Below are 144,179 nucleotides of genomic sequence, written 5' to 3' on the forward strand. Positions count from 1 at the left end.
GCGTATACCCGAAAGGGACAAAACAAGAAAACAAATCATACTTACGTATGAAAGCAATGTTTCAACATTTGCGTTCGCTACAACGGTTACAAACTAGCCCAGTTCTACACACCTTCAATACTAAATTTAAAACAGAAAACTAAATAAAACTTGTAATATTTGCAATAAATTACTATCACAGAGGTTTGTTGGGCACAGTTGTCATCTGTGCCCAACAAACCTCTGTGATAGTAATTTTAAAAAGCTAAACTATGACAAAGACAAAAAAGAGTGTGTTTATCACTCTTCAGAGTTTTTCTATACACCTAGCTTGCTCTAACAAGGTATTATTATTTTGATGCAAAGTCCCCTTAATTCTTAGTCGGAGTTCAAATCAGGGACTTAAAATGAAAACTTGTTTGCTTAGGTATGGGTTAGATACTTTAAAAAAATTATCTCTCTACAAGTGAATGGGCTTAATTCGCTGAACAATTTTCAAAATGTACATTGATGAATGAATCGTATTATTTTGTCTATTCATACATAATATATGTATATAATTTATACAGTTTCGAACAAGTACCCGTCGTCGTTGCTTTGCCTTGAGCGCCTGTAGTAGTCCATCTGTAACAAAAACACAAACAAACACTTTTAGAGTCAGAATAACTAAATGCAGAAATGATTACTATTCATATTTCACATGCGAAAGTGTGTTCATTTGTTGGATTGTCCTTCAATCGCGTCGCAGCGGAGCAAAGGAAAACCTGAACAGTGACATACTACTTTGATTTACTACCCTACTTTTTATCCCAGAACATCAAAGAGTTCCCATGGAATTTAAATCCACGCAAATTAAGTCGCGGGCATCAGCTACTTTCTAATAAATAAATATTAGAATAGAATAGAATAAGTATATTTTTATTGAAGTTAACTTTTACAAGTGCTTTTGAATTGTCAAATATGTAGTCTAATTTACCACTATTTCGGAATGCCGTTCCTACGTAGAAAAACCAGTAAGAAACTCCGCGGTTGCTCCCATAATTTACAATACTGTGTAAGCATTTGCAGCTCCGTGCATTGCTGCACTGCGGGAGAGCCGTGATGGCCTAGTGATAGATGCGTGGCGTCAGCATGGTGGACCACGGCCTAAGCCCTTCTCATTGTGAGAGCAGACCCGTGCTGAGTAGTAGTGGCAATGGATAGATCACGATGACGATGATTCACTTACCCAATATCTGAGAATGTTTCGCAGCTTTAGCTTCATAGCATCTCGAGCAGTGGGCCCGTCACGATCGTAAGCTCCTGTGAATGAAGTTATAATGAAATTGAGTGTGTTGTGGCCTCTTTCCAGACTTGGGCGCGTTTGGAACCCTTTGAAGCTTTAGTTTTAAATACGTAATTAATTATCACCACTATATCATCTTACGAATGAACAATTTTGACCATCAGTAAGTGTAACATGCTACCTATTCTGAATAAATAATTTGACTTTGACTTTGAAACAGTATAGCATAGCGTAGTATTAGGATTAGGATTTCATACCATACCAAAAGGAAACTTATTATTAGGCTGTTAGTCCATCCGTCTGGCTACAAGTTTATAGTTTCAGCTATAATAGATAGTTAGTAGGTCTATTTGCAAAATACGTGTTCTATTTCATTCTGTCTCACACTAAATCCTTTAGATGTATATTATGTTTGTCTTTTTACCCGACTGCAGCGAAGCCTAAAGGAGGGTTCTGTGTTTGACCTGTATTTTGGTGTAACTCTTTCATTTCATCGAGTTTCAAATCACAACAGTGGTAAACAAATCATCACTTCAAAAATATAAACCTCATACCAGAAACTAGAAAAAAGGCATTTTATCAACATTATGTTTCAGTTTTATCTCAAAACAGTACTAAGTTGAAGTTAAGGTTAGATTGTAGTATATACTCAATAGTGAAATAAACAAATGAAGATTTTAGAGAATTGCACCCCCTAATCGAATTTTCAAAAATTCTACACGAGTACGTGTACACGTATCTATGTATGTTGAGAGTCGAGCGAAGCCGGGGCGGGTCAGCTAGTCAATTACAAAAGGCTTCACGAAAGTGGGCCATTAGTTCGCAGGTCATAGCACGAGGCGTGCGGGGCCCACGGGGAAAACATGTTAAAGTTAACTATTTTAACTTTCGTGATGAGTAAATAATTAAAAAACAACTACATAAGCGAAACTGACAGACAATACAGTGGTACTACGGTACTACGCCGTAGCACCATTGCTACGAGTTTATAAAAGAGTCATGTTATAAAATCAATCCGTCGCTCGTAAACATTTCCTCTGAAGCCTCCGGTCATTGTGACCATCCCTTATCGTGCCCGGTGGCAGATTATCTTTACATCACTCTATGGAAATATATCATCCTTCCTCGTAAATCTTACAACATTACGTTATGACGCCCCATTTCATTTTATGCGACTTGTTAAAAATGTAACATAAAGTCTTCAATCCACTTCGAAGGGGCGTGCTATAACATTTTGAACCTTACAACTATGTTTAGAGGTTGTTGGTTTGCAAGCCTCTATGTAAGAGCGTAGGAGGTCAATCGCTGATAGCTCATGAGTTCATGACGTAGCAACGGAGAGTAAGCGCGTACGACGAAGTGACATAGTCCAGTTTTATGTTGATGAAAACTTAAACTCACCTCTTTGAACGTTGAACTATATTTTACTAGATGCCCACGACTTCGTCCGCGTTTTTCAGGTACCAACTTCTTAAATATAGTCTACGTTAGCTTAACTTGGTGCGGCAGTAAGTCGCTGGTGGTCAGGCATGACCGTAGCGATAACATCATGAACTGATGGAAATTGCAATACCTAAGTGCCTAAGTATAGTAAAGCAACATCATATTTTATTCTAACATGCCTATTTACATATCTACATAATGTCTGGCTATCTGTCTATATTTTGTCTATCTATCTAACAGTGAATGAAGAATGGTGAGTATACCTCCGTCTCTAACAGGGATGATGTCATCTCCTGCAGCCAGCACGCCGTACGGGTGCGGGTAACCGGGATGTGGCGGCGTCTCCGCCTGGCCCAGCTGCCGCCCGCCCAGCCCCTCGGAGTTGATGACTGCGAAACAAACAATACCTCCGTCTCTAACAGGGATGATGTCATCTCCTGCAGCCAGCACGCCGTACGGGTGCGGGTAACCGGGATGTGGCGGCGTCTCCGCCTGGCCCAGCTGCCGCCCGCCCAGCCCCTCGGAGTTGATGACTGCGAAACAAACAATACCTCCGTCTCTAACAGGGATGATGTCATCTCCTGCAGCCAGCACGCCGTACGGGTGCGGGTAACCGGGATGTGGCGGCGTCTCCGCCTGGCCCAGCTGCCGCCCGCCCAGCCCCTCGGAGTTGATGACTGCGAAACAAACAATACCTCCGTCTCTAACAGGGATGATGTCATCTCCTGCAGCCAGCACGCCGTACGGGTGCGGGTAACCGGGATGTGGCGGCGTCTCCGCCTGGCCCAGCTGCCGCCCGCCCAGCCCCTCGGAGTTGATGACTGCGAAACAAACAATACCTCCGTCTCTAACAGGGATGATGTCATCTCCTGCAGCCAGCACGCCGTACGGGTGCGGGTAACCGGGATGTGGCGGCGTCTCCGCCTGGCCCAGCTGCCGCCCGCCCAGCCCCTCGGAGTTGATGACTGCGAAACAAACAATACCTCCGTCTCTAACAGGGATGATGTCATCTCCTGCAGCCAGCACGCCGTACGGGTGCGGGTAACCGGGATGTGGCGGCGTCTCCGCCTGGCCCAGCTGCCGCCCGCCCAGCCCCTCGGAGTTGATGACTGCGAAACAAACAATACCTCCGTCTCTAACAGGGATGATGTCATCTCCTGCAGCCAGCACGCCGTACGGGTGCGGGTAACCGGGATGTGGCGGCGTCTCCGCCTGGCCCAGCTGCCGCCCGCCCAGCCCCTCGGAGTTGATGACTGCGAAACAAACAATACCTCCGTCTCTAACAGGGATGATGTCATCTCCTGCAGCCAGCACGCCGTACGGGTGCGGGTAACCGGGATGTGGCGGCGTCTCCGCCTGGCCCAGCTGCCGCCCGCCCAGCCCCTCGGAGTTGATGACTGCGAAACAAACAATACCTCCGTCTCTAACAGGGATGATGTCATCTCCTGCAGCCAGCACGCCGTACGGGTGCGGGTAACCGGGATGTGGCGGCGTCTCCGCCTGGCCCAGCTGCCGCCCGCCCAGCCCCTCGGAGTTGATGACTGCGAAACAAACAATACCTCCGTCTCTAACAGGGATGATGTCATCTCCTGCAGCCAGCACGCCGTACGGGTGCGGGTAACCGGGATGTGGCGGCGTCTCCGCCTGGCCCAGCTGCCGCCCGCCCAGCCCCTCGGAGTTGATGACTGCGAAACAAACAATACCTCCGTCTCTAACAGGGATGATGTCATCTCCTGCAGCCAGCACGCCGTACGGGTGCGGGTAACCGGGATGTGGCGGCGTCTCCGCCTGGCCCAGCTGCCGCCCGCCCAGCCCCTCGGAGTTGATGACTGCGAAACAAACAATACCTCCGTCTCTAACAGGGATGATGTCATCTCCTGCAGCCAGCACGCCGTACGGGTGCGGGTAACCGGGATGTGGCGGCGTCTCCGCCTGGCCCAGCTGCCGCCCGCCCAGCCCCTCGGAGTTGATGACTGCGAAACAAACAATACCTCCGTCTCTAACAGGGATGATGTCATCTCCTGCAGCCAGCACGCCGTACGGGTGCGGGTAACCGGGATGTGGCGGCGTCTCCGCCTGGCCCAGCTGCCGCCCGCCCAGCCCCTCGGAGTTGATGACTGCGAAACAAACAATACCTCCGTCTCTAACAGGGATGATGTCATCTCCTGCAGCCAGCACGCCGTACGGGTGCGGGTAACCGGGATGTGGCGGCGTCTCCGCCTGGCCCAGCTGCCGCCCGCCCAGCCCCTCGGAGTTGATGACTGCGAAACAAACAATACCTCCGTCTCTAACAGGGATGATGTCATCTCCTGCAGCCAGCACGCCGTACGGGTGCGGGTAACCGGGATGTGGCGGCGTCTCCGCCTGGCCCAGCTGCCGCCCGCCCAGCCCCTCGGAGTTGATGACTGCGAAACAAACAATACCTCCGTCTCTAACAGGGATGATGTCATCTCCTGCAGCCAGCACGCCGTACGGGTGCGGGTAACCGGGATGTGGCGGCGTCTCCGCCTGGCCCAGCTGCCGCCCGCCCAGCCCCTCGGAGTTGATGACTGCGAAACAAACAATACCTCCGTCTCTAACAGGGATGATGTCATCTCCTGCAGCCAGCACGCCGTACGGGTGCGGGTAACCGGGATGTGGCGGCGTCTCCGCCTGGCCCAGCTGCCGCCCGCCCAGCCCCTCGGAGTTGATGACTGCGAAACAAACAATACCTCCGTCTCTAACAGGGATGATGTCATCTCCTGCAGCCAGCACGCCGTACGGGTGCGGGTAACCGGGATGTGGCGGCGTCTCCGCCTGGCCCAGCTGCCGCCCGCCCAGCCCCTCGGAGTTGATGACTGCGAAACAAACAATACCTCCGTCTCTAACAGGGATGATGTCATCTCCTGCAGCCAGCACGCCGTACGGGTGCGGGTAACCGGGATGTGGCGGCGTCTCCGCCTGGCCCAGCTGCCGCCCGCCCAGCCCCTCGGAGTTGATGACTGCGAAACAAACAATACCTCCGTCTCTAACAGGGATGATGTCATCTCCTGCAGCCAGCACGCCGTACGGGTGCGGGTAACCGGGATGTGGCGGCGTCTCCGCCTGGCCCAGCTGCCGCCCGCCCAGCCCCTCGGAGTTGATGACTGCGAAACAAACAATACCTCCGTCTCTAACAGGGATGATGTCATCTCCTGCAGCCAGCACGCCGTACGGGTGCGGGTAACCGGGATGTGGCGGCGTCTCCGCCTGGCCCAGCTGCCGCCCGCCCAGCCCCTCGGAGTTGATGACTGCGAAACAAACAATACCTCCGTCTCTAACAGGGATGATGTCATCTCCTGCAGCCAGCACGCCGTACGGGTGCGGGTAACCGGGATGTGGCGGCGTCTCCGCCTGGCCCAGCTGCCGCCCGCCCAGCCCCTCGGAGTTGATGACTGCGAAACAAACAATACCTCCGTCTCTAACAGGGATGATGTCATCTCCTGCAGCCAGCACGCCGTACGGGTGCGGGTAACCGGGATGTGGCGGCGTCTCCGCCTGGCCCAGCTGCCGCCCGCCCAGCCCCTCGGAGTTGATGACTGCGAAACAAACAATACCTCCGTCTCTAACAGGGATGATGTCATCTCCTGCAGCCAGCACGCCGTACGGGTGCGGGTAACCGGGATGTGGCGGCGTCTCCGCCTGGCCCAGCTGCCGCCCGCCCAGCCCCTCGGAGTTGATGACTGCGAAACAAACAATACCTCCGTCTCTAACAGGGATGATGTCATCTCCTGCAGCCAGCACGCCGTACGGGTGCGGGTAACCGGGATGTGGCGGCGTCTCCGCCTGGCCCAGCTGCCGCCCGCCCAGCCCCTCGGAGTTGATGACTGCGAAACAAACAATACCTCCGTCTCTAACAGGGATGATGTCATCTCCTGCAGCCAGCACGCCGTACGGGTGCGGGTAACCGGGATGTGGCGGCGTCTCCGCCTGGCCCAGCTGCCGCCCGCCCAGCCCCTCGGAGTTGATGACTGCGAAACAAACAATACCTCCGTCTCTAACAGGGATGATGTCATCTCCTGCAGCCAGCACGCCGTACGGGTGCGGGTAACCGGGATGTGGCGGCGTCTCCGCCTGGCCCAGCTGCCGCCCGCCCAGCCCCTCGGAGTTGATGACTGCGAAACAAACAATACCTCCGTCTCTAACAGGGATGATGTCATCTCCTGCAGCCAGCACGCCGTACGGGTGCGGGTAACCGGGATGTGGCGGCGTCTCCGCCTGGCCCAGCTGCCGCCCGCCCAGCCCCTCGGAGTTGATGACTGCGAAACAAACAATACCTCCGTCTCTAACAGGGATGATGTCATCTCCTGCAGCCAGCACGCCGTACGGGTGCGGGTAACCGGGATGTGGCGGCGTCTCCGCCTGGCCCAGCTGCCGCCCGCCCAGCCCCTCGGAGTTGATGACTGCGAAACAAACAATACCTCCGTCTCTAACAGGGATGATGTCATCTCCTGCAGCCAGCACGCCGTACGGGTGCGGGTAACCGGGATGTGGCGGCGTCTCCGCCTGGCCCAGCTGCCGCCCGCCCAGCCCCTCGGAGTTGATGACTGCGAAACAAACAATACCTCCGTCTCTAACAGGGATGATGTCATCTCCTGCAGCCAGCACGCCGTACGGGTGCGGGTAACCGGGATGTGGCGGCGTCTCCGCCTGGCCCAGCTGCCGCCCGCCCAGCCCCTCGGAGTTGATGACTGCGAAACAAACAATACCTCCGTCTCTAACAGGGATGATGTCATCTCCTGCAGCCAGCACGCCGTACGGGTGCGGGTAACCGGGATGTGGCGGCGTCTCCGCCTGGCCCAGCTGCCGCCCGCCCAGCCCCTCGGAGTTGATGACTGCGAAACAAACAATACCTCCGTCTCTAACAGGGATGATGTCATCTCCTGCAGCCAGCACGCCGTACGGGTGCGGGTAACCGGGATGTGGCGGCGTCTCCGCCTGGCCCAGCTGCCGCCCGCCCAGCCCCTCGGAGTTGATGACTGCGAAACAAACAATACCTCCGTCTCTAACAGGGATGATGTCATCTCCTGCAGCCAGCACGCCGTACGGGTGCGGGTAACCGGGATGTGGCGGCGTCTCCGCCTGGCCCAGCTGCCGCCCGCCCAGCCCCTCGGAGTTGATGACTGCGAAACAAACAATACCTCCGTCTCTAACAGGGATGATGTCATCTCCTGCAGCCAGCACGCCGTACGGGTGCGGGTAACCGGGATGTGGCGGCGTCTCCGCCTGGCCCAGCTGCCGCCCGCCCAGCCCCTCGGAGTTGATGACTGCGAAACAAACAATACCTCCGTCTCTAACAGGGATGATGTCATCTCCTGCAGCCAGCACGCCGTACGGGTGCGGGTAACCGGGATGTGGCGGCGTCTCCGCCTGGCCCAGCTGCCGCCCGCCCAGCCCCTCGGAGTTGATGACTGCGAAACAAACAATACCTCCGTCTCTAACAGGGATGATGTCATCTCCTGCAGCCAGCACGCCGTACGGGTGCGGGTAACCGGGATGTGGCGGCGTCTCCGCCTGGCCCAGCTGCCGCCCGCCCAGCCCCTCGGAGTTGATGACTGCGAAACAAACAATACCTCCGTCTCTAACAGGGATGATGTCATCTCCTGCAGCCAGCACGCCGTACGGGTGCGGGTAACCGGGATGTGGCGGCGTCTCCGCCTGGCCCAGCTGCCGCCCGCCCAGCCCCTCGGAGTTGATGACTGCGAAACAAACAATACCTCCGTCTCTAACAGGGATGATGTCATCTCCTGCAGCCAGCACGCCGTACGGGTGCGGGTAACCGGGATGTGGCGGCGTCTCCGCCTGGCCCAGCTGCCGCCCGCCCAGCCCCTCGGAGTTGATGACTGCGAAACAAACAATACCTCCGTCTCTAACAGGGATGATGTCATCTCCTGCAGCCAGCACGCCGTACGGGTGCGGGTAACCGGGATGTGGCGGCGTCTCCGCCTGGCCCAGCTGCCGCCCGCCCAGCCCCTCGGAGTTGATGACTGCGAAACAAACAATACCTCCGTCTCTAACAGGGATGATGTCATCTCCTGCAGCCAGCACGCCGTACGGGTGCGGGTAACCGGGATGTGGCGGCGTCTCCGCCTGGCCCAGCTGCCGCCCGCCCAGCCCCTCGGAGTTGATGACTGCGAAACAAACAATACCTCCGTCTCTAACAGGGATGATGTCATCTCCTGCAGCCAGCACGCCGTACGGGTGCGGGTAACCGGGATGTGGCGGCGTCTCCGCCTGGCCCAGCTGCCGCCCGCCCAGCCCCTCGGAGTTGATGACTGCGAAACAAACAATACCTCCGTCTCTAACAGGGATGATGTCATCTCCTGCAGCCAGCACGCCGTACGGGTGCGGGTAACCGGGATGTGGCGGCGTCTCCGCCTGGCCCAGCTGCCGCCCGCCCAGCCCCTCGGAGTTGATGACTGCGAAACAAACAATACCTCCGTCTCTAACAGGGATGATGTCATCTCCTGCAGCCAGCACGCCGTACGGGTGCGGGTAACCGGGATGTGGCGGCGTCTCCGCCTGGCCCAGCTGCCGCCCGCCCAGCCCCTCGGAGTTGATGACTGCGAAACAAACAATACCTCCGTCTCTAACAGGGATGATGTCATCTCCTGCAGCCAGCACGCCGTACGGGTGCGGGTAACCGGGATGTGGCGGCGTCTCCGCCTGGCCCAGCTGCCGCCCGCCCAGCCCCTCGGAGTTGATGACTGCGAAACAAACAATACCTCCGTCTCTAACAGGGATGATGTCATCTCCTGCAGCCAGCACGCCGTACGGGTGCGGGTAACCGGGATGTGGCGGCGTCTCCGCCTGGCCCAGCTGCCGCCCGCCCAGCCCCTCGGAGTTGATGACTGCGAAACAAACAATACCTCCGTCTCTAACAGGGATGATGTCATCTCCTGCAGCCAGCACGCCGTACGGGTGCGGGTAACCGGGATGTGGCGGCGTCTCCGCCTGGCCCAGCTGCCGCCCGCCCAGCACCTCGGAGTTAGATGACTGCGAAACAAACAATGCTTTTATCATCACCATCATGATCAACCCATCGCCGACTTGCTGCTGCGAACGAGTCTCCTCTCAGAATGAGAAAGGTTTGACCATTAGTGTCTACCACGCTAGCCAAGTGCGGATCGGTAACCTTCATACTATGTGAACATTACGGAGAACTTTCAGGCGTTTGCGTTTTTTGAAAACTTTGAACTTGTTAAGAGACATCTCCAATATGTCGTCTAGAAGCTTATTGTTCCTCTACAGATCTCATTTCTAATTTGATCACGTAGAAAAACTCTATGCAATTTTTAGTATAAATTGTTAATATACAAAAAGTAATTTTTATGTATGAACTTGCAAAAAATCGGTATATTTTCAAAACGTGTATATAATATGTATTAATTTATTTATTGACTCCTAAGTACTAATCTATATATTATATAAAAGGAAAAGGTGACTGACTGACTGACTGACTGACTGATCTATCAACGCACAGCTCAAACTACTGGACAGATTGGGCTGAAATTCGGCATGCAGATAGCTATTATGACGTAGGCATCCGCTAAGAAAGGATTTTTGAAAATTCAACTCCTAAGGGGGTGAAATAGGGTTATGAAATTTTGTAGTCCACGCGGACGAAGTCGCGAGCATAAGCTAGTATTATATAAGCTTGCTACTTAGTTGTAAGGGAAAAAGAACACTTTTAGTATGTATAGTATTATTTTTAAAAAGTGTGACAAGCTTTTGTTCGAAAAAATTCAATCAAATATTAACGACATGCTCATGAACGTCGAATCTCATTACTAGAGGCGTCATCATCATATTCACACGCGATGGGAAAACAGCGCCTACTTGTGTGAAACAATGATGCTTTCAGTTTTATAGCAAAACTAGATGGTGCCCGCGACTTCGTTCGTGTGGACTTAATTTTTTTTTTAATCCCGAGGGATAAACTTTCCACGATAAAAAGTATGGTATACTAACTATGTAACTTTGTATCACATCAAAATCAATTAAATCTATATATATAAAATCTATATAGATATTATATCAATCTTTCATAAGCTAAGGTAAAGTGCATTTCTTTTTTTAGTCCTTTAGCCCTTAACTGCGACCTCACCTGATGGTATGTGATAGTCTAATATGGGAAAACCTGGAACCATGAGCGGTTTCTACGCGGCATCGTACCGGAACGCTAAATCTCTTGTCGGCACGGCTTTGCCGGTAGGGTGGTATTATGGTAACTGACCTGGTTAGCCTCCCATCCGATCAGACTAGAAACAGTTTTGAAATTATAAATTCCAAATTGCTCTTGCCGGGACGTGAACCCAGGACCTCTCATCTATAAGACGACAGCGCTCACCACTGCGCCAGGGAGGTCGTCCGTCAACAGTTAGTAATGAAGTCACAAGTTAGCCACAGTTGGGTGTCACGCAGCGGGCGCGGGCGGGTCGCAGGCAGCAAACAGATAAACACACAACCAACTTGTGAGCCGCGACTTCTGTGACCTGTACCCGTAGTACAAGATTTTACGTCTCACCAAACCAAACCAAATTCGAGAGTCGAAATACTTCCGCGTTACAGTAAAATGGACCTAAACAGCCTTGAATTTAAGTCAAATATTCAATGCCACTGATTTTAATTTCGCAATGTTTCCGCTTGGAGCGCTGGCTGTAGAAGTGTAGACAAACTTGAGCTTTAAAACAAGGCATTTAAGATCCAGTTTACTGTAACGCGGAAGTATTTCGACTCTCGAATTTGGTTTGGTTTGGTGAGATGTAAAATTTTGACGACCTCCCTGGCGCAGTCGTGAGCGCTGTGGTCTTATTAGTGGGAGGTCCCGGGTTCGATTCCTGGCAGGGGTTTGGAATTTTATAATTTCTAAATTGCTGGTCTGGTCTGGTGGGAGGCTTCGGCCGTGGCTAGTTACCACCCTACCGGCAAAGCCGTGCCGCCAAGCGATTTAGCGTTCCGGTACGATGCCGTGTAGAAACCAAAGGGGTACGGGTTTAATAAAAACTGCCATACCCCTTCCAGGTTAGCCCGCTATCATCTTAGACTGCATCATCACTTACCATCAGGTGAGGTTGCAGTCAAGGGCTAACTTGTATCTGAATAAAAAAAAAAAAAAAAAAACTTGTACTACGGGTACTGTACACGGCGCCATGACACGGGGCGGGGGTTGATTGGGAGACAATGGTGCTAATTAAGTTGTACGCGAATTCCGACTTAGCTGGTCTAAGGCCGCGATTACACTTGTAGATTTTACTCACGTTAGTAGCTTACGTAATGAATTGACTACTTTACTAAGGTAAATGTAGGTACTTATAAGAGTGTTTACATTAGTTTTGTCATAAGTTAAACATGTAAGCCACTACGTGTAAGTTCTCGCGGCATTTACACTATTTCTACTTGCCAATGTTGTCAAGTGTAACTTTGTACCACATCTAAATAATGTATTAAAACAAAAGTCCTGACACCTGACACCATAATAGAGAAGCCTGACACAGATTCACTGATCAACGCTTCAACGCAAATGTCGTCAATCAGTCAGTCACGGTACTTTTTTTAAAATTGTATACGAACGAACGTTTTGATGTATGATGGACTAGTGCGTGCCAGTAACTACCCATTTTATATAATACAATATGCTCTTGTAAAAATATTTTATTAAATAAGAAATATTTATAAGTATTTAAACAAAAAATCTATTTAAGTATACTATATACACATACACTCACACATACACACACACATGCATATGTTGTGAATCACCTACTAGGTGTTTTTTCTAGTTGATTGACTTTTGTATTTTCATGTTATTGTATTATTGTGAAGCTTGTTTAAATTATCAAACGTACTGTTGTGAATTTATATTTAATGTCTATTTAAGTAATCTGTAAAGAATTGTAATCCTATTTGGCCTTATTTTCGGTCTGTTATTATGTGGAATTGTATTGTATGTATCGCTGTTGATTGCAAAAAAAAAAATAAAAAAAAAATAAAAAAAAAATATATATATATATATATAAGCAACACTGTAAATCACCCTACATTAATTTATCAAATAATCAGGTACGGTTGACGGGTTGAAGCACCCGTGGTGACCCCTGGTGATCAACTATCGTTAGTTTACGATTTGTTTTATGCGACCCAAAACAATTCGTCTTCTTTCCAAGTGGCCCACGGAGATTTCAAGGTTAGTAAAAGGTAGCCCACCTGTGTATTGATGGATACTTCTGACCTGCACAGATGAACTTTAAATAAATATTTAATCCTGAAAAAATCCGCAATGAATGCGGTGCAACTTGCTAAACGTTGAACTGATTTTGTGAAGTGATGATAATGAAAGTAATACCCGGCTGAATTTATTGTGGGCTCTTCTCAGACGTGGTTGCGTTTGGAACCCTCGTAGGTTTAGTTTTAAGTTTGCGTAATTAATTATATTATCATCATCTTACAAAGTCAAATCAGCAACTTTTATCAAACTTTTCGGAGTTACAAGTAGGTGCCTATATGTGTTTTTTATGCAAATCTCTATATACCTATAAAAATGAATCACTGAATGTGTTGCTGATCGCAAATTTCGAGAACAGCTGAACCGATTTTTATAATATTCCTTGAAGTACGAGGATGGTTCTTACGGAGAGAAAAATTTAAAAAATTGTATGTATTAAAAAAAATTAAAGAATCGACTGTTAGGCGGTACAAAGTTCGCCGGGGCAACTAGTATAAGAATAAATATCCCTTGCTTTAACAGTGAAAGAAAACGTAATCAGGAAACCTGCATGCCTGAGAGTTCTTCTGAGAGTATTCTGACAGTCCGCATTTGGCTACCTGGTAGACTATGGCCAAACCCTTCTCATTCCAAGAGGAGATCCGTAATTAGTATTGAGCCAGCGATTTATTGATGGTGATGGAGAGAGATCGTCACGTGCTCTCCGAGGCGGCTGTAATTATATGAAGACCGGCTGAATGGCACACAAGAGATCTTACCGAAACTACGTGTTTCATTCAAATTCGCACAACTTCAAACTAAGGACACATGACACGACCTGGCTTGAAGTAATCTAACGATAATGTTTCATTTTGCACTACAACTAGAAATAGAAGTAGTTAGTAGTTTACAAAAGGAAAAGTCTTGACTTACTGACTGACCGAACGCCGAGCCCAAAAGCTTGGACCTAGAAAGCTAAAACTTTGCACATACTTTGTAGTTTTGAATTGACCAGTGCTCCGTTATCCACTGGATAGTCCGCGACAGGTTGAGATGGCAATCGAGATATGAGGCAGGGGGACGCCCCGCACGCCCGCACGTCACCCGCGCTTGCCCGCACCGAGTTACTGGGGGGGGGCTCCGCGACTGCCACTTGACCTGTCGCGGACTACAGGTGGGACAGCGCTAAGGAGAAAAGGAAGAATAGAGAGGTAATGAGGTCGTCTTACGTCCAAGGAGGAGTCGCTCCGCTTGCCGTGGCCGCCGAAGCAGGAGTGGCCGAACGCCGAGCAGCCGCCTGCCGACAGAACATCGTTACACCATCTGCACACTGCACTCCTGCCAACAGTGCCTGTTACTGCACTCCTGCCAACAGTGCCTGTTACTGCACTCCTGCCAACAGTGCCTGTTACTGCACTCCTGCCAACAGTGCCTGTTACTGCACTCCTGCCAACAGTGCCTGTTACTGCACTCCTGCCAACAGTGCCTGTTACTGCACTCCTGCCAACAGTGCCTGTTACTGCACTCCTGCCAACAGTGCCTGTTACTGCACTCCTGCCAACAGTGCCTGTTACTGCACTCCTGCCAACAGTGCCTGTTACTGCACTCCTGCCAACATTGCCTGTTACTGCACTCCTGCCAACATTGCCTGTTACTGCACTCCTGCCAACAGTGCCTGTTACTGCACTCCTGCCAACAGTGCCTGTTACTGCACTCCTGCCAACAGTGCCTGTTACTGCACTCCTGCCAACAGTGCCTGTTACTGCACTCCTGCCAACAGTGCCTGTTACTGCACTCCTGCCAACATTGCCTGTTACTGCACTCCTGCCAACATTGCCTGTTACTGCACTCCTGCCAACAGTGCCTGTTACTGCACTCCTGCCAACAGTGCCTGTTACTGCACTCCTGCCAACATTGCCTGTTACTGCACTCCTGCCAACATTGCCTGTTACTGCACTCCTGCCAACAGTGCCTGTTACTGCACTCCTGCCAACAGTGCCTGTTACTGCACTCCTGCCAACAGTGCCTGTTACTGCACTCCTGCCAAAAGTGCCTGTTACTGCACTCCTGCCAACAGTGCCTGTTACTGCACTCCTGCCAACAGTGCCTGTTACTGCACTCCTGCCAACATTGCCTGTTACTGCACTCCTGCCAACATTGCCTGTTACTGCACTCCTGCCAACAGTGCCTGTTACTGCACTCCTGCCAACAGTGCCTGTTACTGCACTCCTGCCAACAGTGCCTGTTACTGCACTCCTGCCAACAGTGCCTGTTACTGCACTCCTGCCAACAGTGCCTGTTACTGCACTCCTGCCAACAGTGCCTGTTACTGCACTCCTGCCAACAGTGCCTGTTACTGCACTCCTGCCAACAGTGCCTGTTACTGCACTCCTGCCAACAGTGCCTGTTACTGCACTCCTGCCAACAGTGCCTGTTACTGCACTCCTGCCAACAGTGCCTGTTACTGCACTCCTGCCAACATTGCCTGTTACTGCACTCCTGCCAACATTGCCAGCGGGAGCTATGAAACATTTCAGATTTCTTGTGTCAACAATTTGACACAAACGTAAATCCACTCGAGGAGCAATGTTAGCCTAGTGGTTAGCACGTCTGCCTTCTATTCGGGAGGTCGGGGATTCGATCCCGGGCGCGCACTTCTTATAAGTACTTTGCGGAGTTATGTGTGTTTTAAGCAATTAATATAATTTTCTTTAACTGTGAAGGGAAATCACACATTCAAGTGGAATCAAAGAAGGGGAATCAAGGGACATCGTGAGGAAACCTGCATGCCTGAGAATTCTCCATAATGTTCTTAAAGGAGAGTGAAGTCTGCCAATCCGCACTGGGCCAGCGTGGTAGACTATGGCCCAAGCCCTTCTCATTATGAGAAGTGACCCGTGATCAGTAGTGGATCGGCGATGGGTTCATCATGATGATGATGATGCTAATCCACTTAATCGAAGCTGTAAGTAATTTCCCAAAATGAATGAATGAAACGAAACATGAAACTTCAACGTATCTATGGCGGATGGACGCAGGACGGTGATGGTGGTGGGGCGGAAAGTAATTATTGTACATTAGGATGTGGAGGACCGCGACCCAAGGACCCAAGTGAGGGGACATCTTCGTAATTGTGTTACGCCGCGTATAACATCGTTATCCCTTAGCGTGAAACAATCGAGGTGTTATAATCTTTACACACAAATACCTATCCAAAATAATATATTAAGATGTAAAAAATATTTATAGATCAAAAACAATTAATAAATAAATAAATATACTACTATTAAGAGCCTTGTACACATTAGCCCAACGTCTAAATAATTTTCGTCGTTCATTTAAATAATTCAACGTTCCATCCAACATCAGAAGATCCGGAGTTGTTCAATAGTAGCATTAGGGTTTATTTGAGTAGCCGATTCGCCGGCGGCGGCGCGGGCGGGTGGCGACGGCCAAAGGTCGGCGACGAGCTCGGCTAACTGGCAGTTGGCACAGCAAACTGTCGCCGACACCTGAGCAAATCTGACCTGACTCCACGAACCTTAGTGTTCAAATACGTCGGTCTTTGCTTTCAATTTGCCTTGTAAGACGTTGACGTTGTGCGAGAGCCCGGCGTGCGAGTGCGGCTTTGGCGACGAGCATAGGCACCATGTGCTGTGGGAGTGTCCCCTTTATGAGGACTTGCGAGTGTCGATGTTGGATGGGATCGTACGCGGGGAAGCGGGGCCGGTCTTCTACACGGACCTCGTCTCATCGGCGGGGAACTACAACCGGCTACGGGAATTCGCGCACCATTGGCATAAGAGGCGAAGCAGCTCGGAGCGTGCAGGTGCCAGGCCGGCACCACGGAGGAGCAGCAGCGGAGATCACAGCTGTGTTAGTGACGTCTAGCCCCCAAGGGGGGAGAGTGAACATAAGGGACAAGGAAGAGACAAAAATAATTTGTAGGGAGTCAAGAAGGCGCCCCGGGAAAATGCCAAGAGCAAGTACCGAACGGGCGCCCTCCCGCGATTCGGCCCATGTAACCGAGAGGTTGGTTGGGTCATGGGAGGTGGAGGGTTGGCCCAGTTGCCTTGTAAGACGATTGGCGTAGTGTGGCGTTTGAATACGTGTTTAGCATACCTACTAGCCGTTTACTCGCCCACACAAAATAAAGGTCAAACCATCGATGTCCCTAGCCAGTAGCCTGCACCCCTACAAACTGGATATCAATTTGATCCAAGTTGAAGGAGATAGCATATTTGTAGAGCACTGTCTCTGTCGTTGAGACCGATAAAACGTAATATAGGTATGAGTGACAGAGACAACGCTCTACAAAGCCGAAATGTCATTCTAAAGGCCGATGTACGTTACTTTCGGCCGCGTACTCTACGTGTAGTTACAAGTGTATCTCGGGAGTTGAATTTGATCCAAGTTGATTGATTTGGAATGAGAAGGACTTAGGCCATAGTCTGCCACAGTGGTCAGGTCAAGTGCGGGTTGGCAGACTTCACGGTATTTTAGAACATTATGGATAACTCTCAGACATTGTAGATTTCCTTACTATGTTTCCCTTCACCGTCAAAGCAAATGATAATTTGTTTGCAACTCTGAAAAGTTAAATGTGCGTGCCCGGTATCGAACCTCAGGCCTCCCGATTAGGAGGCGGACGTGTTAACGACTAGGCTATCACGGCTCGATTCTTATTATTGATATCACAATAATTAGAATCAAGTGACTTGCTAAATATTAGGTTGACTCATGTAACAGTGCGATTGGAAATGAATATAGGCCATGGGGCGCCATGGGCTACGGCGATTGTACTATTTACGGCTTTTACAAATAATAAACCTTTCATTATTTTCTGGAAAGCAGGAAAGTAGGTATAATGTGAACATAATAATTTTCAACCACATGGAGAACTCTCAAGCGTATAGTTTTCGTCACGATGTTTTCCTTCGCCGTTAAAGCAGGTGATATTTAACTGCTTAAATTCACATTAGATTCACTTGATGATTCAAAAGCACTAGTATAGAGTAAAAAATGCTTCTATTTCATTCATTTTCAAGAAGCAACAGTCAGGCCTGAAAAGCATTCTAAAAATTGTCCGTCAAATATGTAAAGCTACTCTGATGCTGCCAATAGGCTACTTGACTCATATCTAATTTCGTCCAATAAATGATTATTTATTATCGTATTTTGCTTAAGACAACGAAATATATCAATAACAATTATTAAAAACGCGGGATGGATATATAAATCCAATTTTAAAAAATACAGTTTTTATTTTTATTTCAAACGCAGAAAACGCTGTCAGCCATGATGTGACGTCATTCAATATGTAAACAAAGAAATGTCATCCCTATGTCACGCGTGGACTAACGTAGTATCCATATATATAAAATTTAAAGTCCTGACTAACTTATATATCAACGCACAGCCTAAACATCTAACCAGCTGGTCCTAGATACATGAAATTTGGTGGGTGTGGGTGTAACATATAGGATCGTGTTGCGTATATTTATTTCACTGGGCACTCTAATCGGCAACTTTCCTGTGGTCTTTATCGATGCGTTTTTACATTCTCGGATGATACAATAACGATAATTACTATATTTTCCATGTAAACTAGTATAGAAGTCATGTTTATTAAACTTTGGGAGGTTATGCTGTTGTTTACAAATGCATGACGTCAGAGCACAGATAATCTATCGGCCAAACATGGCCGACAGTGTTTTCACCTGTCTAAGAAAAATATATTTTTAAATTAAAGTTTTACGGTTTTTAGGGCGCAAAAAAATATTGTGTTAATTTTTTTGATCTAATAGGACAAATATTAACCATTAACCTACTTAAAAAAAGTGTCAACTAGCCTATTAAATCTAATCATTCAATTCTGTATATTTTCATCCTCTGTACCACAAAGAGATTTCGATGCTACTTTGTTCTTCCCCAGAAACTGAACTGAAAGCTAAATATCGCTCTAGAAAGAGAGAAAGAGAGAGAGAGAGTAGAGTGAATTGCAGCGGGAACTAAACTAGTAAACATTGTGGAGTAGGTTGCGGATAGGATTAGCTCTAACGAACCCCACGACATAATCTGCTTTTCCGTACCTCAAGTTATAAGAGAACACCATATTTTCAAACAAACCCAAAAATACTTGCCGTCTTTTGTTGCATATTATTTTCTAATTATTACTCATGTTATAGATGCAAAGTGAGTTTGTTTGCTGGTTTGTCCTTCAATCAAGTCGCATGGGAGCAACAGATCGATATAGGTAAAGCTAAACACTTGGAGAATGACATAAGGCTACTTGTCAGACCGGAAAATAAAAGAGGTCCCACGGGATTTTTAAAAATCTAAATCCATGCAGACGAAGTCGCGGGCATCAGCTATTCCACTAATAAATAACGCACTAATACATATCATATTACATACAATTAAATAAAGGACGTAAAGGCCTGCCTTGTTAGACGCCACTACTTTTTATACTACAATAATTATCAATACAAGATTTCTTCACGGCGTCGTACCGGAACGCTAAATCGCTTGGCGGCACGGCTTTGCTGGTAGGGTGGTAACTAGCCACGGCCGAAGCCTCCCACCAGACCATACCAGAAATTTAGATATTGTAAAATTCCAAACCCCTGCTGGGTTTCGAACTCGAGACCTCCCACTAATAAGACAACAGCGGTTGCCACTGAACTATTTTTCACTAGCTGATGCCTGATGATGGAAACTCTTTGATTTTCCGGGATAAAAGTGGCCTATGTCACTCTCCAGGTCTTTTTCTATACCCACGCAAAAAATAACGTCAATCCGTTGCACCGTTGCGACGTGATTGAAGGACAAACCAACATACCACACTTTCGCATTTATAATAAGGGTATTGATTGCAATAAGCTACATGATGGAGGATCTAAGCCGCTTCCTCTCATGGTTTAAGGTGGTTCAATCTAAACACGTTGTCAGAGATGTCCGCCACGAGACCCGTTGCGTGATGCAGAGCGCCGCTGCTATCTAACTGCGTTTGTTATGCAGGCTGCAGGCTGCAGGCATAAACCCCCGATAACACGAATAACTTACAAGGTCAAGATTGTGCAGCTCCAGGCTATGTGGAACTATGTATGCAGTTAGTTACTTTGAGCTATTTGGCTTTTCATTTATAATTATCTTCCATAACCGAAGTTAGTTATGAAATAGCTAACACAACAACTGTTAGCTTAGTATCAACAAAAAACGATTTTCAAATGAAACAGAAAACATTTTGGTTGTAATAAATTAACAACGGGAATTGAAATCTAAATACAGGGTGTAACCAGAACGCTGGCAAAAATGAAAGCAGGTGATAGTCTGAACTGATGATTATTGATATTATGATACCTACCACAAAAAAATATAAAATCCTATAACTTCGTAAAAGTTTACGATATATTGCAAATAAAACATCTGACTGACGCCACCGATCAACGAACGTTGCGAAAGTAGGCCACAGGAGTTTTGCGCGCTATACATTGCGGGTTTGAAAAATACTAAATCACTAAAACTACGAAATGAGGCAAATGGTTATTGGATTGTGTTTAGGTAGTATAACAATAACGCTAAGTGTTTGCTAGCATTCTGGTTACACCCTGTATGTAAAGACTAGACAAGGCGCTAGAATGACGACCTCGCACCGGAAAGTGCAGCGTTAGAACACAGACGACATCAAACGAGTCGCAGGGAGCCGCTGGATAGCGGCGGCGCGGCGGTGTAGGTGCTACAGCGGACGTCTATTGTTTGATAATGATGATGATGATCATGATAAAGGACAAGGGACTTTAAACAAATAATACTAAGTGAATTGGATTCTAGAATCAGTATCTTACAATTCGGAACTAGTTACTAGGAGTAAGTAATTTTTCAGAAATAAAAGTAAAGCTTTAATAAACCTGTACCTATATGGTATGTGAATAGTTCTTACAACAAAACTACATTACGGTTCAAACTATTTATAACACAATATCAATTATTATATTAGTAGCTACCTAGTTCAAATATTAATTTTATCAGTTCACCATAAAGTGATGTTCAAGAAAGTATGAAGTGTCTCAGAAAGAAAACAGAAAGTACTTGTGGCGTACAGTGGCGAGAGGCTGTGCAACACCGCCGTGTGTGTGCGGCAGATAACACACGTCACCGCCGTGTGTCTGCGGCAGTCGGCAGATAACACACGTTCGTGAGTGATTGTGATTATCATCTCAGGGGCGACATGTTTTGGTACACTTCTTCTTAAAAGGTTTTTGGTTGCCTATCGCTTAGTTCTTGAAGATATTATTCAAACAAAGACGTCCAAGTTTGTGATACGTCATACCTAAACAAAAATCATGTAGATTTGTGTACACTGTACACTGCATCCGTGATAGGAGCCGTGATAGCCGTCCGCCTTCTGTTCGGGAGTTAGAAGATCGATTCTCACTTCTTGGAGTTATGTTCGTTTTAAGCAATTAAATTTCCCTTGCTTTAACGCTGAAGAAAGTCATCGTGAGGAAGTCTGCATACCTGAAAATTCTTTATAAAGTTTTCAAAGTTGTGTGAAGTCTGCCAATCCGCATTTGACTAGCGGGGTAGCCTAAACCATTCTCATTCTGAGAGGAAACCCATGCTCAGTAGTGGTCCGGTGATAGATTGATCATAATGATGTACCTGCTTAATATAAATCTCAAAATATTGTTCGTATAGTCTCCAAAACCAATTATTCATGTTTATATTTTTGTTACTTTGTCTAATGTTACATTTTATACATCGGGCGATAGAAAGCGCTGTTTGTAGTTTTTCTGCGTGATCCTTTAAGAAAAGGAGATCCGTAGGAATAAAATAAAGGAGAATAACTGACATAATATAGTTCAATGTTTTACGAAGCTGAACTGGCAACAGCCAGAGCACATAGTTCAAAAAACGGTATTCGTTGGGGTCTCAATATGCTAGAATGGCGACTTCACACTATAAGCAGCACAGTATTGGAAGACACCTCCACTAGATGGAGAAACGACATCCAACGAGTGGAAGGCGGCGCAAGACCATAGCGTGCGTGTGGAAGTCCCTACAAGATACCTATGTCCAGCAGTGGGCGCCTATCGGTTGACAATGGTGATAAAAGCCTATTTTAACACCCGTGGAAAGCAACGAAACTCTTTCATAATGTTCATTCATTTGCGATACCAGCAACGGTTTTGATAATGGGATGATGATTACTCCCACAGGTACAGCAGACAAAAATATACTTAGTCAATAAGGCCACGCATGTTACATTTGGCTTGATTAGACCTTTTTCACTCGAATGAAAATTACTTATCTAAACTCGGAGAGTGCCGAGTGAAAGACCACCCGTTGTGGGTTTGCGCCCAAACGTTTTTTACCTCAACGTGAAATATAATGGGAAACGCAAATCATAGAATATGTGAGATCTTGATTGTTACAAACGATATAATATCGACGGTTCCATGAAAAGGTTGATTTGGGTTTGGGTTCTAACTGAGGAACGGCAAAATTAGCTCCAAAATAGCATTTTTAATGTATCGAAACGTAAATCTATAAACATTTCTACATTGTCGATAAAAATCCTTTTACTGCTTACCAATTTGAGTAAAGCTTTTTTCAATAAAAATATTAAGTAGGTACCTATATACTTCGATCATAAAAATGCGTTTAATTTGTTACCTACTGATTCTCTCTTGTAGACACAGTTGTACTGTAGGTATATCACAGAACAATGATAATATAGGTACCAAATATATTAAGTATATTGTTTTGTTCATATTGCATGGCGTATAAAATGCGTGCTGGCTGATGAGTAAGATAGAAGATACAAAACGCACCAAAACAGACAAGAAAATGCTCTAACACCATGTGACCCAAACGCATATGTAACGTATAGCTACTTCTTTTTTATTACCCGACTGTGGCGAAGGCCAAAGGAGGGTTATGTATTTTTTACACTAGATAATGCCCATAAAAATCTTAATAATGACGATGCCCGTGAATTCATCTGCGTAGATTAAGAGTTGCGATGCGTTTTAAAATCCGTAATCAAAATCCGGTGCGGAATTAATTCCGCAGTGCACGCGCTTCTGTGTAGTTCTATAGTTCACAGATTTTGCGGGAAAAAACGTACGGAAATTTACCATGGTGCGCGCTAGCTGTTAGTTTCCTTTAATCCCGTGGGAACTCTTTGATTTTCTGGGTCAAAAAGGTCCTTTCCTGGGATGCAAACTATATCTGTACCAACTTTCGTCAAAAACGGTTAAACAGACGAACCGTGAAAAGCTCGCAAACAGACTGACACATATTTAGATATTGTATCAAAGATGAAAGAGAAATAATTATTGTAAATTCTGAAAAGAACTTCATATTCCTTATTTTAGATCTTAGCAGTTTTCTTTATTGTTAAATCAATATTTTTTTTATCGTTTTAAAGAAAATTACCTATGATAAATATGGCAATAACTTTCTAAGAAATACAATTCACACAAAGTAGAGTAGTGACCGGAATGAAACAAAGTGAAACAGAACAAGTCTATGTGTTGGTATAAGTACCGCTCCTCGAAAGTTGGCAGCTGATGCCACAGAGTACACTAGTCCGAGCAGTTCGACCACAGATTAGGTTATGTTATGTTTAACTTCACATTCATAGCTACAAGGTATACACATTACAACACAGAAACAACCTTAAGTTGTACACCTTTTACAAACAAACTGACATAAATCTTTACGATAAATTTTGAAATAACTTGTCTAGTTGTTTATTTTTGCTGTGCAGTTGATAAAGTTGGAGTTTATCTACGTGATTAAATCAGAAATGAGGAGATCCGTAGCAGAACCAGAGTACCCAATATAGCTCAACGGGTTGTAAAGCTGAGGTGGCAATGGGCAGGGCACATAATTCGAAAAACTGTAACATGTTGGGATCCCAAGGTGCCAGAATGGCGACCTCGCACCGGATGAGCTCAGCGTTGGAAGTACTCCCACTAGGTGGAGGGACGAGATTAGACGAATCGCAGGGAACTACTTGATTCAGGCGGTGCGGGAAATCCCTACAAGAGACCAGAGATGTCCAGCAGTTGATGTCTATCAGTTGCTGATGATGATGATGATGATGATGAATTACTTACGTTTAGCACTGACTCCCACGGAGATGATCAGGACTGCGAACACTGACGCGATCAGGATGCTGTGCGCCATTTTATCTGAAGCAAACAATCTTATGAAAAATAAGTTTAAGAAAAAATGTTTACAATTTATAATAATGATGCAGGTGATGTACTAAAAGCTAAAATAATTAAGTAGGGGCTCCTTATCAATCTAGAATATCAATCAGACTAAAATAAGATCGTGGGGCGTAGCGTACGTAGGTAACCTGAGTAAAATATAGAAATTACTGACTTCTATTACTTATTTTGTTTGACTGTTAAATCCTCATTGTTCAAGACCTGATGGTCGGCTACTGTTTACATAATTTCCAGCGAATTTCATCGCAAAGAACATAAAAAATGTAAAGATTAGGTAATAGTACCTATTCCTCAAACTGCAAACTCTTGGAAACTATTCACGCGCTTTCCTCACCGACCTATCACGGTTTTTAACAATAAATAATGAGTAGGTATATATTTATTTTGCAGCTCCAAATAACGTTTTGTTTAATGCCTTTGATTGGCGGGCTTCACCAAAATGTCGAATAGAAAGAAACCATACACACAACTTTAATTGTAATTATTTGTTTAGCCGTACGAATTAAAATACTTGCCGTCAAACCTAAACAACAAAGAAATCCTATTATTAAATTAAGACGCATTCACTTTTTGAAGTGAAACCGTCCGTAACGTAAATTAGTCTGCAAATACAGCCACCAGAATCCTAGGCCGCCATCTTTAATCAGTCGCCAGAACAGCTAACCTAGGCCGCCATCTTTAATCAGTCGCCAGAACAGCTATCCTAGGCCGCCATCTTTAATCAGTCGCCAGAACAGCTATACTAGGCCGCCATCTTTAATCAGTCGCCAGAACAGCTATCCTACGCCGCCATCTTTAATCAGTCGCCAGAACAGCTATCCTAGGCCGCCATCTTTAATCAGTCGCCAGAACAGCTATACTAGGCCGCCATCTTTAATCAGTCGCCAGAACAGCTATCCTAGGCCGCCATCTTTAATCAGTCGCCAGAACAGCTATCCTACGCCGCCATCTTTAATCAGTCGCCAGAACAGCTATCCTAGGCCGCCATCTTTAATCGAGGTGTTTTAAACTATTAAGTACCTACAACGTTAGTGCCATATTATAGCAATTTTTAGCGCTATTTTTAGGGTTCCTGATCTCAAAAGGCAAAAAGGAATATATAGGATCACTTCGTTGTCTGTCTCTCTGTCTGTCTGTCAGTCTATCTATCTGTCCGTCTGTCATGTCTGTCAAGAAAACATATATTATGGTACTTCTTGTTGACCTAGAATCATGAAATTTGGCAGGTCATACAACCCATTTTATCCTCGATTGAAATATCTGCCCTCGCCTTCGTCTCAGGTAGACGCCAACGTCTCGTATAAAATGGCTTGCTTTATGCCCTTGTTGTACAATCTATACTATTATCTCTTTTGGACATCGTAATTAGGGGCATTACATTACAATTAAAACATATTTTTGATAATAATAATTTAGCTGTCTGAATAAACCTAAAATAGTCGTAAACAAACAGACAAACCTACAACCTACGGACAGACTACTACAACGTGCACTGAGGTGGTCACCTGAGAATAAAAACAAAATAATAGATACGATTTATATTTGTTTGCAAACATTTACTTACTAGTTTTTTTTGAGATTTTTTATTGAAAATGATACCTACCAAATCTCATAATTACTGATTCTTATTCACTATATGCTTTACCCGCGTGGAATGGTACCAAGGTACAGACCAAGGTTACTAGCTGCATTTCAGCGATGGACAGTCAGGTTGATCCTTTGCGCAAAAAATAAGTCAGCCAGAAGTCAGCCCTGCTGTCGCCATATGAAGCAATTAACCACGAGGAATATTTCGTAGGAATTTTTAAATTACTGAAGACCACCACTAAGTGAACAGACGACATTCAGGGAATTCGTTTATCCGCCCATTGAATAGCTTCATATCGAAGTTTTAAGGAAACACATGTGAGTTTATAAGGTCTAGGTGATATTGATGAGATGAGATAAGTACCTACTAGGTTTGTGTAAGCTTATTTTGCAGTAGAAGCAGCTCTTTTAACCAGTAACAGTCAAATATTTTTAAACTAAGTACGACAAGGCTCTTTTGGCACTTGAATGACATTGACAGGGGTGGGAGGGTGGAGGGAGGGGGGGCGTCGTTGTAGAACAAAGGCTGCCAGCATACAAAATCTTCTCAATTTGACAAAGGGGACACACTTGGCTCTAATAAAAATTAACACTTTATAACATCATATTTTACAAACGGATCTAGAAATCGAAAAATCATGTTCCCACACCCACAGTATTTTTAAAAGACCTATTCAACGATACCCAACACTATGGAGTAGATGAAAAAAAAATCATCCCCACTTACATGTAGGGGAGTATGTACCCTAAAAAAAAATATCAAAATTTTATTTCACAACTTTGTCGGCGTGATTAATATTTATATCCATGCCAAATTACAGATTTCTAGCACTAATAGTCTCTGAGATTAAGCGAGGACGGACGGACGGACAGACAGACGGACGGACATGGCGAAACTATAAAGGTCCCTGGTTTACTACGGAACCCTAAAAACTATTTATAGGCCATGGACTTGCAACTTATCTTCTTCTATTTTAAGTGAATGTTTAGGTACGTTCTCAAATACTATAATATGTACCTAGTGCTAAAATATATAGCTATAAGATGCTGACACATTTATGCTGTGTCTATTATCAACATAATATTATATCGTGATGTTATGTTGTTGGAATGGCTCTAGTATTAAAAAAACAGTGACTTTCAGATTTTTTACTCAGCAGCACCGCACACAAGCACTCTGTGCATACAAGGGAACAGCGTGACACTTCACAAGATGACGGCGTTAGTTCCAATTTTGGTCACGCGCCAAAAGAGCCTTGTCGCACTGTAAAGGCGTTGCGAGGTGTTTCAATTTTTTTAAGTAATATTTCCTAGCTGTGGATAGCTCGCATAATAAAACCGCCAGTAAAATCTCTCAAGTGGTTATGAATATTATCTTCTCGTACACGCGAGTAAATAATTTGCTATTTTTATGTGATCAGGTACTCAGGTTTCCTGCATTTTAAAATTCTGTGAACTATAAAAATATGCTCACTGAATTTTGCGATAAAAATATTAAGTATTTCATCAAAGATTTGGGATTTTTCTCCAAAATTTTTCGGCGAAAAATAAAACGGTTTTTTGACTAATGACATTATCTTGTTACCCTATAAGGCTATTCATCTCTACATGGTTTATATGAATAACTTTTACTTCTACTAAACCTAATTTACAAGCTCAAGTATTGTATTATGTCTGTGTGTGAATCTTATTGTGAACTACGAGCTGAATTTTTTTTAAAGAATACTTAATACGTCCGCCTTCTCTTTAACAGGAAAAACATCGGGAGGAAACCTGCATGCCTGAGAGTTCTCTATAATGCTCTCAAATGTGATCTGCCAATCCGCACTAGGCCAGCGTGGTAGACTATGACCAAACCCTTCTCATTCTGAGAGTAGACTCATTGAGTGAGCCGGCGATTACATCCATGTAGAAGTGAATAACTTTACCCGTTTTAAAAGAAAACAGGGGCGTATTTAGGTAGGTACCTACTGTTACTTGAAGAATACGAAATAACTTCATAAATAACTAAAAGCTTGTTAACATAATGTGGCTACATACAAAATACGGTATCCCTAAAGCCCAGTTGATAAAATGTTGAAAGTTACACTTTTATATCAAAAGTTGGGACCTAATGGAAATGAATGAGCCATAGATATCCACCTAGTTGATTTAGTAGATATGTGCCACATGATTGTATACTGTATATTGTTAGCAACATTGCTTTACCTACAGTTGAAAAAGAATTACGAGGAGATGTAAAATGGCGGCCATAAGAGCCGGAGCTATTGATTTGAAGCAGGGAAAATTAGAATTTATAATTATGTCTTGAAGAAGTTAATAGTTTAGAACTAAGATTTAAGTTTATTAAGTATTGTCTAAATGGAATAAAGTCAGTTCCTATAAGTTGATGATATTTTTATTAATAGTGTAAAACGGATGTACCTACCTACATGTAACGTACCTACATCTGTTTTGTATTTTTATCAAACCTTCATTAAATTAATAAAAAAATTAATATTAACATCTACACATTAAAATTTATTTATTTACTTAGGTATTTATTTATTATAATTTAATTTATGACCTTAATTAACTAAACTAAACTAATTTATTTTAATTAAAAGAAGAAAGTAGGTAAACTACATGTTAATTTAAAATAAAATTAAAAATATATAGGTTTGTATGAATGTTTGTGAGAGGTCGATGATCTTTGTCAGCCCTAGCACAGACTACGGTCTATTTGGGCTGCAAACTGCCAACACCAGTCTCGGCTTTTTATCTAGTGCTTTGGTCTAAAAGTGTGGTGTAAAATGTTCACTTTTCATTTTGTCGAAATAAATAAAATAAAATAAAAATTAATAATTAGTACGTATTTTCAAATTTCGAAGTACTCAAGTAGTAAAACAAGTAAACCAAATGAAAGGGCTGTATATTGTAAAACAGGCCGGTTTTTTTAAATATATTTCAAGTTTATAAATTATAGGATTAGTGGTAAAATAGGCGACTATGGCAGTCGAATGGATAATGTTTCGCCTCAGGCACCCGACGTACCTACTTACTTGTTTTATTTACTTTTACTTTTTTTTAAATTTTCAGATTTTCTCTACATTTTCCGAAAACGAAGAAATTTTCAGAAACACGTACCTACCAAAAGTAGCCATACCTAATGACCTATCACCAGCCTAAACCTAATATCTGTATAGATCAAAGTTCGTTGTAGTATTAGATACAATGTAGCGAGCTATCAGTTGTCGTGTGGGCTAACCTCATCCGCCGCATGGTGCCAGCTTCCGATCGCCGCGAGCCTCAGGCCTCAGGCTCTCAGGCTCGGATTGATTCAGAATCTTGTTTGTACAGTGAGCGAGAACTGACCACGTTTGCTGAACTAAATGAAAACGCTACTCTAGATTATACTTCGTCGCTTCATTCTTCATCTAAATATATAAAAGGAAAAGGTGACTGACTGATCTATCAACACACAGCTGAAACTACTGGACGGATCGGGCTGAAATTTGGCATGCAGATATTTTGACGTAGGCATCCGCTAAGAAAGGATTTTTGAAAATTCCCCCCGGAAGGGCAGAAATAAGGGATTGAAATTTGTGTAGTCCACGCGGATGAAGTCGCGAGCATAAGCTAGTTATTATATTATACTAGCATAAGCTAGTATATAATAATAAGTACTTAGTTACTGTTATTATGTGTATCTTATTATATCTTCGAATGAAGCGGCTCATATAATTGTGATATAACTTATGTAAGTTCGTTTAATCAACAATTATGGTCATACGAAATAAGCAAAAATATGTAGTTAACGTGCTGAATGGTGACAGCCTAGTTAGAGTGAACTTGGTGGTTGAGACGTCACCCTCCTTTGGGGGGGGGGGGGGGGGTAAATACTAGAGATACCTATAATAATCTAGCTAGACAAAAGGAGTCGTTCTTTTTTATGTATTAGTAAACATTCAAATGATGTAGTAACTAGGTTTGTGCGATGTATTATGCATGCGGAACCCGCGTCGTGTTCAGCTATTCTTAATTCCACTTATCTGGATTGACTGTTTAGATATCTGCGTTATCTAACGTCTACATTATCCGCTTACAATTGGTAATACACTACTTTACATGTCGTAGATATTCATCAGTCGTAGCTCGTAGCTCATAGCTCGTAGCACGCTCGCGGCGCAATGACCGTATACGAGTGTACGAGATACTTACATACTGCCAGTCAGTTTACTCGTACGGTAGTCCCGTAAATAAAGCATTTAACCTCGCACTAAATTTCCGATCCAATTTCTTTTTTTTTTAGGTTAAGGGTCACTTACTGACCATAAAATGACAAAATGCTGACAGATTCAGGTGGAGCTTCGATCACAATCTTGAAGGAAAGTTTTTGGCTGATATCTCTAAAACTATCCACTTTAGGGCAAAAATTATGTAGATCATTATTGTAGAAAATAAAATTTCGCATCTTTTATTTCCTGTAAACTTTTTGTTAAACTTACCGTTTACGATTTATGGCTGTTTTAATGAACCGGTTTTTCCAATATTTTAAAAGTTATCGCCCGAAATAGAAAAACCGATTCATTAAATCGACCAAAAATCGTAACCGGTAAGTTTTACAAAGAAGTTTACAGGAAACAAAAGATGCAAAATTTTACTTTCTACAATAATAGTTTGTATAATTTTTGCCCTAAAGTGGATAGTTCTCAAGATATTGGCCAAAAACTTTCCTTCAAGATTGCGATCGAAGTTCTACCTGGATCGGTCAGCATTATGTCATTTTATGGTCAGTAAGTGACCCTTAACCTTAAAAAAAAAGAAATTGGATCGAAAATTTAGTGCGAGGTTGACCAAAAAAACGGCTTTATTTACTGTACTACGGTCATTACGATACGATTATACTGCCAGTCAGTATACTCGTACAGTCATTACGATACGAGTATACTGCCAGTCAGTATACTCGTACGGTCATTACGATACGAGTATACTGTCAGTCAGTATACTCGTACGGTCATTATTATTATTATTAAGCCTTTGTTTACTTCCTTATCTTTATATACGTACGGTCATTACGATACGAGTTTACTGACTGGATTGGGGGATGAATTTTCTTTTCCATTCTTACCATTCCATCAGCCTGTATGCGTCCACTCCTGGTCATAGGCCTTTCAAAGAGCGCGCAACCAAACGCGGTGGATGAAACAACACTTTTTATTATTTTTATATTCATGGCGACCATTTTCCATTTGTAGCATGCCGCATTGTAAGAATGTTGTTCTGGCGTAAAACAGCCTTCAGTTACTATTATATATTCTGTGCTTTAGTGTTGTCTAAGTCAGAGTGAACTAGAGTGAGGGAACTCTCGTTTAATACTGAATCAACGATATGTCAAATATTAGGCTATTTTGACGAAAAATCAAAGAAAAATAAGGCTACTTTAGGGCTAATCGCCTCAACGTTTTGTTGGAAGTCCCCTAACTGACGTGAAGAGGGCCTAAGTAATATGACATAAGAAACGTTATAAAAGAGCTGTGCCTGGATATTCCCGATAGGATCAAGTGCCTGCGGCGGAGACAGCGCTGACAAATTGTCGGATTTAACTATTTACAACTGCATACGAAATAGTGCGATAAATATGCTGAAATATTATATTTCGATCTCCTCCAGTTTTTACACGACTGCTAAAGAAAAGGAGTGTATTTTTTTAATAGAGATAGCGAGCAAACGAGCAGGCGGGTCACCTGAAGTTAAGTGATTACCGCCGCCCATGAACATTTGCAGCACCAGAGGAACTGGCGATGCGTTGCCGGACTTTCAGGAATTTGTTGGTAATGTATTCAGGATGTATGTTCCACCATTACTTCTGAATGCCAATGCCAATGTGTGGGGTATTGTTGTCCTTACATGATCCCGAGTGACACGGGCTATATTTAAAAAAAGAAAAAAAAAGATTCCGACGAATTGAGAACCTCCTCCTTTTTTTGAAGTCGGTTAAAAACGAACTGCGACTGTATTGCGCCATTTTAAAATGTGATTTTTTTAGTTAGCCGGGCAATCGTGGTTTTTTTAATTATGACTTGTTTTAGTTTTTAATAACTCTTGCCATATTTTTAAACCATTTTACCACCAATGACATTTAGTCCACCAATGAAATCTTTAACCAATATAATTTGAAATGTGTGATCTTATTATTCGGAAAATTTTGACGATAATATAGTAACGAAAATAAAATTATTAAAATGTGTACTTCAAATACGTAAAAGGAAAAGCTGACTGACTGATCTATAAACGCACAGCTCAAACCACTAGACAAATCGAGTTGTTTTGCATGCATAAAGCTATTATGACGTAGCTAAAAATGCATGCAAAAGTATTTTGAAAAATTCAACCCCTGAGGGGATAAAATAGGAGGTCGAAATTTGCGTAGTACACGCGGACAAAATCGCGGGTATGAGCTAATGAAAAATATTATGGGATAGCGTCGAAAATGAAAAGTTTCTGCTTGAATTTCAACTTCAGTTCAACTTTATTTGATTGATATTTACACACAAACTGTGAATAAAATACTGTTGAAATTTTATAAATATGAACCGTAAAAATAAGTTAGGTAAGAATTTGCTTTTAGTTTTCAACACACTTCTTTCGTCATTCATGTTTTAAACTTTAAAATACTTTGAGGTCCTCAAAAGTTAGTTTTCCCGAATGTACCTAACAGTTTTTTACTATTACAAAACTTAGTTTTCCCGAATGTTACCCGAAATTTAAACAACGAAATCACTTAAAACTCCCACTAGAAAATATTAAAAGTGCGAAATTTAAAACTATTAACTATGTACTTACGTGCGGGTGATCAGATGAGATGTTCGGGTGTTCAGGAGTGTTCAGGAGTGTTCAGGAGTGTTCAGGTGCTCAGGAGTGATCAGACGTGTTCAGGTGAGGTGGTCAGGTGCCGTGTTCGCGCGCGTAGCTTTAAGTGCGCCAAGGTGGCTGGAACGCGCGCTTTTAAGCGTTGCCCGTAGAACGAAGGATGTAGTAGACACGGCATTGCGTGGGATTAAAAAGGGTACCTTTCTTACTCACTTAAATTTTAATTTAGGAGTTAAGGTGATTTTTATCTATCGCTATTTGGAAAAGACCCCTTAATTCAAGTAGTTAACAAATATGTATAATTTATGTTTTAGAGGTGTTTTATCATAGTAGGTATAGGTACCTACTACAATATTTTTGAAATGATATGGTTTACTTTCATAGATTTTACATTTTTATAGCCATTGACAAAAAATATTTAAATAAGTAATTATTTATCTACTACAACCTGTAGACACTTTTGTTAAAAGCGAAATGATTTGCTAATGTAAGCTACTTTCTCCAAAACCATTAAACCCCTCTACAACCGATGAGAATGCTGATTTCGCCAAAATTTTTGATTTGCTCAAACAATTAGCCTGACTATTCAGCAGCGAAATGCAGCCAGTATTCTAGACACCATATAGGCATGGTGTATACTGTATACAGTAATCAGATGAAGCTAAAAAGAGGTAAAGTTTTTTAGTTTGTAGGTATATAGGTGGTAATCTCTGGAGCTAATCATCCGATTCTAAAAAAAATTCTACTGACAGATAGTTAACATTATTCCCGTGTGCTATCACTACTGATATTACAAATGTGAAAGTGTGTGTTTGTTGGTTGTCCTTCAAACACACCGCAACGAAGCAATGGATCGACATAATTTTTACATGGATATAGTAAAACTGGAGAATAACATTTTGTCCCAGAAAATCAAATAGTTGCCATGTGATTTTTATTTTAAAAACCTAAATCCACGCAGATGAAGTCGCGGACATCAGCTAGTAGGTTATAAATTACATAATGTACCGCGGATGAAGTCATGGGTAAAAGCTAGTTTTAAATAAAAAATAAAATCGGCTCTATCTAAACAGTTCGTCGCTCTACCGCCCGCCCTACAGAGCACGATTTGCACGGATTTGAAGCTCCGCGCCGTGCGAGCGAGAGCCGCGCCCGCCCTCGCGGCCGTCCCGCTCGCACGCTAAGTTCGCATCAAGTTATTAAACTTGCAATCAGTTGATTATGGCGTTGTTTTTAACACTTCATGAAAGCCACTCGAGGCTTTTTAATTACGCACGTGGGTGTATGTGTGCGTAATTGGGTAATACGCGAGTAGTGCTAGCTTGTCGGGGCTTCGGGAACAAGCGGGCTCTGATTGTGATGATAAGCTGTTTGTGTACTACATGTCCGCGATAAAGGCATCGGATTTATTTGTGTGGGCCATCGCACAGTGAAAACGATGTAGCATAACAAACATGCTGTAACAGCAGACAGACGGACGGATTCTAATAAATATAATGGAGAAAAAAATTAGTCTAGGAATGTATGGGTAAACTTTAGCCACAGACTTTTGCAGTTAAAATGACGGCACGTGTTGCAAGTCGATGCAAATCTTCATGGTGTACCTATCATGTATAGTGCAAAATCAGTATCTTTAATTTTCACCAAACATGCACAAAGTATGCGTAGAGTACTCAAAACTAAAGCTATGAGGGTTCCAAACGCGCCCAAGTCTGAGAAGAGCCCACGACAAACTCAGCCGGGTATTCTTTTTACTATCACCATTTTATACAATCACTTAAACCTATTAGAACTATTACAAAGCTGGTAAACAACTCATTCCCAAGCTTTCTTATCATTTAAATAATCCTTTAAATAGTAATAGGATTTTTCAATAAGTTTACGTTTTATAAAAACTTTGAACTTGTTGAGAGACATCTCCCATATATCTTCTGGAAGCATATTATAAAAACATTTAAAATTAGCAACAAACGAATTCATCATAGAAATATTAAAAATGAATAGGATAATTTATGTAGCTATCTACAAAAAGCTTCGCGAGACTTGCCTCCTGAGGTTAGACGCATTTGGATATCAAAAGATATTCTCTATTGGAATACTTGATCATATACCTACGTACGAGTCGCTTACAATATCCTCGTCTATTATTTTTTTCGTATATGAGAGAAAGTATGGTTAAATAATACCTCCGCATTTCTTGTCATACGCGTATTTTCTTGTAAATCGTTTATTTCATGTCACTTGCTTATACTTAACTAGCTCATGCTCGTGACTTCGTCCGCGTGGACTACACAAATTTCAAACCCCTATTTCACCCCCTTACAGCGATCACGCGCTCATCCGATCCGAATCCTTGAAAATATGTTCTTTTTCGTTTTGTATGGTAGCTTATGACAAATGTCGTAGGTATTTTTTATATCCGTACTTTCGCGGAATCGGATCGGATGAGTGCGTGATCGCTGTTAGGAGTTAAATTTTCAAAAATCCTTTCTTAGCGGATGCCTACGTCATAATAGCATGCCAAATTTCAGCCTGATCCGTCCTGTAGTTTGAGCTGTGCGTTGATAGATTAGTCAGTCAGTCACCTTTTTCTTTTATATATTTAGAAGATTGGTAAGTATTATAATCGACTTAACAACAGGCAGGAAGGAAGGAAGGAATACAACTCAAAACACATTAAGTATTATTACAATAGGTATCTACAAATGCATCCCAATCTGCCAAGTTAAAGTTTGAACTAAGTAACTTCGCACCCTACTGTCGCACTGGCGCAGAACACGAGTGACTTAGTATTGCCCGCGGCTCTGCTTAGCTGCGAAATTTATAACTATCTACTTTCCAGCAATTCATACTGTATGGGTGTTAAATGTGTTAAGTAGGTATTACAATCGGATTCATAAAAACTAAGCTTTCAATGTTCCCAAGGTGCTGGAATGGCGACCTCGCACCGGAAGACGCAGCGTTAGAAGACCCCCCACTAGGTGGACGGACGACATCAGACGAGTCGCAGGGAGCCGCTGGATCCAGGCGGCGCAAGACCGTGGCGTGTGGAAGTCTCTACAAGAGACCTATGTGCAGCAGTGGACGTCTATTGGTTGATAATGATGATGATGAAGCTTTCAATTATTAAAAATCTGTTCATCATCATCATCATCAACCCATGGCCGGCTCACTACTGAGCACGGATCTCCTCTTAGAATGAGAAGCGTTTGGCCATAGTCCACTATACGCTAGCCAAGTGCGGATCGGCAGATCGAATGTTCACACACCCAGAACATTATGGAGAATTCTCAGGCATGATGGTTTCCTCACGATATTTTCCTACACCGCTAAAGCAAGTGATATTTAATTGGTTAAAATGCACATTCCTAACTCTGAAAAACAAGAGGTGCGTACCAAAGATCAAACCACTGATTCTTTAGCAATAAAATTATTGTAAAAAAAATCCGACTTCCAAAACCACTACAATCCTGATGTTGCAAGGTACTGAACTCCTAAGCCGTGTGGATTTGGAAGGTTTTGATGGTGTATTGATATTGTACAATATTATTTCACCAGGAACAATTCCGAACTGGCGTCTCGTCCATTCAAAATCACTCGAGAAGTCTTTGTATTCACCTCAGTCTTCCATTCGGATTACTCGGCCAGTAATCGCTTTATTTTAGGCCTGGACTGTAATGTACTATTAGATCCAAATGTAAAAAAGCATGCCGTCCATTCTGAAGACAAATTCCTTCCCCGTAAGAAGACGTAATAATGTGTCAGTGTGTGGAATGGTTCCTCCCCGTAACAAACGATCGCTACTCGTTCACCATTGTCCGTCTGTCCGTCCGCCGTCCGCTCCATCGCCGGACAATGCTCCGGATCCTTACGTACACTTACCGAAGTAATTTCCAAACATACGGACTACAAAACTAGCCTTTTCTCTGGAACTTCATCCGAATACAAATTTTCTACGTTTAAAAAATTTAAATTTTCATTAATAAAAACCCTCGAAGTGCGAGTCAGGTTCGCGCTCCGAGGGTTTCGTACTACAGTCGTATTTTTTCAACATTTTGCATAAAAATAAACAAAAATCGGTTTTAGAATGCACAAGTGAAACAATTTCATATGATACCCCACTAGATATAGTTATCTTAGTTTGAAAATTAAAAACACTAAACTAGCGGCACGCTATGATGGCCGGTTTGACGTTTGTCCGCTCATGAAGTTCCGTATTAATTGATAACGACTTTGAAGGAAATAATTGTATTACTTTATTGACGATAGTGATGTGCAGAGATTCATAAATTTTATCGAATGTAGTTTTAGGTTTAGGACTCAAAATTTATTTATTAAATTGATTTCTTAAATGTATACAAGTGTAGAAAAATCAGTTTGCACCATTTAAGGGGTGAATGTACTTGTGAATATGAACAATTTTCACTATGTGGACAAACCTCTGAAATCGCAAAAAAATATCAATAAATTTTTAAAAATGGAATCTAATACGATCGTCACATAGGATCGCTGGCTAGCACAACTACTACCTCCGGCAAACTCGCGTCAATGCTCAATGCAAAACAAAGCAGTTTCGAATTGACGTTGCTTCGAAAAGTATAAACTGTCAGTGCAATGCGATTGTGATATAGTTTTGACCTGGCTTTGGATTTCAAATATTGATACTGCATTACTGTTGACCCTTGCTCGTTAATTTGGACTCTGTTCAAGCCCTTTGTTGTGGATTTCGTCGATATGACCGAACGTACGCAGAGAACTGTTCTAAATAGTCAGACACGTGAGTTCCTAATACGCCTTCGTAACTATTTCGATCGTGAAGCTCAAAATGGAGGGCCAATTTTACCTATAACGTCAGTGGTTGAACGCGTAGCTGATGCGCTTAATATTGGACAACGAACTGTTAGACGGATAACTAAAAAAAAATATGGCGAGACTGGCACAGAAGAAAATAAACTTCACACACCAAAAAAGAGAAAACGAGCAAAACCAGTCGTAGGCATCGATAGCTTTGATGCCGATGCTATCCGAAGACATGTTTACGGCTACTATTTACAGAAGGAGTATCCAACAAGAAAAAAGTTGGTGCATTCACTGAAGGAAGCTGGATTATTCTTCGGTGGGGAAAGTTCTTTAACGAAGATTTTGAAGACCATTGGATTTCGATACAAAAAATGTAACAAACGCAAAATATTGATGGAAAGATTTGATATAGCGATGGCAAGGTATACTTTTTTACGGCAAGTGAAAGAAATCAAAAATTGGCAAAATGTTGTGTTCTTGGATGAAACATGGCTTAATGCTAACCATACTGTAGGCCGTTCTTGGAACGATGACACAGCAGCATCTACTTCCAAAGTTCCTGTAGGAAAAGGATCGCGACTTATAATTTGTCACGCCGGAACCATCAACGGGTTTGTCGAAGGTTCTCTCATGGCTTTTGCGTCAAAAACCACTGGAGACTATCATGAAGACATGAATGGAGAAAAGTTTACTGAATGGTTTACCTCAATGTTGTGTAGCCTCCCTGAACCATCTATTATAATTATGGACAACGCCCCATACCACTCGATGCAAATTGACAAGCCACCTGCCCAATCCCAAAAGAAAGCTGATATCGTCGCATGGCTTCGTAAAAATGGCGTAGATGCAAACATGAATATGTTAAAAGCGGAATTAGTACGTCTTTTAAAAGAAAACAAACCAACCAAGATCCGATACGTCATTGACGAAATAGCATTAGAACATGGGCACAGAGTTATACGGTTACCGCCTTACCATTGTGAGTATAATGCGATTGAGTTGGTGTGGGCTCAAATTAAGGGATATGCTGCAAGACACAATACAGAACCCCCATTTACCACAAAAAAAATGCTAAAATTATTAGAAGAAGCTTGTGAACATGTGACTAAAGGAGACTGGGAAAAGGTTGTGAATAGAACTGTTAAATTAATAAGGGAAGATTATGAAAGAGATGTGAAAATAGATAATATTATAGAAAACGAACATATAATTATTAATGTATGTGATGATAGCAGTGACGACAGTGAAAATATGTATGTATATTCATTTTCGTTCAAATATTCAGTTCGTTCAAATAAATTAAATAAACATATACATTTTTGTTTTATTAAACCTATTTAATCAGGTACAAAAACAAAACTTAATTGTTTTTTGTTCGAGAATAAACTGACATTCCACATCACTATTGTAATGTGTCAAACCGGCCATCATAGCGTGCCGCTAGAAGTAATAATTAGTTCATGACCACAATTTAATTTTTTGTTTGTGGTGTAACCACAAATTCACGGTTTTCAGATTTTTCCCCATATGTCTGCTATAAGACCTACCTACCTGCCAAATTTCATGATTCTAGGTTAACGGGAAGTATCCTGTAGATTTCTTGACTGACAGACAGACAGACAGACAGATAACAAAGTGATGCTATAGGGATTCCGTTTTTCCTTTTGAGGTAAAAGTAGTCTTTTGTAGGTTGTTGTACTTAGGTAGGTAAACATCATATAGGTACATGTTAAAAGGTTTCTATAATCTAAGGCCTCTTCAAAATATTAACTACAGAATAAAGATTAGATGCCATTAAATTTTCACTCATAACATGATTAATCCCGGATTTACGAAAAGTTCGCGAGAACTCAACCTATCTGAATTTACCGAATTTTCCTATTTATAAAATGAAAGTTGTTAATTGAGATTAAAGATCGTGCTCAAATGACTGGTTTAATTTTATTTTATTTACTCATGTTTTATTTACTTTGACTCAAATAAATACTGACAGGAAAACGGAATTGTTTGATTGCTATTAATAATTTCTGCATGAATATTGTAGAGTTTAGGGTTCCCTTGCAATATTTGCAGACAGAACTCCTATAGGATATCTCACATCCTTTAATCCACGAATGACGAAATTGTTTCAAGTAAAATATTATGCTCTCATACCATTTGCACATAAATATAATACAGTAAAATCAGAGTGAACTAGAATGGACTGAGAGCCAGCGCGTGCCAGACTTTCATCTTCTATATACATAAAAGGCAAAGGTGACTGACTGACTGACTTATCTATCAACGCACAGCTCAAATTACAGCACGGAGCGGGCTGAAATTTGGCATGCAGATCAATCCCTAAGGTGGTGAATTAAGACATATATATTACGTACATATTCAAAGTCCTTTGATCTTTTATCGTTTTGTATTTTGTGTCTTTTTTCTTGTACCTTTATTTGTATTTAAATTTATTATTAATCATCTAATTAGTGTAAGTGGCACTGCCGTTCTAATAACATATAAAATAAATAATAATAAATAAATAAGAGTTCGAAATGTGTGTAGTCCACGCGGACCAAGTCGCGAGCATAGGCTAGTTATGTTATAAAAGCTGAAAGTTTCTCAGTGTATTGTCCCCCACACAGGGAGGAACGATCAGCGACATGAAGTTTGGATCATGGCGACTTTGGGAGATAACGGGTAATAAAGGTATAAAAATCTTACGTCAAACTGTAAAGTCTAATTTTTTATATTTTCTTCGGAACAGTATTAGAAATCGTGTCATGCATTACCAGAAACTTAGTATCGTGGCATCCCCCTGCCAGTTTAACAATTTATTAAAGTTTAAGGCTCTAAGGGTGCCTGGCAGGGGGTTGCAACTGCACTCCTAGATATTATAACATTGCTACAAATGTTTTACCTGGGCGAGTTTTCTTTTAAATCGTCATCATCAAGAAAGTGAGGAGAAAAAGATAGACGCTCTCGAGATGTGCTTGAGAAGAATGTTGAGAGTATATCATGGACCGAATTTCCGACCAACAAGTCCATTCTCCAAGAACTGTTCAAGCAGTGTCTATATCCTCTATACTGTTTGAGCTCAATTTCTCACTTTCTTTGGTTACATTTTTTTTATTAATTTTATTTTATTTTTTATTGAATGGTTTACTAGCGATTTTAACATAAAACTTACTAACTATAATAAATACATATATTTTTCTATCATGCACAACTATGTTAAATCATTTTAAAGTAAACACTGCATGCAAATTCCGTACAGATAAAGAATATTAGGCAAGTTAATTGCTGACTAATATTCCCCTTTCCCCTCCAATTAAGCGTAAAGCTTGTGCTACTTAGGAGTAAGTACGACAATAGTGCAACGGGCGGGATTTGAACCGGCGACCGCTTCTTCGGTTCGGTTTTCAGTCCGCTCCTTTAACCGTTGAGCTATCGAGGCTCTAAATAAATAAATATTATCTAGACGCGACGATGTCCGGCTAGCACCGCGCACCGCCTTAAGTAACGAGAAAGAAGAAGACATCAAACAAAATGTTTTTCCCAAACGTCCATACACTTCATCACCAAAATAACGATTTAAGTAGTTATGTAAGTTTGTCGAACTCGTGTTAGTCAAACAAGTAAGTTAGTAAGCGCTGCTTGTTTACTAAATACTGCACCATGTTGTGCCAACATGCACACACGATACCGTTTCAAGTTGCTAGTGTTTCACTAGCGTGTACACGTTATGAAAGTTTTTAAATTGGTAAGTAGTAATCAAGTTTTTTATTAATTATTATGATTATTATCAACATTGCTGGCTCACTACTGAGCACGGGTCTCCTGTTAGAATGTGAAAGGTTTGGCTATAGTCCACCACGCTGGCCAAGTGCGAATTGGCAGACTTCAGATACCTTTGAGAAATTTATGGAGAATTCTCAAGCGTATGGGTTTCCACGATGTTTTTGTTCACCGTTGCACTGGCATCACGGATATGTGCGGATAGCACAGAGCACAGTGCACTGGCATCACGGACATGTGCGGATAGCACAGAGCACAGTGCACTGGCATCACGGACATGTGCGGATAGCACAGAGCACAGTGCACTGGCATCACGGACATGTGCGGATAGCACAGAGCACAGTGCACTGGCATCACGGACATGTGCGGATAGCACAGAGCACAGTGCACTGGCATCACGGACATGTGCGGATAGCACAGAGCACAGTGCACTGGCGGATCACGGACGGTCACATGCCGGCACTAATATGCGTGGATAGAACTGTACACCTTACAAATGATTCTGTAAAGTGGTGCTAATAAACAGAACACTCGACTGGGCTGTGTGTCGTTGTGGGCAAGACACCCTCGTAGCTTAGTTTTAAGAACTTACGTACTTAATATTATCACAATATATAATTGACCAACAGTACTTAAGTGTAACATGTTACTTATTCTGAATAAATAATTTGACTTTGACTTAGAGTATGCGTGTTCTGACACGCACTTGACCAGTTTTTTGGTTGAAAAAGTGAAATCAGTGCCTAGTCTGTTTACGAAAATTAACAGCATTTTTCCAACTTCCATTCAGATCATAATCACCGTACACCTGACAGGCGTCTTCTGCAAGAACAAGCACAAACATGCGTCGTCGGAGAGCATAGAGAACATACTGTACTACCAAGACTGCAACCACAAGCAGAAGCCTTCTGCTCCCCCCGTGCTGCTGAAGGCTCCCTCTCCGCAGCCGGAGTGCAAGATGTGCTGCACCATGTGCTGCGGGGACCAGTGCGTGGACAGCCACCAGATGACGCTGGGCAGGCAGACAGGCATGAGCCCGATAGAGCCGAAAGGCATCAATATGCCCATCCAACCAGACGCCATGGCCCCGAGACAAAGAAGAAAGAAACCTAAAATACCTTTACCCCTCCAACCTCCCCTCCCCGGGAGGAGAGCTATGGGTAAGCAAAGACGGTTCATTCTGGGACTTTATAACAACTAGCTTATGCTCGCGACTTCGTCCGCGTAGACTACATTTCAACCCCCTATTTAACCCAATTAGGAGTGGAATTTCATAAAATCATTTCTTGCGAAAGTGTGTCTGTCTGTTAACTCATCCGTTTAACCAACTTTGGACGAAATTTGGTACAGAGCATGTTACATCCCATAGAAGGCCATAGGCTCCTTTTGCTCTCGGAAAATCAAATAGTTCCCACGGGAGTTTAAAAACCCAAATCCACGTGGACGAAGTTGTGGACATTAGTGCAGAGACAGCTTGCGGACACAGGGTCCAGGGACCTCAGAAAATCTGCGGGGTCTTCCAACGCTGTGTTTTCGGTGCGACGTTGCGAGGTTGCCATTTTAGCATCTTGGGACCCCAACGTGTGTGAATATACCTAGAGAAAATCTAACCGCAAAATTTCAGTTTACTAGACCCAATGGTAAATTTTTTTGTTTAGGTCCTCTGGCATTCACGCGAGAAAACATCAAGAGTCTGATCTCTCAAGACGAGGACATAAGGAAGATACTGAAGGATCTGGTGAGGGTGACGATGCAGAAGGTGGACCTGATGCAGCTGATTAACAGCAACAGACCAAACGCGGCCTCCGCGAGGCCGGAGCGGGCCGCTGCTGATCTTAGCGACTCGGAGAACGATTTGTGATGTGAAGCTTCTATCGTCATCATCCCCATCACCGGCCCACTACACTACACTACACTACACTACACTACACTACACAACACTACAGCTGAGGACAGGCCTCCTCTTACAAAGAGAAGGGCTTACACCATAGTCCGTATATATTATGCCCTTTTTATTTAAAAAAGACATTCCTTTTCAAATAGTGTGATGGGCGCTTTCCTTTATTCCATACTAACTTTTAAACTTATTTATCCGTAATATTTTGATATTTAATATAGAAAGGTAAACCCATACCGGGTTTAATAAAAACTGCCATACTCCTTCCAGGTTTGCCCGCTTCAATCTTAGAATTAACTTGTGTCTGAATTTAAAAAAAACTGTTAGGGTTCCGTATCCGAATGCCAAAAAACGGAACCCTTATAGATTCGTCATGTCTGTCTGTCTGTCTGTGTGTATGTCACAGCCGAACTTTTTTCCGAAACTATAAGAGCTATAGGTACTGTTGAAACTTGGTAAGTAGATGTATTCTGTGAACCGCATTAAGATTTTTACACAAAAATAGAAAAAAAAACAATAAATTTTGGGGTTCCCCATACTTACAACTAAAACTCAGAAAAAATATTTTGATTAAACCCATAATATGTGTAGGGTATTTATGGATAGGTCTTCAAAAATAATATTGAGGTTTCCAAAATCACTTTTTTCGAAACTGAATAGTTTGCGTGAGATACACTTCCAAAGTGGTAAAATGTGTCCCCCCCCCACCCCTGTATCTTCTAAAATAAGAGAGTGATAAAACTAAAAAAATATACGATGTACATTACTAATTACCATGCATACTTCCACTGAAAATTGGTTTGAACGAGATCTAGTAAATAGTTTTTGATTTATCGTTGCAAAATGTCGATAAAATACGATTGTATTACGGAACCCTCAGTGCGCGAGTCTGATTCGCACTTGGCCGGTTTTTCTGTTTTGTCTCGATGAACGCGATGCCATAGCGCTCAAAATAACAACAATACCATTTAATCCATACCTACCCTTGAGATTTTCATGGATTATGTTCAAACGCCAGTGTGTTCCAATTGATACAGAGCAGCATCCCACACGATTACCTTTCAATTCACATGTCAGAAGGTATATTATACCTACTATACCTACTATACCTACCAGATAAAGGATTCAAATTATTTTTAAGTGATCCGTATTTTCAGTCCAAACTAGGATGCCTGCGTGGGGTTTAAAAAAATCCCGTGGAAACTTTTATTTTATGGGATAAAATGTAGACTAGCCCACTTTTACAGGTCTTAGCCTATATCCGAGCAAAAAACTCATTCCACAATTTGCATTTATGTGGACAAAATAATTATACTTACTGGACACAGGTTGGAGGTGATTAAATTAATATTAGAAAGAGGTGACCAACATCTTTGTTTATAGTAAAAACACAAGATCAGAGCTGAACTCTTATAAAAAAATATACTTAGGTACTCAAATATTCTACGTAATATAATTCACAAATTCTTATGCTAAGTAGCTATAATTTTGAAAAGCTCAAAATTATTTAGGTAGGAAGTTACTTTGGAAGCGATCACACCGCTTAATGTTTCATTGAAAGTTATAATTCTATTTGTGGATCCTTGGAACGAGAAAAAGAAGCGGCTAACTAACTGTGCCCAACAATTATCATGTTTAATTTAGAGATGCTTATACCAGAGTCGAATAGAAATAAGTACATCATCATCAACCGATAGACGTCCACGGTCCACCGCTGGACATAGGTCTCTTGTAGGGACTTCCACACGCCACGGTCTTGCGGCGCCGCCATCCAGCGGCTCCCTGCGACTCGTCTGATGTCGTCCGTCGCCACCAGGAAGCGTAGACAATTTGTAAAATGTTTATAGGTAACATAATGAAAATATTACAATAAAACGAAAGCTAGCCTTATCTTATTACTATACAACTCCTGCAAGCGTGGAATGGTGCCAAGAATACTGGCTGCATTTCCGCACTGGACAGCCGGGCTGATCCGTTGCGCAAAAATGAGTCCGTGAAATGTCTCGTAATTTTTTTAGCACTAACTGATTTATGTGAGAGATATAGCTCGGTCTCGTTTTAACTGAACTTAAGTAACGATTAAGCGACTCTGAGTGCGGCTGTTAGACTCCAGACATTTAACCGCGAATAAGATATTATGAAGCTTGAAAATATTTTTTTAAGTTTAAATACTATGAGAAATCTGAGAAATAGAGTAACAAATAAACAATGGATTAATTATTTATGGCCGCGTTATCTCTTATCAAACACTTGTGAACACGATACATATGAACACAAAACAATTAAAGGCTTAATGAACTGATACCAGCACTCCACACAAATATGTACTATGCTATGTGATTAATGAGCTTCACTACGATAAAGTATGAATTAACTGCGTACAGAATTATTTCTCTCTTTCGGGGAGAAAGGGACATTAATGTAGGGATAATAAATCTAAATTTTAGAAAATCATCATTTACTTATAGCACTGAGCAGACCAGTATACTTAATTATTCAGTACTATTTTAGGTATTTTCTAATATTGTATACGATAAAAATAAGTAGAACTTGATAAAAAGTAGCCTATGTTGTCACTCCTTGTTTATATAGCCTCAATGCCTCAATAGCTCAACAGTAGGTAAAGGAGTGGACCCCGCCCGTTGCACTATTGTCGTACCTACTCCTAGCACAAGCTTGATGCTTAGTTCAACTAAGCATCAAGCTTGTGCTTGGAGTAGGAGCTTCCTCTCCAACTAAGTTAGTTGGTGAGGAAAGGGGAATATTAGTCATTTAACATGGCTAATATTCTTTAAAAAAAAAACTCCATCATGTCGATCCGTTGCGTTGCTCCGTTGCGGCGTGATTGAAGGACAAACCAGCAAACAAACACAATTTCGGATTATATAATATGGGTAGTGATGGACTATTCTTCCATGGTAGATAGGTAATTTTAATAAAAGAGAAGGTGTTTAAGTAGAGGTCAATATCAATTTTGAACTTGATCTAATCTGAGTATCGAAAACAAACGAGGTACTATTTAGAGCCTCAATAGCTCAACGGGTAAAGCAGTGGATTGAAAACCGAAAGGTCGACGGTTCAAACCCCGCCCGTTGCACTATTGTCGTTCCTACTTCTAGCACAAGCTTAATTAATTAGTTGGAAAGCAAAGGGGAATATTAGTCACTTAACATGGCTACTAATTTAAAAAAATAATTGCTAAAATATGTGTTATTCCCCCGATTTATCAGTTATTTGGAATCTCGTAAGTTTTTGTGAGACAACTGCTGAGCCTGAGCCTCCGTAGTCGAGGGTAGCTCCGCCGGTACCACTGCAGCTTGTCCAGCACGGCGCGGTGGAACGGCTAGGACGACCCATAACCTAGAAGTCGGTCAGCTATCGATGTCGTTGGTGCAGATTACAATATTTTTACATCGATTTTATTGCGTCCGCCGCCATTGTGCAAGGAGATGTGTTAACTTTATTACTTGCCTGATGGTTACCTACTGAGCTAGTGAGTGTAAAAGATAGCTATAATTACGTAGCATTTTATTATTTCCTATCTTTAATATGTACTTACTTACTCATTGTTATTAAAATCTCTATTATGATTTTATTGCAATATCTAGGTATGAGCTAATATCTATTAATAACTAGCTGATGCCCGAGACTTCGTCCGCGTGGAATTAGGTTTTTTAAAAATCCCGTCGGAACTCTTTGATTTACTGGGATAAAAAGTAGCCTATGTCACTCTCCAGGTCCTTATCTATAAACATGCACAAAATTACGTCAATCCGTTGCACCGTTGCGACGTGATGAAGGACAAACCAACAAACAAACACACTTTCGCATTTATAATAAGGGTACTGATTTTCTCGTAAGCACCATAAATACAAATCAATGAACAAGTTATATCTATTTAATTAATCAAAAACGCAACGGCCCTGCCCTGCCCAAAAACGCAATTTTCACATTTAAATATAGCACAGTACAGCCGCCATATTGATTGCAAAAAAAAACCGGCCTGCCATGGTTCTAGGTTAACGGGAAGTACCCTATAGGTTTCTTGATACCCAGACAACGAAGTGATCCTATAAGGGTTCCTTTTTCCTTTTGAGGTACGGACTACGGAACCCTAAAAATTTAAAGAAGAATTGGATATACCTATTCTATATTTAGAAGATAAGGTGAAATAAAGAAAGTCATATTTTTGGGCAGTCGTGAAAATAGTGAATCATTATAAAGAGATCGTTGTATTTCTCCTATACGGAATATTGCCTTAGATTTTTATGAGGCGCTTGATTTTTTCCAGCTGAGCTTTCAGTTGCCCACAAGATAGCTATTGTAACTAATAAATTGTTAAAATTGTAACTTTTTATGATTTTAAAAGAAGAATTTATTACTGAGCTTCGTGGCGGCTCTTTTCAGTAGAATTTATTTTCCCATAAATCATAATGTTCTCAAAGGTGTGTGAAGTCTGCTAATCCGCACTTGGCCAGCGTGGTAGACTATGGCCAAAACCCTTCTCACTCTGATCACGATGGTGGTGGTCTATGGTGGTGGTACTAAAAGTTGTTTGTACCAACCTCTCTACTTGTTATACTTACTATATTTTAAGTCATAGATTAATTATTATTGGTCTCGCTACGCTCTACATTTAAGTATTTAAATCTGTAAGTTTTATCCAGATTTACTGACGCGTCAATTTGGGCCGGTTACCGGTGGACTTGCGACGCTGCACTATAAAACAATAAAAAGACCTAAAAATCTGCCATTTTACTGCCTTTAAAACTACCATTTAACAATGCTACTCATTATTATAATGGAAACGAAAATATTTATTTATTTCGATGACGACAAGTTAGCTCTTAATTTGCAGTCATAAGTAGGTACCTAAGCCTCGCCTACTAAGCGATGATAGCCTAGTGGTTAAGAGGTTTGCCTCCTGCTCGGAGGTCGGGGGCTCGATCCCGCGCACGCACCTCTACTTGCTTTAACGGTGACGGAAAACATCGTGAAGAAGCCACGGCCATTAATGCCTCCGCTGGAAATCGAACACGGGCCTTTACATGAGACTACAAGGAGGCCTGACGAAGTGATGAGCGCTCATGAGGGAAGTCGTCAAATTACCTGAAAATTTTCAAAAAGCTGTTTTTCACTGTCCTGAAATTAGGAAACAGTCTAAATAATAAGTAGGTACCTATCTCACAGTTAAAATGCAGTAAACCTGTAGGAAGGTAATCAATTAGATGAATGTTTCAAACGAGCCTAAGGTGATAAAAAACGTATTATTTTTGAGAGACACCTGCGTAAAGAAACCGGCGCTTGTACTTAGAGGTTACAACTACATAGGGACCAAAATCGTTTATTTCATTTTTAGAGTTCCGTACCTCAAAAGGAAAAACAGAACCATTATAGGATCACTTTGTTATCTGTCTGTCGGTCTGTCAAGAAACCTACAGGGTACTTTCCGTTGACCTAGCATCATGAAATTTGGCAGGTAGGTAGGTCTTATAGCTGACATTAGGGAAAAATCTGAAAACCGCAAGTTTGTGGTTACATCACACAAAAAAAAATTGTGGTCATAAACTAATCAATTTTCGCAGTAAGATAACTATATCAAGTTGGGTATCATATGAAAGGGCTTCACCTGTGCATTCTAAAACAGATTTTTATCTATTTTTATGCATCATAGTTTTTGAATTATAGTGCAAAATGTCGATAAAATACGACTGTAGTACGGAACCCTCGTTACGCGTGCCTGACTTGCAATTGGCCGGTTTTTACTTAGTATTTCCACGAAAGTCGATAGTTATTATCTATAGCTATAATTACAAGTCTGATTCACAGCGTAGGTAATCGGTGACAGAAGGGCTCGCTCATATTTTCCGCGGAAAATATGCAAAATATGCAGCCAGTATTGTTGGCACCATTCAAGAAGTATTGTAATAGCACTAGCTAATGCCGGCGACTTCGCCCGCGTGGAATCAGATTTTTAAAAATCCCGTGGGAACTCTTTGATTTTCCGGGATACAAAGTAGCCTATGTCACTCTTCAAGTCTTTATCTATAGCCATGAAAAAAAATCACGTCAATCCGTTGCACCGTTGCGACGTGATTCAAAGACAAATCAACAAACTAACAAACAAACACACTTGCATTTATATAATAAAAAAGGCTACTGATTAAGACCGTATTTCCATACCTAGGAACTTGTGAAGTTATATGAATCTCTTCACTGTAGTATTTTAGGCAATAGTAGGTAGAGTGTCGGCCAATCAGAATTGATTGCGATTATCACATACGGCGTCAGAGCCCCTGATCTCAAACGCATGCAAAGCAGAATTAAATAGGTATTTTTGAAAAGGTTGAATGGCGGGAGATCAATGATCATCTCACAACACGCACGCACGCTGCGCACGCGCCGCGCGCTCTCCGCCGCGCGATTTACGCGACAACTAAGTACCAATTATTAATCAATAAAACAAACAAATTAAATTAAAAACCATTTTTTTTTTAAATCTCGTATTTTTCATATTTTTTTTTAAATAATGAACCTACTTGTAAAAGTATCTAACGTAAAAAGTTTAACTTTATTTTCAAGTTTTAATGCAGTGAAAACAGAAGTGATAAAAGTAAATAGAAGTGACAGAAAAGTGTAAAAATTAAAGTGATAGAAGTAATAAAACTAAAAATCCTCAGAATTAATTATTTATTATGTAGAACTAAAAACTCTGCAATGGAGTTTCCAAATTATAATATTGTTAGTAGTAAAATAACAATGTGGTGTATTAGAAGTGGAAAACTGATGAGTTTAAAACTAATGTATGCGGGCCTGATTGTGGGTGCTGTTTTTGTGCCGTCCGTGTTTTGTGATACAGGTATGAGGTATACCTAGTATAATTATGTTACTGACGAAACAATCTTTTATACAAGTTTCAAAATAGTTTTGCAAATTGCACGTTACAATATAAGGTCTTAATTTTTTTTAATCCTACCGAAAACCCTAATTTTTCCGGGACAAAAGTCTTGCCTTTTTCGGGTAGTAGCTTGGGTAGTAGTTAGGTAGTTTTGACGACCTCCCTGGCGCAGTGGTGAGCTCTGTGGTCTTATTAGTGGGAGGTCCCGGGTTCGATTCCTGGCAGGGGTTTGGAATTTTATAATTTCTAAATTTCTGGTCTGGTCTGGTGGGAGGCTTCGGCCGTGGCTAGTTACCACCCTACCGGCAAAGCCGTGCCGCCAAGCAATTTAGCGTTCCGGTACGATGCCGTGTAGAAACCAAAGGGGTATGGGTTTAATAAAAACTGCCATACCCCTTCCAGGTTAGCCCGCTATCATCTTAGACTGCATCATCACTTACCATCAGGTGAGATTGCAGTCAAGGGCTAACTTGTATCTGAATTAAAAAAAATAAAGTTACTTTTGAAGCTTTGTGATCTTTTGGTTAAAGTTCAGCGTATGGATCATCCAGAAGTTATGAATTGTTTTATAGCAATTCTTGAACCCTATAGGTACCTTGGCTATTATTGGATCGACCTCCTTTTTCCAAAATTGCAAAATGGCACTTCTAACAATATAAAATAAAACAAACTTCTAACAAACGAAGTCTTAATCATTTTTTTTTAATTTTTTTTAACTAATTAATAGGTAACTAATTGAGCAAGCTTTTTTTTATTCAAATACAAGTTAGCCTTTGACTACCAAACCTTGGCAAACTCACCTGGTGGTAAGTGATAATGCATGCAAGATAGAAGCGGGCTAACCTGGCAGGGGTATCCCTTTGGTTTCTACACGGCATCGTAAGCTAAATATAAACATATACTTGATATTTTCCAAATATACAATAATAATAATTTATAGTCAAAACCTTATTTATAGAGGCCTTCAAATTAAATGAAGTTCTAAGCATAAAGTTCTAAGTAGATAGTTATTACTATATTACATTTATGAGACCGAAATAAATTATGTAAAACATAAAAAAGTTACTTGTTAACTGCCTAAAAAAACCGGCCAAGTCCGAGTCAGGCTCGCGCATCGAGGGTTCCGTACTACAGTAGTATTTTTTCGACATTTTGCACGATAAATCAAAAAGAATGATGCATAAAAATAAATAAAATCTGTTTTAGAATGCACAGATGAAGCCCTTTCATATGATACCCTACTTGATATAGGTATCTTACTTTGAAAATTGAAAACACTAATTATTAGTTTCATAACCACAATTTAATTTTTTTGTGTGATGTAACCACAAATTCACGGTTTTCAGATTTGTCCCCTAATGTACCTACCTGCCAAATTTTATGATTCTAGGTTAACGGGAAGTACCCTGTAGGTTTCTTGACAGACAGACAGACAGACAACAAAGTGATCCTATAAGGGTTCCGTTTTTCCTTTTGAGGTACGGATCCCTAAAAATTTGCATCATTATAATGCAGAAAAAACTGTAATGAGCACGTGAATGGCAAATGAACTGGTTAAGAGTTTAAGAGAAATTCAGTAAGTAATTGTAGACCGCGTCGCGTTGCGCAACCGCAGTCCGCATCCGAATATTATTATATCATAATCAATGCCACGGCGAGAATCGAGTGATCGATGCGACTCGATTAGGTATGTATCTACTATCTACGAGCGAACTCTCGTGACTACTATTTGTATAACGTGTTTTACAGGTGTAACTATAAATCTTTTATTAGTCTGTGCCATCAACACGCGTTCGTAGATCAAGCGGTTAAAGAAAGACTCAAAGAAGAAGAGCTTTGACCGCCATCCATACTAATATTATAAATGCGAAAGTGTGTCTGTCTGTCTGTCTGCTAGCTGTTTCAACAGTTCAAGTGATTTTGATGAAATTTGGTACAGAGTTAGCATACATCCCGGGGAAGGACATAGGGTAACCTAACCTGATACTTTTTATCCCGGAAAGTTAAAGAGTTCCCACGGGATTTTTTAAAAACCTAAATCCACGCGGACGAAGTCGGGGGCATTATCTAGTAACACATAAAATGGGGTTGCACACAAGTGAAGGATAAAATTTTGATCAAATATTACTAACCGGAACTTGTGTTTAAATATCACTTGCTTCAACGGTGAAGGAAAACATTCTGAGGAAACTACATGCCTGAGAGTTCTCCATAATGTTCTCAAAGGTGTGTAATAGGTGTGTGTCCTTAGCAGGTCAGCGAGGTGGACTATGGCCAAACCCTTCTCATTCTGAGACGCGATCCGTTCTCAGTAGTGAGACGGCACGGCGAGGGTAAAATGATGAGTGGAGTCACATGCGAAGCAACCTGGGAATTCACTGCATTATACTATCCCAAGAAAGTCCTAATGTTATTGTGATTCATGGATAGGACCCGCAGCAATTAGGAATAAGACGCAGAAAGAGACGGTCACCGGCACCGGTTCAGTTCATCATCATCATCATCATCATCAACCTATATACGTCCACTGCTAGACGTAGGTTTCTAGTACGGTCTTCCATACGCACGGTCTTACGCCGCCTGAATCCAGCGGCTCCCTGTGACTCGTCTGATGTCGTCCGTCCACCTAGTGGTGGGTTTCCAACGCTGCATCTTCCGGTGCGAGGTCGCCTTTCCAGCACCTTGGGAACCCGACGTCTTTCGGTTTTTCCGGTTCAGTTAAGACGACGTAATTTGACCAAAATTACGGATAGGTTGATATCTGATAAACAGCTAAGTAATAAACAAAAGAATCGCGACTTTGGAATATTAAATTGAGCATATATCACATACATATGTCGTAAATGTAAGAAGTAAGAAATAATAAGGGCATTAGCATGCACCAGTGGCCATATTGTGTTTACCCGATGTTCATAAGACTCACCACGGTAGGATGCGCTCGCTTCCTGCATCTCGAGTCTCGACCACCTGCTCGCTTCACGTGTTTCTCGGAGTTCCGCAAACGCCCTCTGTAGGTACCTATTGTGGTCTCGTTACCATGTGAGTCAAGGGCTAGGTTGTAACACTTCCCATACATCCTATATCCGCTATCCGTATCCGAGCCCAGGTTATTTTTAGGGGTTCCTAACTACACAAAACTAAAAAGATTTTGTAACTTGCTAAGTTAAGAAACGAACCCTTTTAGTTTCGTCCAGTTTGTAAATCTTTCTGTACCTATAGTTGTGTGTTTCTGTATCACAGCTTTTTTTTTAAAGTATACCTACTATTAAGTATAGTTTTTGCATTTCACGAACGTACCTTACGTATACGTTTACGTACACTAAATGTGTGCGTTTGACAGCGTTTGCTCGCGACTGATTGGTCCGACAATCACGCACACTTATCCATACTAATATTATAAATGCAAAAGTGTGTCTGTCTGTCTGTCTGCTAGCTTTTCACGGCTCAACCGTTCAACCGATTTTGATGAAATTTGGTACAGAGGTAGCTTGCAACCCGGGGAAGGACTTAGGCTACTTTTTATCCCGGAAAATTTAAGAGTTCCCACAGGATTTTTAAAAACCTAAATCCACGCGTATGAAGTCGCGAGCATCAGCTAGTTTACTATACTTAAACGACGTTACCACAAGTAAAGTTCAGTAGCCTTCGCGAATTGCAAGAACTGTACCTAAAGCTGTGAAGTTGAAATAGTCTTCTTCTTGTGTTCACTATAAGAAATTGTTTGTCATGTCTTCAAATCATTTCCAGTCCTTCGCCAAACAGAAAAGTTGTTCTACAAATTCTCGGATGTTCCTCAGTCACGTCTCTCTTCTTCTACCGACGCTTCTCTTTCCCTTAATTTTACCCATCATGATGGTCTGAAGGAGGCGGTACCGGTCACGTCTGTCCCAGATGTCCCAGATAACTGACTATTCTGCGTTTGATGGCCAAAATTAGGTTTCTATTTTTACCGGTGCGCGGTAGAACTTTGCCGTTTCTTAGTTTTTGAAATCAGCATTCTTCCCAAATTTCTTCTTTGAAGCGCTACGTTTCAAAAGCAGTAACTGAGGAAATCCTTCACAGAAACTCCTTCACATATCCCTCACTATAGTGAACTGAGCGATTATAGCCTACTAGCAACTGGCAGCTTGAGAGGAAATATTCCACTCTAATTTGTTCTAAAATAAAATACAGTCTATGTAATTCAGGAATAATGTACCTTTCTACTGGTGAAAGAATTTTCAAAATCGGTTCATTAGTTCTAGAGATTATTTCCTACAAGCCAACTTACAAACTTTACCTCTGTATAATAATTTATAGTCCTACAGATTAGAAGGCTAATATCAACAAGCAGATTATAATGATGATAATAATAATGGTTTCTTCTTCCAAACCAGCCAGCCAGAAAACCTGATTATTGTTTTAATCACTAAAACATGCTAATCTAGTTTTTTTATTTTCTTCTGATTTTCCTCATGGGTAATTTGTCTATTTTTATTTTTAAATGAAGTATTATTTTACGCTCGGCTGCCATCTTGCCAAAAATTGGTCGTAGTAATCCAACCATAAAATAAATCTTGAAAAAGCACTAGGAACCTGAAAAATAATTGTTAAACCCTAAACAATGTCAATAAATAAAACACGACGGACAGACAGACCACAAAATGATCCTATAAGTGTTCCTTTTTCCGTTTTGAGGTACGGAACCATATAAATGTTCAACCTCAATAGCTCAACGGTTACAGGAACAGACTGCGTTGTGAAAGGTCGGCGGTTCAATCCCACTATTGTTGTACCTGCTCCTAGCACAAGATTTACGCTTAGTTGGAGCAAAAAGGGAATATTAGTAGGTAGTTATTATAACATGTAGACTGCAAAATTTGAAATACTTATACCTCCTACTTTTTAACCGACTTCAAAAAAAGGAGGAGGTTCTCAATTCGTTGGAATCTTTTTTTTTTTAATGTATGTTACCGGATTACTCAAAGACGCCTGGACCGATTTTGAAAATTCTTTTTTTGTTTGAAGGGTATACTTCAAAGTTGGTCCCATTTAAATTTGGTGAAGATCTGATGAACATCGAAGATAGATAATGGAACTCCTCAACGGATAAGAGTAAACTGCTCGCGATCAGTGTAATAGCTTAGTAAACAGTAAATTTTTAACCAGGCATAGCATATTTTAATACCTTGGGACCACTAAAAATTGTAAAATAAAAATTTTTTACAAAAAAAAAAAATACCGACTTCGATACACAAACACTAAAAATTGAAAAATAGGTAATTTAATTTATTACCGAATATATTATGTATACAAGAGTTAATATAGTTCCATGATAATATTTTTTGGGGTCGGTGCCAATGAGGTGCCATTGTGGAGTCTCATAAAAATATGAAGTGTAGACGATTCGCGCAGCTAAAGCTTATTGGCGCCGGCACCAAAAAATATTATTATGGAACTATATTAACTCTTGTACATACATAATATATTCGGTAATAAATTAAATTATTTTTCAGTTTTTAGTGTTTGTGTACCGAAGTCGGTTTTTATTTTTTTTGTAAAAAAAATTACTAACTCGGTTTGGTAGTAGGTACCTAGGTAGTAAACTCAAGTTCAAACCCATAACATACTTAAATAATTAGAAGACCTCTCAAGTACAGGCAAAGCTACAAACTATTTGCCTATTTGCAGCTATAGCTATAGGTAGGCAACTAATTTTGTAACCTTTACACGAATAGATCCTATCATACTAATCATTATGTAATTCGTAATCAACTGGTACAGTACACGGCAAAAAAAATGTACGTCGGCCTTTAGAATGTCATTTCGGCTTTGTAGAGCGCTGTCTCTCATCGTTCTACTTTGTGATGACAATCTAGTGATAGATACTGTCTCGACGACAGAGACAATGCTCTACAAATCAGCTATCTCCTTCTAAAGGTGGATGTACATTATTTTCTGCCGCGTACTGTACCTAACGTATGGTTTAACAGGTAAAATTAAAATGTCCAAATCGTCACCTTTCAAATCGTCGCTAGTCATTTTTGGCGGTTTTAACATTACGAAACTTTTTAATTTTTTTTAATTTGTATGGCATCCATTTTGAAATTATTATTATTGATTGTTGTTATAGCGGCAAAAGAAATACGCGCTCTGTAAAAATTTTAACTGTGTACCTATTAGTTCGTGCGGTACAGCCCGCTGACATACACACGGACGGACAGCGGAAGCTATCAATCCATCGCTCTCCTGTAAACTTGCTAATTTTGTCTTAGTACGTGTTGTTGCCTTTTAGTTGTTTTGTAAGTATAAGCTTCTCAGCTCACAAATTACAAAATCGTAACTGGCAATAGCTTCTCACAGTCGCTGATCTCTAAGATGCTTAAAAATCGGTCAAGTGCGAGTCAGACTCGCACACGAAGGGTTCCGTACCATCGTACAAGAAATAACACTTTTTATTTCATTTTAAATTTTTTTTAGTAAGTATTTGTTGTTATAGCGGCAATAGAAATACACATTTTTTGAAAATTTTAACTCTACCTATTACAGTTCACGAGTCGCAACCATCCTTCGGGCAGGGAACCCTAATGCTAAAACCTAAATATTTTGTATGTCATCTTAATTTGCATTAATTAGACCCTGACAATAATTGGATTACAAATGACGTATTGTTTTGGCACATTTTATTGTGTAGTTTCAGTGTTGTGTAAACGTATGAGATCGCGATTCAAGGTATCAAACAATTATTGCAATTAACTGAGAACCTACTACTTTTAGGGTTCCGTACTCGAAGTGTGCCAATGGAACCCTATTGCTGCGCCTCATCTCTATAGACGCCCGCTGATAGACAGACGGATCTCATGAGCCGTAGATAATAGGTAGAGAAGTGAAATGTTCACAGAGTGTACTGTGTATTTCTATTGAAACAAACAGTGAAAATTTCAAAATGGAACTTAGTTGGAGCAAAAACCCATCTTGTGGGAGTCCAACTCACACTTGACATCACTAAAAATGTAGAAAGGTGCATGTTAAAGATCCTAAAAACATTTGTTTTTATTTGTACCTACTAATTGTATTTTCAAGTTTCTGGTTAAGGTTATAATTGAAAAATTTATTCAATCAAAATTGATGCAACTTTTATAGTAAAACACGTTCCGATTCTCCTCTTTAAAATGTTTCGTAATGCCACCTTGCTTTTGCGAATTCGGGATTATATAACTTTTGTTAAAATTTCTCTCAAAATATGCACTTCTTTCCCTTCGAGTTTACGAATACCTAACCGCGTCGTATTCTCCATTGCTGAGGGTCGAGGCCCCTTCCAATTTGTTTGTGGGATTCACGAGATCGTAATGAGGTGGGCTCCTCGATCCTTCCGCATGCGCTTCAGTTTAGTACGAGTTTCAACTCTGAGATGTACCTAGGTACCTAACAATTATAATTACGAGATAACAACCGAACTCTCCGAGGATGTCAATACCTACCATTTATAGAATCACTAGCTGATGCCCGCGACTTCGACCGCGTGGATTTAGGTTTTTAAAAATTCCATGAAAACTCTGATTTTCCGGGATAAAAAGTGTCACTCCCCAGGTCTAACTATACTCATGCAAAAAATCATGTCGAACCGTTGCTCCGTTACGACGTGATTGAAGGACAAACCAGCAAACCAACAAACTAATAAAGCAACAAACAAACACACTTTCGCATTTATAATATGGGTAGAGATTATTATCAACCCATCGCCGGCTCACTACTGAGCACGGGTTTGCTTTTTGGCAGGCCAAGTGCGGATTGCCAGACTTCACACACCTTTGAGAATATTATAGAAGACTCACAGGCATGCAAGTTTCCTCGCGCTGTTTGCCTTCACCAATAAAGCAAATAATCAACATAAAAGTTAGAGATGCGTGTCCGGAATCGAACCCCAGAGAACCCGAATAGGAAGTCAACGTCTTAACCACTAGGCTATCACCGCTTCATTTTATAAAATACTAGAGGATGCCCGCGACTTCGTCCGCGTGGATTTAGCTTTTTTAAAATCCTGTGGGAACTCTTCAATTTTATGGGATAAAAAGCCTATGTCCTTCCCCGGGATGTAAGCTATCTCTGTACCGAATTTCGTCAAAATCGGTTGAACGGTTAAGCCGTGAAAAGCTAGCAGACAGACAGACACACTTTCGCATTTAAAATATTAGTATGGATAGATAAAGTCCACTAACGATCATAAAATAGCAAGGAATATCATTCTAGCTACTCGTAGGCTCAAAGATCTTATGTTCTTAACAAACCTTTAAGTTTCATCTCACCGAGAATAATAATTATACTTAGTCATTATGTTAATCTTAATTTAAACCCCAAAAAAATGGCAGTAGGTAGTAAATAATAAATAGCTAAATCACTAGCCAATTTACATAATTGCGCCGCCGCCGCAGGCGCGCCGCGCGCCGCGTCGGTCTGAACTAAAGCTCCTTACAGACATCGATTTATTCAAATCCAACAGAAAACTTTTTTGCAATTGTACCGGATTTTACTAAAGTAAAAACCTAGTTTTAAAATGAAAATTTTCAATAAAAAAATTATTAAAAGTAGCACAATACCTACTTAATTAAAAAAATATGTTCTATGTTAGAAAAACATTTTTATAATTCATTTTGGGATCTACTAATTTTTCATGTCTAAAACACTTTCACTGAAAACTCATAGGTATTTTAACTATTAACATTTTGTAAATAAATATTATAAAATAATGTTTCTGCAAATAAAGTTTTTAAAGTTTTGAAAGAATTTTTTTCTTCTTTCCCGCTAATCGCTAACAGTTTAGTCTTCGTTTTTTTTGTTTGTAAGAGGCTTAACTTGTAGGAGGTTGAACGTCATCAAATGTAAATGATGGTCATTAAAGTTTAGTGTGCGAACGGATTTGCATTTGATGCATGACTAAGTACACTCCTCACCTACTGGCTGAGTGACTTAGTGGCCAAGGTTATGGAGATATCTTTGTTCTCGCCACATCAACAAATAAACAATTAAGGCAATTAAATAATTGATGCCCATGGAAAATTTATGTTGTCGATTAATTGTAGTAATTTTTATAATTCTAACTGTTAGCTGTTACGTAAAACCCATAAATATTATGCGGTAAAAAATATAAAATCGTGATTGCAGATAAGATGAACCTACTACGAAATAGGTACAGTGTGGCGCGAAAATGTTCAACACTTCGCTCATATATGAGATTTTTCTTTAAATTGAGAGGCTTGCGCTTGACAACAAAAGGTGACTGACTGACTGATCTATTAAAGCGCAACTCAAAGTAGGTACTGGACGGATCGGGCTGGGCATGCAGATAGCTATTATAACATAGGCATCCACTCAGAAAGGATTTTAGAAAATTCAACGCCTAAGGGGCTGAAATAGGGGTTTTAAATTTGTGTAGTCCACGCGAGCATAAGCTAGTCATGCTATATGGCGAATAAAAAGGCTTGCCTAGAAGATGGATTTTACCAACAAAGTAGTTTATAACAATCGTGGCAGGGAACTCTAAAAAAGTTACCATCAAAACCACTTTCGTTGTCGGTCAGCCGGCCGGTCAGTATAGTCAGTACAGATGCAGCGGATTGGCCTTAAACACTTTCTCTTACCAAATCATATCGCGTTGACTTGATACGGGTTTTTATTCCGCATACTTCTGTATCGTTACTTATCTACTTAACTGTTCACACGTGACACGACTCTTCTCAATTCGCTAAGGGACAGTCCCGTTGACCTTTGTGTGAACTGTAAATTGTCTTCGTCATTGTCAACCAATTCTACGTCAACTACAGTATTTATTAGGTAAGTACTAGCTGATGTCCGCAACTTCGTTCGCGTGGATTTAGGTTTTTATAAATCCCGTGGGAACTCTTTGATTTTCCGGGATAAAAAGTAGCCTATGTCACTCTCCAGGTCTTTATCTCAAACCGAGGGAGAGGGCTGGCTATCCTTAACACAGATCTAAAAATCTAGCTAGGATAGCCAGTTCTTGATCTTGCAACATTCTTAATATTGTATATATTGTATATTGTATATATATATATATAAAAGGAAAAGGTGACTGACTGACTGAATGACTGACTGACTGACTGATCTATCAACGCACAGCTCAAACTACTGGACGGATCGGGCTGAAATTTGGCATGCAGATAGCTATTATGACGTAGGCATCCGCTAAGAAAGGCTTTTTGATAATTCAACTCCTAAGGGGGTGAAATAGGGTTTTGAAATTTTGTAGTCCACGCGGACGAAGTCGCAAGCATAAGCTAGTATTGTATATGCTTATTCCAACAAGCACGCAAATTGTTCAAGATCAAACCCATGTATGTGTGTAACTAGATGATTGAGAAATAAACGTTTTATTTATTATTTATTTATTTATATTTTATCTATACCCATGCAAAAAATTACGTCGATCCGTTGCTTCGTTGGGACGTGATTGAAGGACAAACCATCAAACCAACAAACAAACACACTTTCGCATTTATAATAGGGGTAGTGATAATAAACTTGAAAAACACACTTCTTTTTATATATTTGTGTACACATCCCGCACTGAATACTCTTCGGTTTGACCGAAGCCCTGTGTGACACAGGTGGGGTAATTATGTATCTAAATAGTGGGGCTATTGTATCACGTATCATTGTTAAAGTAGTCGCATTTCATGCACTACATGTTCACAACAATCGCTGCCTGGCCGAGAGGACTGCACCATGGTATTATACAGGGTGTAACCAGAACGCAGAAGCTGTGGTAGCCTAGTGGTTAGGCCGTCCGCCTTCCAATCGGGTCGGGGGTTCGATCTGTGCGTTTTTTAAGTAATTAAAATATCACTTGCTTTAACGGTGAAGGAAAACATCGTGAGGAAACCTGCATGCCTGAGAGTTCTCCATAATGTTCTCAAAGGTGTGTGAAGTCTGCCAATCCGCACTTGGCCAGCGTGGTAGACTATGGCCAAAACCCTTCTCACTCTGAGAGGAAACCCGTGCTCTGTAGTGAGCCGGCGATGGGTTGATCATGATGAACCAGAACGCTAGCAAAAACTTAGCGTTATTGCCATACTACCTAAACACAATCCAATACCAATAACCATTTGCCTCATTATGTAGTTTCAGTGATTTAGTATTTTTCAAACACGCAATGTATAGCGTGCAAAACTCGGGTCAATGCCCCACCTATGACGCGGCATTGACACCGAGTGGCCTACTTACGCAACGTTCGTTGACTTCTAGCATCAGTAAGATGTTTTATTCGCAATATATCGCAAACTTTTACTTTATATTATTTTTATAATTTTTTTTCGCGTCTCCTGTCTCGTTGTTTCCAGCGTTCTGATTACACCCTGTATATTCTTTAATTATGGGTAGATCAGCGATACGCATTCAATGAGCGACTGGTAGTTGAATTATACAAGACCAAGTGGTCTATACCTAGGCTCTGTAGCCATGGCCCGTGATGGCCTAGTGGTTAAGACGTCCGCCTCTTATTTTGGAGGTCAGGAGGTTCGAACCTGGACTCTTTAAGTTTTCGGAGCTATGTGCGTTTTAAGCTTAGTGTCACGTGCTTTAACTTAACGAACGATATTTAATTGCATAAGACGCACATAACTCCGAAAAGTTATATAGATAGAGGTGCGCGCCCGGAATCGAACCTCCGACTTCCTGAATAGGAGTCCAACGTTTTAATCACGTCTATTATGTATTAGTACGCGACAGGTCGAGATGGCAATCGGGGAGGGAACCCGGTGCCGGTGAGCGCGCGTGAAGAGCGTGTGTGCTCATACCACGATTGCCATCTCTACCTGTCGCGAACTACATCTACCGTCACTGTCCGGCTATCCGCTATCTACCTATTTTATCTGCCAAGCATTACCTAACTATTATACCTGCGTTTTCGATAGATAATATAATTAATACTCGATTGGTAAATCTTGCAACATTTGGAATAAAGAATTTGACAATGATCATGACGACATATCGATGTAGATTTTGATATTTGCATTGTATAATATTTTGTGACTAGGTCGCATCGTGACTTTGAAGGTTTCGCAACCATTCTCGATCGCAATCCATTATCACTGTTAGTTATTACACATTGCAACCTTCACCTTACAACTTACACCTTACATCTAACTCATCACATCTAAATATGTCCCATTAACACTGCTTATGTCTGTCATGCCATGAGCAACCCATCGATATATAAATGACAAGATAAGGCTGTGCAAACAAAAATTTTCACAGTAATTTAGAAACCAAATAAATCAGCGCCATCTCTTAGATACTAATGAACTACCACGGAACCAGTGTTTCCACTTACGGTTTTTGTTTTACCATAGAACCTGTAGAAATACCATGGATTTCATTATCATCATCATCATGATCAACCCATCGCCGGCTCACTACAGAGCACGGGTCTTCTCTCAGAGTAGGGTTTGGCCATAGTCTACCACGCTGGCCAACTGCGGATTGACAGACTTCACACAACATTATGGAGAACTCTCATGCATGCAGGTTTCCTTACTATGTTTTCCTTCACCGTTAAAGCAAGTGATATTTAATTACTTAAAACGCACATAAGTCCGAAAAGTAAGAGGTGCGTGCCCGGGATCGAACCCCCGACCTCCGATTAGAAGGCGGACGTCCTAACCACTAGGCTATCACAGCTATCCTACCTTCTACCGCCTACGGCTTATGTCTACCGCCTACATCTTAGTTAAAGGTTGAATATGACACATGTCGTCTGAATGGTCCCCTGAAGATAAGAAGCCCCTATCTTGACTATGAATTCCAGTGTAAGAGCGTTATGTCAGTCACCTATAGTGCGCGACAGGTCGAGATGGCAATCGGGGTATGAGGCGAGAGGCCGCCCCGCACACCCGCACGTCACCCGCGCTCTCCCACACCGGGTTAGCAGTTGCGTGCGGGGCGTTCTCTCCCCTATTGCCATAATCGACTGTGACAGACAGACAGACGTATTTGGAGAAAGTAGCACCATAAGGGTTCCATTTTGGTACGGAACCCTAAAAAGGCGACGATGGCAGCAGCGTAGCTCCTACGAGCGCAGGTTGCACTTTTTATATAGTTTCTTCAGTTTTTCAGTCTAGCAATTGTTACGAGTTGCAAGACACTTTTTCGTAGAGTTTTCAAAGGTTAGCTTTTAAGCGACCAAAGCGAAGATAGGTAAAATTATTTATTCAAACGAGCAGCTTCTTGCTTAAGAGTAGCCATCGTACGCAAAATCAATATTTTGTTATTTGATTTAGCATAACTCATTCATATTTAACTAAATCTTGACCTAAATACATGCAATATACATACCTACCTAGATCTTAATAGGTGCTTTAGAGGTATAGATTTGCTAGTTTCATTGTGTTCAAGATCACAGAAATACCTAAATACCATGGTCAAGACTCAAGATTTATCACTATAAATAACATTTTTTTTTTATTCATTATAGGCGCACGCTTGACCACGATCACACCTGATGGGAAGTGATGATGTGGCCTAAGATAGGACGCGTTTGCCTAGAAAGTGCCTATTCACTCTTGTTTTAAAGATACCCGGATTATAATTGGCAGGAAACACTGATCTAGGAAGAGTATTCCAGACCCTAGCCATGCGTATAAGGAATGATGACGCAAAGCGTTTCGTACACGAAGATGGAATGTTGACGACATAGGGGTGGAAACTCGCCCGGTGTCTTGCGGTACGGTGGTAGAAAGGTGAGGGAGGGACAAGATCGAACAGCTCCTGAGCACACCCTATCTGCTGCAAACTTTCGGCGGTGTTCCCTCTAAATTTAATATGGGGTTATTCAAGGGACTTATCATTTAATTCCTAAAAAACCGGCCAAGTGCGAGTCAGGCTCGCGCACCGAGGATTCCGTACCACAGTCGTATTTTTTCGACACTTTGCAGTTTGCACGATAATTCAGAAACTATGATGCATTAAAATAAATAAAAATCTGTTTAAGAATGTACAGATGAAGCCCTTTCATATGATACCCCACTTGATATAGGTAGTTATCTTACTTTGAAAATTGAAAACACCAATTATTAGTTTCATGACCACAATTTAAATTTTTTTGTGTGATGTAACCCCAAATTCACGGTTTTCAAATTTTTCCCCATATGTCTGCTATAAGACCTACCTACCTGCCAAATATCATGATTCTAGGTCACCGGGAAGTACCCTATAGGTTTCTTGACAGATCGACATTGGTTCCGATTTTCCTTTTGAAGTACGGAACCCTAAAAACTGGCAAAACACTGGCGGTTTTTCTGGTGCTGCCAATGTTCATGGACTGCGGTGATCACTTAACATCAGAACTCGCCTGCTCGTTTGCTCGCTATTTATTTATATTTTAAACTAGATGATGCTCGCGACTTCGTCCGCGTGGATTTAGGTTTTTAAAAATCCCTTGAGAACTCTTTAATTTTCCGAGATAAAAAGTGAAAAGTCCTTCCCCGGGATGAACTCCACAGATGAGTGAATTATCTATGGCTAACTCTGTACCAAATTTCATCAAAATCGGTTGAACTGTTAGGCCGTGAAAAGCAAGCAGACAGACAGACACACTTTCGCATTTATAATATTAGTGTGGATTGTTTCAGATTTGCCCAGATCTCTCACGTACGAGCAAATCTACAACAGCACCCACTACGTCCAGTTGGGACACCACACGCCATACAAAGTGCCGAGCAGGAGGAACAGCACTCAGAGACACTACACCAGGCCGAGAGCGGAGGGAGTCAGCTGGAAGGACAAGTACGAGCTGAGTGGACAAGGACAGCTGCTGGTGGGGTTCGCGCGCGACCCCTTCCGCCAATCTATACCGGAAGCTGATTATCTTAACGGAGTAAGGTAAGAAACTAAGATTATAGTCTCATCATCATCACAACCTATCGCCGGCACACTTCGGAGCACAGCTCTCCTCTCAGAGTGAGAAGGGTTTGGGTAGCCCACCACGCTAGCCAAGTGCGGATTTGCAGATTTCACACGCATTTGAGAACATTAATACAGAATAGGCAGGAGTTTGGAATTTAATAATATCCAAATTTCTGATCTGGACTGGTGGGAGGCTTCGGCCGTGGCTAGTTAAGTACCACCCTACCGGCAAAGCCGTACTGTCAAGCGATTTAGCGTTCCGGTATGATGCCGTGTAGAAACCAAAGGGATATGGGTTTAATAAAAACTGCCATACCCCTTCCATCTTAGATCCCATCATCACTTACCACCAGGTGAGATTGCAGTCAAGGGCTAACATGTATCTGAATTTAAAAAAAACTCACAGGCACGCAGGTTTCCTCACAATATTTTCTTTCACCGTTAAAAGTGATGTTAAATTGCTTAACACGCACATAATCTCCAAGAAGTTAGGTGCATGTCCGAGTTCGAACCATAGACTCCTCTAATAGTAAGGAGGTGGAAGCCACGAAGCCACTTTCGGAATAATAAACTAGGTATTTGCTCTTGCTCAAGCTCTGTGATTTATCTGTGGCTGGAAAACTGGCAGTTACCTAGCGAGTGGGATATCAACGTTGTCTCTACGTTGCAGATCGCTAGACCCCCAGCAGTACTCGAACAACGGCGACCGCGGCAAGCGAGGCGTCCTCCACCTGTACAACATGCTGACCTGCGCCACGGGCTGCGACCCCCTGGACTACAAGGGCTACGGCTGCTACTGCGGCTTGCTGGGCGAAGGCCGGCCCACCGACGGCATCGACAAGTGAGGAAACCTCTCGAAAACTGCTTAAAGTCAATAGAACAAATGGATCCATTCTCCTACTTCTGCCTTAATCCATATAAGCATAGGTTAGCGGGTTACGAAGCTGAAGTGGCAATGAGCAGGCCACATAGCTCGAACATCCGATATGCGTTGTTGTCCCAAGGTGCTAGAATGTCGATGGCAAAAGCGCAGCGTTAGAAGACACGCTACTATAGGTAGACAGAGCACGACATTAAAAGAGTGACAGGGAGCCGCTGGATGGCGGCGGTACAAGACCGTGGCGCATGATAATGAAACCTCGAGTACATATTTTGCTGCCTGCTATGTATAATTTTTTTTTTTTTTTTGTTTTCGTTATTTATAGTTTTTAATGCAAATGAAAATACAAAAAACAAAAATACCAAACTTATTCTAGAACATAAAAATTACAAATCGAAAATATCATCTAAACCACCGCAACGAGGCAGGGTGCCCAGGGGTGCCTATGTATAATTGATTTATTTTCTGTTTAATGAACTGGTTGATGTCAATAGTTTTAGTTACCTCCTTCCCCCACAAATAATGCTAGAGTCTTATTCCAGCTGCTGCCGCATCCATGACGAGTGCTACGAGAAGTTCCGCTGCCCGTTCTACACGGTGTACTTCCAGCCCTACTACTGGAAGTGCTACCACGGCGAGCCGCTCTGTGCGCGCGAGAACCACTTAGTGCGAAAGGTAAAGTTCCGCTGCCCGTTCTACACGGTGTACTTCCAGCACTACTACTGGAAGTGCTACCACGGCGAGCCGCTCTGTGCGCGCGAGAACCACTTAGTGCGAAAGGTAAAGTTCCGCTGCCCGTTCTACACGGTGTACTTCCAGCCCTACTACTGGAAGTGCTACCACGGCGAGCCGCTCTGTGCGCGCGAGAACCACTTAGTGCGAAAGGTAAAGTTCCGCTGCCCGTTCTACACGGTGTACTTCCAGCCCTACTACTGGAAGTGCTACCACGGCGAGCCGCTCTGTGCGCGCGAGAACCACTTAGTGCGAAAGGTAAAGTTCCGCTGCCCGTTCTACACGGTGTACTTCCAGCAGTACTACTGGAAGTGCTACCACGGCGAGCCGCTCTGTGCGCGCGAGAACCACTTAGTGCGAAAGGTAAAGTTCCGCTGCCCGTTCTACACGGTGTACTTCCAGCCCTACTACTGGAAGTGCTACCACGGCGAGCCGCTCTGTGCGCGCGAGAACCACTTAGTGCGAAAGGTAAAGTTCCGCTGCCCGTTCTACACGGTGTACTTCCAGCAGTACTACTGGAAGTGCTACCACGGCGAGCCGCTCTGTGCGCGCGAGAACCACTTAGTGCGAAAGGTAAAGTTCCGCTGCCCGTTCTACACGGTGTACTTCCAGCCCTACTACTGGAAGTGCTACCACGGCGAGCCGCTCTGTGCGCGCGAGAACCACTTAGTGCGAAAGGTAAAGTTCCGCTGCCCGTTCTACACGGTGTACTTCCAGCAGTACTACTGGAAGTGCTACCACGGCGAGCCGCTCTGTGCGCGCGGAGAACCACTTAGTGCGAAAGGTAAAGTTCCGCTGCCCGTTCTACACGGTGTACTTCCAGCCCTACTACTGGAAGTGCTACCACGGCGAGCCGCTCTGTGCGCGCGAGAACCACTTAGTGCGAAAGGTAAAGTTCCGCTGCCCGTTCTACACGGTGTACTTCCAGCAGTACTACTGGAAGTGCTACCACGGCGAGCCGCTCTGTGCGCGCGAGAACCACTTAGTGCGAAAGGTAAAGTTCCGCTGCCCGTTCTACACGGTGTACTTCCAGCAGTACTACTGGAAGTGCTACCACGGCGAGCCGCTCTGTGCGCGCGAGAACCACTTAGTGCGAAAGGTAAAGTTCCGCTGCCCGTTCTACACGGTGTACTTCCAGCAGTACTACTGGAAGTGCTACCACGGCGAGCCGCTCTGTGCGCGCGAGAACCACTTAGTGCGAAAGGTAAAGTTCCGCTGCCCGTTCTACAAGGTGTACTTCCAGCAGTACTACTTAAACACAAAGGGGTTCAATCTCCTCCTGACCTGGCTTCGGCGGCCAAACTGATCAGGATAGCTACACAGCAGATAATAAATAAGTACGGGAGCAGTATTGACTCAAACGTAACAAAAGGAAGATCACCCATATGTTATTCTCTGCAAGGATGCAAGGATGGATCTCTGTACCAAATCTGTACTAGCAGACAGACACTTTCTTATTTACATACCTAGCATGGAAATATGAATAATATAGATTTTATGAGTTGATCTAATGGTAAAAGTTGCTACAGTGGGTCCTTTTGGGTTAGAATGCTTCTTCCGACTGTCATAGTATTTATTTGTTGCCGTTTGTTTGTTTGTCAGGGGGTGAACAGCTGCGCAGGACAGCTGTGCGAATGCGACCGTCGGTTCGCGATGTGCGTGCGGCGCTACTCCTGTCCTCGCGGGAAGGCGCTCTGCAGGTCCTCGCCGCTGCGGCTGCTGCAGAACATCCTCCTGTCCCACAAGTGACCCTGGCCTGGCCTGTCCCACACTGCGCAGGGCACTCCAGCCCTGAACTGTACCTAACGTGTTGAATCATACTGTAGGACCACTCTACCGTGGGTTTTTTAACTGATAACTTCTTTAGCCGTGTTGAGTGATTTTAGGCAGGGGCAAAACTTATAGGGTCACGTCACCGCTGGCGCGACACCAGTGACGTGACCCCTTAAGTTTTGCCCCTGCCTAAATTTACTCAACGCGGCTTCTTTAGCCAGGTAAGAAGTTATTAACCGACTTCAAAAAAAGGAGGAGGTTCTCAATTCGTCGGAATCTTTTTTTTTTTTTTTTTTTTTTATGTATGTTCCCCGATTACTCGAAAACGCCTGGACCGATTTTGAAAATTCTTTTTTTGTTTGAAAGGGTATACTTCAAAGTTGGTCCCATTTCAATTTGGTGAAGATCTGATGAACATCTTCGAAGATAGATACTGGAACTCCTCAACGAATAAGAGTAAATTGCTCGCGATCAGTGTAATAACTTAGTAAACAGTAGATTTTTAACCAGGCATAGCATAATTCCATGGAGCCACTAAAAATTGTGAAATAAAAATTTTTTACAAAAAAAATAAAAACCGACTTCGTTACACAAACACTAAAAATTGAAAAATAATTTAATTTATTACCGAATATATTATGTATACAAGAGTTAATATAGTTCCATAATAATATTTTTTGGGGTCGGTGCCAATGAGGTGCCATTGTGGAGTCCCATAAAAATATGAAGTCTAGACGATTCGCGCAGCTAAAGCTAATTAGCACCGGCACCAAAAAGTATTATAATGGAACTATATTAACTCTTGTATACATAATATATTCGGTAATAAATTAAATTATTTTTCAATTTTTAGTGTTTGTGTAACGAAGTCGGTTTTTATTTTTTTTGTAAAAAAAATTTATCACTTTAAAAATTAAAGTGTTATTTTGTTGTACGATAGTTACAGAACACTTCGTGTGCGAGTCGGACTCGGACTTAACCGGTTTTATATAATAATTGTAGATTTATAAGGGCGATTCTCTTGTACACAATCTCTAAACTAAACTTATTGCCAGGTCTAATTCTAGTGCTATCCTTTTCTGTGAGCGACATTATGAAAGGTATAGCAATAGATTTAGACGTGTCATTTTAGTTTAGTTTAGGACGGAATTAGCCGCGATGTCTATATATTTTAACAGTTGTGTACAATTATTTGCCAGTATAATTTGCCATTGATTCCTGTCTCCTTTTCACTAAAAATGTACTTATTAGTTACCAGTTAGATAATAAAAAATGCCTAGGTACCTATTTATTTAAGAAGAAAATAAGTAAGTATTGGTAACTGTGTATATACCTATATTACAACGTAATATTATGTTAAGGACTATGTAAATAATGATTAATGTTAACCTAGGTAGGTACTATTATAATTAATAATTATTTATGGTATTTAACAAAAATAAACAAAAGCCTTTCAGCAGTTTTTTATTTCCATAAAATATATACCTAGGTATATATAGGTACCTACCTGATTATTAAGTTTGTTTTTATGAGATTATCTCTTTAACACATAATATAGGAATAGATAGGTACTTAGTCTCAGTCTTGGGCGCTCGTAAACCCCGCGCTTCACTCAGGATTCTAGATACAACACCCCCGCTACGCTCGGGAATTACTCTAGGTTAGGTACAATCCCTCGTTACGATTGGAATTTATTCCGGCGCCCATGACCTAGGTACCTACATGTTGAATAAGCTACTATTACGGCAGTTTATTATTGGAAATTATTTAAACTACGAGTTACGAGGCTGTTAATTGATATTCTGAGACTTTTTTCTCATTTGCGAGGAAACAATAAACAATTAAGTAATGTGTTTTAAACAAAATTGTTGGAAATTGCTAGCGTGCGTCTATTGAAGTATTTTTTTGTGACATTGGCGAATTGCATTGTGCTCGGTGTGGCACTACTGAAAGCCTTTTAAGCAAAATAAGAAGTTTTTTTTAAATAATGACGCAATTTCCGAGCAATTGAGAGAAAAGTTACTTCAAAATGAACGTCTCTACCGGACATAACGGTGGGACGTGTTACAACCTAAAAGCCACAAAGGTGTAGGGATAAGCAGTTTTAATCAGAGTGTATGTGAATGGGCAACAAGTGCAGGCCGCAGGATTGCCGCTGGTAATTACGATTTACGACGGAGAAGTGGCCATCACGCTGACGCTGACGGCTCTCTCTACCCAATCCACCGGTGAGGCTCACACGGAAAACCAGACAATTGAACCTGCCAAGCAATTCAACGCACTTATATACCTACCTATTTTATTATAACTAGCTTTTTCCCGCGACTTCGTCGGCGTGAACTACACAAATTTCAAACCCTATTTTAGGCCCTTAGGGGTTGAAATTACAAAAATCCTTTCTAAGCGGATGTCTAAATAATAATATCCATCTGCATGACCAGCCCGATCCATCCAGTAGTTTGAGCTGTGTGTTGATAGATCAGTCAGACAGTCAGTCAGTCAATCAGTCAGCGTTTCCTTTTATATACCTATTCTAATTTTTCAAAAGACAGAGGTAGGCAAGTGTAGTACGTGACAGGTCCAGATGGCAATCGGGGAGCAAACGTCCCGCACAGCCGCACAGCCGCCGCGCTAAACCGGTGCGGGCGAGCGCGAGTCACGTGCGGGTGTGCGGGGCGTCCTCCCGCCTCATACCCTGATTGCCATCTCAACCTGTCGCGGACTATATCTGCCTACCAAACTTTAACTTGTACCTTAAACCTTATTTCAAAATATATGAGTGCTGATATTGGATTATTATTTTGTTGCCAATAAATAATTGCCAACAAGAGGGGCAGGGTAATTTTTCAATCTTATTTCAAATTCTTGTAGTTTTTTTTAAATACTTTAATTTCATCATTTCTATTATGAAACAAATAGATAGGTAAGTAACACAATATTTTTAAGAGGATTTCATTTTCTATTTTTATCAAAAAAACATACCTAATATTCGAAAATAAATAAACCCATTTAGGTCTGTCACTCAAACTAACAAATTAAAACTAAAAAAATTGATTAATGCAATAATTTCAATAATTATTTTTTTATGGTCGGCGGCGGCGCAGTTAGTTTATCGGAATAAGTAGGTACACTACCTACTGTCGTAACTACCTAGTTGCCGGAATCGCATAAAATTCAAAAAAATCAAATAATTTATTCAAAATAGGTAATAAATTACACTTTTTGATGGTCGGTTGTTGGATTTGTAAGATATTTGTGGTGATAATTATTAGGTACGCGAACTTAAAACTAAAGCTACAAGGGTTCCAAACACGCCCAGGTCTGAGAAGAGCCCACAACAAACTCACAAAATGGGGAAAATTTAAAACTACACGTAGGTACGTAACTATAGATAACTAATTTCCACGCAATTCGATGCACTTTAAATTAACAGATAATTGATTTGTAGGTACAAGAAAATTTCTTTATCTCTCAAACAAAAATAAAATACTTCAAGCGCGGATTACAAACGCCTTGTACTTTGAGTAGGTACGAATTACATAGGTAGTAATTTTTGTACCTATTTAAATAATAAATATTTTTACAGTGAAGGTAAGTTCATTCGATGTCGCTGTTTTCAGGTTGATTTTTGGGTCCCGTGCCCCCGAAGGGTGCAACGGAACCCTATTACTAAGACTTGGGGCACACGATGCGTTGCAGCGCCGCACCGCAAAGATTTCACCGTATCAGCGGGCACACAAGCGGTGTGGCGCCGCGCGCCGCAACGTTGTTATGTCGCAGCGACGCCGTAGCAGCGTTGGACAGCGGTGCCGCTCCGACGTCGCAACGCATTCACCCCTCCCCGCCTCGTCTCGGTGGTTGCAAGTCCGGTGCGCATCGTGTGACATGCCACAGATATTAATTTTCTATGTAGACGACGCACCGCCGCCGCAACGCATCGTGTGCCCCCGCTCTTAGTCTCCGCTGTTCGTCCGTCCGTCCGTCTGTCAGAGCGCTAAATCGTGAACCGTAATAGGTAGAGTTCAAGATTTTCACAAATGTTTATTTTTATGCAGCTAGGTACCTATATAGCAACAAATAATACTCAATGTAAATTAAAACCTACATAATCTTGTACAAAAGCACGGAACCCTTCGTGTGCGAATCCAACTCGCACTTGACCGGTTTTTTTAATCCTCCGCCTTGGAACTTCAAAAGAAGAGCGAATAAAAATGAACAAAATAAAAATTTTGAATCGTCAGATGCATCTACCACTGTTTTGGAATGCCTACGGAATGCCTTTCCTACCGAGAAGAACCAGTTAGAAATAGGCGTCTTCGAGGCAAGCGCGCATCACCTACCTTGATGTGAAACTAGCCATGCGCATGCCTATTTATTTAAAAAAAATACTGTCCGCTTCTAAAACCATAAGCCAATAAAGTTTCAAAATCAATTAATACTTAGATATCTTTAAGTTCTTAATACCTACCACGTTTCAGATGAAGCTTCTAATGATCACCTCTTGGATCTTAATCATCGCCCTTTTGCTTTTCGACGAAGCGAACCTCACCTCGGGTCAAAACCCGCAGCAGCTGAAATGCATCAAATCGCGAAGAAATGGACAAAAGGACACGGTATCAGCAGTTTGCTACATATATAACAACACGTACCCGTATTATTATTACTACTACCCCTTCTATTATTACCCTTACCCGTATTTTTATTATTATTACCCCTATGTTTGGGGTTGATTAAATTATTGTGAGATGAAAATATCGGTTTTTTTACAAATAATAGCTTAACCATTACTTTTGAAGATATTAGCTTTATACTAGTTGATGTTCGCAACGTCGTCTACAAGGATTTAGGTTTTAACAATTTAATAGGAACTCGTCAATTTTCTCGCATAAAAAGTAGCCATGTATGAGAATCATGAGGAGGATTGTAGGATCTCTTTAATAACATCATCATGATCAATCCATTATCAGCCCACTACTGAGCTGAGTCTCCTGTAAGAGTGAGAAGGGTTTAGGTCATAGTCCGCCACGCTGGCGCAATGCGGATCAGCAGACATCTACCCCCAATAGGAACGGATTTTGAGAAATACCAACAAAATCTTTAGAATTTAGAAATCCTAAATACACGAAGATGAAATCTTAGGAAAAATATCAAGGAAGTTAATTGAAACACAAGCAGATTTATCATAAAATGTATTTTATACCGATAAAAAATATATGTGACTCTGTCAATTGTATCCTCCGTCTCCTGCTGGATGTTCACGTTGTATGTCGTTCTACAAGAACTTGACTCCGCCGATGACGTTGACCGGCCGCCCTTTGTACTTCTTCGATATTTCCTTCTCGATCTGAAAATAATGGCACATTACTGTCTAGGCCGGAAATAAAGCAATTGCCGGCAGAGAGTACTCACGAGGCGAAGCCTAGTACTTGCCAAGTGATTTTAAAACAACGAGGCGCCAGTCGAGTCTTTTTAAACTAAACGATATTGTTAAGGGTCTACTACACGGGCGGTTCTCCCGCTGCGGGAATCCGCTTCTGAACCGCACTAGTCACAATTTAATATGAAACTACGTCATGTAGTATGACACTAAGGCCGGACGGTAGTGCCAAGGAATTTGAAAAATAGGTAATGCAAGAAAGTATTGGTGTTGCGCTGCGCCCGACCGCACTCGTATTGAGCACCAAACGAGCTATCAATGTGTGCCAGGCGCCTCGCCACTCCCATACATACATACATACATACGTCTCGCACACCGAGGGTTCCGTATTACGAGAACCAATCTCGTAATTCATTAAAGAATATCTCTAATTTTTATAATACTAGCTGATGCCCGCGTGGAATTAGGTTTTTTTAAATCCCATGGGAACTCTTTGATTTTCCGGGAAAAAAGTAGCCTATGTCATTCTCCAGAGGGCCTAACATGCGCCCCGCGAGAAAATTTTGTCTACACATTATCTCGTGTTTCTTCATACAAATAAGACGAGTAAATGCATAGACAAATGCATAAATTTTCTCGTGGTGCGCATGTTAGCCTAACTGGTCTTTATCTATACCCATGCAAAAAGTAGCCTATACGGTCCTGCCCCGGGATGCAAGCTATCGCTGTACCTTTCGTCAAAATCGGTTGAACGGATGGGCCGTGAATGGCTAGCAGACAGACAGACACACTTTCGCATTTATGATATTAGTATGGATTAAGAATTAAATAAATTCAGAGCCTCAATAGCTCAACCGGTATAGGAGTGGACTGAAAACCGAAAGGTCGACGGTTCAAACCCCGCCCTTTGCACTATTGTCGTACCTACTCCTAGCACAAGCCTGACGCTTAATTGGAGAGGAAAGGGGAATATTAGTCATTTAACATGGCTAATATTCTTTAAAAAAAAAAAAAAAAAAACAAAGTAGTTGATGCGACCAAAACTTGATTCTTTTAACATCCCAAATGAGTCTCAACACCTCTTTTGGGACGCATTTTCACAAATGCTATTTCGACCGAAACTTGTTGTATAGTACTTTTCTCTCATTCGCAAATGACCTTCCTCCGAGCGGGTGTCTCGCTCAGGTCCCAGCGACTTGGAACTTGTATAAAGTACCGTTTTGTTTTTGTAACGTAGATCTACGTTATATTATATAATGTGGAGTGCGGTATGTTACGTCAGCCTGCAGCTCCCTGGTGCGCTCGATCATCCTCGCCAGCAAGGGCCGCAGCTCGGCGGCTCTGGCGGCCGCGCTGAGGCCGCGCGCCGCCGAGCGCGCCGCCAGCCGCGCCAGCTTGTCGCACACGGACAGCTTCTGCTGCAGCTGCGCCGACAGCACGTCCACGTATCTGACCACAAAACAATAGGGTCATTTATGTGTGGTGTTACAATAATGGATAACATAAGGAATATATATGCAGGTGTAATTAGAACGCTAGCGAAAACTTAGCGCTCTTATTATACTACCTAAACACAATCCAATAGCAATAACCGTGTCTCGTATATGTACTTGTAGTTCTAGTGATTTAGTATTTTTCAAACCCGCAATGTATAGAATGCAAAACTCGAGGTCAATGCCCCACCTATGACGCACCTATCTACGCAACGTTTGTTGATTTTAATTTTCGGCGTCACCAGCTACTCGATGAGCGAGAACGTGTGGCTCGGTACCTGGGTGAGTGCTTGACGTTGTGCAGATGCGTGATCTCGGGCGCCAACATGGCCGACGTGGCCGCCTGCACGGCCGCCAACATGGCCGCAAGGGCCGCCGCGCTCTCGGTCGGCAGCTGCTCGATGAGCGAGAACGTGTGGCTCTCGTTCGCCGCGTTCGTTTCGTACAGACGCATCTTGAGGAACGACTCCAACTAGAGGTAGATACATACTAATATTATGAATGCAAAACTGTGAACGAGCGATGATAACCTAGTGGTTAAGACATTTGGCCTCCTATTCAGGAGGTCCGGGGTTTAAACCTCTAACTTTTGGGAATTATTCATTTATTCTTTAAACATATCAAAAAAGCATACAAGGACCTTAATCTAAAAGTTGTAGCATGCAAAAGCAGCCTTATCGCTGAAGCGATCTCCTCCAAGCAACCTTTGACGAAGGGAATCAATTCGTGAGCAAACCGGCATGCACTTAAAATTATTTTTTGGTTCTGCTTTTTTTTATTCATTATAGGCAAACGCTTGGCCACAATCACTATCGCCTAAGTTGGGACGCGTTTACCTTGCTGTAAACACAATATCAGATTTGACTATGTATCCTCTTACAAGTAAACCTGAAATTGGAGTGGAGTAAAGTGGAGATGCTCTTACCTCCAGCAGCTGGTCGAGGAACTGACTCCTGGTGGTGGTGGAGTCCAGCACGGTGAGCGCCTCCCTCCCGCGCGCCACGCCCCCCGCGGCCCCGGCAGACTCCACCACAATGCCGCTCTCGTCCAGCGAGATCGCCGATATGTCCACCGCCGCGACCTGATATACACGCAAACTACATCGCTACACAAACTATACATATACAGTACGCGGCAGAAAATAATGTACATCGACCTTTAGAAGGAGATAGCGGATTTGTAAAGTGTTGTCTCTGTCGTTGAGACTGACAAAACGTCATATATACCGATTTATTTTTAAACAAAAAGTATAAATTTTGTTAAAAAGAAATTATAGTAACAAATAACTAACAAGTGAAGTATTTTCAGAAAAAGAATGTAGGCGGTACCTCATCAGCCGCAGCATCCAGGTTCCCCCAGTCGATCTCTGCGGCCGCGTCCCCGTCTCCGAAGTCGATCTCTGCGGCCGCGTCGACTGCACCAAACTCTATTTCCACGCTCTCGCCAAAGTCGATCTGAAAGAGATATTTTGAGATCAATAGGAATCATCATCAAGGAATAATCTAATTTAAATTATTTCACACTAGCTGATGCCCGCGACTTCGTACGCGAGGATTGAGATAAAAATCCCGTGGGAACTCTTTGATTTTCCGGGATAAAAAGTAGCGTATGTCACTCTCTGTCTCAAACTATACCTATGCAAAAAATCACGTCGATCCGTTGCTCCGTTGCGACGTGATTGAAGGACAACCCAACACACTTTCACATTTATAATAGGGATAGTGAACCAATATTTCACGGAAAGTGATTTTTCCGATTTTCGTATTTACTTCATATGTTTTCACTAGCTTATGCTCGCGACTTCGTCCACGTTGACTACACAAATTTCGGACCCCTATTTTACCCCTCCAGAAGTTGGATTTTCAAAAATCTTTTCTTAGCATCTACGTCATAATAGCTATCTGCATGTCAAACTTTAGCCCGATCGGTCCAGTAGTTTGAGCTGTGCGTTGATAGATCAGTCAGTCAGTCAGCATTTTCTTTTCTTTCTTTTAAATATGCATTAATTCATACCTTCCAGGACCCTGAGATACAGGTTTCACACAAATGTGAAAAGACTTACTTTTTAACAAGGAATTTTCATTTCATACCTGATCGCCAGCAGCCTGGTCGTCCTCCAGCTCAATATGTATGGGGTCGGGCTCAACGGTGAGCGGCGGCTCCCCGTAGCTCCACTGGTACACGGTGGTGTTGCCGTGCTCTGCCACATACTGCAGGAGGGGCAGGAGCTCGGAGGCTTGCTCGCCGAGAATGTACTTTGTGAAGGCCGAGTACAGTTCTATTCCTGGTTGCAGAGGTCTTAGGGATTTGCCTATCTGTAAGAAACCTTCTAAATATATAAAAGGAAAGGTGACTGACTGACTGACTGACTGACTGATCTATCAAAGCACAGCTGAAACTACTGGACTGCAACAATCTGTTGATTGGTACAAGTCAAACTCTTTTATTTCGGACTGTTTTAAACTAAACAATTAATTTAAATATTAATATGGCGCATGTCTCTTTACAATAACAATTATCACCATAAGAATGCAAAATAAATGAATCTGAATATGCCGAATGTTATGAGACATCCTCACACATACCTTATCATATATGTGGGGCAGGCCCTGCAGCCGCTCCAGCAGCTCCCGTTTGATCCTGTCTCCCTTGATGCCCAGCTGCTTGCACAGGCTCTGGAACTCAGACTTGCTGGATGCCTGGCTTTTAAGATACTCAGACTCTTTCTTTTCACACTCCTAAAACATAGAACACCATAAAATAAACTAGGCCAGACCAGAGACAATTAACAAATTATACATCCCCAAATTCCTCCAGCCAGGAATCAAATCCAAGACCACAGAGCTCACCACTGCACCAGGGAGGTTGTCAGGTCAGATTGTAGTTTAATTAGAATATTTTAACTTACTATTTGCATCTGCTCTTCTTTTGCAATCTGCTTCTTTAAACTTGGAATCTCATAAGTGATATTCCTGACGAAAATCTGAGCTGCCTCCGCCAAATACAAGTTATCTTTTTCGTAACTTCTCACTACATCTTGCCAGTCTTTCATTCGTTGTGACCCGTACCTCCCAAACAAGTTTTTAGTGTCTGCCTCGGTTTCCTTCAGGATTTCTATAATTTTGAGACAGTGGAAATAGTTGATGTAACTGCCAGATAGTAGGGCAGCTATGTCCTCGTGTGCTGGCATGTCCTGGATGGCATTATTGATCTTTTCTCTCGCTGCTATGACGTTCTTCTGCCATTCTTTATTTACGTGGCGTCGACTGACTAACCAGTCTTGTAGCTTACCTATATTGATATCTATGGGGATATTACTTTCCTAAAACAATAAAAAAAATAGTTAGAATTCATGTAGAAATTGTTACGTTCATAAAAACTTATAAATCTAAATTGAGTAGGTACTTACGTCCATTATCTCAATTTTAAATGGAGCATATGAATATGCATGCAGCAGTATCAAGTTTCTTTAATTTTTCAACATATTTTTATTTGGTTTTTTAATGTGACGTGGAAAAAATACAAGTTGGTTTTTATTTTCAACTTATTCACTTTCATTTGATTTTGTTTTGAACTTGACACTGACAGCTGTCTGAGTTGGAAACTCAAATCGTGTCAACTTGACATTTTTGCAGTTTTGGTTTTACGGCTCTGGGCTCTTGTCTTTTTGAGCCTACATTTTGCTTATATAGTCATGCCATAGCATAAAGTACAATATACAATCTACCTTGTACGCTGTAGGTAAAGTCCATTTCATGAAAGAAGTCCCCCAGACGTAGCGCTGTACTCGTGTGACATAATAGCATTGTAAACAATCTTTAAAATGCACTAAGCTAGTTAAAAACCGCGGGACTTCTTTCATGAAAACAATGAGTTAATAAAAAGGACTTTACAACCCACATGTAGATTGTATGCACCATATGCACGTTGTATGTATCACCGAGAGTTGCAGACTGCAGCTGGTCCATAAATAATATACTAGTCGTTCAAAAACCAAAGGTGATAAAATTAGTGCGATAAAAACTCCTAAAAATATTTTTAAAGAAAAACTCACTAAAAAATACACTTTGCAATCAAAAATAGATAGTTAAGTTAAAGTGTAATATTTTTTTCAAAGCTTCATTTTTTGATTTTAATAATCAGAATAATATATTAAAACTTAATGAATAATACTTGGTCACAAAAGTGCAATCAGAAACGTAAATAACTTCTTATCTTTTCACGTCTCATAGTAGTAGCTGAAGTCCAAATAATTGATAACTCGTGTAGTAATATCAAACATGATTCACGGTATTGAATGTGAGAACAAATCAATTATTTAGATAATATTAAGTATAAAGAAAAAATATGTCTTTAAACGAATCCACAAAATGGTGAGTACTTACCTAATAACTTAATTTAATTTGTACTGAACATTTCATTTTAAAATATATTAAAAGTTAGTTATATTATATTTATTTAGTTATTATAAGTTGTATTCTCGGAGAATTATTTAGAATTCATATTTAAGTTAAATCTCGGGTAATTGAAGCTTCACCCAAGCCCCACAAAGGGTACTAGTACCCGTATATTCAATGTACTCTGTGGGTACTAGTGTTAAATCTTTCCCCAGAGTTTTCTTCTATCTCCTTTAATTTGCACAGTAGGTAAATATCATAATATTATGTGCCGGTGCCTGCGTATATTTTGTCTTGAATCTTGAACACAAAAATTATTATTTTTAGTTTATTTTTGTAGTTACAGCTTTACTAAAAATTTGGGAAGAAAATAGTATGGTAAAAAATTTATACTTTAATAAATGTTAGCGACATTGCTTTGCCTACAGTTGAATTTAAAAAAAGAATTATGAGGGGAGGTAAAAAATGGCGGCAATAAGAGCGGGAGCTATTGATTTGAAGCAGGGAAAATTAGAATTTATAATTATGTCTTAAAGAAGTTAATAGTTTAGAACTAAGATTGAAGTTTATTAAGTATTGTCTAAATGGAATAAAGTCAGTTCCTATAAGTTGAGGATATTTTTATTAGTTCCGAAGTGAAGATTACCTACTCATCGCCCACAATTTTGTGAGTACCTATTTTTATTCGTTTATTAAAGTACCTATGTACTTTGAGTGTTAAATTGAGTTTTGATTTTGTCTCGACTAAAATGCAGAACATAGATATTATAATAATTTATATTTTAAAATATTCAAATGGACTTTAGGAAAAGTCCGGAATCATAAACAATAGAGTAGTATTATATTAGGGCATAGAGTTATCACTCGCGGAAAATATTATACGAAACCATCAAGGAAATCAGCGCTCCTAGTAGTTGGTGTACGAACTAATTTTCTTAGATATACCCATAACTATGGTTCTGTTGTTCTGCTATATATAGCCCTTATCCTACACCTATTGTTGTTATAATTTTTCGAGGTTATTTTTATACAAGTTTATCTCTTTCATTGTTGTTGCTTAATATTTAACATAGTAACAATGAAAGAGGTAAAACTTGTGTCTAAGTTGAGTGTGAACTATTTAAAACAAAAGTAATATCATCACAATATCTTTGTTTTATTAAACTTAATAAAGTATAACATAGCATTTTAAATTTAAAAAAAAAACCAGTAACGTCGTGTCTAGTGTTTACTGTCCAAATTCTGGACGAATCCGAATGAAAAATGTAGTAAAACACACCGACCAAAAAAAGAAAGGGTAAAAAAAAAAAAACTGGGTGAAACATAAAATAAAGGTTTATTTATTTACTTTTTTTAGTTTACGGCCCTGGATAACAGTCCTTTAAGGCCTTTATTTATTAACTACACTTCATTGACCACAGATCGATAACTTTTTTTTACTGGTTTTACGGCTCTGGGTTCTAGCTCTTTTGAGCCTACCAATAACTTATAGGATAACAATATACTTAGTAGATAATCTATGGGATAACCTAACCCGGGAGAATCGGGAAGTGAGAAAAGTTGTATGATGTCAAACTAATTAATGTCGATTTATTATTTCATCAAAATGTAGAAATTTAATAATTTTAAAATGAATAGGGCATTAGGAGGCAATCAATCAGTTTATTGATTTATAAAATGTTTATAAGAATTTATATTACAGTCGAAATTATTAAAATAATACACTAGGTATATTTTGATTATTTTAACAAAAAAAAATATATATGCGTATAACGAAACGTGTAACGATTCTAGAGAAAAAGTATGCCGGCATTAAAAATAATCTTTGGTATTGCTACTACAAATATTATTAGCTGTTGATGTACAAACTACCTATATCAGTTCATATTTCCATAGTTTTGTTCGAAGTAAAAAGCACCGTGACATAAACGTCGTTAACACTTTTCCCGATGATAAAACAGTTTAAAACACTCACTAACGCCTTGTGGTCCACGAACAACATATCAAATATACCTACACGTAAAATTCATTCTTTTTATCCATGATTTAAGCAAAATTTTTATTAAAAATGAAATGAAAACAAAATTAAGATCCACAGAGTAAACTAAAATGCTAGTTTGACGTTTCGCATTCTTTAATTTCTTTAGACATTGCAACCACAGACGAAAAATGTATGAATGTTAGGGACCGTACACATCGATAATTCGTTCAGAATCGGAAATTGATCGAGTTATTTAAATCAAATTATTTTAATATAGCATTGTGTACAACAGAATCGGCCCCATTGTTTACGAACCATCAATAGATATATAAAGTTATTTTATATTGCGTTCTCGTAATAATGTTTACGGACTTATAAGTTTTGCAAGTACATAAAATGAAAATATAATTCTTTACATCAGAGTTAATTCATTCAAACGTCCACATTCCCAATATAGTTAGTTCAGCAATAGCGCATCACTAGAGGTCAAGTCAAAATAAAGTCACGTGATCAGTATCGCCATATTTGTTATCTTTTTGGATCAATCATAAATTGGAATGCAGCTGTATAGGTGTAGTATGCATATTTCGATTCGTTCCTCGAAAAGGCAAAGGTCGTAGATCATGCAGCCTGGTGAATCGTAGATGACTTAAAATATTTTAATTGTGATATAATTTTTTGTAAAATTAAAAAAAAATTACTAAACAGCACATTAAAAAAAAAATGAAAAAATATATATTTGCGCAAAAAATTATGCGCGGGAATCGTAATAAAAAAATTAATCTTTTACTCTTGAAAGTTAAACGTTTTTAAAACACGACAATTAACAATAATAAATTATGTACCACCTTTTAATGGTGATTTTGTTGCTGCTTTGTTTTTTATTTCTGTTTCAGCAAGAATCTGTAATGATGATCAAGATGTAAATGCGGTACAATTTAAAGATCATAGTTTGATAAAGAGATTGATGTCATACAAGAAACAAAATTTATAAGCTATTGAAATATGCAGAAGATATTGCTTATAGCAAAATGTGCCATGTTATTGCCAGGACGTTGTGGATAATATGATGACGATCACGATAAGACAATGAGACTATTAGTTTGCGGCCATCAGGTTGGTGAGCGGGCCACCATGGCGTAAATGATATAATTAATTAAGATGATGATTAAGATGATGATTAAAATGATGATTAAAATGATGATTAAGATGATAAGAGAAAGAGATTATTAAGTTTGCGACCATAGGCTAGTGAGCGGGCTGCCATGGCGTAAATGATATAGTTAATTAAAGATGACAATTAATAATAAGTGAGTATATCTCTTAAGTTACACTGCATTTACACATTTAAAGAACTCAGATACTGCTTAATTGTTTTTATTTTGTTCCTTTCAGGCATCATTGACGTAACGATCGTGGATATTTTACTGATGTCATGACGTTGTGGATATGATGACGATCACCATAAGAGAATGAGACTATTAGTTTGCGGCCATCAGGATGGTGAGCGGGCCACCATGGCGTAAATGATATAGTTAATTAAGATGATGATTAAGATGATGATTAAAATGATGATTAAAATAATGATTAAAATGATGATTAAGATGATAAGAGAATGAGACTATTAAGTTTGCGACCATAGGCTAGTGAGCGGGCTGCCATGGCGTAAATGATATAGTTAGTTAAAGATGACAATTAATAATAAGTGAGTATATCTCTTAAGTTACACTGCATTTACACATTTAAAGAACTCAGATACTGCTTAATTGTTTTTATTTTGTTCCTTTCAGGCATCATTGACGTAACGATCGTGGATATTTTACTGATGTCATGACGTTGTGGATATGATGACGATCACCATAAGAGAATGAGACTATTAGTTTGCGGCCATCAGGATGGTGAGCGGGCCACCATGGCGTAAATGATATAGTTAATTAAGATGATGATTAAAATAATGATTAAAATGATGATTAAGATGATAAGAGAATGAGACTATTAAGTTTGCGACCATAGGCTAGTGAGCGGGCTGCCATGGCGTAAATGATATAGTTAGTTAAAGATGACAATTAATAATAAGTGAGTATATCTCTTAAGTTACACTGCATTTACACATTTAAAGAACTCAGATACTGCTTAATTGTTTTTATTTTGTTCCTTTCAGGCATCATTGACGTAACGATCGTGGATATTTTACTGATGTCATGACGTTGTGGATATGATGACGATCACCATAAGAGAATGAGACTATTAGTTTGCGGCCATCAGGATGGTGAGCGGGCCACCATGGCGTAAATGATATAGTTAATTAAGATGTTGATTAAGATGATGATTAAAATAATGATTAAAATGATGATTAAGATGATAAGAGAATGAGACTATTAAGTTTGCGACCATAGGCTAGTGAGCGGGCTGCCATGGCGTAAATGATATAGTTAGTTAAAGATGACAAGTAATAATAAGTGAGTATATCTCTTAAGTTACACTGCATATTTTACACATTTAAAGAACTCAGATACTGCTTAATTGTTTTTATTTTGTTCCTTTCAGGCATCATTGACGTAACGATCGTGGATATTTTACTGATGTCATGACGTTGTGGATATGATGACGATCACCATAAGAGAATGAGAATATTAGTTTGCGGCCATCAGGATGGTGAGCGGGCCACCATGGCGTAAATGATATAGTTAATTAAGATGATGATTAAAATAATGATTAAAATGATGATTAAGATGATAAGAGAATGAGACTATTAAGTTTGCGACCATAGGCTAGTGAGCGGGCTGCCATGGCGTAAATGATATAGTTAGTTAAAGATGACAAGTAATAATAAGTGAGTATATCTCTTAAGTTACACTGCATATTTTACACATTTAAAGAACTCAGATACTGCTTAATTGTTTTTATTTTGTTCCTTTCAGGCATCATTGACGTAACGATCGTGGATATTTTACTGATGTCATGACGTTGTGGATATGATGACGATCACCATAAGAGAATGAGACTATTAGTTTGCGGCCATCAGGATGGTGAGCGGGCCACCATGGCGTAAATGATATAGTTAATTAAGATGATGATTAAGATGATAAGAGAATGACCATAGGCTAGTGAGCGGGCTGTCATGGCGTAAATGATATAGTTAATTAAGGTGACAAGTAATAATAAGCATTATTGACGAACGATCATGGATGTTTTACTGATGTCATGACGTTGGGGATATGATGACGATCATAATAAGAGACTGAGACTATTAGTTTGCGGCCATTAGGCATCATTGACAATGATCATGAATATTAAACTGATGTCTATGTCTGTCTGATGTGTGAATGAGGACATTCTAAGAAAAGGATGGCCGAAACGAAATAATTGTTCGAATGTAACAATCATCCAAAGAAGTGGTTTGGTTTAAACAAAGATGGTGATTATGAGATTAAGATATAAGTATGAGTTTGATCAAATGAGAACCCCTGCCAAGAAAAGATGAAATTCTTCGAATGCAACAATCAACCAAAGAAGCGGTTTAGTTTAAGCAAAGGTGATGATTATGAGATTAAGATAAAACTATGAGTTTGATGGAATGAGAACCCTTGTCAAGAAAAGACGAAATTCTTCGAATGCAACAATCAACCAAAGAAATAGTTTGGTTGAAGTAAAGATGGTGATTATGAAATTAATATTAAACTATGAGTTTGATGAAATAAGAACCCCTGACAAGTTCGAATGTAACAATCATCCAAAGAAGTGGTTTGGTTAAACAAAGATGGTGATTATGAGATTAAGATATAAGTATGAGTTTGATGAAATGAGAACCCCTGCCAAGAAAAGATGAAATTCTTCGAATGCAACAATCAACCAAAAAAGCGGTTTAGTTTAAGCAAAGGTGATGATTATGAGATTAAGATAAAACTATGAGTTTGATGGAATGAGAACCCTTGTCAAGAAAAGATGAAATACTTCGAATGCAACAATCAACCAAAGAAATAGTTTGGTTTAAGTAATTATGTTTAGGTGATTATGAAATTAATATAAAGTTTGATAAAATAAGAAACCCTGACAAGAAAAGATGAAATTTTTCGAATTCAACCAAAGAAGTGGTTTGATTAATGAAAAGTTAGTGATCATGAAATCAAGATAAAACTATGAGTTTGATAGAATGAGAATCTCTTTCAATTGAGCCTGAATGTCTGAGGACAGACATGAAGTCAGAATGGCCGATTGTTAGCGACATTGCTTTGCCTACAGTTGAATTTAAAAAAAGAATTATGAGGGGAGGTAAAAAATGGCGGCAATAAGAGCGGGAGCTATTGATTTGAAGCAGGGAAAATTAGAATTTATAATTATGTCTTAAAGAAGTTAATAGTTTAGAACTAAGATTGAAGTTTATTAAGTATTGTCTAAATGGAATAAAGTCAGTTCCTATAAGTTGAGGATATTTTTATTATAAATAACTAGGTACACAATATACAGAAATAGTACAAGTACATCCCCTACTTTTATTATTTGTACATTAATGTCATGGAGTAAAAAATGTGGTCCTATGATGTGGTCATATTATGTCAGTGAAATGTCATTTTGACATTGATTTAGATTTTGAAATTAGAGATTTTTGTGAAGATGTTGTGATTTGTGAATTGTTTATGAATGGTGAACTACTGTACTGTCTCTTATCTTATATCATGTACTATTTAGCAAACAATCATTAAAAAGCAATTTATCGAGTGAATTTCTGGTACAGCGCGGACGAAGGAGGAGTGATAGCAATAATTGATGTGACGAGCGAGGTGCTGGTGGACTCTGTCACCGCGATGTCTCAAAGCGTTATTCCACCAGACTTGATACAGTAAGTGTATTCAACTAGACTTTGTGAAGACTTTATCATCATCATCAACCCATCGGAGAAAGGGTCTCCTCTCAGAATGAGTAGGGTTTGTCCATTTTATTTTATTTTATTTTATTTTATTTTACTATAGATGCTTGATATGCTTACAGCTAGTGCCAAAGCGCATTACAAGTTAGACTTATGACTAATAACTTATACTATTCGAACAAAATATACACAAAGGTTCTTATAAGTCTTAGTGATCTATACATGAAATAAATTTATTTATATTTGTATTGAACACGTCTAGGCTCTGGTGCTGAGCAATCAGCTCTGTTACCATTGTCTACCACGCTGATCATGTGCGGATTGGCAGATTCCAGTTTTATAAACAATCCTGTAATATTTTTAAACTCTACAGTTACACCAAAAACGAAGTTATTACATCACCTGCAGAGATACTTTTACCTGACATCACTACCCATATTATAAATGCGAAAGTGTTTGTTTGTTGATTTATTGGTTTGTCCTTCAATCACGTCGCAACGGAGCGTGATTTTTTTCATGGGTGTAGTAAACCGAGACCCAGGGAGAGAGACATAGGCTATTTATCCTGGAAAGTCAAAGAAATCCCACAGGATTTTTAAAAGCCTAAATCCACGCGTATGAAGTCGCGCGTATCAGCTAGTAGATAATAATTAACCTTTAATGTAGTATCAACTTTGTAGATCAGTGCAGGATGCGGGTGAGGAGGAGCCAACAAAGCTGACCCTGGCATACGAGCGGCTGTACGAGCTGCCCCGGACCATCGTAGAGAGGTTCGCAGACCACATCAAATATCTGGACATCAGTCACAATAAGATTACGTGAGTACTTTAAACGTGATGATATTCTAGTAAATAAGGTCTGCCTTCTATTTGAAGGGTCTGGGATTGGATCCTGAGCATGTATCTTTAACTTATTTTAAACATGTATTCAATTATATGAAAGTTTGTCCTATGATGGTAAATTTGGAGTTTGAAATCTTAGAATTTCATAGTTCATGTGATAGAGGGCCCTTAAGATTTAAGCCTCAATAGCTCAACTGGTAAAGGAGTGGACTGAAAACCGAAAGGTCGACGGTTCAAACCCCGCCCATTGCACTATTGTCGTACCTACTCCTAGCACAAGCTTCACGCTTAGTTGGAGAGGAAAGGGGAATATTAGTTATTTAACATGGCTAATATTCTTAAAAAAAATACTCTTTACAGTACAACAAGGCTCTCTTGGCGCTTGAATGACATTGACAGAGGGGCGCTGTTGGAGAACAAAGGCTTAAAATATTCAAACAAGAACAAAGGGGACACGTGACGGCAACGTTAGTTCCGATTATTGCCACGCACCAAGATAGCCTTGTCGCACTGTATGTGCGTTTTAAGTAATTAAATATCACTTGTTTTAACAGTGAAAGAAAATATTATGAGGAATCCTGCATGCCTGAGAGTTCTCCACTATGTGCTTAAAGGAGCTTTAAGGGTGTATGAAAACATTGTGAGGAAACCTGTATGTCTATGAGTTCTCCATATACCATAATGTTCTCAAAGTTGTGTTAAATATGCAAACCTGCACTTAGTCAGTGTGGTGGACTTTGGCAAAACATAAAGAATCTACAATTTTATTTATAAAAAGTTGAAACAATAAATAAATAAATAAATAATAAATAAAATCATTTATTTCCACCAAATACAATTCATATTTTTGTTAGTATTGAGACCTTAAAACTAGTTATTATAAAATTCTTACCAAAACAATACTGTGCACCTGTATTCCGAACTAGTAGAAACTGTGTCTCGGAAAACAGGGCCTCCAGCTCGGTGAATACAAAGCTAACTACATACTAACTAACATACTAACTAAACTAAAGAGCTAAAGAAAATAATATGTGTGTGGAAGTCCATGTTATCTGTGTTTGTGTGGGCGTGAGTGCGTGTGTGTGGGGGTGAAAGTGAGTGAGCATGTGTAAGTGTGCATATGTGAGTATCTTTGCTATATTATGTTTGTGTACAATTGGGGTTACACTAGAATATCCAGAAGTCTTTCAGTATCCGAGTAAGTTTGTTTCAGAAGCCATTCCTTAAGAGAAGATTTATATTTATACCTATTCAAAGAGTGGAGAGAAAGAATCTTATGCAACTGGTTATAAAGATAAGGTCCAAGGAAGACAAAAAACCTACGGCTAAATGCAGTATTTCGTTTACTATATGTTGCTAGTTGGGGCCTACGACGGGTGCATTCTTGGTTGTAATTCATACACGAGTGCTGCTTCAGAGCAGTCGCGAGAACAAACAATTGACGTACTGTTAGCACCCTACAATACTCGTACAACAAATGCGTAGGATGCCAACGCGGCAAGAAGCAGCACACTTTCAGTACAGCTCTTTGTGCGCGTTCGATTTGAATAAGGTGGGTTTTAGCTGCACCACCCCAAGAGGTTATGCAATAGCTAAGGATAGACTGACATAGTGCTTGATAGACCATTTTCAAGATTTCAGGTTCGGCTGAGTGACGCAGTTTCTTGAATATATAGATAAGCTTACGTACTCTGTTTGATAGGTGTTCAATATACTTTTTAAAGGTTAGGTTGCAATCAATTACTATGCCAAGATATCCTATGGACAAACAATTTAGTAAACTTGCTATTGCAAGCTAGGCTGTCTGGTTTATTTGCAATTCTTATTCTATTTCAAAACTGGTTTAGTTTCTTCAACTATGCACTAAACAGATAAAGAGTGAATGACATTTAAATTAGGATTGTGTGTATAATATTATTATATAAAAGTTTATAAGTCCCGCAAATTGCTAATGCGCGTGGCCGCCATTTTAGTGACTGAAGTTGCGAGCTGATGGTATATTTTTATTTCGCCTGACGTCATATCGATGTTAATGAGACATGGTTCCAGCGCAATTTGCGAGACTTATATCAAAATTTTTGCTTGGTACAGAAACCTGGATGTCCTGGTACACTTCAAGCACCTGACATCTCTCATAGCAGACGACAACCCCATCACAGAGAACTGCTTCCTGCCACCCATGCCCAGGCTGCAACTCTTGTGGTAAGCATTCGTCCAACATCTATCCAACACTATTTCTGGATAAGTGTTTGTATCTATACAGCTGTATATATGTTACGGGTAATGCTAGGGATCTCCGTTTCGAAGAAGGCAAGCGATGATGAAAGTATTCATGGGTCGTTCCTCTCGGACAGGCTCAACCGCTGTAAGATAGCATCGCTGTACCCCTGGGTGGGCAAGCTGAAGGAGTCTTGCCCCGAGCTGCACCTGCTATCGCTTATGGGCAACCCTGCGGCTCCCAGCTACTTCAACGGCGGCACATTCTATGACTACTTGCAATACAGGTTAGTTGGTCCGTCGTTTTTATTACAATACTAGCTGATGCCCGCGACTTCGTCCTCGTGGAATTAGGTTTTTAATAATCCCGTGGGAACTCTATGATTTTCCGGGATAAAAAGTAGTCTATATCACTCTCCAGGTCTTTATCTATACCCATGCAAAAAATCAGGTCAGTCCGTTGCACCATTGCGACGTGATTGATGGACAAACCAATAAACCAACACACTTTCGCATTTATATTAAGAGTACTGAGGTACTGATAAGGGTACTGATAGGCTGAGACCTGTAGTACGCGACAGGTCGAGATGGCAAGGGGGATGGGGACGCCCTGTACCTTTGCACTATTGCACTATTGTTGTAGGTATTTACTCCTAGCACAAACTTACAGTACGCGAAAAAAAATAATGTACATCGGCCTTTAGAATGACATTTCGGCTTTGTGGAGCGTTGTTTCTGTAACTCATACCTATGTGACGTTTTGTCGGTCTCTACGACTGAGACAATGCTCTACAAAACTGCTATCTCTTTCTAAAGATCGATGTTGGTAGGTCTCAGTAAAATCTGCTTCCTTCTACTGGTTCGGAACCAGCGGTATAGCGTCTTGACTTGTCATAAGAGTCAAACATTGTTCTCATCATCAAAATCAATCCTTCGCCGGCTTACTACTGAGCACAGGTCTCATTTCAGAATTAGAAAAATTTGGCTGTAGTCCACCACGTTGGCCAAGTGCAGATTGGCAGATTTCACACACTGTTGACCACATCATGCAGAACTCTAAAGCATGCAGGTTTCTTAACGATGTTTTTCTTCATCGATAAAGCATTTTAGTGCCTCAAAAGTTAGCGGTGCGTGCCCAGGATTGAACCCCCGACCTCCGAATAGGCGGATATCACAAATTAGGCAACAAGAAAGACCTATATTTAAATTTGCAGGTTGTTCGTCATCTCCCAGTTCCCCTCACTAGACCACCTGGACGACAGGAAAGTGACAGACGACCAGAGGGCTGAGGCCCAGAGACTTTACAGGAGGCCTTTGCTGGAGAGGCTGCGGCCGGGTCCCGGGGGCCTCGCGCTGTTGGGGGCCTCCGTCACTTGGAACTCCGTGCAGAACAAACTTACCTCTTTCTGGAGCAAGGATAAGTCCCAAGGAAGAAACTTGCTCATTTAAAAGTTGGTGAAAATGTGACAGTGAATATGTTTTGTGTTATATCGTGCTCAAATGTTTATTCCAATAATCCATACTTCCACACTAATATTATAAATGCGAAAGTGTGTCTGTCTGCTAGCATTTCACGGCCCATCCATTCAACCGATTTTGACGAAATTTGGTACGATACAGCTTGCATTCCGGATAAGGACATCTATGGGCTACTTTGTATCCCGGAAAATCAAAGAGTTCCCACGGAATTTTTCAAAAACCTAAATCCACGCGTACGAAGTCACTGGCATCAGCTAGTCGTTTATAATGTTATATGTTTTAGGCACCATTCCTCAGATGAATGTTTTGATGTGAGTTGAGACTTTGCTAACGTGATGGCCGTTGTCATGTTTGGTTCAATAGCATTGTGGCCGTAGGATACAAGTGTTCTTCTTCTTCTTCTTCTTCATTCTGGGCTGGTTTCCGCACTTAAACGTTTCCGTCTGTTATGCGTGCATCGCCCCTCCCCGCCGAAGTCTTCACTCCAGCCATCCAAGCTCGCTCCAGAAGCCGAGTAGACGGATAGGAGTGTTGTTCCAAATAGTGCTAGCAGCATGTTTTATATCCGTCATACATTTGTAAATCATGACCAAACAGTGAATACATTTTTATAAGTAAGGGTATTTAATGATTTTATGCTACAAAGTTTGGCCACACAGTTTTACAAAAAAATAAGCTCTACTAAGCTCACACTACAAAGTCTAGAAAAATGCATGTGATTTCAATGCAAATGCGTCAATTTAGACTGCAAAAAACTAACTGCATTCAAATTTGAACTGGTTTGTAGTCCAACTGCAGACAGTCTTTATAGATTTCTAGACATTAGATTTTTTTTTAATATTTACCCATAGTTATGCAAAGTTTTTAAAACTCTACTCACACTAAAAAGAGAGCACAGATAAAGTTACTAATGTGATAAACAGAGACGCAGCTAACCAATTTTTTGTCCCTTATCGTGTAGCCAGTTTTTTTCAAGGGCTACAACTTTAGTTGCAAAACAAACTTTGGGAATTCGTGGCGTCATTGTATTTCTCATTAGTTATTTACTTGTTTTCACATGAAAAACGTTTAATACAATTATTGACTACTAAACAATGGTAATTTTCGTGTGATTCATCGTTACGTCGCGCTATCGCTATCTCAGACGCGGTTACACAGTACTTTAGTCTAGCTTTTTTACTCAGTCTACGTTTGCGTAGAAAAGCGCAACCTAACGCCGACTAAACCCGTATGTACACCAATGAAATACAGACCTTATTGCTTGACGTTAAGATTTCAAACACACGAGCAACAGAGATTCGAGGGATCTCGCTCATAATAATTCGCGCGTACTAAACATGGCGCGTAGGCAACAACCAATAGCGGACGGGCGCGCCCTGTGATTGGTTAAGATATTTTCGCGCTATTCAAAAAGATTTCTGCGCAGGTATAGTTCTTGCATTTCATGAGGGCGAGTGGCTCATGCTTGTGCTTAAGTGGTATCGGTATACGTAACAGCGCTTGCTCGCGACCGATTGGTCCGACATGCACGCACACTAATGTCCGCGTATACGACGTAGCCACAATTAAAGTTCACTCGCCTTCGTGAATTGCAAGAACTGTACATAGCTGTAACTTGTAGAAGTGGCAGTACTGTACGTAATTCACGAATTTACGATTATGTGGTCTTACTATTGCGTCCTATTTAATGTTAACTTATTTCTAAGTATGTTCATTAAAATAATGAGTTAATGGTTCTGATGGCAACTAAGTTTTAAAGTATTGGCACAGCTCACCACAGTTAGGGAACTTCTAACTAAACGCCGAGGTTTCGACGTCACTGGCAGGCGTCAAATGTTAGTACATTAAATTAAATGCTAATTAAATGTTAGTATTAGTAGTAGCTCTATTTTTCTATGAGTTCACGACGCCGTAGCCTAATATTTGACATATCGTCGATTCAGGATCAAACCGAGAGCTTCTCACTCTGGCATTGGCATCTTATTCCTACCAAGAACAGACAAACTCATATTGTATCAAGTAGAGTTGCACTACAATTTTAAGTAAGTATTTTTTTAATTAAAAATTAATTTTCCATTCCCATTTAGCAATATCAAAAAGAAAAACATGCATATACCTACTCTAAATTTAGTTCAGAGAAAAACATCAGAATCGACGCCATTTGCGGTTGTGCTTTATGTCTAAAAAGTTTGTGCCTCTATTGTAATTAATTTATGATGTTTATAAAATCGGGTATTTTACATAACAGGGTATTTTACCTTTTTTTGAAATGTGTCTTAATTTGGTTCTAAAGTGATAGTAAACTACCAATATTTCACTAGGTATATAATTTTAAAAACTGAAATTAACATTTTTCGATTGCTTATTGCTAATACTATATTCTTGTTTATACATTTTTAGATTTTTTTCTCGTTTGAGGTAAAATACCGTATTGTTATTGGCTGAATGTATGGTGCTCTCGCTAAACAGTAGTAGAGCGTTAGCCAATCACGGAGAAAGCGATTATCGCAATGATTGCATTGCTATTTCGTGATAGGGGACTATCAGCCCTTTCAAAATAAATCACAACTACTTTACACTATATCAAGATTAGTTTTAGAAAATATTCTATTGTGTAAATAGAAATATGAAGTTTTATCGTAATAATTTAATTAGTTTATGCATAAGTCCCGCAAATTGCTAATACGCGTGGCCGCCATTTTAGTGACGTGCTAGACGGAAGTTTCGAGCTGATGGTATATTTTTATTTCGGCTGACGTCAAAATGACGTCATTTCTTTGTTAGGAGACATGGTTCCAGCGCAATAGCAATTTGCGGGACTATATGTATGTGATATACATGTCGATGTATGTATATAATATACCTGTACATATAAATTGTAGGGTAGAAAATTAGGATGTAGATATAAAAAGTTGAACAAATAAAAGACATGTTAAAAAGTATACAATTTATTGTTATTTACAAAATTATTCAATAAATTACTTGAAAAATTATTAACTGCTTATTATTAATACTTATTATATAACGAAAAGCAACCATTGGTCTTGTACCGATTCTATAAAACAGCTATCGTTCTATACATACAAATATCTCACGTAAGGATAAACAAGGAACAGACAGACATCTGAATGGTACCCTAAAGAAGCCCCTATCTTAACTATAAATTTTAGTGTTAGTATCGTGGCAACCACGCGCCAGACAAACTTATAGCCGTACTCAGACTCAGTCGCTTAATAACGAGACAGATTTATGTGAGAGATTATAGCTCTGTCTCGTTTTAGTAACGATTAAGCAACTCTGAGTACGGGGCTCTAATGTCTGGCAATGCATGAAGTCATTTCTAATGCTATTCCGAAGAAAATGTAAAAAAATTAGATTTTATAATTTGATGTATGATTTTGTACACCCTTATTACCTGTTATCTCCCAAAGCCACCATGATCCAAACTTCATAGTCGTATCGTTCCTCCCTGTGTTCGGATAATACGCAGAGAAACTTTCAGCTTTTATAAAATAACGAAGGTCTGGCACTGGCACACATTGGCTCTTAGTTCATTAGATTTGTGCGCGTTCCTGAGCTTGTGCAGGTTGCGTTTGCAGCGATCAGTCGTACAGCTCGAACTTGGGCCGCTTCCAGGCGGTGAGGTCGACGCAGGGGATGGCGTGGTAGTCGTCGCAGCTGTACCTGGCGTTGTGACCACTCTCCACCTCGAAGGCGCGCCGCTGCACGCGCCTGACGCCCGTGTTGTCGCAGATCAGGCGCGCCATCGACGCCTTCTTTAGCTCCTTCAGTTGATCTGTGCGGAACAGAACTTTGTACTGTTGCCAAACGCCACAAGTTCACGTTAGACTGTATCCTCACTTACCACCAGCTGAGATTGCAGTCAAGGGCTAACTTGTAGGTATATGAATTTAAAAAAAATCCCGCGGTACCCTTCGGGTAAGGAACCTTGCAGATGGAAACGAACTATAATAATTTTTAGGGTTCCGTACGTCAAAAGGAAAAATGGAACCCTTATAGGATCACTTTGTCTGTTTTTGTCTGTTTGTCAAGAACCCTACAGGGTACTTCCCGTTGACCTAAGAATCATGAAATTTGGCAGGTAGGTAGGTCTTATAGCAGACATAAGGGGAATAATCTGAAAACCGTGAATTTGTGGTTACATCACACGAAAAAAATTAAATTGTGGTCATGAACGTATTTTCAATTTTCGAAATAAGATGTAGGTATATCAAGTGGGGTATCATATGAAATGGCTTCACCTGTGCATTCTAAAACAGATTTTTATTTATTTTTATGCATCATGGTTTTTGAATCATCGTGCAAAATGTCGAAAAAATACGACTGTAGTACGGAACCCACGGTGCGCGTGCCTGACTTTTACTTGGCCGGTTTTTTATAGATTTATAATGTAAAACTCACCAGGTGTAAAGGAATGCGACATCTCGCTGTTATCATAGAAGAAGCGGTCCCCGACGCGCGTGCGGTAGAACTGCTCGGCCACGAGGCACTGGAAGGTGTGCCCCAGGATGGAGCCCGGGACCTCGCGCTCCAGGGCGCCGCCCACGTACAGGTCGATGTCGTCCACCGACTCGTACAGCCCAGCTAGAGCGTTGATGCGCTGCAAAATATAATATGCACTAAATTGGATTTTGAACTCAGATTTTATGCTTTAATTTTTATTCAACAAAGAGAATATAGTCCCTTATAAACTCACCCGGGTTAAACACTGAAACAATCGATGAATTCCAGTGACAAAGTTGCGTGGGAAGCACCCGGCTGAGCTTTCAGTTGCCTACATGTACCTACTAAGACTACAAGAGTAGGTATTGTTATCTGTTACATAAGTACAGTGCGCGGCCGAAAGCAATGTACCTACCTACATCCTTTACAAGGAGAGAGCACTGTAAAGTCCGATGTACATCACTTACGGCCGCGTATTGTAGTTACCTATATTATAATTATTTACGAATTGAAACTGAACAACTGGCGAGTTTCTTGCCGGCTCTTCTCAGTAGAAGTACATTCCGAACCGGTGCAGTGGTAGCAATCACAGAAGCGTTAGAGATACTAGTTGTCCTAACTCCTAATATGTCTAATCACAGAATATGTTCCCCGCGGATGAAGCCCGAGGCGTTGTTGGTCCGACCAGATACGAGAAGCGGTCGACACACCCTTCTGAAATGCCTTTCGTACGGCCTCCAACAGGGAAACATGGAGCAACATCGTGAAGAAGGTGATCTCGAGGGAGCCACGATCCTCAAAATTGAGGGACCGACGACGCGAGAAGAAGGTATAGGTATTAGATAGGTATTTAGATTATAATTGAAGGAATACTTACGTCTTGAGATATTTCACTAGCAAGGTCTTGGAATGTTTTTGCTCTTTGTAAACCACATATTTCCCTGCAAAATATTTAAATTACAAGTTTTTGATTTGAGTTTCACAAAAGTTATAAAAAGAGCCCGCCAAAAGGATAGTTCGGTTCGGAGCATTGAATAGGTAAACATAAGGAGCATCTTTGACTTTTACGAGTTAATTCCAAATTGTTGTTGAAGCCTTATAAAGTATCTACCGCTTCATCTTCTTACTTATTCTTTGGGACTGTGCAGGTTTCTGGATTGCCTGTATCACTTCGGTCGATCCATTGTGATCGCCACCAACTTTAAAGTTCCCTGTTCCATGGCAATACTTGTCGCCGCCAGGTACAGCAGCACTTTCCTGACTGGCATTACAGTAGCTTCCTCAGGAGTCAGGGTGTACGATGTGTGGTAACCAAGTACCCACCTGTAGTCGTTGTACGAAGCAATGCCATGGTCCCTCCCTCTCTGGATGTCCATAGCGATGAGGTCGAGCCCCCACTTGTTGCGAGACTTGAACAGCAAGTTGGTGATCTCGGCGGTGCAGTGCGGGTCCACTTCGCCTGACCGATGGGTGATGGTGCCGCGGATGAGGTCATCGAACGACTCCGGAGTGGCTTCCATCAGGCTCGGGTTGAAGTAGTGATCGCTTAACCTGTAAGAACATATTGTAATTATAAAATATTCTCAATCAACCAAAAGAGATGGTCTAAAACTAATAGCTTCAAAAGGTGCTGTCTCAAATAAAATGCTTGTCTCGGTGGGAAAAAACCTGATATGGACTTAGTTCGAGCCCATACAATGATGCAATTATACCTAACTATAGCATGGATGATATTCCATCAAACATGTTATGCATGTGGATGAAAGCATGGAATCACTATTTAGTATTTACTGTTGAGTATTGACATAGCTGCGGTGTTCTGTGAACTGAGACTGACTATTCGATTAAGGAATGATTTATAGCGTCGTCTTTACCGCTAACGCAAAACTCAACAGCAATAGTCTAATATTTCCCTCACAACATGAGGACATAGCATTTAGGGTGGCGAGAGGCGGCTGCGGGTTGAGGATATGATGTGGTGGCTGTGCTTGGATATTCTCTACGTGATCAAATCAGAAATGAGGAGATACGTAGAAGAACCAGAATAAGCTCAACGGGTTGTGAAGCTGAAGTGACAAAACTTTGGGGTCTAGAATGGTGACCTTACACCGGAAAGCGCAGCGTTGGAAGACCCTCCATTAGGTGGCTCACAGACTGGTGTGACTTACTTGTGCAAGTAGGCAGCCTGGTAGCTCGCAGGACACAGCATGATGGAGTCCGGCACGACGGTGTGCAGGAAGCGGAAGGCGGCCGCGCTGAAGCTGTTGATGACTCCCGGGTTCACTTCCTCGTTGTAGTCGCGGCTGTACAGCGACGATGGGGAGATGCGGTAGTAGCGGAGGTAGCTTTCACCTGGAATTTTTAAGAATCCAGACGTTTTGCTGCTTGATCATGACTGATTTCGCCAGTTGGTGGTTTAACATGGCACGGAGATAGAAAAGTTATCTATTATAAATACTATCTGTCCCGGCTTTACTCACAGTTATCTATTGCAATAATTTTTTTACAAACATAGGCTTTTGTCTGACCAGAAAAAAATTTCAAAATCTGAGGAACGATCGTAACTACGTCTTTTTTTTGCTATAAAGTATTCAAGTTATCCGCCTCAGGAAACTGTTTTTTCAGAAGGACTGAGGAAGAATCAAGAATACCTACTCTTATTTCTTCGATTCACTTGACGACAATCGTGCTTAAAAAAGGAATGGTGAGTCTAGGTTGGAGCACGCTTACCTAGAAGATTCCTATTAAGTGCATAACAAAATATGTAAGTAGTTGAGACAGTGATACAGTAAGTACTGCTATGTAACTCGTATCAGAGACCCGGTGGAACATGAACTTTTGCTGAATTCTCCTCTCGAACACTCGTGGAACGGATTCTCGTCGCTCCACAACGAGCTTAGGTCGGTGACAACATCCGCTACGTGGTGTGCAGCGTGGTCTAGTTGATGTTGTTAACACCTGAGGCAACAATGACGTGAAGCTTACCGAAGTTCAACGGCAGCCACTCCTGGTAAGTGATGTGCTGTATCTCCGCGACGACGATCCTCCTGGCCTCCTGGAACAGCTTCTCGTCGCTCCACAGCGGGTTGAGGTCGGCGAGCACGTCCGCCACGCGGTTGTGTTCCCGCAGCAGCAGGGTGTGGAGCGCGGCTAGCGTCGGCGTCTGGTTGATTCTGTTGTCACCTGAAGATACCGACAGACGATGAAAAGCAGAATACGAGCATAAGAATGTGACAGGCAGAGGTCGCTCGGTTTGCAAGGAAATATCCTCGCTAGACAGCTCGTAATGCTTACACAAGCTAGCTCTTACTCAACAAATATCTTATGACCTGATGATCACTTTGGTCCCTTCCTACATCACGTATCAATGAAGAACTACGTAACATATTATATATCTAAGAAAATATTAGGTTGTTACGCTAAGACAACGTCATCAGCCTTGAAACAGGACACCATTAGTTCCGCATGCCTGGACTACGGTGCCAGCGATGAAGACATGCAGGAATCATGGGAAGATGATCTGGAGCCACTACCCCTCACACAGCGTGCCTTTCGTGTCGCAGCCTCCTTTGCGCCACCTCACGAGCGGCCTTTGAAAATGGACCTCGGACGAGCTCGAAACTAATACTCTGACTAATCACGTGAGTGTAGACCCCAGCCGTAAGACATTTATAATTATATCTAAATTATATTGGGTTGTTTAAAAGCAAGTTCTACTACCTACCAGCTAAATAGCACGGCTCCGACAAATTCCTCAGATCGCAAACAGCCAATTTATCATCAACGGAAGGCAGGAACCCTCCTTTACAGTGTCTTTTGGTTTCTTCCTTCAATTTTCCACCACATTTGCTCCGAAGCTTCGCCGCGATTTTCGGATCTGAGCCGTAAAGTATTGATCCATCGAGATAACTCGACACTGTATTCATCTGTAAATAAACAAAACAATACTACAATGCTAGCTTAATTTGCTATAATCCGCTGAAATAGATGAAACCTGTATGATGCAACATGCACCGCTCGCCCTACCACTGTTAAACATGCAGGAAAAAAATTCCTGCATGTTTAACAGTGGGAGGTTAACTAGCTACCAAAATCACTACAAAAACAATACTATGTCAACTACTATAGACGTTGGGCTTCTTCTGCTTGAGGCATTTTGGCTTTAATGCTCAAATGGAAGAAGCGCCGGGATAACCAACTCTTAGGAAGGTATAATATGTGATGTAAAGCACAATTTATAAAATAAATGTTTCACTTTCTTTCTTCTTCTTCTTCGCTCCAAGGTGCTGGAATGGTGACTTCGCACCGCAAAACGCAGCGTTGGAAGAAAAAAAAACCCCCCCCCCCCCCCCCCCCCCCCCCACTAGGTGGATAGACGACATCAAAGGAGTCGCTGAGAGTCATTCGATTCAGGCAGCGCAAGACCCTGGTGTGTAGAAGTCCCAATAAGAGACCCTATGTCCAGCTGTGGACGTCTATCGGTTGATAATAATGATGAATCTACTCGTCAACGTTTGACAAATTCCTCGTACAAGTTGCTCAACATTCTGCAATATACGAGTACGTAACCCCCATCTCATAATGAGACAGCGGAATGGGTCCTGGCCTGAAACTGACCTGCTCAGCATGCCCCAAGCTGCAGTCATCCCGCGGCGCGGTGACGCTCCTGACGAAGTTCAGACACTTGACGCCGTGCTGCCTGTAGAACGGGTCGTCCTCGGCCACGCAGATCGGGATGCACTTGTCGTTGAGCATGGACTGCGGCAGCACGTCCCGCCCCTCACCCAGGCAGCATTGTATGGCGCCCTCGTCTGTAAACCAGAAGTTGGGTACCGTACCAGTACCAGCTTGATGCATTGGAGTCGGTGGATCGTCGGCCCAGAAGATTCATTAGTGATCAAGAGTCAATTCTAAGCTCCAAAGCCTAGAGCATCGGCGCTAAATTGCCTCTGTCGGTATTTATACAGGATATAGTTCGAGAGTGTGCTTAGAAACTATTCGATCTTCCGACTTCGCCCCTCGCCATTCTACTATGTATACTCTATAGAACCGCGAGACATTGAAAAGGTCTGCACCGCTACATAGTCAAAATTCCACGGACTCGTGCAAAGCGATTAGCTTCCTTGTTTCTATTATGCTTCTACTAAAGTATAGAAATCCTTTACAACTTCCGTTTTCCTCGCCAATAACACACAATAAGTATTGGTACCTTCATAAAAAAAGTAAATAGGCGCTTTCTAGGTACGGGCGCTCCCTCCACCTTAGGCTGCATCATTACCCACTTTGATGTGGTAGCAGTTGACTGCTATCACAACAAAGTAGTTATGGTGTGTAACAAAGTTATGGTGAAATAAAGAAACACACACATACATGAACCCTGAAAATTTTACACTCCTTTTTTTGAAAGTAGCGTAGTTAAGCAAGTTACCAGTGGATTCCATAACCTGGAACATCATGTCGTGCGTGACGATCTGCCCCCACTGCATGTTGAGCGCGGTGAGCACGCGGCTGGCGCCGGCGCGCGGGTGCTCGGCGAAGATGCGGCACGACAGCACGCGCGGGTTGGGCAGCGGGCGACCGCTGCGGGCGACTGGCATCGCGTAGATACCTGATGTGGAAACGTGAGGATGAGGCTGGTATATAGCCTGCCAGTATTCGGTAGATACTTAGATAGCAGTATGACTTATCCGGGCGTTAGTCCCATATCGGGCGCCAGTATCACATTTACACAAAAATTATCGCGCTCTTGCCAGAGCACTGGAGAGTGCGGATCAGAAGTTCGTGATGTCGATGAAGTTACTTGACAATAGCTTCACTCACCATCAGCATATCTCGGCGAAGTGATCCTCGTGAAGGGCGCGCCGCGTCGGCCCCACGCGGGGTGCTGCAGGTTGTTGCAGGTGCCGTCGAGGCTGCGGTACTTGTTGCTGCCGAGGCAGGACACGGACACCGGCTTGCAGTGGACGTCGTGAGGGCGGACCGGGTTGTTCTCCAGGAATGCGAGGAACGTGTTTGGAGTCACGTCTGAGCTACGGGATGAATTGAAAATTTGTACTGTTTCATCATTATCGTCAACCGATAGACGTCCACTGTCGGAGATCACGGAGCATCTGGGGTCCCAACGTTTATCGGTTTTTCGAACTATGTCGGTTACTCTGGTTCTCCTACTGATCTCCTCATGTCTGATTTGATCACGTAGAGAAAAAATAATGAATATAGTTACTCGTTTAATGACTTTGTATAACAAGACATGGATACCGTTTATATTTAAAATAACTAGGTACAATGAGGAAAGCACGTGCATAGGACAAAATCAGCTGCATCGGGAACTGGCTACCAAATCAAAAAAGACCTTTTCACGTCAACGTCATATGGAACGTTTGCGTTATAATTATCACCACTATATCTTACAAATCTAACACCATACCAGACCATCAATAAGCGTAATTTATTACCTATTTTAAATAAATCATTTGACTTTGACTTTGACTTTGACTTTGTCCTTCCAGCATCAGTTTTCCCCTCCAATATTAATATGGGTACAGGGTGACATTCAAGACAAGAGTTAATAAGCAGCTGGGCAAGCGCGCTCCATCTTAGGCTGCATCATCACTTGCCACCAGGTCTGATTGCAGCCAAGCGCTAGTCTATAAATTTAAAAAAAACTTACTTGGAGCACACCTTCATCTGCAGTATCTTGGTAGCAGACAGGAGTTCGTTGGACAGCTCGGAAGCCTTCTTGACCTCGCTGGGTAGTGTGGACGTGAAGAAGTGCAGCATGGTGGGCGAGCAGGCCTCCAAGCTGACGCCGTTGCGGACCAGCTTGTTGGCGCGCTGCTTGGCCTCGCGCGCCAGCTCGCGCCCGCAGCGGAAGCTCTCGGAAACCAGCTCTTTTGTGATTAATGGCTCCTCTTCTTCTGCAAGCATTTTTGTTTAATAAACGGTCAACTTGTTCTGTACTATTATAAAACACTAGCTGATGCCCGCGACTTCATACGCGTGGATTTAGATTTTTAAAAATTCCGTGGGAACTCTTGGATTTCCCGGGATAAAAAGTGGCCTATGTCACTCTCCAGGTCTTTAACTATACCCATGCCAAAAATCACGTCGATCCGTTGATCCGTTGCGACGTGATTGAAGGACAAACCAACAAACAAACACACTTTCGCATTTATGATAATATAGTAACTAGTAAGTTAGTAGTGACTAGAAAGTTCTTTAAAAAAAATTGCACGGCGGCCATTTTGAAATTTTTATTTTTTGTTGTTTTAGCAGCAACCTGAATCTCTGTTATTAATATCTAATAGGTCTTGTCCTAAGATTATATTGAGAACTTGTAATATAATATGTAGGTAGGTTCAATTTAAGACGCAGATACACAAAAACAAAATATTGACAGGTAACCCTAATGGTGCAGCAGAGCCTGCAGAAATCCATGGGCGGCGGTCAACGCCGGTGATGTATTTCATGGTTAGAGCTTTGATCTAGGTACCTACACCGTACACTGCTTGTACTACCGACCTACCGTAGCCGGCAGGAAATATCACTCATCTGACGTTTTGTCGGTCTCAACGACAGAGACAACGCTCTACGAAACCGCTATCAGATAGAAGGACGGACAGCGGAGGTCCAGTAGAGTGCCGTTGGCACCCCTCGGCCCTTAAAAAATGTAACATTGTAAGTATGTGTAATTATTAAAATAACTTGTATTAACTTGCCTGAAGAGAGGAACAGTTCGTTAATAGTTTCGGTTGTCTTGGAGAAAAGGGGGCACAAGTCCGACAGCAACTCCTCGAACAGAGTCTCCCACCCGCAACTGAAGCAGGCACTAACGGACGCACAGAACAAATACAACAACACCGAAATTGACAAGATATTCCTTCTTGACCGTTTTCCATCCATACTAATTTTTATTTGTTCACTATACACACCGGCCTTAGATGCGGCCTGAGATGCAACGCGTTTGCCTATTCACAATTTGTTTTAAAGATACCCGGATACCCGGATTATAATTGGTAGGAAACTTTCAAATATTGTGTAAATTTAATTGATTCAACTTAATTTTATAAGTTAAAACATGAAAGTCACATGCTCGGTATCGCTGCGTGAACTTGAATACTTAGGGAAATTCAAAAAAGAAAATGTAAATGTGAAAGATAAAATTTGTGTAATAAATTAACGATAGTCCTATATAATATCGTAACGTTTAGCAGGTTGAACCTGATGTTAATTAAAATCATTTGTGTTTTAGGGTTCCGTATCTCCTGAGAAAAAAAGAATCCTTATAGGATCACTTCGTTGTCTGTCTGTTGTGTCTGTCGAGAGTCGAGACTCGAGATTCGTCAAGGGAATCTAAACCTATAGGGTACAGGTAGCAATATCTTAGCACAAGTAAAGGAACACATCCGAAAACGGTAATGAATCAGGCTCGCCCACCGAGGGTTCCGTACTACAGTCGTATTTTTTCGACATTTTGCCCGATAATTCAAAAACTATCATGCATAAAAATAAATAAAAATCTGTTTTTGAATGTACAAGTGAAGCCCTTTCATATGATACCCCACTTGATATAGTTATCTTACTTCGAAAATTGAAAATACCAATTATTAATTCATGACCACAATTTAAATTTTTTTGTGTGATGTAACCACAAATTCACGGTTTTCAGATTTTTCTCCTAATGTCTGCTATAAGACCTACCTACCTGCCAAATTTCATGATTCTAGGTCAACGGGAAGTACCCTGTAGGTTTCTTGACAGACCGACAGACAGACAGACAACAAAGTGATCCTATAAGGCACCGTTTTTCCTTTTGAGGTACGAAACCCTAAAAGTGTTTTATCTTGTAGTTAAGATTTTACGGAACACTTCGTGTGCGAGGCCAGTTCGCACTTGGCCGGTTTTTGGAATCTAAACAATATGGCGACAGCTTATCGGGTCACGTTCGTTGCGTTAATTCCACTTGAAGAAAACATTTCACGGATACTTGGCAATGTTGTGGCTTTGCCATTCTTTTTTAGGGTTCCGTAGCCAAACAGTGCCAACGAGACCCTACTATAGTCGACGCATTTTTAACTGAGTCGTCGAGTTATTTGTCTGTTTCGCTCGCACTTACAGGTCGTAGATAAGTGCGAGCGAAACAGATAACTCGACGACTCAGTTTAAAATGCATCGACTATAGTAAGCCTCCGCTGTCCGTCCGTCTGTCAGCGGGCTGTAGGTATCTCATATAATAGGTAGAGAGTTGAAATTTTCATTGTGTAGGTATTTCTATTGCTGCTATAACAACAAATTATAAAAAAGTGGTCAAGTGCTAGTCGGACCCGCACACGAAGGGTTCCGTACCATCGTACAAGGTATAACACTATGTATCTAGTTTTTAATTTGCGTGACAGCCATTTTAAATTTTTATTAATTTGTTTTATAGCGACAATACAAATATACACAAAAAAATTACAGCCCGTTGAGAAACAGACGGACAGAGGGGTCTTAGGTTAAGTAGGCTTGATAAGACTTATTTGCAACCTCCGGGTACGGGACCCTAAAAACCAAGATGGCGAATTTCAAAATGGCATGCGAATAAAAAAAAATTAATACATAGTTTTAGATCGTGTTGCATGGTACGGAACTCTTCGTGTGCGAGCCCGATTCGGACTTGACCGGTTTTTGTAATCATTATCGGTTTCATTTTCATAAAATTGTATGAGTCATAGTGCATTCAATATTGAATGTTCGAAAAGTTATGTAAACAATGAAAAGTTGTGAAAGGTTTATTTTATCGACAACTACATCATCGTATAGGTACTATAATTGTTGCATCATAGCCACTTGTGAACTGTGATACTGGAGTGGTGAGTTTGGTAGACTGCGGCATGGCTGATAAAGTACAGGTACTTAGCCGTAATCAAAGCTTCTCAATATGGATTTCACTCTAGCAATGCGCGGTGCTTTAATATTATTTTAAACTAGTTGATGCCCGCGACTTCGTCCGCGCAAGTTTCGGTTTTTAAAAATTCCATGGGAACTCTTCGATTTTCCGGAATTAAAAGTAGCCTATGTCGTTTCCCGGAATGCAAGTGTCTTTGTACCAAATTTCGTAAAAATCGGCTAAACGGATATCTAGGCTGTGAAAAGCTAGCAAGCAGACAGACAAACACACTTTCGCATTTATAATATTAAGTATGGATTAAAAAAAAATTACGAGACATTTCACCGCGATTAATAGCCTCATCTGGGGACAGAAGGGCTGGCTCATTTTTTGCGCAACGGATCAGCCTGGCTGTCCAGCGCGGAAATGCAGCCAGTATTCTTGGCACCATTCCACGCGGGCATGATTTGTATAGTAATTAGATAAGGCTAGCTTTAAGTTTTATTGTAATATTTTCATTAAAAAAATTAAAAAAGTATGGATTGCACATTTGAAAAGAGCAACCGCCGAGTTTCTTGCTGGTTCTTCTTGGTAGGAACGGCATTCTGAACCAGTGGTAAGTAAATTTTTTTAGAGGTAGCTTGTATCCCGGAAACAGAAATACTTAGGCAACTTTTTATCCCGGAAAATCAGAGTTCCCACGGGATTTTTAAGAAACCTAAATCCACGCGGACGAAGTCGCGGGCATCATCTAGTATAACATATTTTGATGACAAGATAGCGCTCGACCGCGATATCACCTGATGATAAGTGACGCTGCTGTTCTTCAATGGATATTAATATCTGGCCCTCACTTTTTATTTTATAAAATCCATATCCATGCTGCCATACTAAACCATAGTTACTAAGTAATATTATAAATGTGAAAGTGTATCTGTCTGTCTGTCTGTCTGGTAGCCATAGAAAGCCCATCGGTTTAACCGATTTTCACGAAATTTGGTACACAGATAACTTGCATCAAATGCATGCTTCTTTTTATCCTGGAAAATCAAAGTGGTTGAATTTGTATGTCACCACCTATTTGGTACTGAGATAGCTATCTAAGTACAAATCCTGGCAACGGGACATACCTACCTAAGCTGTTTTTATGTAGGAAAAATCAATGAATTCCCACGGGATTTTCAAAAATATAAACCGAGGTAGCAATATTTTTTTTAAATATTAATAATTGCAATACGAGGTAGGTATTTACCTAGTTCTAGGTATCTCTTTCATGAAGATGAAGAACCTTCTCTCTATCGTTACTAATTCACTGCCTAGGTACAATGTACATCGACCTTTAGAAGGAGATAGCAGATTTGTAGAGCGCCGTCTCTGTCGTTGAGACTGACAAAACGGTATGGGTAACAGAGACAACAGTCTACAAAGCCGAAATGTCATTGTAAAGGCCGATGCACATTACTTTCTGCCTCGCACTGTACCCGTAGTACAAGATTTTACGTCTCACCAAACGAAACCAAATTCGAGAGTCGAAATACTTCCGCGTTACAGTAAAATGGACCTAAACAGCCTTGAATTGAAGTCAAATATTCAATGCCACTGATTTTAATTTCGCAAATCGCAATGTTTCCGCTTGGAGCGCTGGCTGTAGAAGTGTAGACAAACTTGAGCTTTAAAACAAGGCATTTAAGATCCAGTTTACTGTAACGCGGAAGTATTTCGACTCTCGAATTTGGTTTGGTTTGGTGAGACGTAAAATCTTGTACTACGGGTACTGTATATCTTTGTAATCGTATCTAGATACGTATAATACCATATTTTACTTTAGACTTATCGCAGTTAGCCGTTAATTTGAGATATTGCGGTTACAATCGACGTCGTAACATACCTAGGTGTAATCTCATTTCCTAACAATATATATGTTTATGAGTTATGCTTGTGAAGTGATATATGCAGCTGATAAGGTGGGCAGCGAGCGATTCTTTAGTAAAAAGATAAAACCAATATTTTGATTATACATACCTAGTTTTTTTTTTAAAGAATACTAGCCATGTTAAATGACTAATATTCCCCTTTTCTCTCCAACTAAACGTCAAGCTTGTGCTAAAAGTAGGTACGACAATAGTGCAACAGGCGGGGTTTGAACCACCGACCTTTCGGTTTTCAGTCCACTCCTTTACCGGTTGAGCTATTGAGGCTATTTAGAAGGTAGATACTTACAGTACGCGGCCGAAGGTGATGAACATCGGCCATTAGAATGACATTTCATCTTTGTAGAGCGTTGTATCTGTCACTCATACCCATATGACGTTTTGTCGGTCTCAACGACTGAGACAGTGCTCTACAAATCTGCTGTCTCCTTCTAAAGATCGATGTTCATCACTTTTGGCCGCGTACTGTAATAAGTACCTTTGGATATCTATATTACAGGTGGGTATCTATATTACAGGTGGGTATCTATATTACAGGTGGGTATCTATATTACAGATGGGTATCTATATTACAGGTGGGTATCTATATTACAGGTGGGTATCTATATTACAGGTGGGTATCTATATTACAGGTGGGTATCTATATTACAGGTGGGTATCTATATTACAGGTGGGTATATTCTTATTTAAATAATAAAATCAACTCCTTGATTATTAATAATAATATATAATCAAATCACAAAACGCTTACGATAGAAATTTTACAATATCTAATTAATCTATTCTTATTATCAAAGGGTTTGTTCACATTTCACAACTAGGTATACCTAAGTATAAAATGTAAAATTAAACAATATTACCAATAGAGTACACATACAGTTAAAGCCGTGGTAGTCTAGTGGTTAAGACGTCCGCCTCCTATTCCGAAGGTCAAGGGTTCAAAGTCAGGCACGCACCTCTAACTTTTCGGAGTTATGTGCGATACGCAACTTTAATGGTGAAGGAAAACATCGTGAGGAAACCTGCATATGCCTGAGAATTTTCGATAATATTCTCAAAGGTGTGTGAACTGTGAAGTTTGCCAATCTTCACTAGGCCAGCGTGGTAGACTTCAGCCCTTCTCATTCGGAGAGGAGACCCGACTCAGTAGTGAGCCGGAGATGCGTTGATCATGATGATGATGATTATGTAGCGGCAACAAGCTTTGGTAGCTAATTTCTGAATGAAAGAGCTGACGGACGGACAGACGGACTGGACAATAAGGTTTCTTTAATGAATTCAAAAATGCAGTTTCGTTAATGAACGCATCAGAAATGCCCAAATGAACTTGAGAAATTGTTCATACATTTACCTAACAAGTACTTATCTATCTAATACTTTATTAGTCAAATTGTTCATTCAATTGTTATACATATACTTACTTAATTAAATTAATAATAATTTTTAAAACCACAAATTCGTCTTACTTGTTTCAATTTATGTAACTTCTAATCATCGGTTTTCTTATATTCTTATACCGGCTTCCCACGGTGCGTGATATTCCGGATGGACGCGGCCCAGCCCGCACTGACGCACCATCCGTAGAGTATCGTCCGTAGCGCAGACAGTAGACACGTCGTCGTTGTCGTCCGAGTCTTGTGCAGGGTGCGTGGGCATCGCGCATACGCAGAATCACGCACCGTGGGAAGTAAGCATTATACAAAAGAAACCTACTTACCTAAATACTATCTGTCCCGGCTTACTCACGTGTGTAGTCGACGTTAGCCCGACTAGTTTCGAACCCATCCGGGTGGGTTCGAAACTAGTCGGGCTAACGTCGACTACACACGTGAGTAAGCCGGGACAGATAGTATTTATAATGGAAATCACTCACGGTAGTTTAAACGCTAAAATACTTACCTAAATATTATTATGGTTTTTATATGTAGAGAATTTAATTTTAATAAAATATATTTAAATATATAAATAGACATACCTACCTATTAATATGTACCAATCTCAAGGTAATTACTAGGTAATTAAAAGGTAATACTAATTTAACTAAGGTTATCATAATAATATTATTCACTTTATGACCTAATAAATTAATGTATGTCAGCATTTACCCTCGGGCATGATCGTAGCCAGGAATTGAGCAATTAGGAACGAATTTAGGAACTATTTTTATTCTTGCCAGGGCCGAATCATTTACCGAAACAATGGAATTTTTCATGATACAAATAAGGCTGACTTGATTGCATTCCATCGTGTCACATACAGAGTAACAGTGTGACTCGTTAGGAATGCTAATAGATAAAAAGGTTGTAACTTAGTCAGTGTGACTTGATGGGAAAAAATCGATGAATTCGCAACGAGTCACACTGTGACACGATTGAGTGTGATTGGTTGGGAACCCACCGATTTTTTGGTCTAGTACAGAAAACTTAAATGTATTTTATTTTACTTTTTTGTAAAGCAATTAGTCGTGCGATTTTTTAAAATGCTTTTAAATGAGAAAGTTTTTTCAGCGATATTTTACAGAAAATTGTGAAATAGGATTCAAAAACGAGTAGGTACCTTTGGTTTTAATCCTCAACTATACCTGCCTACGGTCATGCCTACGAGTACCTACCTAAGTATTATTTACAATCTACATAATATACGAGTATGTAGATTGTAGGTATTATACATTCAAACGTTACCAATGCAAACTGAATCCTAGATTCTTAACTTGTACGAAAGTCTTAAATATGTGATCCCATAATTTACTGCTGATGCCAAAAGCTGAAAAAAAAAAGTTTATTTAGTAATATGTAAGAGGAGATAAAATTACTAAGCTTAGAGTACCTACCTACTTAATTAGTAGGTATAAAGTACACAGAACTTCTGTCGACATCAGCGAACTGTTCATGAGATCCTCGGACACTGGTAGTACTTTACTCTAGTTTAAAATTGCCATATCATGATTTTACTTATAAAAATAACTATAGGAGAATGGACCGTCTTGAATGAAACACAAAGTTTACACGGGTTTTACTTAGTTCAAGCACCAACCCCCACATCATAAAAAATAGCCAGTTAGGTAGGTAGGTGAATATTAGTATTAAGAGGGCTCAGGACGGAGCTTTCTTCATACAAACGTAGGAGGGTAATTACGACATTATTTGATATTGTACGCTCAAAACTAAGTATTATATCGATTTATCTCGTCATTATCTAGGTTTATTGATATATGAAACATCGAAAATAATATTGATTTTAAAGTTACGAGTCTCAAGAGATTCATATTTTAACACTAAATTTATGACAACTTTGGGCGTAAATAAGTAAGATTAGGAGTATGAAAATTCTAAAGAAATTTAACATTAGACATAGTTTATTTATTCATTAGTTGAAATAACTTTACTTTGCAAACATAAACTCAGTAGTTCTTTCTCAAAAATACTTTTCCTAAACCTTTGATTTCGGTGAAAATCATCGTGCCTCTCACCTTTCTCATACAATGTCAAGTGAAAAGCAAATAGGTTTGGTCGAGCGTCCTGCGTCACCTTAAGTTATCAACACCATCATCTCAACCCATCGCCAGCTCAATACTGAACATGGGTCACCTCAGAATGAAAATAGTTTGACCATAGTCCACCATGCTGACCAAGTGCGGATTGGAAGACTTAGCACATCTTTGAGAACATCACGGAGAACTCAGGCATGCAGGTTTCCTTACGATTTTTTCCTTCATCTTTAAAGCAAATGATATTTAATAGCTTAAAACGCACATAAAGTTAACTTCGAAAAGTTAGAGGTGCGTGTGCGGATTGAACCCCCGACCCCGCGAATCACCGACCAAACCATTGTTTTATACAAGTCATGTGGAGATATAATATGTACCTTTGTCATGGTTGAGGAAGTGGTGGTTGGAGTGGTAGCGCTTCATGGCGTACAGGTAGGTGCCGTCCCGCGGCGCGCCATGGTGCACGTAGTAGTGGATCATGTCGTAAGTCAGATAACCTGCAACGCCAACCAATGTGATCAATCACTAACTCAGGCGAAATTGCTTAGTCTACAACACCGTCGTAATGTTACTTGCCTATCGGACTTCTATCGGATATAATTTAGAGAGTGTGCTCAGCAACTCCGTAATCTTATTCCTCCTTCACCGTTTAACCACAGAACAGCGAGAAATCGTGAACGTTGACATCCTTATGCGGTCGAAACATTTTAGCTCAATATATTTTCTACAAATTCGCTATGTAATTCTTTTTGGTAAATTAACATTTAAACCATAATTTCTTTGATTTTGATGGCGGGCAAAGTAATCCGGACTTTCAGACAACATTGCCTACTTACATCGATTTTTCATCCAAATAATATAACTCTTAAAAATACCAGGCTATCGTGGTCAAGGTTTCATAATTTTGATTGAGTGATCGGGATTGGGACTGCCTTCCGCCTCAGGAAAGTCCAAAAGTCATTTGTGGGTATGGGTATTACCTTTTATAATAAAATCCCGCAAACTATTTTGGACTTACCTTTGCACAAGTTTAAAAAATCTATTAAAAATAATATGCTCCTGAAAAAAGCATATTACACAATTGAAGATTATCTAAATGATAAAAGAGCGTGCATTTGACCTGCAGCTCGTTCCAGCAAAGCACAAGACTGCAAATACTATTTTATAGATGGCATAATCTTGTACCTATATCAAATAATTGAAAAGAGCAACCGCCGAGTTTCTTGCTGGTTCTTCTCGGCAGGAAAGGCATTCCGAACCAGTGGTAGATGCATCCGACTATTCGTAAGTACTTGTAAAAGTTTATACGAATAAAAAAGATTTTCATTTCATTTTCATTTTCATTTTCATTTCATTCATTTTCATTCGTTTCATTTTTCATTCATTGAACCTCCAACCACCACTAGGCTATCACAGCTCACGAGTCGTGACTATAGCATGCTTCCAATAAAATTGTATGTTACCTATAAGTGCTCCAGTCAACTTGATCATCGGGTGAGTGAAGAGCAGCGAGGCGGGCAGGTACAGCACCACAGCCAGCAGCAGCGCGGGGATCGGCGGGAACACTTGCCGCAGCCCGTCGAAGGGGACCTGCACAACACCAAAACAAACTATGAAGGTGAGAAAACACAACGATTTTGTATAGGTATAGTACGCGACAGGTCGAGATGACAAATGATTTGGGGACGCCCCGTACACCCACACAGCCCCCACGCAAATCCAGTGCGGGATAGCGCGGGTAACACCTGGGTGTGCGGGGCGTCCCCCACTTCATACTCCGATTGCCATCTCTACCTGTCGCATCCTATACATTGCCTTGATCTGAGTAGATTCTTCTCTGTCGTTACGATCTTCACAGAGCGGTCGTGATCGTTGCTATTCTTGTGCACTCATGTAAGGAGACGGACGTCCAGCGCTACCCTCACTTGGTCTGTCCAGTTTAAGTTCCACTAGATGATGCGAAAATTGCCTCTGGAATGATGGAATCTGGATCTAGAAAAATGTAGTAGTAAACGTAATGTAGCAAACCTTATGATGCATTCCATGGATGAGAAAGTGCAGCTGTATGAGTATGAGCGAGGAGCCGGGGTCGTGGTGGAACACCCAGCGGTGCAGCGAGTACTCCAGCAGAGTCCACAGGAACACGCCGAACACCACGTGACCCACGAACTCCAGCCCTGACAGGCGGGCTTCCTCGCACGAATCTGTGGGTGAAGATGACAAGTGTGAAATTATACTTATCAGAGCTGTTTTATTTTTTTATTCCATTATAAATTACCTCATGAGTCATGACTGCAATTTTTCCTGGTGGTAAGTGATGATGCAGTCTAAGATGGAAGCGCGCTAACTTGATGGGGGTAGGGCAGTTTTATTAAAGTCACCCCCTTCTTGATTTTTATATGGCATCGTACCGGAAAACTAAATCAGTTGGCGACACGGGTAGTTCCCGTTGAGTCACACTCCCGTAGCACTGTGACACAACGGGGAAAAATATTCTTGAGTCCTAGTGTTGGATACACAAGAGGAATTTTATTTTCCCAATGATTCACATCACTTCATTTAAGTACATATTTAAAGTAAAGGCTAAGTTTATAAAATTTAGGATTGGAAAGGTACGTAAAGTCCGCGACAAGTCGAGATGGCATTCGGGGTATGACGCGGGGGGACACCCCGCACGTCACAGACGCTTACCCGAACCGGGTTAGTGCGGGGGCTATACGTATGTGCGGGGCGTTCCCTCCCCGATTGCCATCTCGACCTGTCGCGTACTATACGTGGATTCAGACGGTCAAGACCGTAACATGTGGAAGTCCCTACAAGAGACCTATGTCCAACAGTGGACGTCTATCTGTTGAAGATGATGATGATGCTCTTAGTAGTGTCAAACTTACCGCCACAAAACACACGGTCACGAAACTGCGCGACGCCCAAACATACGATGATAGGTATCCAGAACATGGGCACGATGTACCACGGCGTGAAGGTGAGGCTCTCCAGCACGGGGCTGGCGAACAGCCTGCACCGGCGGTACACGGCGCTGTTGACCCACTGCCCGTAGTGCGGCGCCACCTGCTGCAGCTGGCCCAGCAGCGGCTTCGACCAGTCCAGTCTGCTCTGGAACAAATCAAACACTGGTCATGGTAAAACTATAGTACCTACGCGACAGGTCGAAATGGCAATCGGGTGGAGGCTGTGCGGCTGTGCGGGGCGTGCCCACCCGATTGCCATCTCGACCTGTCGCGTACTATACTTTATCATTTCGGACATTTAAGCTTACTTAGTAAGTTAGCTTTTTTTTTTAATATTACAATAAAACTTAAAGCTAGCCTTCTTAGTTCTAATTATTCTTTCTTCTTAGATCTAATTACTATATAAATCATGACCGCGTGGAATGGTGCCAAGAATACTGGCTGCATTTCCGCGCTGGACAGCCAGGCTGATCCGTTGCGCAAAAAATGAGCCAGCCCTTCTGTCACCAGATGAGGCTATTAATCGCGGTGAAATGTCTCGTAAAAAAATTTTAGCACTAAGACTCCATGGCCCCAGGGTCTCCACGGCAAACGGCACAAAAATGTAACTCTCTATAAGAGAGGCATACTTGCGCCGCTTGGCGTTTTCAGCTGTTTCTGCTGCGGCTCCCGGTCTTGATGCTGTAAGTTAGCTCATTGCAATTACATTCCTCTAAAAGTTGTTGATGGACGTTGGGGTCTTTGTCTTTATTTTTATACCCTAGAGTTTCTATTTCCCACATCAAAAATAGTTTGGCACTTTTCTGTGTAAGTACCTAGTACCTACGCCGTACCAGCCCTGCTGGCCAGATGTTTCGAGTTTCGACAAGCAATGGACGTACCTTACGACCTTCGGAAAGGCCGCCGGACTCGATGTCGATAATTAACCGGTGATTAGGAGCGAAATTCAGCGGCTCGATAAATAACGTTCACTTAACAAGGCACGCTACGCTGTATAGTATTTACTAGTGAGTGACGTAGCTTGGCCAATCCTGAGCCTTTTTCCCACCCAATTCTCCTCTCTATTGTAATTTTTTTACAACAACCTCCAACTTAGGATACATCATCAACCAATCACCGGCTCATTACTGAGCACGGGTCTCCACTTAGAATAAGAAGGGTTTGGCCATAGACCTCCACACTGGCCAAGTGGGGCTTGGTAGACTCCACACACAATATTATGAAGAACTCTCACACGCAGACCAACGCGACATCATAACCTTCTTAGCTTAAGGTCCTTACCTGTCTGTTAAACAGACAGATAACTCGACGACTCAGTTTAAAATGCGTCGACTATAGGCCTTAAAATACAAAATCATCTTAGCTTAGAGTTGCCAGGCCTTAAAATTTAAAATTTTGAATCGTCAAGTTAATCTACCACACACGCAATGTTTTATACAATAGGTACAGTAAGTCTTAAATATAAATAGACACACCTACTTATAATATATCTATTATCTAGTATCTACACATTGGGCAGCATTGGGTATGAGAAACGTTTATCGAGATAACAGAAATACGTCTCCTTATCAGTATAATACCTACCTTCCTAAACCCACCTACATAAAATATCTAACCTTCATTATCGATTATCGCTAGATAATACTTGAAATGCCTAATCCGGCCAATTTCCTTTATGCCTGCTTGAGGATAGGTACTCGACACTAGTGGAGTGCATGTGCTTAGTAGTTTGGCTATACGAGTCATACGAAAAAGCCATGAAACCGGCCAAGCGCGAGAAAGACTCGCACACGAATAGTTCTTATACCCACCATCGTACAAGATATACTTGACAGAAATTCGTTTGGATTGAAATACACGTGGTAGTTGTTGATGGCCGCCAGTCGCCATCAGCCATGTCGTTTTCTTATCAATCAGTACTCACACCCGGCGCACTAGCTCCCTCGAACAATTTACCTATGGGTAAAAAAAAAAAAAAAAAAGGTATATATTCTTATTTCGCCAAGTTTATTATGCTGACTAATATTCCCCTTTCCCCTCCAACTAATCGTAAAGCTTGTGCTAGGACAACGACAATAGTGCAACGGGGGAGGGTTTGAACCGGCGACCTTCCGGATTTCAGTCCACGCCTTGAGTTGAGCTATCGAGGCTCTCTGTGACGAATATGTCCGGGGCCGAGGGATAAGTGCGTAGACTGTAGAGGTGTTTTACAAGATATACTAAGTATGTGGTGATGCGTGGTACGTATTGCTTTTTTTTAGGGTTCCGTACCTCAAAAGGAAAAACGGAACCCTTATAGGATCACTTTGTTGTCCGCCTATCTGTCAAGAAACCTGCAGGGTACTTCCCGTTGACCTAGAATTATGAAATTTGGCAGGTAGGTAGATCTTATAGCTGACATTCGGGGGAAAATCTGAAAACCGTGAGTTTGTGGTTACATCACACAAAAAAAATTAAATTTTGGTCATGAACTAATAATTAGTATTTTCAATTTTTTAAGTAAGATAACTAACTATATCAAGTGGGGTATCATATGAAAGGTCTTCATCTTTGCATTCTAAAACAGATTTGTATTTATTTTTATGTATCATAGTTTTTGAATTATCCTGCAAAATGTCGAAAAAATACGACTGTAGTATGGAACCCTCATTGCGCGAGCCTGACTCGCACTTGGCCGGTTTTTGGCATTCATATAGGTAGGGTACATCAGTACCCATATTATAAATCCGCAAGTGTGTTTGTTTGCTGGTTTGTCCTTCAATCATGTCGCAACGGAGCAACCGATTGACGTGATTTTTTGCATGGGTATAGTTAAAGACCTGGAGAGTGACATAGGCTACTTTTTATCCCGGAAAATCAAAGAGTTCCCACGGGATTCTTAAAAACCTACATCCACGCGGACGAAGTCGCGGACATCAGCTAGTAGATAAATAAATAAAAATATTTTTTATTCAATTAAACTTTTACAAGTACTTTTGAGTTCTAAATGTGAGCAGGATTGTGGTGTGGGACGTGCGTGCTACAATATCACATTGTAGCACGTTGTGCATATTATGTAAGATTTGTTAACCGACTTCAAAAAAGGAGGAGGTTCTCAATTCGTCGGAATCTTTTTTTTATGTATGTTCCCCGATTACTCGAAGACGCCTGGACCGATTTTGAAAATTCTTTTTTTGTTTAAAAGGGTATACTTCAAGGGTGGTCCCATTTAAATTTGGTGAAGATCTGATGAACATCTTCGAAGATAGATAATGGAACTCCTCAACTGATAAGAGTAAATGCTCGCGATCAGTGTAATAGCTTAGTAAACAGTAGCTATTTTTAACCAGGCATAGCATATTTTAATACCTGGGGCCACTAAAAATTAAGAAATTTTTTTTTTACAAAAAAAAACCGACTATTGTAGACCGTACTATATATAATAGTATTCGGTAATAAATTAAATTATTTTTTAATTTTTAGTGTTTGTGTCTTGTTTGTGTATTGAAGTAGGTTTTTTTTTTTTTGTAAATTTTTGTTTAGTTTGGTGGATTATAGCAAATAAGGCATGTTGTTCCTTGTGTAACTGCATATTTGAATACATTGAGTAGATAAGTAAATTTTCCCGAACTGTCATGGCAAGTCAACAGCGCACCTGTGTTATCTATTCTATGAAGCAATAATTCGTCAGTGCCGATAAGTGCGTGACCAAAATTAATTATCTTTCTATGTTCAACAGAAATGACCTAAAGGCAGTGACGAACTAATAGGGGGGCGATGGAGGCGGTCCTTCCCTGGCCTTGGGCGCTTGGGTTTATAAACTCTCGAAACCTTGCGAAATCCTTATTAGCCAAATCCCAAATCAGAAAAATCTTTTCAGTAAGAGTATGTTTGTAGTTGAATTAAAAATCAAAGAAAAATTCTTGCTTATAAAATTATTCTTCTTGTTTTCGAAGCTGAAAAGTGGAAACGATTAAGTTTAATGTAGGTACCTACTTAATTATTCTACAAACCCTTAATATAAGATACGTAACCTATAACCTATTTGGTCTGGTGGGAGGCTTCGGCCGTGGCTAGTTACCACCCTACCGGCAAAGCCGTGCCGCCAAGCGATTTAGCCGTACGATGCCGTGTAGAAACCAAAGGGGTATGGGTTTAATAAAAACTGCCATACCCCTTCCAGGTTAGCCCGCTATCATCTTAGACTGCATCATCACTTACCACCAGGTGAGATTGCAGTCAAGGGCTAACTTGTATCTGAATAAAAAAAAAAAAAAAAAAGTGCTTACTAGTTACTTTGCTTACTCACGAAATTCATAGATATATAATATAGGTACCTAGTAGCTGAATTTGTGTTCGTTTTCATCATGATGCATGACTAGGTAGGTAGGTAGGTACCTAAGTTTCGTTGTGTCGTGATTCGTGAAAAGAAAAATACTCGCACCCGCTCCGCTTTATTTTGCTCAGTGTCTGGTTGTCCTTTCCCTGTTCGCTTTCAGTATTTAAGCATCTTCGCACTTCAAGTACCTTCCACAATACACAAAATACCATAAGTAAATGAAGTCGGGGATCTGTCTGTCATACGAGCATCCCTTATACGAGACAGCGTTATATCGCTGACATAAATATTTTAATTCATTTTCTTTGGAAAACCAACAGCTTAGATTGATCTTAATAATCTTAAAATTAGGTAACTAGGAGCTAATAATAAATCTCGCTAATAAGAAAAACTGGCCAAGTGCGAGTCAGGCTCGCGCAATGAGGGTTCCGTACTACAGTCGTATTTTTTCGACATTTTGCACAATAATTCAAAAACTGTGATGCATAAAAATAAATAAAAATCTTTTTTAGAATGTACAGGTGAAGACCTTTCATACGATACCCCACTTGATATAGTCACTCACTTCGAAAGTTGAATATACTAATTATTAGTTCATGACCACAATTTAATTTTTTTGTGTGATCTAACCCTAAATTCACAGTTTTCAGATTTTTCCCCAAATGTCAGCTATAAGATCTACCTACCTGCCAAATTTCATTATTCTAGGTCAACGGGAAGTACCCTGTAGGTTTCTTGACAGACAGACAGACAACAAAGTGATCCTATAAGGGTTCCGTTTTTCCTTTTGAGGTACGGAACCCTAAAAACGGAAACAAAGAGTACGCTCTATAAATCTCAGCCTTAGTCCGCCTCTGCCTAGGGCGTGGATCTGCGTGTCATATTTAGCCTGGGTCTACCCAGTGGAGTGAGTGCCAGCCGCCAGGCGCCAGGCGCCAGGCGCCAGGTGGCGAGGACGACCTTATCAGATACTTAGAATTCGGTCACAGTTGCTATATCAGTAGGTATTGTACTTCAATCTACTAATTTTCGGAGTGTCCACTATCGATCGGCAATTAATAATGTTAATCTGCAAGTTGCATGAGTCATCAACACAGTCTACATCGTATATTTACCCAGGTAGGTATAACCCGGCCCCGGGAAAGCTTTAAGCTTAATTAAATAGCTTTTTATGGGTTTCAAACTGCTGTGCTACCCTACTTAGCATTACTTCATTGATCATTTTTCGAACAGCTATTTTTAAGGCCTCTACCTAGGTCAAAGTTCAGAGGGCGAAGATAATAATTATTCGAATGGTCGTATCGTAGGTCACTCCTAGCACAAGCTTCGCTTAGTTGTATTGTTCCCCCGGGCCCCGGGGTCTCGGCCGTCGCCGTCCCGGGAAGGTACCTACCGCGCGTCCCTCCGAGAGAAAGATTACTATCCATGTTATAATCTAAATATATAAAATGCAAAGTCCTCACTGACTGACTTATATATCAACGCACAGCCTAAACCACTGGTCTTAGAGACATGAAATTTGGAGGGTGTGTTCTTTGTAAAAAGAAGAAAGAAAGGATTTTTCCAAATTCCACCCTAAGTGGGTTAAATGGGGGTTTGAAATTTTTATCGAATTAAATTTTTACCTAAATCAAGTCATAGTACCTACAGTCAAAGGCTTTATTCAAATTACTTTTCGGTATAAAAAAACAACCGATTTCCAAGAAAAATACTATAAAGTGAAAATAACTTTAATTTCGGATGTCGGTGGCAAAAATGAAAATACAAAACCAAAGCCCAAAGAAAATAAGTAGGTACCTACCCTATAGGTTAAGATTCCCTTGGCGGGTCTTGACAGACAGACAGACAACGAAGTAACATGCAAGCCGACACACGGCTCTCTCTGGTGATACGCACAGAGTACATTGAAAATGTGATACGCGCGACTGTACGTGTGTTTTTTTTTTGCGAGCGTGGACAGTTCGTTCGACTCCACTGCGTCAGTGTGGATCGACCCTAAGTGGTACCCTGGTACTTATAACGAGCTCTAGTTTGCAATTGAATACATTTCCGCAATAAAGCTCGGTTCTTGTTTATTGCAGCTCGCTCTTGACCTGTTTTAATAATATTTCAGGTCAAGCGTGGCGCCAATTAGGTATATCACTTCAGTTAATTAACTATATTAATGTCAGAATCGTCAATACCTAGGCATGGCCATAGTCAGGGCAAAGTTAATGGAAAGGGGCACGACCCTCGGCAATGAATAATACGACACACAGGGAGAACCTATGTAGACTATACCTATCTAGGTTCATGACCGTAACCAGGAATTGATTTTGGTAGGGGTTTATCAGGGTCTTAACCGAATACTTTTGTAAGAAAACTTGACTGGTGAGTGAAATTTTACCTTTTAATTTATGAGCGAGATAGAATTCAACAATATACAGGAGTGGGAGTGCAGCGAGCGTATTTTTTTTGGTTTAACTTTTAAATAATACAGAAAAAAGCGAAAGGGGAACGAGCTGAGCCATAACAAAAATACTTAAGTATACTTACTTAGTATGTTTTCAACTAAGGTTTTCGCGACACGACAAATTCGCGAGCATCGCGAGTTATTTGGTACAGAATTAATAGCTTGCATCTCAAAGATATGCTGCAAATCAAAGAGATCCTATATTGTACGGGATTTTCAAAGAACCGAAATCTACGCGGATGAAGTCGTGGGGATTATCTACTTAGTACATATTAGCCAAGTTAATTGCAGACTGATATTCCCATTTCCCCTCCAATTAAGCGTAAAGCTTGTGCTAGGAGTAGGTAGGCTACGACAATAGTGCAACGGGTGGGATTTGAACCGGCGACCTTTCGGTTTTCAGTCCGCTCCTTTAACCGTTGAGCTATCAAGGCTCTAAATTATAAAAATTGTTTGTACAAATTGGTACAAATACTGAAATGAAAGTTTTACAGTACTAATTACGTATTTTTAATCAAACTGCCCCAACTTCGTTTCACTAGAACCTGATTTGGGTGCGTAATCTGTTTCTTTTTCCTTTAGAAAAGTGATAAATATGAACGTTAGGTTCAACTGTACCTCGAGCTCCTCTAAAAGAGCAATCTGCTCGTGATCCATATCAGCCTCCTCCTTGGTAATGATCCTCCCGTTAGTACTCACTCCCCCCGTCAGGTTCACATCCTTGCCACTTTCCACCCTAAAGTCGTTCAACATGTGATACGCGCTGTCACTATGTCCGTACAATTTCATCACTTGGCCGATTGGTTTTCCGCGGAATTTTTCCAACGTGTTGATACCACCGGGATGGTCGCGGACGAATCTCCGCAGGTCGTAGGTTTTTCCGCCGAAATTGACGGCGAACTCGGTCGAAGCCATGTCGTTCAGTGGCGCGCCGGCAACTGAAAACTGTTACAGTCGTAGTAACGCAAAAACTTATCTGTTTTCGTGTGATAATACAGATGGTCAGAAACCATCAATCGCTTTGAAGTCTCGCGCCATACTGTACGAATTTTGATAATAGAGTTGCTAACTGTAAAGATGTTATTAATCGTATTATTATTATTTCGACCCGAATTTGTATCGGCAACGGAAAACTGTTTAATGAGCCCGATAATAATGAATTAGGAAAATAAATTCTTTTTTTATGATGTTTTATTTCTTTAATTTGCAGGTGATATAAGGCCTCTTCAACTTATAAAGTTCTAGATGATGCCCGCGACTTCGTCCGCGTGAATTAAGGTTTTTAAAAATCCCGTGGGAACTTTTTGATTTCCCGGGATAAAAAGTAGCCTATGTCCTTCCCCGGGATGCAAGCTATATTTTGTACCAAATTTCGTCAAAATCAGTTGAACGGATGGGCCGTGAAAGGCTAGCAGACAGACAGACAGACACACTTTCGCATTTATTATATTAGTATTACTTATTATGAAAATGAAAATGAAAATCTTTTTTATTCGTATAAACTTTTACAAGTAGGTACTTACGAATAGTCGGATGCATCTACCACTGGTTCGGAATACCTTTCCTGCCGAGAAGAACCAGCAAGAAACTCGGCGGTTGCTCTTTTCAATGGAATTTCCATTCCAATTATGGATGTATAATCCATCACATAATGTGGAAGTTTCAAATAAAATAGGTGAATAATTACTGCGTAGGTACCTACTACCTGGTACCTCTAGGTAGGTACTACTAAGATGGGAATTGGGTAGGCCGTAGGTATATTTTATACTTACACTATTATTTTGTATCTAAGTATAAGGTAGTGTACCTATAACCTACCTACTAAGTAAGTAAGATTTATAGTTTGGAAACAACTTTGTCCGCAACCGCTTAAGATCCTGATGCTACTCGTAGCCCAACGAGGAAGTCAGTTCTAAGTAGGCATATAAATCCTTTTCGCTTTGCCATACTATAAAAATATAGGATAGAAATAATAGGTAGGTACAGGTAGACATGATGTGTGGTAGGTATGTAGGCTACCTAACCTACTGAACTCGTGGCTTACCTATATTAATTAGCTTTTGACGAGATCATAATTAATTATCTCATAGTTGGACCACGTGCCCAAGTGGGCCAGGCCGTTACCAATCGTGTGTCGAATACTTTTTCTAAAGAGCGAAATGTATAGGTACTTCATGGGCCGGCCGCCCACTACTGAGCACGGGTCTCTTCTCAGAATGAGAAGGTTTCTGCCATAGACGGCCAGGCCGCTGGCCCAGTCCGGATTGGCAGATTTCACACACCTTTGAGAACATTATGGAGAACTCTCAGGCATGCAGATTTCCTCACGATGTTTTTCTTCACTTTTATAACTAGTGAATAAAGTCTCATGAGTCTCAATAGCTCAATGGTTAGAGGAGCGGACTGAAATCCGAATGGCATCGGTTCAAACTCTGCCCTGTGCCCGTTGCACTATTGTCGTATCTACTCCTAGCACAAGCTTAACGCTTAGTTGGAGTGGAAAAGAATATATTACTCATCATTGGCTAATTTATTTATTTTAAAAAGAAATATATTATGTAGGTGTAGGCCTATAGGTACTTAAGTAGGTGAAAATTCAAAAACTAGACGAAGCCTACGCCAGTAGTATCTACAGTAGCTAGCTATCCAAATGGCAGGTAAGTATAGTAATCCACAGCTCAAGATGGCAATCGGGGCGTCCTCCCGCCTCAGACTCCGGTTGCCATCTCGACCTGTCTCGAACTTATAGGTATAAAGGTAAAAACCACCCCATTGTCAAAGCTCGTGACTTATTGTCCCAGTTTTCCAATTTCTCTTTGAAAGCTTCTAGGTAATCTAACAGTAAAATTTGCCGCGGAATTATTAATATTCATGGTTGCTGCGCCCCCCTGGCCGCCATTAGGGCTGAGGCTCTGTCACAGATCGATAGTGCCACCTTGAAGCCACGTTGCAATTGCACAAAATTCACACTCGGTTAAGGTCAGTGCAAACTGCAAACGCTCGACTCCACAGTAGGACTGCAAATCCAACTGCAATTGCAGTTTAGAAGCAGCAGCGGTGGGTGGTCTTCTCCTGAGGACCTGGTGGCAGTGCCTCCTTACCCTATGGGACAAGCGCTTTACGTTTTTTAGGGTTCCGTAGCAAAATGGCAAATGGGGTATCATACGAAAGGGCTTTACCTATACATTGTGGCTAATTAACTGTACACAATCTCTAAACTAAACTAAAATGGCATGTCTAAATCTATTGCTATTCCTTTCACAATGTTGCTTGTGGAAAAGGATAGCAATAGATTTAGACCTGTTAATTTAGTTTAGTTTAGAGATTTTGTACAAGAGAATCAACCCCAGTATACATTCTAAATCAGATTTTAATTTATTTTTATGCATAATAGTTTTTGATTTATCGTGCAAAATGTCGAAATGACTGCATTAGGTACGGAACCCCTTTTTTTTAACGCTCGCTGGGAAATGCATTTACGCATCCCCCCCCCTCCTGGAAGCCAGCCAGCTAACCATCCAGCCAACCAACTGGAGGGAACTGTGTGGGACTCGCCGGCCGAGAGTCGACCGGAGTACCCACTAAAACCCAGCGGCACTCCTGCGCGTCGCCTGGAGACTGGGTCACGGGAACGCCGAAGCAAACCATCGCGACCCAGCCAGCGACATCCGCCGAGGAGGACCCTCCACAGGGGACCCACTCACGAGGTCCCCCGTCACGCGTCCGAGGTGCACCTCACCTCCCCCGGAGACCAAACGGGCGACAACGCAATCCCGCGCACGGCGCCCGCGTCTCATGCTTCGCCTCGTCCACTGTGCTCTCTGCTAGTCAGAGGGACACGCGGAGAAACCTCCCCCTGCCAGATCATTAGCCATGGCTAACAATATCCCCGAAGAGAGATTATTAGCCATGTTACCGGGGTGCACCGACCCGAATACTGCTCCCTCGGATGCCCGATGCATCCAAAAGGGACCAGCAGCACCCAGGCACACTGGGAGGTTAACTGGCTGGCACCCCGTAGTACGGAACCCTCAGTGCGCGAGTCTGACTCGCACTTGGCCTGTTTTTTATCAGTGTGTGTTTTCTGTAACCCTTGTTCTTCAAACGAGTATTAAGATAGCTCAAGATTTTAATTTTTCAGAATTCATCTTTACACGTCTATTTTATTAGGTACATTATAAATCTAGCTTTAAACAATAATTGAGCGTACAATAAAGTCTTATTTTCCATGTTTTTTTTAAACAATAAATTGTAGGGCTATGGTTACTGTATATTTTATATAGATAGGAATGTTGGAATGTTAGAACACATCGAACATTATACCTACTACCTAGTTTAGGTACTTGTTTCTCTTTAAGTTTATCTTTACATAAAATCAGTAATATAAATTATTAAACGACCATTAAAAATATAGACAAATTAGTGTCAAAGTATCGTTTGCACTCATAAAAGGTGAGATAAAAATGCCTTAAAACAGAATATAATTATGTAAATATGTAATATAAAAGGACATTGCCCAAGTGACTATGGGACTCAGTATCGCTACCAAATAAGTTGTCCAGTAATAAAATAGAGCTTAATTTTTAGGATAGTTTTATTACATTTAATAACACATTAAAAAAAATTATAAACCACCGGATTCCGCAGAAATATGGTGAAGAACGACCTCCGAAATTAGAATTTTCGAAACTGTTAATTCGCTGCTAACTTACGTTTTACTGAAATATTTCGCTTTATTAAATATATTTCTAAAGAAATCTATATTATAGAAGCCTCAATAGCTCAACAGTTAAAGGTGTGGACTGAAACCCGAAGGGTCGCCGGTTCAAACCCCACCTGTCGCACTACTGTCGTACCTACTCAGGTAGCACAAGCTTGACGCTTTCGTCCTACGTCGGCAACGATGCGGCAGCATTCTATAGAACGCGACAGGTCAAGATGACAATCGGGGTGACGTGCGGCTGTGCGGAGCGTCCCCAGCCTCATACCCCGATTGCCATCTTGACCTGTCGCATACTATGGGTATCCGCTAGCTGCGCTCTGGCATTGGTAGCACACATATAGGCACCGCGTCTAGCCGTGACGTGTAGAAGGCCTCGCGCTCACGTGGAACACCTAAGCCCGCAGCGATGCACGCGGCGTCATGCCACAGCGAGGCGTCACCTATACAGAATACATAACTATATGTTAAACATTGCTTTTAATCAGTTAATTAAGTGAATTGAATGATGATAAGATAGGTATACACACCTCTAACTTGTGTAAGTTATGTGTGTTTTAAGCAATTAAATATCACTTTCTTTAAAGGTGAAGGAAAACATCGTGAAGAAACCTGTATGCATTCACTATACTGTCCTGAAAGATGTGTGAAGTATGCCAATCAATCCACTTGGCCAGCATGGGAGACTATGGCCCTTCTCACTCTGAAAGGAGACCCATGCTCTGTAGCGAGCCGGTGATGGGTTGATCATGATGATGATTAAGTAATTACTAGTTACAAATCGAAATAACACATACAGAATACATAACTATATGTTAAACATTGCAACATGTACAGATTTCATACAGTACAGATTGAATGTACATAGTATAGGTACTATGACTGGTAAAATACAGGTATTTAAGCGGGTAACATATCTGCATATGCCACTTCATCTGTTTAGGCTGTCTAATGGGTAAGTAGTACTTTTCATTATTATACATACCAAGTGTGCAGAAATCCAACGCAGAATAATATTTCTTTCCTCAGAGTCTGAAGGCTGTGCGAGGACGTAGAGATATGCCACATGCATAACTCGCACTCTGTGTCCAAATAAAGCAGCAGGTGCTAGCCCGGCTCGGAGAGCTTTTTGTGATGAACCAAAACACTCCATGCAAATGACATGTTCATGTGAAATCTGTCAAATCATATATTTACAATATTAGATAATTTCAAAAGCATTTGCAATTCTTCTTTGATCAGTTAATTGTTTTTAATCAGTTAATTAAGTGAATAATGATACGATAAAACGACTCACACTATCAACACAAACAAAGACACAACTCAACTGTTAGTTATGTGCGTTTTAAGCAATTAAATGTGAAGGAAAACATCGTGAGGAAACCTGTACGCTTGAGAGTTCTCCGTAATGTTCTCAAAAGGTGTTCTAACCACATTTCACGACAGTTAGGTTACTTCTAATAAAACGTCGAGGCTTCGACATCACGCATATAGCTCTAATGTAGCCCTATTTTCCATGATTATGACATATTATCGTCGATTCAGAATCAAGCCGAGAGTTTCCTCACTTTAGTTCACTCTGCCCTAACACTCTTATAAACCAAATAGTTATTTATTTATTACTTACCCACTGGTGCAGGTGAATTCCAAGATCCAAGTCGCAGTGGAGAGTCCCGGAAGGAACAATTACCACACCGACATGATGGATTTTCCATAACATAATATGTGTATTATCTATGTCTACAACTAACTAGGCGTCTGTAGATTCCTAGATCACTTTGTCTAATTATTAAATAGTGATTAAACAAAAAATTAAACAGCAGTAATAGTGTTCTGTACTTTAGCTAAACAAACCACAGAGAACGAATTAAAAACAAACAATTTATTTGACATTAGGGATGTCATATCGATCCGATATCGATTTTCAAAGAATCTATTCTTGTGACAAGAAAATCGATCTACGTTCCGATTTTTGCTTCTTTATTTTAGATTGAGTTTACGCAAACAGAGTAAAAAAGAAGCAATATAAAACTTGTAAATAACTACTAAAATAAAATAAGTACATATTTATGGGTAACATTGGTATAATATTATTTTAAAAAAGGGTTGGTATAATATTATTTTACATAAATATGTTTTTTATTGAGTAATTATTTGATGTTATTAAACAATTTACAGCATGTTCTACCTTTAATTCCATTGAACTATTGACTCACAATGTTTGACACGTTTTAAAGTTACCCGTAGCTACTGTACCAAGTTAGTTGGTCATTTATACCATTGATATCTTTTTGCCCCCTGCACTATTTATTTTTCATAAAAACGTCCAAAAATTAAAATTCGACTATAGTTGATCAAATTCAGATACCCAGAAACCGAGAAGTGTTGGGAAGAATATCAATATAATATGTATACCCTATTAGGTATTTTTTGAATCTTTTTCATAACTGGTAACTAATTTGATTTTTAATTAAAATATTGGTATCGAAAAAAATCGAAGATTTATTTTTGCGAAATAAATATTCCAGACCTCGATTTTTTTAAATCCGTTCCTCAGATTTCGATTCAAATCGATCTAAAAATCGATCTTTTTTTTGAAGATTCACCATTTAGATTTGACATTCGACAACCTCTCGATTACGGTGAAATTACAGCTACAATGTCGCGATCGCAATCACCTATTTGTTGGCGCTCACTATTTGCTACAATGCATTGCAATATGAATATAGTACCTACGCGACAGGTTGAAATGACAATCGGGAAGGGAACGCACTAACACCCCCGTGCTTAATCGGTGCGTGCGAATGCGGGTGGGTGTGCGGGGCGTCCCCTCACCTCATACCCCGATTGCCATCTCAACCTGTCGCGGACTATACCATAAATTCAACCAATCAGAACTATTGTAATAATTCTATTGCTATTGTAATAACGACAGGGGCTCGATTTTGTTTCGATTTTGTTAATTAATGTCCGCTACAATGTAACGATCTCAATCACTTCTGATTGGTTGAGGCGTGCTTACTGTTGCCTATAATGCATTTGCATTGTTGCAACAAGAATACCAAAAATTCAGCCAATCACAACAATTATTGCGATTGTAATAAGAATTGATGCATGAAAGTAATAATCGGAAGTCGAAGCAAGACGTCATCATAATCGACCTAAGCTTATCGATTCCTTGATTCGCGTCACTACGTGTTTTGCTAATGTCAGGAAAATGAACAAAACAACTACTTTTATTTCGGTCAGTTTCTAATTATACGGCTGTTTTTTTATTTCGTAACATTTTAAATGTTTTTTAAAATTAAAAACAGGAATTACTAATTTAACCATTTCGGTGTACACCTATATCTATAGCGATACCAGTGGTGGGCAGTCTCCTTTATGTTAGCATCTAAAACCGATCTAAAATATCTCTTTTACTGTAATTTTAGGCAATTTTAGTAGGCCCTTATGTATTGTTTGCATAAATAGTTTTTTTAGCGTAGGTAATTGTTTTCGTGTAGGCTCAAAAGGAAAAAAAAACCCTTAAAGGATCACTTTGTTGTCTATCCGTCTGTCGTGTCTGTCAATAAAACCTATAGGGTACTTCCCGTTGATCTAGACTCATTAAAATTTGGCAAAACAAGTAAAGGAATAAATCCGAAGACCGTGAATTTGTGGTTACATCACAAAAAAAATGTATATATATGTTCATGTTCATGAATAAGTAATAATTAGTATTTTCAATTTTCAAAGTAAGATAACTATAGGTACCTACCAAGTGAGGTATCATATGAAAGGAGTTTACCTAGGTATATAATCTAAAAGAGATTTTTATTTACTTTTATGCATAATAGTTTTTGATTTATCATGCAAATGTCAGCAAAATAAGGCTGCAGTACGGAATCCTTGGTGCTCGAGTCTGACTCGCACGTGGCCGGTTTTTTTTAATTTATAATAGGCACGTGCTTGACCACAATCACACCTGATGGAAAGTGATGATGTGGCCTAAGATGGAACCCGTTTACCTAGATGCCTATTCATTCACTCTTGTTTCTACAGGCTTACTGCCTACTTGAAAAATGTTGCAACCAAAGATATTATTGTTATACAGACTTACACATATACTTACATAGAGCTGCATAATTATTATCAACTGATTACGATGACGCTGCTAAACCATATTTTCCTCACATAAATATAAACCTCAATTTCCTCTTATTTCTAAGATAACATAATAGTATGTTAGGTAGATAATGATTTAAAATAACTTAATAATTAGAAAATATTTAGCTTACTCAAGGTCTCAAGGTTCTGGACACAGCAGTAGAAGGTACATGTATAATATAATTCAGTTTCTACTTTTATTAATTAAAATTATATTTAGTTAAAGTTACAACTTTTAAAAATTCCATTGGAAAGTAAACAATATTTTATTTTAATATTTAAACTAAGTAATACCTACTTAAATATATGAAGGTCCTAACAATATCTTAAAAAACATCATATTTCATTATCTATGTCAGTCATAGAAATGTGCCAACTCGGAAAAACCAACTCGAGTTAACTCTAGAGTAGAAATTCAGATAACTCGGAATTGAATATGAGTTACACAACTCGAGTTAGCAGGAAGACACTGAGTGTATCATTTGTTACAAATTACTTTCTTACATACTAGCTTATAGCTAGCTAGTCTGCGACTACACAAATTTCGAACCTCTATTTTAACCCCATAGGGGTTGAATTTTCAAAAATCCTTTCTTAGCAGAGGTCTACGTCATAATAGCTATCTGCATGCCCTTCCAGCTGTGCATTGATTGATCAGTCAGTCAGTCACCTTAACTCTCGAGTTAACTCATAACTCGAGTTAGTAAGCCGAGTTGACACATCTCTAGTCGGTCATAGAATTTGTTATAGCTATATAATATTTAACAGGTGTAAAATTAAAGTTAATATTATCACAAGGCATGTTATGGGAGCTCTTGTTTGGGAGCCTATGTTGTAAGTACTTCATACAAGCTGATGTATATTTCTCTTGGGATTTAAGTTGTCTAATCTGTGACAATACCGGATCAGTCTTAGGTATGTTTAGTATTTGTTCCATTTTGTTATCATCAAAGGATTTAAATGGGCATCCTCCTTCCGAGTGAGTTGTGTCAGAATGTTGAATTTGGTGGCAACTTCTACAGCTGTACTCCTTTCTGCCGCCCTCCAAACCATACATATGTCTGATTCCATAGACAAACTTCTTCTCATCCTTTGCCCAGCTGTGACAGCAAGCAGATTTTGCACTTGGAACTTGCTGATACTCTTTTCTCCAAAATATAACAGCTTCTTCCACTGGCATACCCAGATCTTTGAGAAAAAGACTGTAATAAAACCTCTGATCGTGAGTTAGTCTGTGCTTCTTTCTCAAATGTTGATGTAGGTTCAACATGCAAGGAGGAAACTGCCTTGAAGTTGCATCGACTTCCTCACTTTTTAAAATACTAATATTATGCCTGTTGAGAGGACTGCAATCTTTTCCGACCTTTCTGTGCAGGTCAGTGATCCTAGGATCATTCCTCAAGCTATCTAGATCAGTCTTATACAGCCTATGTTTGAGATTAGTGTTAAATAGCTGTATGAGATATGTGTTCCACTTGCTACAAGGTATTAGAGCGCTGCCCTTCCTCAGTGTTACTTGTCTTTTAGCAACAAATGCAAGACAGTGTTTGAAATCGACTTTGAAACTGTGGAGAGAACAATTCTCGCAGCACACTGAGCAGATGTGGTGAGCCATGTCTCTCAACATCAAGTGTTGACATAGAATCCTAAGAGGCGTAAGAAAATATACCTCTGCGCGAAGTTTCCTTATCACTCGTAGAAGTTTTTTGGCAAAAGATCTCAAATCGTATGCCAACAAAGCTTTGAGCCTGCGTCTAAACAGAATGTCTTCACCTCTGATGACGAGTTGTGTGAACTCCTCCCTGTCCTCCAATATAGCCACGATGCACAGCATGTAGTGCCCCACGACGTCGTACACGCTTCCTTCCACGACATATTCGTTGTAAGCGTTCCCTTGGCTTTTAATAATCGCTTTTAAATATTCTAACCTCTTGGTAACGACAGTTTCCAACAAGTGCACTGGCATATCTCCTTTTACAGCGGCCAAATAAAAAAATGACATATTAAATTCATTGCAAGCGTAGCCAGATTTTATTACATTGATAAATTATAAGAAACTACATGAAACTACGAAATCAAATCACAGAATTTTATTTTAAAATAAATAAACAAAACAAATAACAATCTTACGTCTACAAAATATGACAACTTGACAGTCACTACAGATTAGAAATATAAGTGATATAAATTATAATAGACCGAATACACGATCGGAACCAACCACCAACAGAGGTCACCTTGGTTGAAAAAGCGGTGTAGCTGTATAGTACGCGACAGGTCGAGTCTCCCTATATACACTGTAGTCTGTGAGGTCGAGATTTGCCTGTGGACAGATCAGGTTGTGCTATAAGACGGAATTAAGACCTACCTACTTGCCAAATTTCATGATTTTAGGTCAACGGGAGCAACGGGAGTCGGGAAGTAACAGGTAACAAATTGATCTGTTTATGAAGAATATGGTTCGATCCAAATATCGCCGATCCAGATCGAATGTGTAGCATTCGCTAATGAAATCACCTCACCAAGGATTTGCACCTTCTGACTTCTGACCTTGGTTCTGACCATCTACGTAGTAGTACATGCAAGTTCTTTGGTTCTGACAGATTTTATTTAGATTATTATCTGTGGCCCGCATTCTTCAAATGTCAAATAACAAAAAATCCAAGCTTTTCACTTGATAACTTGTTTGTCCTATTCTATTAATTTAGAAAATCGGAGTTAAATCACAACGATCAGCTTAATTGTTTTGATTAACTGTCTTGATTGTTGGCGTACGATATTTTACGGCGTTAACTATGGTAGTGTTGTGTTAAATAGTGATAATATAAAGTGCGTTGTTTGCCTGACGAACTGACATGTACTTATATGTTAAGAATTCCTAAATAGACCTTTGATGTCGGGGCCGTGTATAAAAATAACGTTGGGCTGTAGTAAACGGTCGCGCGGCGGCGCCTAATCCCGCCTGCGTCCACAAACCATGGCGCCCAAGATACTGCTGCATATATCTTTGCTTGTGATAGGTAAGTGCTAGGCTAATTTATAGACCGACGTCTTGACGACGACTTGAATGTCTCGAACGATTATTCAATTGCTTTAGTCTGGGATAGGGTCTCGACTTAATTCTGTAAATAAACCAGCAAAGTTAATATAGTTATCATTATGTATACAAGATAGTTGGGTCAGCATTTTTACCAAAATAAACTTTGCGTCTAAATTCGTATTTGAATAGAAGATGTTCTCTATGTCTAAAACGGGCATTAGTTCAATTTAGTGGTTTACCTACCTTAATTCCCATATTCCAATTATTTATAACACAAGTCATCCTCTATTATGAAGAGATATGTTCGTATAATATTTAGATAATATTTACATATTATTTTCTAGTATTCAAATATTTAAACAAAATTGTTATTCATTAAAACCCTTGTTTCCAGGTATTCATGGAACATCAATGAGATCACTAGCGGCTCCTCCATCAGATGAAAACCTTCCTCCGCGTCCAAAAGAGGGTGGCATTGAGACTAAATACTGTGAGTTCTACAATACCACTCTACCACCACAGTGCGACCGCGCCGACAATGCCACTTGCCCCCCCACAACTGTGATCAAGGAAGAATGCCAACCGATCGAAACCGATAAAAGCAACCATTGCTTTACCCTGTGGCAGTTCAATAACATAACGAATACGGCAACGGTAAAAGTGAAGGGATGTTTTCTTGATACGGTAGCCTGCAACGACAGAGTGTCAAGTTGCAGGCTTCACAGCATCAAGCTGCCCCTCCTGCACTGCTGCTGCGAGGGTGACATGTGCAACGAAAATGCGACATTCCCCGGTCTATCGGCCGGGGCGACCGCTCAAACGGAGTACCCTCCTGAACGTGTTCCAGCATCGCCTCTACCGACTCCGGAAGATGATACAAAAGCAGTCATCGCCTACACCTTAACTCCTTTATTTCTCTTGTTTGCGGTTCTAGTCGGATGCTACTTACTGTATCGGAAACGTAAGGGAAGCTCCTTCGCCGAGCTGGGAAGTGCAGAAGCATCGTTATCGAGACCGCCATCTGCTGGAGGGGGAATGGAAAACGAATCTGCAGGTTTACTTGCCCAAATTACACTGTGCGAAGTTCGGGCAAGGGGAAGGTTCGGTGCGGTGTGGAGAGCTAAGCTCGGCCAGAAAGATGTGGCCGTCAAAGTGTTCCCGCTACAAGACAAGCAGTCGTGGTTGGCAGAGCAGGAAATATACAGACTGCCGCGGATGGACCATCCGGATATCCTGCACTATATTGGCGTGGATAAGAAGGGAGACAACCTGCAGGCTGAGTACTGGCTCATCACTGCTTATCATGAGAAGGTACGTGATATAGACAGTCATCCAATATTTGTATCCTGTTATCAAATGTTCACCGCCTATCTGGTCCAAATGTTAAAATTAGTCAGCTTAATTGTAATAACATAATGCATCTATTTTAAAATGATAGAGAAATCTGGGATATGGACTTTGGAATATTTTTAGCGTCATAAATAATTAAATATTCAATCATCATCATTTATGAATGTATAAATTGTATAGTCTGTCGCTGAGCTGTCCTGCATTGTTTCAGCACACAGCTACTAATATGTACAACAACTAGCTGATGCCCGTGTCTTTTTTTGTGTGGAATTAGATTTTTAAAAATCCCGTGGGAACTCTATGTCTATGGGAACTGTCGTATCGTAATGATCCAAGCTTACAGCACGATTTTGTTTTAAAATATACTGCCATATAGCTTAAGGCCTCACAATTACTCTGCTCTGGCGTAAACCAGCCTTAAGTCAGACTTTTGCCACAGCTTTGCCACACTAGAACTATGTAGTCTCTGCTAAAAAGACAATGAAACACCTTTTTCTAGGGGTCGTTATGCGATTACCTAAAAGGCCACACGCTGAGTTGGCCGGAAGCGTGGCGCGTGGCCGCCAGCGTGGCCCGCGGCTTGGCACACCTGCACGAGGAGGGGGGCGGCAAGCCGGCCATCGCGCATCGGGACTTCAAGTCCAAGAACGTGCTGTTGAAAGCGGACTTGACGGCGTGCGTGGCGGACTTCGGGCTGGCGCTGGTGTTCGAGGCGGGGCGCGGCTGCGGCGACGCGCACGGCCAGGTCGGCACGCGGCGGTACATGGCGCCCGAGGTGTTGGACGGAGCGATCAACTTCACGAAGGACGCCTTCCTGAGGATTGATATGTACGCGTGTGCGCTGGTCTTGTGGGAGATCTGTTCACGGTAAGTGAACACTCACTTTCACAGGAATTCATCTATCCGCGAATTTGTATTACAAAAAAGGGCAATACGCGCAATTTATAACTTAAGACCACGCGATTCCCTTCGCGAGAAATTTAAGGAAATAGATATCCTTACTGTAGCCTCTCAATATATTTATAATAAAATAATTTTTGTAAGACAAAATATTCTTAGTTACAAGAAAATTGGTGATCGACACAATAGGCTAACTAGAAACAGAAACAAGCTTGCAGCTCCTGCCTTCCGCCTCAGGAAAGTCCAAAAGTCATTTGTGGGTATGGGTATTACCTTTTATAAATGGCATAATCTTGTACCTATATCAAATATTTGAAAAGAGCAACCGCCGAGTTTCTTGCTGGTTCTTCTCGGTAGGAAAGGCATTCCGATCCAGTGGTAGATGCATCCGACTATTCGTAAGTACTTGTAAAAGTTTATTCAAATAAAAAAAGTTTTTATTTATGCTAATATTATAAAGGTAAAGTTTGTAAGTTTGTTTGTAGGAAGTGATCTCTGGAACTACTGAACCGATTTAGAAAATTCTTTCACCAGTAAAAAGATACATTATTCCTGAGTGACAATGTGGCTAATTACGTTGTACACTATCTCTAAACTAAACTAAATTAACAGGTCTAAATCGAGTGCTATCCTTTTCCGCAAGCAACATTTTGAAAGGGATAGCAATAGATTTAGACGTGCCATTTTAGTTTAGTTTAGAGATTGTGTACAAGAGAATCGGCCCCATAGGCTATTTATTTTCAAAAAATTAGAGATTCCTACTTTTTCCATACCTTTCATAAAAGGTTGAATATGACACATGATGTTTGAATCATCCTCTAAAAAAGCCCCTGTTGACTTTGAATTCCAGTGTGTCTGTTCAAAACCTTATTTATGTTTGTGTGGTGAGGCTGAGCGTAGTTATACATGACCTCTACTCGAGCTCGGACTTCGACCGTGAAATTGTCCGTGATCGGCGCATAAACTCTGTGCCGATAAATTCCTCTACACTCCAAACTTTATACACCAGATAGTCGCTTTGTCGTAAATAAGTATACCCATTCTCGGAATGTATCATTTACTTTAATTTGAACGCTTTTCAACAAAAAATCATATTATTTTGATGTACATAACGGATACATACCAGAATTAATTTGATGTTTTTATTTGTCGATATTTCAACCTAATTGCACGGGTGGTGGTCACTGGTCACGATGGGACTGCTCACTGCGGTGTTGCGAGAGATGAAGTTCGAACTGTCAAGGGCAGTAGCAAACTACCTTTCCTACTCTTTCTTGTTCTTTTCGCTGGAACTTCACGAACTGTCGGCAAAATACACTCACAACGTCACTATTAACTTTCGATGTACGATGCTGTCTTGCTTTGCATTATTCTACCACTGGTTTCCACGTACTTGCTAGTTTTTTTTTTAAAAGAATATTAGCCAAGTTAATTGCTGACTAATATTCCCCTTTCCCCTCCAATTAAGCGTTAAACTTGTTCTAGGAGTAGGTACGACAATAGTGCAACGGGTGGGATTTGAACCGGCCACCTTTCGGTTTCCAGTCCGCTCCTTTAACCGTTGTGCTATCGAGGCTCATACGTCATCATATAGTTACATCATCATCATCATATAGTTTAACGACATCCTCACGATTGAAAAGCGTGAAATTGTCGTTATAGCACAAAAAAAGCTTAAAATCATTAAATGATATAATGTTTTGTTTGTATGCAGCTGTGAGGAGGGCGGCATGGAGCCGACGGCGCAGTACCGCCTGCCGCTGGAAGAGGAGGTGGGTTCGCACCCCGGCCTGGAGGAGATGCAGGAGGCCGTGGTGCAGCGCAAGCTGCGCCCGCACATCCCGCCGCAGTGGCGCGACCATCCTGTGAGTCATTGTTTTATTACAGGCATATCAAATAGATCCAGTTACTTACTACTCAGATAGATACTTAGGTATAAATATAAAATGTAATAGAATAGAATAGAATGTTTTTTATTCATGTAAACTTTTTACAAGTACTTATGAATAGTCAGGTAGTTTTAATATTGTGAATAAGGAGGTAAAAAAAATAAGGTCAATCCGTTGCGGCGTGATTGAAGGACAAACCAATAAAGTAACAAATAAGCACATTTTCGCATTTATATTGTGGGATGTATTGAAGTTGTGTTTGTGGTGGGCAGGGTCTGTCAGTGGTGTGCGACACCATGGAGGAGTGCTGGGACCACGACGCGGAGGCGCGCCTGTCCGCCTCGTGCGTGCTGGAGCGCGTCGCGGGCCACGCCGCGCCCGACACCGCGCCGCTGCTGCTCCACGAGCTGCCGCGCGCCTGCTGACCGCGCCACGTGCCCAGCGAACACGTGCCGCTCATCCTGCTGTGATGCGCCGCGGCAAGCCCTTCGGAGCCCAGCTGATCCGATCCGATCTCTTGGCGGCTAACATACGATCACTTTTCTGAAAGTAGCATGAAATCTATCGGTTTTTAGATGGCAGTTAAAATTGATGGAATATTTAATTTTGATATTTTTTATTATCATCACGAGCTGCCGCGTGCCTGCTGACTGCACCTCGCATTGCCACTCGCGATGCCACTCGCGCCGCCACTCGCGATGCCACTTGCGACACCACTCGCGCCGCGAATACGTGCTGCTGATCCTACTGTGACGCTTCACTTGTATGTATGGGAGCAGTGTGTTGTGGACTCGACGTAGCAAGATCTTCCTCCAGTCATACTCGGGGCCCAGCTCATCCAACCGTTGTATCTTATGGTGACTACATACAATCACTTTTCTGAGAGGAAACTGAGATTCTGAAACACAGTATACATGTGTTTCACAGTTGGGGGGACACAGGCTTATTTCAGAGATGAAAACATTCACTCGCTGCTCGGTCTGTACGCGCCGTCATAACTCACTGAACTGATGGCATTTTATAGAAAAGTAAACTTGAATTAATGATCAGGTTTTATCAACACTTCCGAATTGCAGTCAATACCAGTCTGTACTCTGTAGATACTTGGTCAGTATCATTTGTAAGTGATAACTATAATCGATGGTGGTAGTGTATGTCGTGATGTGTAGATCTTTCGGTCGTCGTGAAAGTGAATCTTTTTCTCCATTGTGATAAATGTTTGTCGAAATTAGGAGTAATGTAATTTGCAAGCATTGGCGTTTCCCTATGCTCTTTATCTTCGATGTCCACTGCTGGGCATGGGTCCCTTGTAGGGACGTCCACACGTCGCCTCCAGCCAGATGTAGTCCTGCGTCTTCTGGCGTTACGCACTGCATTCGATCTGAATCCGCGATAAAAAAATTGCAAATCGGTCCAAAAACCTCGACAATATCGATGTACATTGTACATACATAAAAAAACGGGCCGAATTAAGAACCACCTCCTTTTTGGAAGTTGGTTAAAAATACGTTCCGAAGTAGTCATGGAACTATTTGTATGGCAGCTTATAACACTAGCTCCGACTTCCGTTATCCGAGTTTTCTCCGTCATCCGTAGGAATATCTCGAATGTGCCTCTGATTCAAATCGGACATATTATGACGTAGGTATGTCAAAGTCGTCCGCTCAATAGCGTTTTTTTTTCAAACGAGCATGAGCGGTGCGTGGAAAGAAGGATCTGGCACAGCGGACGGTCGAAGTGAAGCTAGAATTTCGATCAGCGATCAGACTTGTGCGTAAGCAGTATCCGAGTTCGGTCCGAGTTTTTTATATCCGTATTTTCACGGACTCGAGTCGGATGAGTGCGTAACCGCTTTGTACTAGATTTCTTTAAAAAGAGAGATCTGAGATCTAAATTGTAGAACAACAATTAATGTGTTAAAATGTTAGGTACATTAAAGTATTCTAATGCCAAGGTTTTTCTTAATGTCATTTTCCAAGATTATTTTGATAGGTACCACCTCCAACTAAAATTGACGAAACTCACTTTAATTTTAAATATAGTTGGAAATAGTACCACAAACAAGAAACTTTGGAGTAGAGCTTTTTCAAAAGATTTTCATAAAAGTTATTGGCCAAGCCGATGCTTGCCGAATATATTCTAGGAACTAGGAGTACTAAAGAATGGTCATATCAGATCATATGACATAATCACGTTAAGGGAGTAACATAGGCTAATGTGCGTGTCATATTAAGATTATATCGTGTAACAGTAACAAATCTGCAGCACAACACTTTTCATTTCAATTATTTCAATGTACAGCTGTACTCTAGCTGTCTCGCTCACTCGAGTGGAGTTAAATGAGATTGAGGTCTTGTAAGAAGCTTGACTTCACCACTTTCGAAAGCCCTGATTCTTAGATTTTGAAATCAAATTATCAGTTACTATAGTACGCGACAAGTTAGATGGCAATTGGGGAGGGAACTTTCTAAATAATTTTATTACTTAAAATTTATTTTATGTATTTAAAATTATTTAGAAATTTCCTTGAAGTGTAGGTAAAAACACTATAATAAAAATTATTAAAAAAAATATGGGGAGGGAACGCCCCGCACACCCGCACAGCCCCCGCGCTTACCCAATAGCGTGAGTGTGCGGCGCGTCCCCCCCGCCTCATACCCCGATTGCTATCTCGACCTGTCGCAAGACACCTTTATGAACGAAACATTGTTATAGGTTGAGGGCAAACTTGAATAAAATAAAACTCCTTAGATTATATTTGGACTTTGACGGATACTTCCATAATTTGATGTGCCAGTAACACTAGATCTTAGCATCTTATGTGACATAGAGCTCCCAGCCTAGCGATTTCGTAGAAGTTTTCAATTTTTAGATATTTGCCCATGGTACTACCAATCCAACAAACCAACTAAGGTGATATAGTAATGATAATCATCATCATCATCATCATCACCATCAGCCTGTGGACGTCCACTGTTGGACATAGGCCTTCCCTAAAGAGCGCCACCACACCCGGTCCTCAGCCTTCCTCATCCAGCCACAATGATAATCAGTAGGGACTATTTTAGGGTTCCGTACCCAAAGGGTAAAACGGGACTCTATTACTATGACGCCGCTGTCGGTCTTTCTGTCGGTCTGTCACCAGGCTGTATCTCATGAATCGTGATAGTTAGACAGTTGAAATCACAGATGATGTATATCTGTTGCCGCTATAACAGCAAATACTAAAAAACCGAATATAATAAATATTTAAGGGTTCCCATACGACAAACGTAAATTTTTTGGCGTATTTATAGATAATGGTACGGAACCCTTCGTGCGCGAGTCCGACTCGCAAATGGCCGGTTTTTTATTTCCTTTACTACTTACTACTGCAGTAGTAGCAAAGTTAATCAAACTACCCATATTATTAGTGGTAGTAGTTGGTAGTACTACTGACAATAAATACATAAAAGCACATGTATAAACGCGTACTTATAACAATGGACTCGCCATTACTCTCTCTATCTGTCAACTGTCATTTTAAAGTTAGAGAAAACATGGCAAGTCTATTGTTACTTTGTACGCTTTATAAATTTAAGAAGTCGAAGATTTTCGGAATTCGTGGTAGAGAAAAGTGTCTGCCAGGTTATCAGTTAGACTGGGTCCTCTATACTCTAAAATTGATACATTTTTATATTGATATTCCATAGGTTGATGTAAATATTATTTTGCATTGTAAAAATCATTTATTTTTACTACGCATTTTTGCATTTATTATATTTTTACTAATTTTATTGTTGTTTTATAAGAATAAATAATTATTGCATGCATAATTGATTGAACAGACATTTATTTTAACAATGAAAAAGATATAATGAAATAATTCTTAGGTAATTTACTATTTAGTCTTATTTTGAAGTTATTTTATAGGAAATAACTTCCCAAACTATTTTACATACTTACGTCATTTTAGTGGCCATATTTTAACTTTTTTATTTATAGTTACAAATGTTATGTATAATATTGTTTAAAGTAAGTACATTAACTATTACGTAGCATATAATTTAAGCGAATGTATTGGCTTTTTAGATAGTTTTTGTGGTCTTAAGATACGTCCATCCGAAGTTAGAGACTGGTTAGACACTATTTATAACATATCTTGTCAATATGTTTTTTACGGCACCTTGGCATTATTTTTTTATTTTTTGCTTGTGTTTTGAAAATAATTTGTAATTTGGTAACATTAAGTAATTTCTGTAGTGCTAGATAGATGTAATTTGTCAAAAGTTCGAATAAATGTTGTACTACTTTTATAGTAAAGAAGTCGGTTACAAAACAAACAGCTGATGAGCTGAATTAGTCATTAAAAAGCTTAATACCATATTTGATAAGCATCTTGAGATAAAGGCGCAAACACATTACTGTGACGTGTTATCACGCGTCAGAAGCCGACCAGAGTCATACACAAAGTTTTTTTTAAAATAATAATAATAGTAATAATTAAACTATGAAAAATAAAATTTACGCTTGCAGAAATTAATTGTTCCGCGACATTGCATTACAAGTTACAACACATCAAAATATAGCAATGTGAATGCAGCCTTATACACCCTAACTCAAAAATGAGTGGTACAAGCGACTTGATATTTCTGAAGTATCATTTTGAAAGATGCAATTGTTTAGAATCCTTATCTAGTATCACTTAAAATAAGTTTAATTTGTTAAAAATTTGCGTCCATTCAATCGTATGTATTTTGTTGTAAATACTCAACGAAATGCAATAGTTTTCGTAAAGCTGTACATTTCAAGCTGATACCAAAATTAGTAATTGTTTTGGTACAGTTGCATGTTGTTGAGTCCGTTATTCTAAGGGCCTGCGCAGACGACGGACTATTGTCCACGGAGGACAAAAGTACCTCATCTCTTTCTACGGTATTTCGCATACTATCATAGTCCATCGTGTGCGTTATACGATGAAGTTCTTTTGTTCTGCGGACAATAGTCTGTCGTCTGCGCTGACCGCTAAGCAATATTAGAAAGAAAAAGAGCAAAGCATCGTGCTCATTTTTGAATCATTATTTTAATTTGAAGGCTTTAAAGTTTTATTTTTATATACTGAGCATTTGGAAACTCAGATGTCAAACTATAACATATAACTTTTGTCACACTTTTATCAGGCATGATATATAAATTCAATTTTCTGTAAATAAAATCGTGGATTAGGATTTCAACATGATTATAATAAGATTTTTTATAAAATAATATTATACACTAGCTGAGGCCCGTGACTTGAATTTAGTTTTTTTTTAAACCCGTGAGAAAACTTTGATTTTTCGGGTCTTTTAACTATATCCATGCAAAAAATCACGTCCATCCGTTGCTCCACTGCGGCGCGATTGAAGGACAAACCAACAAATAAAATACAGTTTCGCATTATTACAATATAAGTAGGCGACAGGTCGAGATGGCAATCGAGGAGGGAACGCCCCGCACAGTCCCTGCGCTGACCCGGTGCGGGTGAGCGCGAGTGGTGCGGGGCGTCGTTTCTTTGTATTCACTAACGCTAGAAGCAGCCTCGTCAGCAGCCCATTGTCACTTATCAAACAAACATTAAATATATCAAACAAGATTGTATCATGAATGATTGTGATTTTATATGTACTATATTGATACAAATATCAACAGGGAATGCGGTTTGATTTCCTCTGAGCATATCACCACACTAGACTAAGGGTTGCCAAATGTAAATACTTGTAGCTGTAAGATAGCTTTAGGATTTTACTCTCGATGGCAGTTTTAGGTTGTGGACACATGTAGCGATATTATGAATACAGTTCTCGCCACAAACGTTGGGAAATGGGGCGAAATTGCAGCGGTCTGACTTGATTCCCTAGGTCTACTCGTGATATTATGTCGACGGGTGTATTCGATTAGGGGGTGTTTCCACTAAAGCAGAGCGGAGCGGAGACATGTTCAATAGACCAAGATTATTATTGGAGTGAAAACTTATTTAGTACCATTGTAATTTGAAACTCGATGAAACGCAAACACTACACTCCTAATGCATGTGAACTGCACACATTTTTAGGGTTCCGTACCTCAATAGGAAAAAAGGAACCCTTATAGGATCACTTTGTTGTCTGTCTGTCGTGTCTGTCAAGAAAACCTATAGGTTACTTCCCGTTGACCTAGAATCATGAAATTTGGCAGGAAAAAAACCGAAAACCTGGTGGTTACATCACAAGAAAAAAATTAAAATGTGTTTATGGACAAATATTGGTATTTCCAACTTTCAAAGTAAGATCACTCTACCAAGTGGGGTGTCATGTAAAAGGGCTTTATTTGTACATTCTTAAACAGATTTTTAGTTTTATGCATAACTAGCTTATTCTCGCGACTTCATCCGCGTGGACTACACAAATTTCAAACCCCTATTTCACCCCCTTAGAGGTTGAATTTCCAAAAATCATTTCTTAGCGGATGCCTACGTCATAATAGCTATCTGCATGTCAAATTTCAGTCCGATCCGCCCAGTAGTTTGATAGATCAGTCAGTCAGTCACCTTTTCCTTTTATATATTTAGATTGTTTTTGATTTAGCGTCCAAAATGTCAAAAAAATATGACTAGTAGGTACAGAACGCGGTGCACGAGACTGACTCGCACTTGGCCGGGTTTTTTTACTGTCACGTCATCTCTCAATAATGTTACTAGTCGAAAACATACGTGTCGGCTCCGTTTCGCTTCAGCGGAAACACTCTTACGGCCTTGCATGTACAAGAGCTCTACACGCTTGCTTCGCTCTTACAAGCCCTCAGATGAGCTCTTTATACCTACTGTTTCAAGTTACATGGCGTGAACTGTATTTGAACAATTTTGTGGCCTAAACATATATTAGCTTATATAAATATCTAGGCAATTTACTGTTGATTTAGGTACAATAATTTATTTAAAATAATATTTAGCTGATTTATATTGTAACTTCTAATTTGACTAAAAGGAGTTGTTGTCAGCGTTACACTTTCTATGAACAGTGGTTGTTAACTATTAAAGATCATAATTTGTAAATGTGTAGGCAAAGTATGAAAGAATAATAAAGAAATGCTTTAAAAACAGATGTAAAAAGATTCTATGGTATTTATTATGTAATTTACTGATAAAATCGTTATTGTTTATTCTGTTATATGTTATTGATGGTCCTGATTTCCTATGACATTGAAATCGAAATTAGATACGCGACAGAAACAGACGTAGTGTGTTCGGCAAACATCTTAAATCTTAAATAATGAGAGCCTCAATAGCTCAACCGGTAAAGGAGTGGACTGAAAACCGAAAGGTCGACGGTTTCAACCCCGCCTGTTGCACTATTGTCGTAGGTACCTACTCCTAGCACAAGCCCTGATGCTTAGTTGGAGAGGAAAGGGGAATATTAGTCATTTATTATGACTAATATTCTTTAAAAAAAAAAAGATTTCACGATACTGAGTCTCTTTGGGGGATCGAAAAAGGCGCAAGATTACTAGGGCGGGGGCGCACGCGATTGGTTGATCAGTCATAACCTTTCTTGTACCGAACGGCGAAGCATGCTGCTTGACGAAATTATATCGCGTAAAGAGACGGCTTATAGTAGAATCTCTGCCTTGAAAGAGGCATTTTTGCTGCTGTTTCGCCATTCATACTGAACAAGTCATCGCGAAACTTCAGTGGTTTCGCTGCTAAATTCGTGACGGTGCGTGC

The 144,179-nt window shown here is 40.8% G+C and overlaps 9 protein-coding genes and 3 long non-coding RNA genes across 14 annotated transcripts in view; 5 read left to right on the top strand and 7 right to left on the bottom strand.

The window, feature by feature from the left end:
- Window positions 1–215: 215 nt before the first annotated feature.
- CCHa2 (neuropeptide CCHamide-2) lies at window positions 216–32,712 on the bottom strand. The gene is made up of 6 exons (XM_034972805.2): window positions 32,588–32,712; window positions 24,059–24,133; window positions 14,159–14,226; window positions 9,595–9,721; window positions 1,208–1,281; window positions 216–603 (listed from the first exon to the last, which is right to left on the bottom strand). The coding sequence occupies exons 2-6, from the start codon at window positions 24,126–24,128 to the stop codon at window positions 541–543; spliced, it is 402 nt and encodes a 133-aa protein (XP_034828696.1). The 5' UTR covers window positions 24,129–24,133; window positions 32,588–32,712; the 3' UTR covers window positions 216–540.
- An 8,935-nt stretch (window positions 32,713–41,647) lies between these two features.
- On the top strand, window positions 41,648–43,258 carry LOC117986061 (uncharacterized). The gene is made up of 3 exons (XM_069501443.1): window positions 41,648–41,677; window positions 41,985–42,354; window positions 42,853–43,258. Exons 1-3 carry the CDS (start codon window positions 41,648–41,650, stop codon window positions 43,053–43,055), a joined length of 603 nt encoding a protein of 200 aa, XP_069357544.1. The 3' UTR covers window positions 43,056–43,258.
- A 6,220-nt stretch (window positions 43,259–49,478) lies between these two features.
- Window positions 49,479–68,461, top strand: LOC117985854 (uncharacterized). Its single transcript, XM_069501444.1, has 6 exons — window positions 49,479–49,950; window positions 64,614–64,863; window positions 65,558–65,728; window positions 66,310–67,177; window positions 67,323–67,703; window positions 68,102–68,461. Exons 1-6 carry the CDS (start codon window positions 49,809–49,811, stop codon window positions 68,246–68,248), a joined length of 1,959 nt encoding a protein of 652 aa, XP_069357545.1. The 5' UTR covers window positions 49,479–49,808; the 3' UTR covers window positions 68,249–68,461.
- A 4,985-nt stretch (window positions 68,462–73,446) lies between these two features.
- LOC117985853 (CDK5RAP3 protein homolog) lies at window positions 73,447–78,743 on the bottom strand. Of its 2 annotated transcripts, none has more exons than XM_069501270.1 (9): window positions 78,552–78,743; window positions 78,051–78,464; window positions 77,728–77,880; window positions 77,233–77,457; window positions 76,471–76,596; window positions 76,068–76,239; window positions 75,421–75,614; window positions 74,927–75,098; window positions 73,447–73,616 (listed from the first exon to the last, which is right to left on the bottom strand). In XM_069501270.1, the coding sequence occupies exons 1-8, from the start codon at window positions 78,555–78,557 to the stop codon at window positions 74,928–74,930; spliced, it is 1,461 nt and encodes a 486-aa protein (XP_069357371.1). In that variant the 5' UTR covers window positions 78,558–78,743; the 3' UTR covers window positions 73,447–73,616; window position 74,927. The 2 variants fall into 2 exon arrangements, with proteins under 2 accessions (XP_069357371.1, XP_034828533.1); XM_034972642.2 differs by having other exon boundaries at window positions 76,068–76,223; window positions 78,552–78,741.
- A 507-nt stretch (window positions 78,744–79,250) lies between these two features.
- LOC117985855 (leucine-rich melanocyte differentiation-associated protein-like) lies at window positions 79,251–93,918 on the top strand. The gene is made up of 6 exons (XM_034972645.2): window positions 79,251–79,515; window positions 86,256–86,360; window positions 87,068–87,205; window positions 89,321–89,431; window positions 89,584–89,733; window positions 90,661–93,918. Exons 1-6 carry the CDS (start codon window positions 79,490–79,492, stop codon window positions 90,893–90,895), a joined length of 765 nt encoding a protein of 254 aa, XP_034828536.1. The 5' UTR covers window positions 79,251–79,489; the 3' UTR covers window positions 90,896–93,918.
- On the bottom strand, window positions 93,858–103,501 carry LOC117985789 (salivary peroxidase/catechol oxidase-like). Its single transcript, XM_069501264.1, has 12 exons — window positions 103,108–103,501; window positions 102,060–102,306; window positions 101,210–101,418; window positions 100,818–100,997; window positions 100,007–100,200; window positions 99,114–99,315; window positions 98,375–98,572; window positions 97,558–97,741; window positions 96,713–96,940; window positions 96,267–96,330; window positions 95,348–95,546; window positions 93,858–94,721 (listed from the first exon to the last, which is right to left on the bottom strand). The coding sequence occupies exons 1-12, from the start codon at window positions 103,289–103,291 to the stop codon at window positions 94,528–94,530; spliced, it is 2,283 nt and encodes a 760-aa protein (XP_069357365.1). The 5' UTR covers window positions 103,292–103,501; the 3' UTR covers window positions 93,858–94,527.
- A 4,401-nt stretch (window positions 103,502–107,902) lies between these two features.
- On the bottom strand, window positions 107,903–121,428 carry Fa2h (Fatty acid 2-hydroxylase). Of its 2 annotated transcripts, none has more exons than XM_034972591.2 (7): window positions 121,033–121,428; window positions 113,567–113,789; window positions 112,704–112,879; window positions 112,139–112,265; window positions 111,053–111,172; window positions 109,088–109,951; window positions 107,903–108,905 (listed from the first exon to the last, which is right to left on the bottom strand). In XM_034972591.2, exons 1-6 carry the CDS (start codon window positions 121,327–121,329, stop codon window positions 109,866–109,868), a joined length of 1,029 nt encoding a protein of 342 aa, XP_034828482.1. In that variant the 5' UTR covers window positions 121,330–121,428; the 3' UTR covers window positions 107,903–108,905; window positions 109,088–109,865. The 2 variants fall into 2 exon arrangements, with proteins under 2 accessions (XP_034828482.1, XP_069357379.1); XM_069501278.1 differs by having other exon boundaries at window positions 107,903–108,900; window positions 109,084–109,951.
- LOC138402865 (uncharacterized) lies at window positions 112,197–112,925 on the top strand. Its single transcript, XR_011237200.1, has 2 exons — window positions 112,197–112,293; window positions 112,534–112,925. It is a non-coding gene; the product is annotated as an uncharacterized lncRNA (long non-coding RNA).
- Window positions 121,429–122,932: 1,504 nt separating the features above from the next.
- Window positions 122,933–123,830, bottom strand: LOC138402851 (uncharacterized). Its single transcript, XR_011237194.1, has 2 exons — window positions 123,770–123,830; window positions 122,933–123,606 (listed from the first exon to the last, which is right to left on the bottom strand). It is a non-coding gene; the product is annotated as an uncharacterized lncRNA (long non-coding RNA).
- Window positions 123,831–124,977: 1,147 nt separating this feature from the next.
- Window positions 124,978–128,463, bottom strand: LOC138402850 (uncharacterized). The gene is made up of 3 exons (XR_011237193.1): window positions 126,762–128,463; window positions 126,120–126,311; window positions 124,978–125,577 (listed from the first exon to the last, which is right to left on the bottom strand). It is a non-coding gene; the product is annotated as an uncharacterized lncRNA (long non-coding RNA).
- A 58-nt stretch (window positions 128,464–128,521) lies between these two features.
- On the bottom strand, window positions 128,522–131,425 carry LOC117985795 (DNA primase large subunit-like). The gene has a single exon (XM_069501263.1). It carries the CDS (start codon window positions 131,283–131,285, stop codon window positions 130,008–130,010), a length of 1,278 nt encoding a protein of 425 aa, XP_069357364.1. The 5' UTR covers window positions 131,286–131,425; the 3' UTR covers window positions 128,522–130,007.
- Window positions 131,426–131,936: 511 nt separating this feature from the next.
- Window positions 131,937–144,179, top strand: part of LOC117985794 (activin receptor type-2A-like) — a 12,650-nt gene continuing 407 nt past the window's right edge. Inside the window, exons 1-5 of the mRNA XM_034972588.2 lie at window positions 131,937–132,303; window positions 132,718–133,634; window positions 134,173–134,540; window positions 136,288–136,438; window positions 136,735–144,179. The exon at window positions 136,735–144,179 is cut by the window's right edge and continues 407 nt beyond it. Of these exons, the coding sequence (XP_034828479.1) occupies window positions 132,261–132,303; window positions 132,718–133,634; window positions 134,173–134,540; window positions 136,288–136,438; window positions 136,735–136,887 (1,632 nt within the window). The 5' untranslated portion in view covers window positions 131,937–132,260 and the 3' untranslated portion in view covers window positions 136,888–144,179. The remainder of the gene's footprint in view (window positions 132,304–132,717; window positions 133,635–134,172; window positions 134,541–136,287; window positions 136,439–136,734) is intronic.

This window comes from Maniola hyperantus, chromosome 10, assembly GCF_902806685.2.
Source record: "Maniola hyperantus chromosome 10, iAphHyp1.2, whole genome shotgun sequence".
In the NCBI taxonomy this organism is placed as follows: Eukaryota; Metazoa; Arthropoda; class Insecta; order Lepidoptera; family Nymphalidae; genus Maniola; species Maniola hyperantus.

Bases quoted from the DNA above. Each gene is read 5' to 3' on its own strand.
- CCHa2 (XM_034972805.2), bottom strand. From the start codon at position 24,128: ATGGCGCACAGCATCCTGATCGCGTCAGTGTTCGCAGTCCTGATCATC. The intron at 14,227-24,058 runs GTAAGTAATTCA...TTCTGTCGGCAG, and splicing joins CGTGGGAGTCAGTGCTAAAC to GCGGCTGCTCGGCGTTCGGC. The intron at 1,282-9,594 runs GTATTGTTTGTT...CTTCATTCACAG, and splicing joins CATCCCTGTTAGAGACGGAG to GAGCTTACGATCGTGACGGG.
- LOC117986061 (XM_069501443.1), top strand. From the start codon at position 41,648: ATGCCGGCACTAATATGCGTGGATAGAACT. The intron at 41,678-41,984 runs GTACACCTTACA...ACTTCCATTCAG, and splicing joins TAATATGCGTGGATAGAACT to ATCATAATCACCGTACACCT. The intron at 42,355-42,852 runs GTAAGCAAAGAC...TTTTTTGTTTAG, and splicing joins CCCCGGGAGGAGAGCTATGG to GTCCTCTGGCATTCACGCGA.
- LOC117985854 (XM_069501444.1), top strand. From the start codon at position 49,809: ATGGAGTTTCCAAATTATAATATTGTTAGTAGTAAAATAACAATGTGG. The intron at 49,951-64,613 runs GTATGAGGTATA...GGATTGTTTCAG, and splicing joins GTCCGTGTTTTGTGATACAG to ATTTGCCCAGATCTCTCACG. The intron at 65,729-66,309 runs GTGAGGAAACCT...GTCTTATTCCAG, and splicing joins CCCACCGACGGCATCGACAA to CTGCTGCCGCATCCATGACG.
- LOC117985853 (XM_034972642.2), bottom strand. The intron at 75,615-76,067 runs GTAAGAGCATCT...ATCTACCTCTAG, and splicing joins TCCTCGACCAGCTGCTGGAG to TTGGAGTCGTTCCTCAAGAT. The intron at 73,617-74,926 runs GTAACATACCGC...CATTATTTTCAG, and splicing joins CCAGGGAGCTGCAGGCTGAC to ATCGAGAAGGAAATATCGAA.
- LOC117985855 (XM_034972645.2), top strand. From the start codon at position 79,490: ATGTCTTTAAACGAATCCACAAAATG. The intron at 89,432-89,583 runs GTAAGCATTCGT...CCTCTCGGACAG, and splicing joins CCCAGGCTGCAACTCTTGTG to GCTCAACCGCTGTAAGATAG. The intron at 89,734-90,660 runs GTTAGTTGGTCC...TTAAATTTGCAG, and splicing joins TATGACTACTTGCAATACAG to GTTGTTCGTCATCTCCCAGT.
- LOC117985789 (XM_069501264.1), bottom strand. From the start codon at position 103,291: ATGGATGGAAAACGGTCAAGAAGGAATATCTTGTCAATTTCGGTGTTG. The intron at 102,307-103,107 runs GCAAGTTAATAC...AAATGCTTGCAG, and splicing joins CGAACTGTTCCTCTCTTCAG to AAGAAGAGGAGCCATTAATC. The intron at 101,419-102,059 runs GTAAGTTTTTTT...TTCATCCCGTAG, and splicing joins CAGATGAAGGTGTGCTCCAA to CTCAGACGTGACTCCAAACA.
- Fa2h (XM_034972591.2), bottom strand. From the start codon at position 121,329: ATGGCTTCGACCGAGTTCGCCGTCAATTTCGGCGGAAAAACCTACGAC. The intron at 113,790-121,032 runs GTACAGTTGAAC...GATTTGTTCCAG, and splicing joins CTCTTTTAGAGGAGCTCGAG to AGCAGACTGGACTGGTCGAA. The intron at 111,173-112,138 runs GTAACATACAAT...TTGGCGTTGCAG, and splicing joins GTTGACTGGAGCACTTATAG to GTTATCTGACTTACGACATG.
- LOC117985795 (XM_069501263.1), bottom strand. From the start codon at position 131,285: ATGTCATTTTTTTATTTGGCCGCTGTAAAAGGAGATATGCCAGTGCAC.